We start from the raw sequence: 144,179 nt of genomic DNA on the forward strand, positions 1-144,179 counted from the left end.
AAAAAAATGCTATTTTTCTCCTTTGTGTTAACGCAGGGATGGCGGCCATTTTGAATTTCAGTTGTCGGTAATATTGAATAACTGTTTCTGTAGTACCAAATTGTGCATGGTGACGCCTAATTTTTATTCTTGATTTCGAAAGTTTCCCTATGAAGATTTTGTCAAAAAAGGTTTAAGTCTGTCGATTTCAAGGCGCGAACTACATTAACAAGAAACGGTATACACATATTGACTGACCGTGAGGGTAACAGCATACCTTTGTTGCCCGAGGGCCTGAGCGTCGCCCCAACACTCTGTCCGTTTCACGTGAGGCCAAGGCAACGGACCGATTTTGGGCGACTTTCAGTCCTGAGGGAAAACAAATATATGCTGATAACCGAATATGGCCAGTCAATGTGTGTTTGTAACACGCCTCATCCCAAAAATCGAGCAGTTCCCTGAGATCTTCAACATTCGTACAAATTTTACAGAATATAAACGAACACTTTTAACCCATTAAGCTTTCAATTGTAGTGTTAATTTAGCTTCGCTAAACTTCACAACACTTGTTCTCATTTGCATACAACTTTGCACCTCGGATCTATAGATGCAACATCCATCACTCATCACTGTCGCAGACGACACGGCCACTGTGAAAATATCTCTGAAATTGGCATTCGGCCAAATTAAATGTGTACCGATCCCTTGTAAGTAAAATATTTTGACCGTTAGAGTGTGGACATCAGTTGTCGGGAGAGGGCGATAATACTATCAGAAGTTGTTTGACATAAGACGAATATCATGATATTATACATTTAAAGCATTAAAGTTAATAACGTTAAAACGAGTCGGTGAATGGATAAACGCTTCGTTATCACAAATCTTCCAGTTCATTCGCTCTGAATTAGTTTTTAAGATATTACCATTCTGTCTGCTGACAGCTGTAATTTTTACGTATATTCCACATACATTTTCTGTTTATTAACTCGTAAATGCTCAGTGCAATTTTTTTACACAACCTGTATGTGTGAGGCCAGCTATTGTTGACAATCATGATTGTTGACAATCATGATTGTTGACAATCATGATTGTTGACAATCATGATTGTTGACAATCATCTGAATAATAGTCCTGATAAGATTTGATTTGAAAAACAATGCATGTCATGCACGATTGGTATTTGAACATACTTTAAGAGAAGAAGATGAAAATGTACTTTATTATAGAACGGAAGTAATGAAAATATTGAAACGTATCAAAAAAGTACAATTTTTTCCTCCTTTGGAATTTCTTATTAACTGCATGTATATGCAATGTATAGAGCGGAAGCGCTCGGCTCGTGATGTTCCTCTGCTTAAAGATAGAAGGAAAAATTTGCGTTTTTTGTTCTCGTTCAAAATTGTTTAACACCGGCTATACGTTATGACACATACTTATCTTGTTCCTGAAAGACCAAAGAGATCAATCAAACCAAAACAATTCAGGGAGTTTATTTGTCATAACATAGTTGAAAGATATGCGTCAATAAATGCTCGTTGTTTCAAGATACAAACATTGTAATACAGATACTTGAAAATACTCTATAACTATTGTTGATTGGAACAGTCTGGATGATGATAATGTAAATGCTTGTACGGTTGATGCCTTTAAGACAGTCCTCCAACGCTCTGGCTTACCTCCCAGCATCGTCTTTTCCCCGTTGATGATATACCAGCAATCTGGTCCTTCAACGTATTCTTTCAAATTCAGATTCAGAGACGCCCTCTGGGTTGTTAACATGTACGCAGAGCAACTTGCCTCGAACTCTATCCAACCTCTACATGGTGACCCGAGAGGCAGTAAATCAATAAATCAATATGCCAATTATCTGAATACCCAAGAAGTGCATTTGTTTGCCGGACTAATCGGATATTTACTCAAATCAAGTAATCGTAATATGTGCATAATGCGGCGTCTGGTATATTTTTCATTAATTCTGAGTCTGTCGAGCGTGGTAGCTTACTCCAGCACCTACACAAACTTTACCTACGTCATCACTGAAACGATTTACGGTGCTGTACGTGGCATGCGGGTTCTTCAAGACGATGGGAAGTATTTGGACGTCTTCGCCGGGATACCGTTTGCTTCACCGCCGATAGGCGATCTTCGCTTTGCCCACCCCCAGCCTCCGTTGCCATGGGTTGGCACAATCAAAGACACGTTCAGGTTCAAGGCGGCCTGCCCGCAGCAGGAATGGTTTCTTCGGAACAGTTTTGAAAGCTTTGACAATTATGACGAAGACTGTTTGTATCTGAACATCTACGCTCCCCACGTAAGTAGGACAAGTAAACATAATTCAGCTATAGGTTCTTACACGCGTGCGTTATTCTCGAACTTTAACACTTTAAGGTCACTTCATAACAGACAAAGTATTATAGTGTACACGACCTGCTCGGGTGTGTATCTTATGTCATACTCGCATAAAAGATACCCTAGGGGACTATAAATCAAGTGCCGATGATGAATAGACAAGTTAAATTATGTCAAAATCCGAAAATACATCCGGCATAAAATTCGTTTAAGGTGACCTGGGAATGTAACTAACATGCACGGTATTAATGTATAACCAGTCCAACTCCGCATTTATCAATTAGATCTCAAAATACTTGACAGGTCCCCTTAGAGCAAAACTCGTATCCCGTCATGCTTTGGATTTACGGTGGAGCTTACAGATTCGGCACAGCTGAACAGTATGACGGGAGTATACTGGCGCAGAAGAATGTGGTTGTCGTGACGATAAATTATCGAATTGGAGCGCTAGGTAAATATGAAGCTGGCATCGGGTTTTGCAAGGGGTTTAATATGACAGGCATTCAAACCTGTTGACGTGTGACTGCGAGGGCGCAATTCTATACGTCTTATTATAAAGACAGCAACTTTTGGTGATTTTTCCCAGTAATGTTGCTACAAGTCTATTGTATCTCGGTCTACTATCCGGGGCATTAAATCGCTGAAATTGAAAGACGATGTGTTGAAATACGTTCAAAGTCGTCAACTGTAACGTACTTAAATTTCCCTATCCCGGGATACGATTTGCAATCAATTTCCCCTATTGCCTCACACCCTTCTCCCAATGGAAAACATTGATAAGTGCATAACTTTACCTTGTATGTTACGAGACGTGAATTTATTCGAATAATTTGGTGTGTATATTATGTATGCTTTGTCTGGTACATGAAGCATGATACGATCTCAAATGTTCACGAGCTGGCTGTCACACTATATTTAACTGTCATTGACCAATAATTTTATCCTCCATGTCATCGAAAACGAAACGAACTTCTTAATAATTAGTAAAACATCGTCCTTGAATTATCGTTACAGTAAATGTTTTATTAAGGTGTCCAACTTTAAGAAATGTTTTGTCTTCGGTGTAATTTTATTTATGCTAAGGGTGGCTGAGCACCGACGATGACGTAGCCCCTGGGAATTATGGTCTGCTGGATCAAATCGAGGCTATGAAGTGGGTGCAGGACAACATCGCCAACTTCGGTGGAGACCCGAGCAGAGTCACCATATTTGGAGAGAGCGCTGGTGGCGGCAGTGTTGGACTTCATTTGTTTTCCGATGTATCCAGAGGTAATACAACAAAAATGTGCAATAAATTTGTGTCCATGTAAAGATAGCTTGTTCGAAAATCGATATTCTAAATTGAAAGTTTTAACAAATCGCGGCCGGAGCATCAGCAATACATTTAGCTTGAATCCTTTTGTCTTAATGGCACAAGTTCGAACAATTTAAGAAAGGTCCGAGATTTGCTCAAGGATATTAAAGATATGTCCTTGAAGCATTGATGTAATAAAGCCGAACAATATTCGGCCTCGATGAGCAATATTCGGCCTCGATGAGCTTTTCTGACAAAATTACCATGTTTCTATTAACATACCATAAGGAAATCATAGGGTAGGTCGGTCGCTCGATCAACTTTTTTCTAGTTTATTTTTATTTTCATTTGGGTGCGAGCCATCAAAATTTTGCAAAACCATGGTATGGGTGATTTTTGAAAATGTATTAAATCATTTTGATACGGAGGTTTTAAGTAGGGTAAGTCGGGTTACCGGAAATACACATATCAATAATATTTCAATTACAAATTGGTGTGAAGCGCTCCGGGGTTTACTGGAGGCAACCCTCCCTTGCCGTGATATCTAAGTTTTCAATTACTCTGAGACAAAAGAGAAAACATCAACAAATCCAATTTCAAGCACACGAGTTACTGAACAGATGCACGCCGCCTTGCCCTTTCATTGCAATCTGAAGCCAGGGGAACTCGCCGACTTTGTTTTGCAGTCGGTTATAACTGAAGAACCTCATTTGTCGACAGGCTTGTTTCACGCCGCAATACCACAGAGTGGCTGTGCTGCATCACCCTGGGCTATCTACAGACCTCCACATAACGCCTCTGACGTCACGAGGCAGTTGGCCGAACAACTGGACTGTCCTAGGGAGCCTTCTCAAGATTTGGTCAACTGTCTGAGGACAACACCTTGGGACGTTTTCCACGGCATAACCGTCAGAGTAGGTACTAGGTGACAATTAACATGCTCATCCCTAATGCTTTGTGAAAAGCTCCATAATCATTGTTGATACACAATGGACCTTTGTAAGACCATGGTGGCGGTGGAATAGTTAAACGTCAGGCTAAAATGGCGTGTTCAAGACGTGCCGAAGTTGATTTTATTTTGTAGCGTACATTAAACTTGGTATGGGTAAAATATTTAGATAAATAGATATTTTTGAGGAAAAGAAACTATCATGAACGTCATTAAAGAGTGATCTATATGAAGTAAAATTTATGAATAGGAATTGTTGAATAATTTTATTGGTATTAGAAATTCAACAGCTAATTCCATAGCAGAAACTTGGTTAGGAAATATCATGAAAATTCTTACGGTTGCGCAGAATACACGCTGAGGTAATTTCAAGATTTAAAATCAGCTCGTGACGTTTTATCTTCGTTGTAATGGATGGTAATGTGAAATATCATAGAACCACGGCAACTCTCTCCAAATTTCTCCAACTTCTCTTGCTATTTCTTCAATTAAGTTTAAAGTTTAAACAAAGTTACTGTATTCTGAATATTATTAATTCATCAGTGCAGACCCGATTGTGATATCGACCCCTCTCCTGGCTTTCCATTTATCTCCTTCCGTGTTCACATCTATTGTCCTCACATGTCCTCCTTCAATCTACATATATTGTACCTAGGGACCTGACATGATATCGCCGTGGGCGCCGCGAATAGATGGGTACTTCATCAAAGATACGCCCGAAAACTTGCTTAGGTCGGGAAGGTTTACTCCGGTGCCGATGCTGATAGGGACCGTCAAGGATGAAGAGGCTGCAGTTTACCGTACGTTTCAAAATGATCAAATCAGGGCGTTTTTCAAGTTACTTTTACTTATATATCAAGGTTTACTGAATGCATTCTACCTGAGAATCGACTCTGTAGAGACAAGGGTGTACATAATTTTTCTCGCACGGTCAGCAGTTATTAATCTGATTCCCTCAGCCTGTTATAAAGAAACAAAAACAGCCACAATATCAAGAGATTACGATTTTGCTCCTTTCTTATGGTCCTGCGAAGAGTTCAATGACATGCCGCCATCCTGCATCCTGTGAAATGACTCTGTGTCTGAATCTATATGTAAATGTTTTGCAGGGGATCAATTGATGACGAAAGAAAAGTTTGATGAAGAACTTCTAGGATGGGTGGCGCGATTCGACTACACTGGCAACTCGGACGCCATCTTTGATGCAGTGGAGTATGAATACACCGAACCAACAAACCCGAATGATCAAAGTATGATCAGGCATCAGTGGATTATGGTGAGAACATCACGACGGTCTGAAATAAAATACTTCAAATGACAAAATACGAAAAACAACCAAACAAGTTAATGATCTTTCTTCTAAATCACAATCAGAATATGTCTTCAAGTAACTGAATTCATGGGTGCCGGAAGTGTTCAAATCCGTTTAATAATTTCCTCTGGGCATTACAAAGAGTTTACACTCATCTCAACAAGTCGTGAAGTTGAAAGATATTGGCTGTTCCTCAAACTTCAAAAATTAGCTCTAAATGAATAGAAAACATCAGAAAAAATTTACCTGTCTACAAGAACAAATGAAATAAATTATCTAACGTTTCAGATAAAATCAGATTATGGTTACGTGGCACCATCTTACCGCCAAGCCAAGTATCATTCCGCACAGGAAAAGAACACCTACATGTACAGTTTCCAGTACAGGTCACGGCATAATCCATTGCCGGAATGGATGGGTAAGTATAATTTCCAGTAGTCTACACTACTCCCATCTCATACATAGATGCCCTTGAGCTGGTCCAAAGCAGCAGCACAGATCCACAATACTGTGTAGAAAGCTAGGCCTGCGGCGGAAGTGACGTTTGCACCATATCAGTCGCGCACTCGCAGAGCTATTCGTTGGGATCGCACGATAGCACCCGACATACCTCGCATATCATGAATGATGATGAATTTCACAGCATTGCCTCAATGGAAACACAATCCGGACTATTTAAGTTTTGTAATGGAAATCTTTTGCTATCAATCTGAACAAAGTCAAATTAACGTCCAATGTAATTCATGATGATACATTTGAAATAAAGTTCTTTAAAGTTCTGTATCATTTTATTTTCCCGGTCTTTAAAAAAGTGTTTATATGGAAAGTGTCCATTATTTACATTTTTCTTGAGCATTTGCTGGATGCTCGAGCTTATGACAGTCTTCTGTAAACTCTAAGAGAAATAGCAACGGAAGAGCAAACGTTTTCCAAAGAATCAGTCTTTTTAACTCTTGCGAGTGTAAAGTATTACAATATTAATTTTGAACAATCCACATAGGGGTTCCTCACGCCGACGAGTTGTTTTACGAATTCGGTTGTCCGTTCTGGGGAGCCAATAGGACGTGTCCCTGGGGCTGTCACAGCACTTGGTATTCATACAACGGTGATCAGAAAGAGTGGTCTGACGAGGATTTGGAAATGAGTGATTTCTTCATGACGTTGGTGGCGAACTTTGCCAAACACAGGTTAGTTTATTAGTAACATTCTCATTTTAATTTAAGAAAATCACACTCAGACTGGAAAAAATTTAATTCTACCGATACCAAACAGGAAAGAACATGAATATTGACGCCTTAAACGATATTCCCATGTGGCATTAGTGTTTAGGATTTGACGCTCTCACGGCCGTGAACCAGGTTTACTTCCAAGAGAGGGTAGATTCTGCTTTTACACAAATCACTGTCCCTCCACACACACAAATGGACGATTAGTGAGGCACTTAACCAGTAAGCTTTAGTTCATATGGAATACATCGTCATGTATAACGGAACAGGAACCGACATCCTTGATCAGTATGTCGATAGTTTGTCCTTGTAGGAAGAGCAATTTACATTCATTTTAGCATTAAAGAGTGCCACTACATTATTTGTGTATGAACCATCAACAGTTGTGTATGTTACATTATTTCACTATCGTTGTTATTGTTTGTGTATGGAAGAGTACAAATTTAATACGGCCCTTGCACTCATGGGCTTTTTAAAATTATGTTCCCCTCCGTGATATACAAATAGTTTACGATTTTGTCAGATTAGTCGCCTGGGGGCGCTCTTTCTATCACCAGAATAATTCAACGGTTTGCAGATCGAGGTTGAACGAGGCAGTGCAGACTCCAAGAATTATAATACAGACTTATTGAACAGTTGACGTTCGATAGTAATGTCGTTTTAGGACACACGATACCTTGAAAAAAATAAGTCCAACCATAAACAACGAGATTTAAGGGGGCAATACCAGGAACAAGGCGACTAATTATGATCTCTATTTTCGCTCAAACATGTTATGCAAAATCAAGGAAAAGGTAGACACGTAGATTTGTGTCACCTTTCATCTTTATGCAATTACTGTAACACACTTTGAATCAGCTGATTGCTTTTATAATTAGTGAGTTCTTTATTTAGCCGTAGACAGTAGAAGCAAGACTATTGTCTATTAAACAGCTAATATGACACTGTGACCATGTTTTATGTGTACGTTAGGAAGGATTAGAGGAGCTGCATCTCAAATTAGCGAACTCTTGACTAAAGCAGAATTAGCTGAAAGGTATGCAGGATAAAGGGAAATGCTTTACAGAACACAAACTTAGTTCAAATTATGCTACTTATTTTTATAAGACTACCAGAATGTCGCTCGTATGTCGTGAATATCGACGGCGTGCTGATCATACTATAACGAAAAAGACCATTCGTAATAGGGCGTGGTGTCTGTTTTGTTTTATCAACTTTCAGTGATCCTGCACACGAACCTGTTAATGGTATCGTCTGGAATGAATTCAACGCGACCGGCAACGCCTACCTGGAAATCAACAACCAATCAGAAGTGAGGTACCATTTCAGGTCACGTGAAATGCACTTTTGGGAGAACTACTTTGACAAAGTTGTGCTGCGAGAGCCAAAAGTCGTTGAAGAACCGTGTCCTGTGTCATCCTCGAAATTTATAAAACCGATGATGACACCAATGTTTCTAATTACCATTGTTTTATTGGTAATCTTGTCACCGACGATTCTATGAGAAATGCTATCAATTATAAATTCCTTATACGTTAGGGTGATTACGAAAATTTCAGATTTTTTAATGCATGAGACATTAAATCTTTAATAAATCTGATACACCTATTTGATACCAACTTTCAAGAAACCAAGATTCTTATGACTTCTGGTGCCTGTGTATTATCGATTTTAACAACAGTAGTGTAAAGGTTGCGCAGGGCAAAACCAAACCTGTTTTAGATTTGATCATTTCCTTTAACATACATGATTTACAAACACAAATCTGGAAAAAAAGCGGAATTTTCATATTGCTATCTTCTGTCGGGTTCTTCAGAAAAATATAACGTGAAAAGTTTGAAGTCAACTTAAGGTCAATGACATCGTAAAACAGTAAAAAGATCAAAATCAAACACCACATGTTCACGGGCGAAGTTGTAAAATTTCCTTATAACAAGGACTTACTTATTCAACTAATAAATAATCGAAAAAAGTTCCTTCAATACTGCAGGTCATGCGATACCATATCGCTAAACACTTTGGTTATCATGAGTAGTCTATGGCTAGTGGCTAGGATTCGGCGCTCTCACCGCCGCGGCCCGGGTTCGATTCCCGGAGTGGGAATCTATTCTTTTATTAAGATGTGAGAGTTGTCTGTTGTTAACTTTCATAATTAAAGTATTTCCATGATTTCTCTAAAAATATTTGTGTGTTCGCACTTTCGTGCTAAGGGGGGAGGGGGGGGGCAGAGGGAATAGTTATGATTTTAATCGTTGCGATGAGAATATAAATCACAATGATAAATTGACTTTATATTTTCTTCGATCCTACTATTTTGTTTATATTTCAAGGTCACCTCATTTCAAACAGTGAGGAAATTCCAGCACAGTTGCGAAAGTCAAAGTTTAAAAATATCCGACTGACCTTTTTGTTATATCATGGTGGCATAAGACATTGTATCGTGGTTATATTGCAATACAAAAGTACGTGGATATTTGTCATAGACAGACGTGCGAGTTTTTTTGTTTTGTTTTAGTAATTGAAAATGGAAAGGGCAGTCCATCAAATATTTCCTTCAAGGAGGGTTTCTCATAAATAACTTGTAAAACATTTTCATTTTTTCATAATTATAGTGCATCAACAGTTACAAAGTAAAACGTGACGATTTGAAAACCTCTCACTTGAAACGAAATATTACAACTTTTAGACATAATTACATCAGGGTTCTTAGATTATCTCCAGTTAGCTTTACTAAGTAGCCAGCCCCACCCTGCAAAACAACAAGTTTTGTCATATCAAACATTTTCTCGCGGATTTATTTCTTTTCATCTCCGCAAATGTACACCTGTAAGCAGCTTATAACAAGAAGAAATTAGAATCTTTGAAAATAAGTTATCTCCAAAACACTTGTTCTATATTGAACAAAAGAGTGAAAACAGGGTAAAAAGAAATATTCTATTTTCATAAGTGTTAAAAAACGTGAAACACTTAATAGCAAATCATTGTCAATGCATGTCAAGAAATGAGGAGATTTCAAAGGAATTTTAATTCCATAAAGGCGGTAAAGAAATTAGTTTATAGAACCACTCTTCTTTTATAGCTACTTATATAGTTTGTTATATAATGTTTTGAATTCGTGTACGGTGCCACTTCTTAGCAACCAAGGTTTTTATCAACCTTTCTGTATGCATCGATCATTAATTACAATTAAACCTTTTGACTGCAAGTAAAAGTATAAAAAATACCATTTGTCTTGTGGATGGGAGATAATTAGGTAGAATTTCCATTAACCTACACTAACAAAAGAAATATTTCACATGTAGAAACCATAGCTTTCTTATATGGTCTAGTGGTTAGGATTTGACGCTCTCACCGCCGTGTTCTTTCCGGTGTGGGAACATTTTCTTTTCCCTCACAAGTAATATCATTTATGTGTAAAATAATAATAGCACGTTTCTTGGCATATTAGTTAGAGTATGCATCATTGATATCTCCCTACCAAAAGAAATTTCCGTTATTGTGGCCCTGACTACGCTTGTATAATACAATATGTCTTTGTATATTTTGACTTTGGTTTTGAGGTCGGATTCAAAATTTCAGCTAAAAGGAAAATGACTTTATCACAGTAAAGCTGAAACATTGGCAGACAATTATTCTCATTCATGTGACGCAAAAAGCACCCTAATTTGAATTGGATATTCTTTCTCTGGAAAAGTGTCCCCTCTGCATTAATCGTGTTGTTTGACTATTATATATACAACTTACAGGAGTCCTGGGTACTGGAGATGCCAACAAACGTGATAGAAGGTGTTGTGGCGGTGTTAATTGAATTTTTGGAAAACTGAAAAACTGATGTCTGATTACGATGTAAACTGTGAGCTTACGAAAGCGAGGCTGTCGCTGAGTGGTCCATCTTTTAATAAGTCTGCGAAGAAGCTGTATTGAATCTCTGAGTAAAAAAATACATCATGAATGTGAATCTTTGGCAATTAATTATTTAATCAACCTATAGTAATTCGGGATGCAATCGACTCTGCAAAGCCTCGTGGTGGAATTTTATGCAATAATAATTTTGAGGAATTTGTCCTTGTCTTTTTACTTGGGTCTATTAAATTTAGCTGGAAGTGGGTCCAAGTTGAAAGTTAAAATGGTGCCACCTACGTCGAAATTTGGTTCGTTGCCTGCCAGTTATTACCATAGAGTCATAACTCGACACTGTGAACTCAAATGAACCCCTCATATTTTTTACCATATGACATAGTGAATGAAATAAGCAGTGTATTTATTTATATATTTATTTTATTTATTTAAATAAGTTAAACCAATGAAAATATACATCATACTAGAGAAGACTGAGTTGTTGTTTTTGGCAGACGACAATTTGTCCATCTCAGTTCTGTCGCCGTGGCCAACAAACCGGATTCAAAAAATAGACAGCATAGAAACATCAATGGTATACATGGTCATCCGCTGAGAATTAGCGTCTTTGCTCCTAAGCGTCGTCTTAAAGTTAAGCCAATGGTTGTTTAAAAAGATACATTTTTTACTTGCTTTCAGGTGGCAGGTGATATTATTTCATAAAATTCAGCAAATCAGATTACGCAAATTTTCACCTGCAACCGCACTCTGCGACCACCATACCTTCATATTTGTATTTATAAGTGACAACACCCTGTTCATCGTAGTACAAAATAGACACCGGGTCCAGTTTTGTCGGAACACAACAAGCGCGGGAAGACAGGCTCGGGTCGACAGAATGCATCAACGTTTGTACAATCGCATGTTTAGTCGGTGACCAATGGGCTGGCAATGGAAATGAGCATTTTCCAGCGCACTGAAAAGCTTCATAACTTTGTGGCGCGATAATCCAGTCGTCCCATTTTATGTCTTTGAAATTTACATGCAGCGGCCGCTTTCTGCATAAATTTTTCAGTGACGCTGCACGTCTCATTCTTTGCACAGGGTTCAACTTTTCTTTCTTTTTGCTGAAACCAATGTTGAACTCATGGTCAATAAGTTCCTGTCGCTCTTCTAGTCTTTCAATGCGCCTTCCAGGACTTCTATCATTGGAGAAGACCACAAGAATCGGCTCTCGTTTTTCAGCTTCATTCATATCTATCCAAATATCTCCAGCCGCGATTTCGGCGATGTTTTCCACGCGCAGCAGTAAATTGTGGACACTACTCTGATCCTTGGCCCAATTCCTTACGGTCTCAGATATATCCATGGTCTGCCACCCATCTTTGATTTCGTAAGAATACTTCGACGAAATTGAGACCACGTTCGAATCCTGGTACTCGAAAATCGTCATTCGGTAAAGGACACCAGCCTTAAAGTGGTTGCTAAGGCTGCGAACTCTGACATATATCCGGAGTTCCGCCATGTTTACCCATTCATGTCGTGGGACACTGACATTAAATATCAAGTTGTATTCCCTGTGAAGTTTGTTTTGCAACAGCTCTTCATCTGGCAAATTCATCGTTGAATCGTTCTCCAAATTACCATGAACATCTGTAAAAAAGAAATTTTCATTTTCAAAGTACAATAATCACAAAAGACAAATCTTAAGTTTAAATAGTTTTGCATGAACCTCCATGTTTTCAGTACTTATCAGAAATGGTATCGCTTCTCTGCTTAACTAAGACTTGAAATTTCTTCTGGCTAGTGTCAGATAAGACCTATTTAGGAAGTTGACTGGCATTTTGATCTTAATAGACACACATTTCACAATTCTTCGCGCACGGTCTTTTTAATGATTAAATGCGCGCAACTCGGGATGAAATATTCTGACTCTCACATTGCTACAATTCTTTTCTGGGGCTCTGCTTGTGAGGGTTCATTTTGAAGCTCTAGAAGTTAGTAAAATCCGCCTTAGATATGTAAAAATCGAAAACTTTGTATTTCCCCAGACAGTTAACACAAAGATGGTGGCCATTCTGAATCTAGAAATCGGTGAATTTGGGTAATCTGTTTCTTTCAAATCAAACTTTGTGACCCATATTGTTAGTCTTGATTTGATATGAGTATGGATGAAAGGTTTTTCACAAAAATTTTAAAGTTTTCAACTTCGACGCACATACTACCTTAAAGGTAATTTTGGACGGTCAAAAAGGCATTCACCTGCATGTTGAACTCTACGAAAATTGTCCAGATCCCTCTTTATTAGGACTGTGGAATTATAATTGAACCCGACGAGGGAATTCAGCAAAACCAATTGTGCGTTGTCTCACATACTGAGATCACCGTCCGAGTGATATAATGGCACATTAAAGGCGCAGACGACACTTTTTGCCAAACATCACAAACATTTACGTCTTTCAGATCTCGTTCTCGTTTTCTTACCATCAAACTTTTAGATATGGCACAAGGAACACTAACAATCGCGACTGTCAAAATAGCCTACATATGTTCTACGGCGTGATCACTTATCGTGCGTTTGAACACAATATGTCATGCCCACTGAGTTGTTGATGTTTGACCCTAATTGCAATCGAACAACTGAAAGCTAAGGGGAACACATTTTACAGAATGGCGGTAATGGCGGTAATTTAGTGATAATGCAGATCGGAGGCAAGCAATGAGTTTGAAAGACGTGTCACACAGACCAAGCGGTAATGTACAATGTCCTTGGGTACTCATCTCCTACAATGAATGTATCACATCGACATCGAATTCAGCGGCGACGACTGAGTGAGCTCTCCGTGAAATCGTGCGTCATGATGGTGAGACTTTGGTGAACTCTGCCTTGCTCCTTATACTTCTACGGCCATTATCGACGTAACAGGAAGGTTAAAAACTAAATTCTAGTCTAACTCCATTCTTGCATCAAGTTTGGATACCCCACAACAAGACACAAACGTTCAAAAGTTCAATATTTGTGTCAGGTATCGAAAATGATAAACTATAAACGCAGTTGTTTGAAAGCAACGCAGATATCGGCGACTCTAGCATGTAACGAGTTATGTAGTATAAAGTATCTTAAACAGTTATGTTTGGCAAATACTACGAACGTCAAAGTTCAAAATGAACACGTAATAAGACTATCTTCATTTGTACTGCCGATGTTGACATACAATTCTTTCGACGTTAAAGTAGTAATTCCCAAAAGTCGTTGCCCTTAAATGATAAACAAACAGACAGACATGCAAAATACCCGCCATGGTTTATGTACAATTCAACCTTTGTTATTTACAATGACTGGAGGCTGACCGTGCGACACGCAAATGCTGACTTAAGTCAGACAATTTTAGATAAAGAAAATGTACACATTTAAACAAATTGATATTTATCGTTCAGAGGGGGGAATCTCACTTTCATTCTCTGACGAAAAAATGAGCTTCAAAATTACCGACCGACTTTGTGGAATTTTCAACAAGACTGACTACATAAGTACGCCCTTGACGATACTTTTCGAGTTTTATTTTCTTGTGAAAACAACTAAATCATACTCAACACCTATTCGTGGTTGCATTAAATGCCCGCCTAAACAGTTATACATTGCCAATTTTAGAGTTCATATGAACATTGTGCACAACTGCATACTGCAGAGGTAGAAAGGTGTTTGCAGTGCGCAAATGTACTGCTACGGACAGATTTTTTTACGAAGTTCTAGACGAAGTAGGTATCGTGAAACAGAAAAAGGATATCGGCGTATTTTGGTCGGACTTCGATTTGCGTAGTCCTGTATCCTTTTTTCGTGTGTAAAGTCACAGTCCCTGGTTTAGGGGCTGCGATATAGTATTAAAACTCCTGATGCGAATGTGAAGAATGTTACGTACCTTCGTTGAGGAAACTTCTTATTATACTTGCGCTCGGATGGGCGTATTTGTCGTTTGCGAACTTGTCGTACAATTCTAGCATATACTGTGGCACTGCCTTAGAAGATACAGGGTCATCTCCACCTTCGTTGTTACTACTAGTAACGTCCTTTCTCACGTCTTTGGTTTGTCCAGCTATAAACTGATGAAAGTCGTAGACACCATTATCGTCGACATCGCTGTCTGCACCGTCGTCTTGATCTAGGAGATCCGGGAACTGAGACCGGCGCACTAGGTTTCGTTGGCGCGTTCCTGCGTCCCGGTCGCCGTAGCCCGCCTCCGTGTTTTCTTCAGAATCTGCAGTGATGGTTTTTTGGTCGTTACTCGCCGAGTGACTTGACGAGAAACGGCTACCGGCTGCTGGGTCTGTCCTGATACCCCTAGCGAAGAGAGTGCTTAATATCAACAAAATACACACACTCAATCTTCGACTCGAAAACAATTTAGCCACCATCCTTGTCAAAGCAGCCAAACGCTCAAAGACCAAAAGCTGTTACTTCAAGATAGGCGCTACCACTTAAGGTCTGATTCAGATGACTCCAGTTCACCTCAAGATATGAAACCTCCTTTGTCAGGTTTTTAAAGTTTGGCTCGGTAGCTTCGAAATATTTTTCTTGGGTTTATAGCAAACGTTGGACTTCCTAATTTAGTCAGCATAATGCTTCATAATTCCGCACTCGCTCTGAATTCCGATTTCGAAATGAAAAGTTGCGGTGGTCTTGACATCACTGCCCGGCGTTAAGTACATGTTTACATAGTTAACTGCAGCAACATGCGATTAAGGAGATTAGTCATCTAAACTGTCAGAAAGAGGCCGATAAGACACAGAATCAAACTCACACACCCTCAAAATGACGAAATGAATATTCTTTCAACGAGACCTTCTCACTGTACTGTAAAGGCGTTCAGAAAATGACAATTTCTGCGTGTATTTCTATTAAAGTGTTGCGAAAGTCCAAATTGCATGCAAAGCCACCGACGATAAAAGACGCAATTTTGGAGCCAGTGGCCTTTAAGGGGGTTCAGATGTTGCTAAATGGGCTTTTAACCGCTTTTTAAGATCACTGATTACACTAAAAGATGGTCCAGCCTCGCCTCGTTACTAGCTTTAGGACTCAAACAAAACAACGCATTCCTAAATTAAGAGCTCTGATAAGGCAGCGTTTCCAACTATTTTATCGTGCATCCTGGCGTGGAGAAGTCATCAGCTGCGTTCCGTACGTCATTCAACGTGAGAGTGAAATATTGACGCTGTCGTGCGGCACTAATTATGACCGATCACCGAAAATGTTGCTAATTTTGTCATACTATCGGAACTATTTCAGCGTCAGAGAGGCATCTGGGCTAAACATATGTCTAAGCAGAAAAATGCAGAGCAGAAATACTCTACTTATACGACTTTAAATGCTTAACCTCCTGGTAAATGTGGGTCAAAAATTCTAAGACTAACCTACAGATAGGTTGAAGTGGTGGCGCGCGATTTCTTCATTCGACTTGTGGACACTTTCCCGCCAAAACCGTCAATGAATCGGCACTCTTTCTATTTCTGTACATTCGTTGAGAGAAAGTGACATGCTGTCTTCAATGGGAAACTGCTTTCCTAACTTGAATGAACCACCCTTTTAAAGGATGGGGATTTAGCCGAGCGGTTTTAAGTGTGGTGTCTCGGCTCGGTGATTGGATTACAACGTTCGAATCTGCTCGAGAATTAACTGAATTGGAGCGGATCAAAGCAGATAGTCTGAAAAGTTGAACAAGACTTCGTTAATTCACATTGTGTTAGTTTTAAAACGTAGAATGATACATAAATAGTTTTCTGGAAAAAAATAGGCAGTTACGTTACGAAAATAGCGTTCTTCAATCTAAATATTTCTTACATGACCTGTAGAAAAAGTTTTCAAGTTCCAGTTCACGTAAAGTTCGTTTGAATTCACGTATTGCAGTAGATCAAGGAACAGGTCACAGGTGTGTTCTTTCAAAGACGTCATTTATGGCCAATATATAATGACCAAGGTGTAACAGATATCGGGCTATTCTTTGCGTTTTGACAGAGTCTGTGGAGATTTGTGTGTCGAATGGTTCGCATGGAGATATGTGCCCGAATTTTGAAAGGAATCTGGTGCCACTCTACAATCCCGATGAGATGGTCTGCAGTCCACTCTGACAAGAATTACCACGACAACCCATGATTCTCACATACACCGTGACAGCAGATCAGCTACCTGTTCTTTTTATCTATGATCGGTCATTTGTCTTTCCTGTTCGATTGTAAAGGTTTAACTTACTTAAAAGGAGACTAGATGTAACTTTTGATGTGTTCACCGATATTGATCTGTTTGTGAAAGACAATGGCTGCTCTCAAAACCGTGTCTAAATGCCTAGTCTTTTTCTTGTCAACACAGCCTGTATGTGTGTGATACAATATGTTATTTTCGACAACCTACCCTAAGTCAGAACCGGAATTAATGTATCAATAATAACATCGCTTATTTCACATTGCTATGTTTGCTTGGCTAACACTTTACGTTCAGCACCATACTTCAAAGAAAAGATGAAAAGTTATTGTATTGTTCCCTCAAAGTACATATGGCGAGCCCTTTAAATTTAGCAACTTCAACATGCAAATGTGGTGAGTATGAACCCGTTCCAACACTAACTCGAAAACACTGGCAAGTGCGTGGCCATATTGTGAGACGATACAGCGTTGTATGTTAAATTTTTCCCTCCATCCGGGTACTTCGTTAGATTAATGTGTTACAATCCATCAACCTCTCGCCTAACTGTTAGCCATGTTTCGATTTGGATTGATCAGTGTTGTGAATAAATAGTTCGAACAGATAAAAAGGCCTCGCACGTGATCATGATTCACATCGGAGCAGAATTTATTGGTAATCAATTTCTCCCAAAATGACGTCTAGCTATCAAAGAATTAAGGAGTTGTCAGGTATTTTACGTGAAATATGCTACTTGACATACCAGCAATGCTGTGCGAACCGCAATTAGCACTTAGATGAAATTTGAGATGGGTTATTTGGGCGGATGTAAAATATATCAATCCACATGCGAAACGTCGCAACTCAGATTTCCCCCGCAGGGTATGTCACACTCACCTCTGAGAGAGAGAGAGAGAGAGAGAGAGGAGAGAGAGAGAGAGAGAGAGAGAGAGAGAGAGAGAGAGAGAGAGAGAGAGAGTGTCCAGGAGGATTTATGTAAAACATGCTATCGGAACAGACTCACAGATAAATAAGGGACTGGTCACAAATTACAGAGGGGTGGGCCGGTGTTTTTTGGGGGTGGGTCGCCATTTTTCGCGCAAGCATTTTTGAAGGGTCATAAAATTTTGTGCAAGCCTATGGGGGAGGGTCACCTTTTTCATGCATCAAAGCTGAAATTGCATGTGCACGTTATGGAATACTGAAAAAAGAAAAAAATACCTCCTGGCACTTTCATTTTCTGCCATTACCATTTTCGGCGCGCCCTTCGGGCGCAAATTTCAGGTATAATAAACAATGTATTGATGATCCAAGCAGCCACATTGATTTATGTTGTCATGATTTCTACTTATTCAACACTATTGTGCATAACTGTCCCCTAAAATGACTCTTTCAATAACAATTTGGGAGATTACTTATTTGACATCATTCTCCCATTGACAATACAGGTTGGGTCGGTGTCAAACGTTCATGTCGCTGTATGTACATTTTTTAATTTTTTGAGGACATTGACAGAATACAAACTGTTCAGAATAGTGCATAGTGTCATCAATAACAACTGGAAGCTTCAGGTCGAACAACTTTTGAATAACAATTTAGGATCAGATAACCTATGAGTTATTTGTAGTTTCCTCATAGCCTACAATGTATAGTGAATCAACATTTTGGTGAAATTCCAAAATCAAATTTCTTGCACAACCATGAACTTGAAACCACTCTAGTCTAATCATGAATATTAATACTAATAATTAGGTGTACATAAATGCACAGGTTTACCAAGTTTTGTATTGGAAAAAAATTATTCATAGTTTCATCATAGACTGCCATGTATAGTGAATGGACATTTCAGTGAAATTCCAAAATCAAATTTCTTGCACACCCATTGACTTGAAACTACTCTAGTCTAATCATGAACATTAATACCAATAATCAAGTGTACATAAATGCACAGATTTTCCTATTTTTGTATTGGAAAAAAATTATTCATAGTTTCATCATAGACTGCCATGTATAGTAATCGACATTTAAGTGATATGCCAAAATCAAATTTCTTGCACAACCATTGACTTGAAACCACTCTAGTCTAATCATGAACATTAGTACCAATAATTGAGTGTACATAAATGCACAGATTTACCTATTTTTGTATTGGAAAAAAATTATTCATAGGGTTCACCATAGACTGCCATGTATAGTGAATCAACATTTCGGTGAAATTCCAAAATCAAATTTCTTGCACACACATGGACTTGTAACCACTCTAGTCTAATCAAGAACATAAATATCAATAATCAAGCATACATAAATACACAGATTTGCCAAGTTTTGTATTTAAAAAAAATTATTCATAGTTTCTTCATAGACTACAATGTATAATGGATCCACATTTCATGCGAAATTCCAAAAACAAAGTTATTGTACACAGATGCACGTGTTACCACCCTCTTCTAATCAAGCACAATTATGTCAATTATTCAGGGTCATATATACACAAATAGTGCATATTTTTAATTCTGAAATTTTTTTTTACAGTTTTGTCATAGACTCCCATGTATAGTGGATCAACATTTTATGCGAAATTCCAAAAACAAAGTTATTGTACACAGATGCACATTTTACCACCCTCTTCTAATCAAGCACAATTATGTCAATTATTCAGGGTCCATATATGCACAAATAGTGCAAATTTTTATTCTGAAAATTTTTTGACAGTGTTGTCATAGACTCCCATGTATAGTTTTGTCATAGACTCCCATGTATAGTGGATCAACATTTTGAGAGAAATTCCAAAATCAAATATCTTGTTCACATGTGCACTTGTAAACAACCCATGCTAATCAAGTATATCTATATCAGTTATTAAACATCTGTATATGAACAGATATAGCTAGTTTTTATACTGGAAAATACACGTTCGTAGTTTTCTTATAGTCGACTACATGTATAGTGAATCAACATTATCGATAAAATCTAAAAATTACATTTTTTGTACAGGCATGCACTTTTTACCTGCCACTTCAAGCAAAGTACATTTACATGAATAACACACATATGATTTGATATTTTTTGAACAACGCGTTATATCGGCCACATTTTGCCTTCCTTTCGGGAGGGCGACTTAAAAAGTATAGCAAGTCAGAAGGGGGTCTTTAACACATTGCGGTTTTTTTGGGGGGTATTGAGTAACAGGGGAGGGTCACTTATTTTCATGCATGGATAAGGGGGAGGGTCACTAATTTTTGTGCATGAACTTTTGAAGGGTCACTATTTTTTACGAAGCGGTTTTTCGAAAAACACCGCCCCCCCTGTAATTTATGTCCAGTCCCTAAGCAGAGACACAGTCCATCTATCTGAAACAGACGTGGAAAGAGCCATGGTAAAACAGACAAACACGTTAACATAGGGACACCAGAACAAAAGCAGTTAGTTAGTCCAATGTCACAAGGAAGTACGTTCACCTTGTACACCTCGAAATGGAATCTCGAGTTACTGTTTTCTCTGGCATTAGCTCCGGTTGGATGAAAAGGAACTCATAGTTCTTTTGGTAGGAAACGGTTGAATCTATGAATCATTCTGAAGTAGTGATTGACAGAGTAGTGCCCTGTAGATATAAAAGGCGACCAAACTTGAGAAGTAATCAAAAGCTGCATGAATTTCTCTTTCATACAAGAAATCTGTTCGACGCTCACCTGAGAGCCCACTCAGAGGACAATTTCAGTGTACCTGTCAGTGTCCATCACTGAGCCGAATGACATTTCTGACATTTTCTATCAAACAGAATAAAACAGCAAAATAACGATAGAAGAAGGCGTGTTTGTCCCTTTCAATTGTATCCAATTATATTACCAAGCCCTGTCTGTCGCAATTTATTTGGTCGAGCTGAACCACATGACTGACCACAAACATACAGAATGGTTTGTTTACATGCTCAGGAACATGAATAACATCGTAAACATCGCAAAACATAAATTGTGATTTGTACAAAGATCATTGTCAATCATAAAATAAAATGGAACACTTGTGGGTCAAATTTAGACACTTTTTCAAAACAATCTCCGGATTTGCAAAATTTGTACATCGCGCCCACTATACTCACTATCAAGTTCAGTCTGGTGCCCCGTTGTCTCTCGCGTTGGAAATTTTCGTGAATTTTGACGGTTTCTTGGGTTCGTTGATAATATAATGGAAATAACAGACTCCGTGCTGACCATTAACATTGTATGGGCGCGGCCGAGAGGAAAGCCAAAATTAACGGGCTCGGAAAGCCTCGCCCGTTCATTTTTGACTTTCTCTCGCCCTTGCCTATAAATAAACGTTAATGGTCAGCGCTTCGTCCTTATTTCTATAACAATACGCTACATAAAGTTGAACTATGTTTCCGTATACATATTGAGTCTGATGCAACTATAGGCACGCCGCAACCTCCCTTGATTCCAAGATAAATGTTTTCTAAACTCATTATTGCTCAGTACAATACACGATGTGAAAACTTATCATTTCTGTCGAAGTGACTTAGTTGACCTTTGTATTTTACCATAATCCTACCTAATATGTTTCATACCTGTCTTTTTCATTATATGCTTGGTTTACTTGCAACTCAAAGAAACGCCTAAAATTGAAATGACCAGCAGCTGTAACTTTTGATGATATTTTTCCACGATTTTTGTTTTTTAAAGTCATCTACAGATTCTTGTCAATCTATTCCCCAGTGCATGTTCAAACACGTATAGCCTTTCAACAGCCGTAATAACTTGATAATGCACTGTTATTGTTTACATTTGTATTCTAGTCTTCACATGCTCAGGCTTTAGTTGACAAGCTGACTACTGTGAATCTCAATATGCTTTAGGGAATAGAACGATAAACTGTTATGGACATTAAAAACAAAATTAGTGACAAAAATTAATAAAAAGTTACAGCGCCTGGCCATTTGAATGAAGGAACCTGATATATCTCTGCTCGTTAGTTAAAATGAGCCTCGTGGAAAGTTTTTCGGACACTCAATATTTTACAATACTTGTCTGGTCTGCTGGACTCATCTCGCAGTCCTATTTTGTGAAACCAAAACTTCATTTTTCCCAAGGCACATCGGCCATTTTCAGTTTGAAATACTAGTATTGGTAATTTAAACCAATCTGTATTTTCAACTTTCTAAATATCATGGTTCTGGATCTACCACAAGGCTTTCACGGAATACGTGAAATGTGAAGCTGTCGAGAATTCAAATCTGGAATCGTGTCAGCGCCACGGTTCCAAATGAAGACATCCGTACAAATCTTTCGTTTTTCCTCTAGCTGCACGAAATGAAAGTCAAGAACGTGAGTATTGTTACATGGGATACCAGGATAAGACTGAAGAATTCTTGACCAAAGACAAGCTGCAGTAAAATTAAACATCGTTCTAGGGGTACTATTGTGTACATGTGCCATTAAACGTTAAAGGCAACTTCCAAGACAAGCATAGATTCTGGGTATGTATGTGTATATGTATGTATGTATATGTGGAGGCATGGCCATGGGTGTACGGACGTCGCTGATTACAGGAAAATGATGTCTGCTGCCCTCTATCGGTAAGAGCGTAGTTCGTGATTCACTTACGATAAGTTCTTTCTCCTACGGTAGCCCGCCTCTCTGCTGTTTATATCGTTTTCTTTGTTTTCCTGTAGGAATAATGATCAACAAAATGAAAATAGTGCCTATATATGCAGCCGTTGGGTCGTCTCTGCAACTTTCGTTTCTAAATTCCTCTCCAGCAATAAGGGTTTCGTCATCATACATTATTTTTATTCTATTGCTGTCTTAATATCTCAGACAACCTCGGGGCATGTATTCTGTTAGTTTCTGTACTATTGATACGAAATCTGTCTGACGTTTGACCATTTTAAGCGTGAGTGACCCCACCCCCTTTGAAATTCAGTTCGCTGTGTTAACGTTCTGTTCCGGTCGTTTATTGCTTTTCGTCTTTCCGTCGTCTTGGCATACTCTCTCAGTAGAAACCTTTCTGACTCACGATTTAAGTTGCAGATGATCGATCGCTTTCTCCTTGAAAAAATTCTCGTCTGATTTTGAGTTCATCGATGATTTAGGATTTCAATTTGAGCTTCGAACCAGAGCGAAACGAACCCAGCACTTGTTATTGTAACCTTCTCACATCATTACAAAGTGTGAATATTACGCTGATGCTTAATTCACTATTCTGCAGCACCTTTTCATTTTTCATATTATTATTATTAGACTTAATTTAAAGAGGGTAATCTGAATTACAAATCAAATTAATTTACATCAGAGCCCTCTGAGATCGAGCTCAGAAAAGTACACGCGTATAAATATCAAATACATGTACATACAGCAAGTGTACAAATAAGGATCAGTAACATCTTCATTATATCACAAAAGAAAATAAACTAATCTAAATTTGAACCCTCATTCTTAAACTTCCTCATAAGATAATCTCGCAACTTTACTTTAAAAGATGGCAAAGTTGAGCTGTTTCTAATCGAAGGCAGAATTGTATTCCAAGTACTCGCAGCACGGAAAGAGAAAGACTTTTGACCTGTGGCAGTCTTGATTTTTAGAAGATGCAAATTTCTATGACTGGCACAACGGGTGTTCGATGAAATTCGGTGAAAAACGTCAGTCAAGGGGTGCGAGATTCGATGATTTGAATGATTTTCATATCAAACATTAACATTTATAAAATAGAGTAGCTGCTTAAAACACAACATTGAAATTTGAGGGCAAAACACCTGGCAAACAGTACATATATGACTATTTCGAAAAACTGTGTCGTTTTGATTCGTTTCGGGAACAAACAAAAAGATGCATGTTTATGATGACCTTACTTGACCGATCACGCCCAGCCTTAATTGACTTTTTGTACATAGTGAAAGTCACAGCGCCCCCTTACGCCAGGCTGCTCAGTATATACATCAAAATTCTACAAATAATGCTCATTAATGACTGCCCTGATTTTGCTTGCACTAGAGTACATAACATTCCACTCCAGACAGAGATATTATCATTTAGGTATTAGCGGCAAAAATGCCATTTCAGTACCTGGCGGACCTAAATTGATATTTGATTTACATCTTCCATTGCCGGGAAGGTCGAAGGTTGCAGGTCACTTCAGGTCAACGCCTCTGCCAGTTAGATTAAAGAATGAGATATTAGAAATAAATAGCAAAGAAGCATTAACCGGTCGATGCAGACATTTTAAATACGAACAAGGTGTGTCACACATGTCCCAAGGCAATGTTTTAGAAGCTCTAAAATCATCACAAATTGAAAGAAAGTGCAATTTGCTCCTAAGGAGAACTAGTGTGGCGCCTAGGGAATTGCCGCGAGCTTAATCAGCTACTCAGAAATGTCGATTTTTTCTGGGAGTCTCGGGAATTATATAGTGCCCGCGAGTGCCAATGTTTGTATACTTGATTATGTCGGCAACAAGACAGGTCCAGTTTGTTGTTACATGTTCCCTGTAATTGAAGGTATACACTGAAATTAATTATGATGTAATGTCGGGAAAATGAAAAAAGTACGTGAACCGTTTACAAATTATCTAATTTCCATTAATGTATGTGAGTCATTTAAAATTTGCGTGTAAAACTGTTTATTACAATATCGATGTGTTCAGACGTATACCGAGTTTAAATTGACGCGAAGTGCTTTTAGTCTTCGGTACTATATCTCTGAAGATATTAAATACCTTCTTTGTAAGGATTTTACTAAACATCTTCAGAGGAAATTAAACGACGATGGACGTTTGTCGAAGCCATACAAGCCTCTGCGATCACATCGTGACTGCGGGTAACGATCGCTGCGAGAGGAAAGGGGATAGTGGCTGCACTGATTGCGAAACCGAGCAAACATCGAAACTCAGCAGCGCTAGCAGAAAAGTCCATTGTTATTTATTCCTCACGACGGCGAAACGTGAAACTAGATAATCTTAAATAAAAAATGAGATCAGTTGCGGGTACTTTTATCCTCTGTTCATAAATCATCGCCAGCGGCCTGTAAAACAGTATAAAACAATAACGCGACCTTCATTTAATTTTAAAGTGTAATTAGCAGGTCATAACATTCCGAATTTACCTGATGGAAAAATGCGCTTGCAAAAACGCCGGTGCAGACTCACTGTTTGCTTTCGAGCAATGTATTGCTATAAGTTTCCAGCCGACCTCAATTTATTAGTCAACTACTAGGTTTGCACGAATTAGCGAACATTATAAGGACCAATTTTCCAATATAAGGTTTGGCAATGTACAAAACAGTCACTATAGCAGCTAAAAAGAATTAAAACCAGAAAATTGTATTCTGATATGACTGCAGGATACATTTACTTATGAGTGGTAACACCATTAGAGACGTTTTCAATTTTTTATATTGTATAGGCGGGGCTTCTTAACACTTTCAGCCATTTGTTGGATGAGACAGTCGGTAAACAACCGAATATTACCGGCTGCAAATTCTCGCCAGTGAGACCCGTTTACCTTGCGGAGGCAGTGACATGATGGACTTTAATATGAATTTAATACGAGTGGAAATACATGGCTCACAAATTATATGTTCCATTCTCTTCGAAATTTTTTTTTTGAATGGGAGACAGAAATTGACAATATACATGTCTGCCAACCCGTGACCTCCACTTTGTTAGGTGAAGTGAAATCACAAAGATGCTTGCTCCATTTCATTCCGCCTGACACCAATTACAGTTCTTGAGTTACGAAACACAAAAGACACTGAAAGGAAATCGCCCGGGGGACGCTAGATTTCTCTAAATTCAATATGAAAACCTTAATCTAATTTTCGCCGATTATTGCTTAAATGACAGAAAAATTGAGGGGAATTTTCATCCCAAGTTGGGCACGACCGAGAAAACTGTAATTTTATTTTCGAGGTTGCCATGACGACGTCTGTCGGTGGGTCAAAGTGATTTCCGCTGCTACCCACCTTGTCACATTGCAGCAGAATCGATTATTACTAACTAATGTATTTTGCGGTTCATATTCGTGGCCACATTCCATAGAGAGAGAACCGTTAATTGGGTATGAGGGACGCCGGTCAGAATTCCGACGCGTATAACTCACCTCATGAATATTAAAGAGACGTATCCTAGCAACATGGCTACGCATCAATTGAAACATAATGCCACTTTAAACTAATTCTTATTACTGAATCACTTTTCATTCTGTTTTAAAGGTACGCCGCTACCTTTATTCCTGTCGCTCAACTGCACACTTATATATAATGTCTATACATTTATCCGACAATATACATTTTATTTCGCGAACTTAGCCGCTCCAAAATCGACACTCCTTCATATAACTTGTTATAAATTTTAAATTGCGCCGAACAAACATCGTGCACAAAGAAACGTAATAGGTAAATGTGCATGGGAAGAAATTGATTATGAAACAGAAAGTAAGCGTGAAGGGGTGAATTTCCATTTTGTCGGATAAAAAAGGTTGTGTATTCCACCAGAAAGTTGACTGTATTTTTTATTAGCAAAGGCTGCATTGACAAGTCTAAAATCGTGATGTCTTTGGAACAGTACGTACATACAGACAATATGTGAAATAGTGGGAAAAGCTCGTGCTCAACAACACCCACCGATACAGAAGACAAAACATTTTCAAAGACAATTATTCAACCTAATATCGATAACCGGGTGTAGGATAGGTATACAGGACTGCATGGTATACTGTTAGGCTCAGCTTTGAAAATATATTGGTTGATGTACTTCCAGCATTGACGTATCTCCGTCTCTCTCTCTCTCTCTCTCTCTCTTCTCTCTCTCTCTCTCTCTCTCTCTCTCTCTCTCTCTCTCCGTAAAATTACTTCAAGCCTTCAAAACAAAGAAATAATATCTACAAGTTTATGCATTTCTTTAATCTTTAGACACTCAACTGTGCCAGTATTTTCTAATTCGAATGGCTAGACCGTAGAAGAAGAAAAACTCTTTTGGAGAGAAGACCGCTGTTTTTAGAACACAAAGAAGTTTTGAGATTCAGAGGTTCAAGAGAGGTTGATAGAAAAGCACAACATTTCACGATTTTTCCCTTACATTTGAAGATTCGACTTTGTTCGTTAGAAGGGACGACTAGCCGCTATACAATCTTTGTAAACCTAGCATAAGAAGAGTCATAGTAAGGCAAATTTAGATTTGCAAATAGTCAACGGAACATCGATGAGACTCCCTTGGTCGGCTTTTTATCAATGATGTTTATTTGACGTACACTTTCATTCGTTTTATGGTAAAAGGATGAGTTCATGTCACATACAATATAGCGCTCCTCGGTTCCAAAAATCGTCTACTTTCAACATGAAATCTCTCACTCGAGTCAACCATCGACAGAATTTACCAAAGCTGATGACGACACTTCTTATTTCTCACCTAACGCCCTAAAGGACAAGGCGTTCACACATGAAAGGAACACCTATAATTATTCGCGTTGGTAATATCCCAACTCATGATCGAGAATGAACTCTGTGACCTTAGGGATGACCTGCGTGACCTTGGCATCCACCGTTTGACGACAACTATTACGACTTTCACATCGATTGTGTCGAGGTGAAATTGATCATGAAGTCCCCCGTCTCGTAAGCCAGCACGTCTTTGATCAGAAAATCGCGTAGATGAACTCCAATCACACACACCTCGGCACTGAAATAAATTTACAGATTGCAAACGAGTACATTATTAACGTTGACAATGATGGGATGAAATGAAACCGTATATTTCACCCCTCACACTAAAATGAAATCTCCTGGCAATTATGGTAAGATTAAACGTTTTCAGTGGAATTTGCTTTGGCTTACATCTTAAATGATCGCGGTCACACCTTTCAATGATTTATTGCCGATTACAGATGACCTTTACAAAACCGCTTTCCTTCTTTGAAAGAGTCTTCCGAACGGGATTCCTTCAGGCGCATAAAACATGTTACCTTGGTAAATATCTTTTGCTAATGGAGTGTACGCCCTGGAGAGACGGTTTTTGAATAATGGAAAGAAAAGTCGGGAGGTCAGACAACTCATCACTTGTAAAAATGCAGAAAAGAATGAATACCTAATTAATTTATTCATATACCTCATATTATATTTCCTTTCGTTTATATTTCAATAATATTCCCTGCGAGACTTTAACAACATTAAATGCACGAATTCGTAAAGTATAAGCTCATCTCCTGTGTAATGTATAATTTAATAGGAAATGCGCCTAGCAATTATAATATTTGTCCTTTCACTGTTACGGAAGTGATAAGAAGATCCCAGAAGGCCATAGGTTTTAAACTAAACCTTTTGTATGTTGTTATAGTCATTCTTTACGGATGGAAGGAATTCACTCTCTCTCTCTCTCTCTCTCTCTCTCTCTCTCTCTCTCTCTCTCTCTCTCTCTCTCTCTCTCTCTCTCTCTCTCTCTCTCTCCCCCACACAAGCGTTGGTGGTGAGACAGCTTCCCTGATAGTATCTCGCACCATTTTGAAATAAGTTTCTCTGAATAATACCATCACATATGCCGTGCCTTCATGACGGATCTTTTTTTTCCTCCGAACGTTTCTAACAGCTTCCCCTCTCAGCCATCCCGTGATTTAGGACGTTCCCGACTTCCGTATTAGGAAAGACATCGATTTAATTTTATGGAGCCGAAGATATTGTGACCAAGGGAGCAGTCTTACTGAAAGCGGTTACATTTTCGATTTCCCTTTCAAGTGCTCTACAAAGCAGCAGCGACCCAGCCTTCAAGTGTTCGTCCCATGGTGACACCAATATATCATTGTTCATAAAGCTTAACCGTCTTACTGATTTCTAAAATGTAATACAGAAAGATCAACCAACAGGTATTGTTATGAGGTATATTTTCGTAACTGTTCAGAATAGATAACTGTTTATATATAGCAAATCACTGTACAAGCTTTTCGATAATCCACACATTGTTAGGAATTGAAGACCACCGGTACTTGCCTGCAAAGAAACACAATTCTCTCGCATCTCTTTTACCTGGAGTGACATGCAGCTGATAATCACTCCCGGTAGAAAACTAACTTCAGCATTACAAATCTCCAACGGGCATGCCTCTAAGCCCATGAAATAAAATGGTTTTCGCGAAGCATCAACACAAGAAACCCTTGAAATTCCTCTGTCAATGTATAGGTTTCCCTATAGCCTGACAAAACACGGTATTAAAGAAAATACCTCAGTGCGTCTATTTTGTGTGTCTATCATGTTGAAAGAATATCAAATGAGCAATGACTGCCATAGTTGATGAATGATCATGTAGTTTGCAATATTTTACTAACCCACCTATACATTGACGATAAGGGAGAGCACACTTAAAATCTCTCAATTCTTGAAACCTATGTTATCTGTGTCTTCTCTTGTCCGAAGCACAAGGTTGATTTAGTCACATACAGCTCCAATCGACTGGAGATTACTTACAGGAACTAGATCTCGTTTACTTTACTCGGTGTAAGTTCCATGTACGTTTCAATACTTATGCAAATATCTCACATTAGATACGAAGCGAAATAAAAACAAGATATCTTTTGTTTGTTTGCCAAAGTGAGTGCGTGGAGAATAACGTGAACTGTAGGTTACAAGTAAAAGGGTCGGATTTGAACATTTCCCCGACTTACCGAATGAGACAGTCTCAATGCAAAAACTGTTTGAAGCGCATGTCTTCGGCAGACCGTGTCATAATGACACAAACGCAAATGAAAACTGAATATGATTTCTGAATATGTGGCAATTTTTCCACAGCCGAGTTATGTCTCAAAAAGTGGACAAATTCTACAATACCATGGCAACTCGTAACGTGCATTAACGGATTTTCGCCTTATATTCTGCTGTCTACAATGGACATGCCAAAGAGTGATCTACCGTTCAGGAATTTAATTTGTCCAGCATTGCAGAAAATAGATTACTAAACTGAAAATTGTAGAATTTGTGCTGCCACGTAATCATTGGAACTGTATATTTTGCAAAAAATTATATCGACTGCGCCAAAACAGTAATAGGTTTACTATAAATGGCCAGAAAAGTACCATGGGCACATCGATCTTCACTGTATTCTTGAAATTCAATAATTCGAGGAACATCTAGAGTAGTCAGTTTGTTCAAACACAATTCTTCGTGATAATTTTATGATATGTTTTGGTCAGCATAGTGTGAAGTAATCATTTATAAGATACAAATAGTTACCAAGGGTTGAAAGATTCGAGTAATTTGGAAAAAAGTTAATTTTCTTATGTACATTTTCGGTCAGACGATCTATGATATGCTGCATTTTCATCAACCTTCCGTTCGTATCATTCTTCTAGCTATGAACCCATGCCACGGACGGTGTCAACTTGTTCAAGAGAATTAGAAGAGTGACTCGGCAAAAGTCAGAACTAGAAACTTGGCATCGATGTTTGGGTACTGTACAATTAAATTGTACGACAGGCCTTCATGTCAAAACATGGCGAGCAGTTTTTAGTAATTTAAATTTATCGTCTCGTCTCTTACATTTACGTGCCTGGAAAGTAATTCACATCACACTAGTTATAGAAAATTGACTATCGGGATGTTATTGGGGCTGGATTTAGTAAAGGAAGAAACCTTTTTGTAAACTAAAGCAATGGCATGCAATAGAAATAATCACAAAACATTTAGCGCTTCTCAACCCATATGACCCTCATTTACTATGTCAACAGACAGTATCCCCTCTCTGCATTCTAGAAAAATGGTTGGTATCAACTTGAAAATTTGATGATGAATGGCATAACCCAGTTTCATCGCTTCGCCCCTGGCTCCTAATAGAGCCCTAGAAACGTGATCACCTGAGCACCTACATGTAAACGAGGCGTCTTGACAACGACTATCCAATCAAAAAGTTATGTCTCCTCGGGCTATGCGCGATTACGCGGAAAAATGAAAAAAAAATGACGTGCATTATATGCATTAAGGCGCTTCTAATCTTATTTTGATGGATCTATGGTGGTTGCTTGGCAACTTCACTCGTTAGCCGTCAAAATCTGTTGTAAACGTGTGATAATGTGAGTTTCATTCCTTTAATCACCGAGTTAGTTTGCATTTCTGAACACGATATGATATTTTCACTGCGTTTTATATGCTGTGTTTTAAACAGTTCAAGCAATCACACTTAGACGGAAACATACTTCTAGAAAGCTTTCTTTTGAACTTGGGTTAGAAGCTTAAAAGGACAAAGTTTTGGCAAATATTTTAGTAAATATCTTTATAATGCTTGTTCAAGAACACAGGTGCATTTTCTTCTCGGTGAAATAAAAAATAGTTGCCATGCCAGCACAATTCCTAAAGTACAATATGGAATGATGTTGCTGACAAATGAATTCTCACAGTCCGAATTTAAATTCAAGAATCAGCTGTGTAATTAATACTGATTCAGGTTGTTTTGAAAGATTAAGCACCGGTCAATCTGACACAACGCCGAACAAGAAACTATATCGCAAACTTGAAAAAAAATACTGGAAAATACATCAAAGTTACAGCTTCAACTGGAGCTTTGACTTGGCGGTTTGCATTAGACGTGGATATTTGAGAACACCGTTTCGCCGGACTGATGCAATGTCTTAGAGCTGTGTTAGGAAGACATGCATAACAAGTTTGACGAAAGACTTTGACCAAAGATGATCGTATTCAAGTTACAATATTCGATCTAAATTAATCATGATCGGAATATATTTCCTAATTAGCCCTGCTGTTTCCGTCACATCGGCAGACGCTGCGACTTTTTAATCCTCATGCAGAGCTTTCTATAGCGCCAGATACTTACATGTATCTCTCACTCAGATTTCTGTCGACTCTGAGTCCTTGAAGTATCGGCGACTGGGTAAGCGAACAATGAGATAAACTTAATCTCTTCTCAAATGGCAAAGATGTTGGTGAATCTCCCGACTTGGTTTCAGTTCGCTAAATATAGATTATTTTTAATTCTGCCTATGTGTATTGTTCATAATCCATATGTGGCATGTACGCAGGGCTAGGTTTTCAACGGATCAAAAAATCCTAATCCAAAATGGCGCGCAGTGATCATCGCTAGTCGGTCTTCAATACCTTGCTCTGGCGTCGATCTCGCCGGTGTTTCCCTGGAGACGTCTCACGTGCGCGCCCTAGTATCGTACTTTTTCTGATCCGAGAAACAGCGGCTCTCTTTGCTGTTCGTAAACGTATCAGCCTGATAACGCAACCCTGTGAATTTGCCAACATCGCGCCGACGGGTTCGGAAAGCGTAATGAGCGAATTGGCGCGCTCTGTGTTTTTGAAATCTATATGGAATTAAATCCTCCGGAAGAAAAAAGAAACTACCGGCGGAGAAATAAAAGCAAATTACTAACTCTGCGGAAAAGGTCGACCTTCTGACTGCATCCGCGCCAGAATGACGTAATCAAATCACGGACATAAAGTCGCTGGATTAGAAATCTGTGCCCTGATAATTTCAGATCCGCTATCAATATGCTGTCAGTGAAAACACGGCGAGAGGGAAAGCCGAGCAACGTTAAGAATAATCCCTGTCTATATCTGAAGTCTACATTATTCACTCGGGGACTAAGATAAGAATCCATACAATGGATAGAGGGGGATTCTTACGATTATCAGATCGCGCGTGAGTTTCCCGGGCATTTAATGTAATGAGAGAAGATATCGAAGGATTTTTGTCTCCACTTCCAGCTAGAATACCTTGCAAGGATACATGCAGCCGGTGTGATGAGTTTTCGCCAGAAGCGAGCTATTATGACAGAGTTCGTAATAAGTCTATAGCATGATGCATTTCTCTTGTCTGGGTGAGTTCGCGCTTGCGTAGTCCATCATTCACGCGTAATTTGCAGAACAGTATCTCGCCGTCGATTTTGTTGGCTACGCTTCCCGTGGACTGATTTTAATGATAGGAAGGAAACACAATTATCAAATGTGTATTTAAGACTGATCGTCTCAGTCGTAGAGAATGCCCGCATTATCTCTCCATTATCAATTATTATCTCACTCTTCATGTCGTCAATGAGTCAGCCAGGCGGACTTTGTAAGGGGATTCCAAAATAAAATGAGATTTATGCTTGGCATTCGCCGTTGTTCGAGAGCTCAGACAGACCATTTCTCTCGCGGAGACAAGAGGAAGCATGCGCAAAAGACGAAAAGGCACAGACAGTCGTTATGTGAAAGTGTTCTGTCAACAGACAGCATTTTAAGTGAAATACTGACGCAAAGACGTTTGACAATAAGCGGTCGAGAAAATGATGCACTAATTGAGTGTCTGACGAACAGGTGTACCGCCGAATCGTGCAGGCGTTGAGATACAAAAGCTATGACAGACTAAACACGATGAATATTTCTTCGCGGAAACTTGATCAGTAAAGAACGCTATCATTTACCAGATTCGATAATGTTCATTTAATAATATATATATTCCTGGTCCCCGTACTGAGAAATCAAAAATATACTGAGCGCGGTTTTTAAGGTGAATGTACCCAGGTATCTTTGGACGAATGTAGTGTGCATTTTTCAGCCAGGCAAACTAACACGCTTTCTTTTGAAAATGAACTGTTTCTATAGGTTGTGCGAGAATGGAATTCCCGATGCCAAAAACTTCACACATTTGGCAGTGCAACGAAACTTTTAGTTGAGATGATATCCCAACGGCGGGACGCTATAACCGCGCCTAATAAGAACTTAGACACGGTAAAAACGATAAGATATACAATTTTAAATGAGCTCTGGCAGTGTTTATTCTGGTGATCGTAAATCAGGGAGACACTTGCTAAGTACACCTCATGAAAAGACAGGGATATTAATCCCCTCATTGCATTAATAGCCATTGCTACATTTCTGCGTCCATATTCAAAAAGACGCCTGGAGTCGTCAGTTCATGCAGAGACGCTCTCTGGCGGTGATTTTCATACCGTCTACTCTTGCCACCAATTAGGTCTAAAAGGTTTTGGAATACAGTCGAAGCCACTTAGACGTCTGGCCGCGGTGACATTTATGAAAGTGTGCGCGCAGAATTCAGGTATTACCGCCGCAGTGGTTTTGCCATCAAAAGTGATTTGCGCACGTTTGTCATGGCCGACAAACTGAAAGAATTCGCCCCGGCGTTGCGCGGTATGAAACCTTTTTATCGATTCTGAAACATGACGGCGAATCGTGGGAGCTAGTTATATCATGACATGAGGGAGAAAAGCTTGTAAGCAAGGTAATACGATTATATACTACTTCTCATTGTGTTCAGACATTGCATATGAGCTGACAAAAGGCCACAAGTTGAAAAAGGGGCACGGGCTAATCCTTAGTATTCAAACAGGGAAAAACAAGTGTTCCAAAGAAACAGTTTTATTTCGCAAAAAATGCGAAATCTTCCATTTGAAGAAACAGTTGAATATTACAAGGTACCCAAAGACTTTCATCCAATTTCTGAAATGCATTTTCCAAACTTTACTCTTGAAAATTACATAATTGTGACCAAAAGTTTGGCATAGTCATCAGTGTAATCATTTCTGTATTATTCGTTGCACTAATAGCCTTGTTCACGGTTACAGGTTTGTTACTAAATATAGCTGTACGCGCGCGACATCGGACACGCAGCTTGAAATGCGGACAAATTTTATCAATGTTGCATGCGAGGCTGTTTTTGCAGCTTGTACTCTGAGTCGTGAATATGTTTTTTAGTATTCACTGTTACACTAGCAGTCGCCCACTGAGATGTATTTTCGTCGTTCTTGCATGCGTAATTTTCAAAAGCGTAATCTAAAAATGCGGACAAATATTATTTTTGCATATCAATGAGAGAACAGTGACGTAAACTGTGAACGGCCCTATTGAAGTAGCGAGTGGAGAACTGAGTCTAACAGTACACTCAGGAATTTTCAGAAGCGGGAGGGGGTGTGGGGGTGGAATGATGCGGGGGTCAACTTCAGTAACGTCTTCATCGAGCGTGTTTGTCCCTTCTACAAATGTCTTCGCCTCAGTGAAAGTAATTAACACATCAGAAACAAGAATTAAAACAAAAGAAAGTAATTTTTCCAGCAATAGCCACGTGTGTAAGTTTTATGAGCCCATCGTCGGAGTGATGAATCGTTCCTGTGTATCTCACCCTGGTGTTGAAACCAGTGGAATTAGGATGTACCAACTTAAGAAACAATGGCAACACTGAGATGACATCAAATAAATGGCACTTGTTTTTAAATTTTAAAAGCAGTTTTGATTTTCGAAAACGAAGGTCTTGGGCAAATCAGGCTTATCTTTTCAGTGTTTACTCGTAACATCAATGATGCATTCACCTGTACAAGGAATAATCTAATGAAATCAATAAATCACATCAATAACTTCACTACCCGCCACTCTGTCACCGGATGACCGGAACGACATTTTATAACATTAAAGAAACGCGTCAGAAATTCCCTGTATTTCATCATTTGGTAATCTTACGCGATCATTAATCATGATTTTGCAAAACATACACGTTATTTTTCAAAATCGACTGCCTGTATGGCTAGATTAACTTAAGGTGAAAGGCGCCTCGGGGACAGGTCTTCGGAATCTAATATTTTTACTATACGTTTTTGTTTTGTGGGACGGCTTATTTTGCACACCATGGAGTAAATACAGTTTTCACGTGCTAAGCCTTACATTGGTGAAAAATTGAAAATTTGACTTTTTCCCTTACAGTTATCTTAGGGATGGCGGCCATTTTGAATTTCAAAAGTTGGTAAATGTTTGGTAATTATTAAATTTCGCACTGTTACCCTTGATTTTTATCCTTCATTTTGAAGGAGAATGGCGGAAAGTTTGCTGACCAAAGTTTGAGCAAAAGTCTTTCATTTAAAGGCGCGAACCACCTTAATCTTGTAATTTTTAAGTTAATATTACGCATTTCTGTTCCTCAACTGCCTAATGCCTCTATTTCAACACTTGTTTTGTCTTTCGGAAATTCCTGTCATTGTACAAAAATTATCAGTTCCCCTTATTACTTCGACGGAAAATTTAAGTCAAATCAATTACAAGATTAACAAAACAACACAAACGCAAACAAAAAAATTACAAAAGTATAGAAGTGGCATGTACACGTAAACACGTCGCAGTTGCTATATTATGGGGCAGTGGTTGAACCAGTCAACATGGCGATACTCTTTCTGAGCGTCCAACGGATTCATCACGGCTGGCGATTGTAGTTTGGAAGCGTACTCAAGATACATTGAGAATTACTCTACGGATCATCATTATATGTCGGTGCTACTTTGATAAGCCAAACACAAAATGTCCAAGTGGAGGCGATAGAAGGTTTGCGGTCGTCCTTATTCTCCGTAATCGGCATAGAGACATTCTAGCACGGTTTCAAGGGCTCGCTAGGCCGCCAACCCTAGTGAATGCGGAGGATTTTTTAAAATATTTAAACCGCTGTGACTTTGCGAGGGGTCACAGTGTCAGTGAAGTAGGCAGCTCCAGGTCTCTGTATTCAGAATTTCTCACAGGCACATGCAGGGGTCATCAACATATTGGCAACAAAATGCTAGGATGATTAATCATGCCTGACTGTTCTTTTTAATTAATACAAGCAGGCAAATCGATATTGGAATGAGGCATAAAAAGTTCAGCTTAGCTCAGGGAATGATTGTGCCCCTAGAAAAGAGTCAAATTATCGTCTTATGTGTTCGAGTGAGGATTATACACATGACGGTAAACCATCCCCAGTAATCTTCGTCCCAAAATCATAAATCCCAAAATGATATCGGTTGAAATTCATTGCTCGATCATTAACCTTTGTCTGTTGTTTATATCAGCCATAATGTTATACATGCACTGGAACAACAATAACTGTCACTGTTGACATTATAATTATTTGTAAACAAGAAAACAACTACATTTTCTCATTCAATCTAAAGTGCGTTCAAAGTATTAACCTTGAACATGAAATGTTGTTATTGACAAATGTTGCAAAACAATACCAGTCTGTGTTGACAAGTTAGATACTTGGTATTCCGACACAATAGCGCTGATCGCAAATGACGTCACTGTTCTCTCTCATTAATATGCAAAAATAAACATTTGTCCGCATTTTCCGCATAAACGACGAAAATAAAAACCTGCGAGTGTTAGAAAGGCTATTTAGCGTCACACTTATTGTATGAATTGATGACTGAGACTACAAGCTGCAACAACAGCCGCGCATACAACGACAAAATTTGTCCGAATTTCAGCATATTTGTCCGAAAGTCGCGCGCGTGCAGCTATATTTAGTAACAAACCCGGAATCGCGATCAACACAATTTCTGGTATATCATCAACAGGGTCTCGATTGTGCTCGTTACATATTGTATTAAGGTTGTGATTTCGCGATTAATAAATGAAATTGCAAATGGCAATACGTTCGTTCGTGGACATATTGGCTAAGAAGTGTGAAACGCCTAGCCATTAGAGGAATATGAAATAATTTGTGTAAGTACGTCAGATATTTTGTAATTAAAGTTACAGTTTTATTTAAAAAAATAACAATTTTATGATAAAACAGGAACCCTAGCGCTTTGTGCAGGTGACACGGGTTTATAATGGTTCCGTATTTTACTCTCAGATCTTATTTTTTTGTTTTGGAATAAAAGCTAAAAATTCGATAAGTTCCACATGAGGCTGAATGACGAATTTAGTTTCTTTCGATTTGTGGAGGGAGCCATAGTGTAAGTTAATGTGCTGGTAGAAGTCAGAAAGTATTCAGAAATATCCCTATGTGACGACATTACAAAACTGAGACCAGTCACGTTTTCCACAACGCTGGCATGTGACGCTACACGTGGTTGGTGTGATGCAAAAATGGCATCCAACAATAAAGATTTGATTAGCACAGCGCGTGGTATGGCGACTTTTTTGTCCCCAATTGTGAGCAATAAAAGTACCCCTCCTGGTGAAGCAACATTTGCTGGTCCTATTACTGCCATTAAGAAGATTAATTGTAGCTTGTCTTGTTTATTCCATAGTAAAAAATAATGTGATCACAACAGATTTGATAAAAATAAACAATGGCAAATTATCCATGGCCATTAAATTTGTGATGGTACCTCATAGATTATAATGTTTTATCATTGAAATGACAATATAGGCCTTCATTGGCCTTCTCACCGTTGACACGGTTGTATAGTACATGTGGATAAAACAGGTAAAACCAGCATAAAACTCAGACACATGGCAATACACGCTACTGGAAGCCATTTTTGCAGAAAAGTTAATTAACGGGGAAATCTTACAAACGCAACACATCAAGAAAAATAGGGAATGAAAAATTTGACGCACACAGAGGTAATAAAAAGTACGCTGAGCTTACATCGTTGAAGACTATGAAGCGACTTTCAGAAAGGTGTGTGGAATCATGAAATATGTCTGTTTACTGCCATGCAATTTCAAAAAAACGGACATTTAAATGAATCCAATAAAATCCATCTTTGTAACTTCGACACGATTATGCAGTTGCAAATAAGCAAAAATGGGTTTCTGCTCTCCTCGACAGTAAACCAAATCAAACCAGATAAAACGTATACGAATCAGATATAGGGTATGCAGTTTGTGTAAGATTCTATTTCTACCAATTTCTGTTTTTATTTCTCAGCAGTATTCCTACATGTCTTCATCGTAGTGTCCATGGCACTTCATTTAGACAATCCAATAATGGTAAAATGCATGGCGTGGGTGGTTACGGACACTCAAACTTTACAATACTATTCTGGTATGCTGAGTGTGAGGAGTCATTTCAAAGCTTTTGGAGTAAAAATAGTTTCTACCATCTTGTTTTGTGAAAATCGAAAATTTGTTGTTCCCCACAGAGTTGAGGTAGGGTATCATAGAGTTATTTTAAATTCTAAATATCGGTAAATGCAAGCGATTTGTTTCTATAGTAACAAAATTTGCACGGTAGCCCCCTGATTTGTTTAAATTATTGGAACTATAATCGAATGGAATGCTTTTAAAGTTTCCTCCAGGTGAATTTGAGATAAAGTTTGAAACTTTCTGAACCGGAAGTTAAAGAGAAACGGTCGTGTCACAAGAGTTGCTTTTTCGGCAGCAGTGCACCAACTAATGTTTATAGAAAGACTTTTAATTTAGAATATTCGTAAATTTAAGGCACGCTTAACTAACCGATAACTAGCACGTGACTTGCGCCTAGCATATCTAGATCTGACACACACAGTTGATTACCCAGCATTCCACAGTCTAATATGGACTGGACCTTTTTCTCCCTTGGATATGGTTTTCTCGGAACGTAAATGTGTAATAGAAATCTAAATTTGGCCAGGTTTTGATATCTAATCGGTACTCAACCGTTATGATAGAAAATGACAGTGATTTCAGTAAGGGGCACCATATCTGTACGTAAAAAACCTTAGTCTAGTTTATACTATGTTAAGCTTTGAACTTTCGGCATACAGGAAATAAACCAACTTAAATATGTTCAGCAGTGTCATGTATATGTGTGAGGCGGATGTAAACAGGTAACAAAATATAGGGATGAAAAATATCAGTTCATTTTCTGATTCGATGGTGTCACGTTCCCTGTCATTAAACCGGCTTTAGAGCTCAAGAGCGGTAGAGTCAGTGCAATTATTAGATCCAAGGATGAAATAGTAATGGATTATCTGTTTTTAGATAAAAGAACTCGACTGCTAGGGAGAGTAATGATCCTTGAAAAAGTCCGTCTTGAAATCTTTCATCACCATGGATTAGCTTTGACACCGCAAGGCGGAGGATGTCAATCCGCGTGCGCAGAAATCAGACACAACGATCACCGAAATCGACATGTGTCCGTTTCAGCGTACATGTGGTGATAATTAAGAACTGAGATAGGCAATCCCCGAGGGTCCTTTAATTCTCTCGCAAAAGCCAATGCTAAGTCGATTCGACAATTTGCCATTTCGACCATTTTTTACTGATTCAGAAAGAGAGAAATCATAGCCACGTCTCACTTCTCTCGCATGAGTCACAGTGATTGACAGGTTACTATTGTGTTTTGCTTCAGTGGCTGGAGAAACTGACTGATGCTTGCCAGCTAATAACACGTAACCATGCCAACGACCAGCAACCACATCTTAAGTGTAGCACCTTCACGAGATCCCTTCCTTTGCCGGTTGCCATGGTTTCAAGGGACGGAAAAGTCCGCCAAGCTTTCAGCTTCGAAGTTCGAAGCCGGTTCACCGGCTTACACTGTAAACGTCCTTTCTCTGAAAGAGACGAGCAGCTGTAACTTTCGATGATTTTTCCACCATTTTTGTTTTTCTACTCCCAAATGTACGATGAAATGCACAGTGTTGAACTTGTACATCATGTACACGTATATACTGTATTGTTATTGTTGACAAGTAAAATCTGCTCAGGACTTGAATTCAAACGTAAACAACAACAGCGTATTTAACATCTATAGACGCTGTGTTGGTAAGCTAAATGGTCGGCAACATGCTTCGGTGAGCAGAGCAAGAACTTAAAACTGACATATACAGCATGCATACGTGGTGAAAAAAATCACCAAAAAATAAAAGCTACTGGCCCAAATCCATTGATAAAGGTTCGATTGTTGTCATGGCGGTGTGAAAACCACAGACCGTACACGTATTTCTGAGTTGCGTTGAGGAAACTAAGTCAAGGGGAACATGTTAACAGATGTTGTCGGTACAAAGGAAACGCACTTGACCTGAAAACATACACAATCACCAGAGTCCTTTCTCAAAAATTCGCGACAGCTTATAGGCTTTCAATCGTCTTCATATATTCAGGTTTCCTTTATTTCGTTTCATTTTTTTTTTTGGGGGGGGGGGAGGAGCAGTTTGTCGGCATTTATAAATTTCATCATCATTCTTTTCGTCCCTCATTATTTGTCAGTCTCGGGCAAACTATCTGTCCTGGAGGAAAACTATTTGTCTTTCACAAAAGTCGATCAAAGCCTCTCTTTTCCTCTCTTCCGTCCCTCCTCCCTCCTCCCCCTTTCAATCTGTCTCTGTCACTCGTACCCCTCTGTATTGTTCTCTCTCTCTCTCTCTCTCTCTCTCTCTCTCTCTCTCTCTCTCTCTCTCATACACACACACACACACCCCAGTAGTATCCTTTTCAACCTCATTTCATGTTCAGTCTTAATAATGTCGCCTAGTTGCTCTAGTTTCCCTTCAAGTATTTGTCTTTCATTTCCATACCTCTATATTTCTGTTTGCGTGTTAATCTAAACCCTATCCTATCTACACTATCATAATGGTCACACTTTTGCACGGTTTTGATTCCACCTGAATAATTTCCCGTTTTTTATGGTTTCCTGTCAACGGCCACCTTCCTTCCTCCTTCCCCATCAAAACAACTCCATCTATTCATTCTGGCTGGCTCGACCATTCCGCGAGACTCGAGAAGCACCCATCTGTAACCTTGACGCCCATTCCAGGCGTCCGCCATCGTGTCTCCTCTACCTGAAAAACACTTTAGGATCACTTTCCTTCGCATGTACTAGGAGCATTACGGCGGCGTGGCTTCAGGTCATAAATTCGATGACAATTTTGTGTTTCTTTCAGTTCGAAGATAGTTGCCCTCAGGCTAGTATGTATATTTAATGCTTTATTTTGAGTACTGTTCTGCAGTTAGTCTTTCATAATCTGAATCTCTCAACTGTTCTGCAGTTAGTCTTTCATAATCTGAATCTTTTAGTACTGTTCTGCAGTTAGTCTTTCATAATCTGAATCTCTCAACTTCAAAACGTAAGCAGCTCTTGTTTGATAGAAAGTTATGGAATCAGAATGACATTCGCTTCGAAAACCAATGCGATCACGTGACGTTAGATGCAAAGCACAATGGAGATGATCGTGGTGTGTTGTCGTAGAAATTTCACCTTTTACTTCCTCCAGTGCCTTAGCCATTACTGATGGTATAAGTCCTGTAAGGGATTAAACTAATGTTTATCAGAGGTAAAAAACTGCTTCGTGGAGAGTGATGCTGGAGTTACTATCTACTGCCTGGATATACGCTCAAACTGTTCAAATAGGTCAAAGGTCAAATAAATATTCCGAACCACTGTTTTACTCTCGGCCAATTATCTAGACTAATCGGTTGAAACAGTTCTCTTCAGTTTGCTAAAGCTAGGGCAGAAAAACTTCCGACCAAAGATGCCTTATCTAAGATAAACGTACAGGATTTACAGCAAAGTATTCTTTGAGCTGTATCCGAATACACCTTTGGCATTCCAAAATGCATTTTCCCTAAAACTCCAGAGAGAGGGGCAACAGCACATGAAGCATATGATGAAGACGTCTCTTCCTCACCTATTCTGTTATCTGGTTATAGACTGACTGTTCCGGTGTAACCCCAGCTCGTCTCCCGGGCAAACCTTTTTCAATGATATTGAGAAAAGTGACGAGAAGGTCATCTATTACACGAAGAATATATTTGCTCAGTAATACACTTATCAATCATGGCATTCAGTTCTGACCCACACATGTACATCATGAACAATGTTTATAATAAATGGAACGGTACATTTACTGGTGCAGTCAGTCTAAATGAAAGCCATTATATGAGAGTGTGACTGAATTCAGGAACAAAACACGTCTGGATCGTAATTTCCTTGAGAGAGTATATTAAGGTGGTGCGCGCCTCGAAAGTGAAAGACGTAAACTTTTGCTCAAACTCTCCTAACTGAAACTTTCAACCATTCTCTCACCAAATCAAGAATAAAATTTAGCGGTTACCAAGCAAAGTTTGGTACCAGAGAAACAAATTACGTCACATTTACTAATGCTAAAATAGCCGCCATCAATGTGTTAATTCAATAAAAAAATAAGATTTCGAATTTTCGAAAAAACTAAGATGGTGAAAAATTTCTCATCCAAACCCCTAAAATGGTAGATCAGAAAAGAATTGTAAAAATTCGAGAGTCCGAAGTGCATTCGACCTAAAGGAAAGTGAACTCAATTTGGTAAAGATGCTGCCATGATGGACAAAAAACTTCTATTTTCTTTGGTCTCCCAAAGGTTTGCATATGACTCATACACAAATTGACTGTATTATATACAACCTCAATAAGCTAGCCTGGTGAATTTGAATCGGGGCATTGAGGTTTCGGAAGAGACGATTGGAGTGACGGCCTTTGAAGTGACGGTTAACCTCCAAGAAGCCCCTACATTTCGATATTGTCTGTTTAGAAGAATAAGGAGCTGCAATTACTTGAGAAAATTGTGGTGTGCATTTGCTCCAAAGTAAGTTACCGTGATACATGAGCTCGTAGCGAACCTTCGTTCCCATGAAAACACCTCGCATCCCGAGATCCACGTGGGAATCCGCGGAGATATTGGAAGAAAATTGAGACATTAACTCTCGTAAATTGATTTCAACTCGGATAATCCGCAACCATGCTCGAGGTTAATAGAAACATCGATATCACGCTCCTTGGTGTCAACAAGAGTGACCCGGTTGAAACCTAGCACCCAAACTTCATGAAGTCGGCTCTTTTTAGTGTGAGCAGACTATTGTCTAGTTCATACACGAAGTGCACATATTGAAAATCGAAACCAGGCGACTCTTGCCGCGCGTATAGTATGTGTGCACGGTAATGCAAACCAAGGGTTGAAGCGTCGTTTTCCATGTAAATCACACCTATAGTCAATGTTTAACGTGCACTCGTCGTGTTTGTACAACTTCTCTATACTATTACAAATATCCTTGAGAACTCTCCTACACACTCACCATTTCAATAAGAAATCGTTTTATCAGCGTCTCGAATCGGGCTTCAACAATAAACTCACCTTTCCCTGCTGAAAGTAATATTCCGAATCAGAAAGGAATCTTTTTATCTACCCGCAAGGGCAAGTCAGACGTGAAAATTTGTATATTTCTACTTTCCGCAGCGTAATATTCTTCGAAGTAGAAGTCTTTTCTAGTGCCCTCACATCAACTGGTGATGTATTTTGACCATCACTATTGAGAAACTAAAATATCTGTCGTTAATCCTAATACAATGAGTTACTTTTTCTGGAACTCATGATATTGAAACATACCCCATTTGTTAACGACCGTGTAACAGTTCAGACAACTGTTACCTGTACATGTTTGGAAGCGAAATCGACGTATGCGCACATTCTCTAACCTTATAAAGGACATATTTCTCAAATGTTCATTGTGAAAAAAAGGAATTGTGTTGAAATACACATATCGACAAGCCAAATTCGGTAACAGCATACGGTTGGCTCTCTTGGGGACTGTTAGTTACCTTAGACAATCTGTTTCCCTCGACCTTGGAGAAACAACCGTGTGCTGGTATCCAAAATGTCCAGTCAATATGTGTTCACTGATATTACAATAACACTATACACGTCTCAAATGGAAGAACATAATGTATATTTTTGTTCTAAACACATTTGGTCGATATTTCCTAATAAGGATTGCCTAGTAACGATGGTAATGGTTTACTTGATTCGCGAGCAATGAGAGAGAGAGAGGAAGGGGAAGGAGAGACAGACAGACAGAGACAGATATATAGACAAACAGAGACATAGTGGTAAAGTTAGGACGAGACTGAGAGGAGGCTGAGCGAGAGAGAGATAAATTTTTGAACGAGTCGGCGAAATGAAACAAGCTGAACTCGCTTCCCTGACAACGTTGAAAATTACTTTTCAGGCAGAATATTACGTTTTAGGCGAAATACAAACATTGTATTAACCACGTTTCTTCAATTTGCAGTTTAAGTAAAATATGTGAAAACACTAAACACTTGGTTTAGCGGGACACGTTGCGGTACAATTGTCCGTGTTCCATCTGCTGAACGTCAGGTCTCATTCACTCGAAGCAATTCACCAAAAAGAACGCTGAATGCCTCCAGCCGTGACAATTCTTTTCCAATCTTCTCAAATGTACAACGCCACACGATAGCATTGATTTGATTGTAGGACCCGTTTTGCCGCCCACAGTTTCCTGAAAACCTGCCGTCATTTCCCATGAATAATGAGGATTTGCACCTTATTTTCTTACTTTGTTTGGGCGGAGTAGTTGCGTGTGAATCGAAGCCCAAACCTTCACTATTAAAACCATCAAACATACTTTGAAATTACTTTTGATGGATGGTTCTCAGTTGGAAATCGCGCGAGGTCTGTACCGAAGAATATTAAGTCATTTACTCTGCTATCTGACTTACTAGCTCCACGCGTCACTACAATATCTATCAGTCTGTCAACCCTCGGGGTACGCACTTATAAGACACCTCTTACGAGGTTTCTTCATTTCTGACACCTTGTCACGGCGCGTTTTCGTAGAACTGGCTCCCACGTTTGGGACTTCCTTTCTTAAATCTGCGATTTGATACGTCTTCCAGACGTCAGCTGAGGATGCACCTGACATAAAAAAGGTGGTAAATACGTATTGTGTCTACAAATTCCAAGAATTAGAGCTTTTCACCAAAGGGATAGGCTTCACAAATACTGTCATGTAGTCAAATCTTTCTGGAGGAGAGGGATGAATACTGCCCTAGATTTTACTGTCGTGCTTTGAACACGGCATCTGCTTTCCAGTGCATAATCTTCGTTGGTGATTTCCTATTTACAGGTAACTTTATTTATATGTTTGAATTCACGCAGTGTAAGGCTTCGCTTTTATTCGATCACCATCCGTTTTTCTATATACAGATTAAGTCCCATTAGGAGATATTACTTTTTGATGTGTTTTCCAGTATTTGATAACACTAGTTTCTCGCTCTGCTTCCAAATGTGTTGAAATGCATATTGTTCAACCAGTCAAACTAACGTGCGTTCGTGTAATGTCCCGGCCGACACTCCAAATATAGTCTGGACTAGAATTAATTTTAATGTGGTTGGCGCCTCGAAAGTGAAAGACTTAAACTTTGCTCAAACTTTCCCAAATGGAACTTTCAACCAATCAGTGATCACCGTTGGAAATAGAGTGACAAAATACCTAACATTCACCGACATTTGAAATTCAAAATGGCCGCCGCACCATCCCTGTGTTAGATCTGTGTTGAAAATAAAATTTATATTTTCGAGAATCTAAGACCATGAAAATTTTTCTCACTTCAAGAGCTTTAAAATGAACCCCCACAAGTGGTAGATCAGAAAAGAATTGTAAAAATTTGAGAGTCCGAATATCTGTCCCCGAGGCGCATTCTACCTTAAGCAGTCACTGTATTGTGTTCAAGTTCGTGAACAGAAATATACAAACATCATCAAAGTGCAGCTCTTGTTCCATTAGGCAACGGCATAAACGAAGATGTCGGCTGATCATATTGCGGCGTTACAGCCCAGGTATGTGACTCAGTCTCTCTCGAAGGAATCACTGATTATGCAAATTGTACAGAATAACAAAATAGCAGAGAAATTAGTATTGCATTCAACTCATGTACAGAAACGCAGTGGACCAAAACTGGTCTAAGGTGTGTGCATAATTAAGTACGGTGTAATACCAACTAATTTGTTGAAACATAATCGACTGCAAATAGCCTGGGGCATTTAACAAACTGTGCTGGCACAATTAGGGTACTCGTCGTGAATTATGATGCGATTAGCTGTATTAATGTACTGTATCGACATAATTCCATGGCAGGTGATAACTTACCTACATATATGTGAATTGTATTTTTGCAAGAGTATGTTTCTTGTACTTGGGGAGGAAGGGGCATTGCCTCTGAGGGCCATGATGGTGGCGTCATATCCGTACTTAGCTCTGGTAAGCACTGACTCTTTGCCAAAATCATTCTAGAGACTTGCAGTAAGACGAATGGGTGCACATAACGGCTACCGGGATATGATTTAGACGTACTTGTGATCAACAGAAAGAAAACCATTTTGCAAAATAAACCATGGCTCTAATAACCAACAACACCTTTCCCTTCTTTGGAAGAAACGACATGGCGCAAATATCAAAGCTTCCACTTCATCAGTACTTCGCCCACGGGATATTTGAAAACAACCTCGTCTTGTGTAAAAATTGTTTTGGATGAATTAAGCTTGGGCCGTTGAGCACGACATGCACAGACAATTAAGGAGATTACACAAGACGTCATCGTGTATGGCGCTGGAGACTTTTCTGACAATAAACGCGTCGTGAAAATTTACAGTAACCCGCAGTGTGATAATTATGTCTCTCCCGGTGAGTTGTAGTGTCATAACTTAAATATGTACGCTCAGTATTGAGCGAATCACCCAGGGACAGTAAGTCTTCAAAGGAAAAGCGATACGGAAAAAATGGTTTGGAGAGAGGCGGGTAGACTTGCTTAGCGACAGTTGGGATGTATGAGCGACCACGGACACAAATGTAAAGTCTAGATACAGACCTTTAAAATTGCAAAGAATACTACCAGAGGAGACGTAATGGTTTCAAAATATGATACAACTTAAACAGAAAGGGCCAAAATAATGAAAACGGGAAGTTATGTGGTTAACTTTTATTCTCTGATTATTTATTTATTGTTTGTTCATTCACTTCTACCGGAACAAAGCAATGACAGAATTGAGGGTTCGAAAGTATTATACTATAATATGAGTGTCCGTATGACGAGACAGATTTAATATACAACTATTATTCCCAGACTAGAGAGAGAGAGAGAGAGAGAGAGAGAGAGAGAGAGAGAGAGAGAGAGAGAGAGAGAGAGAGAGAGAGAGAGAGAGAGAGAGAGAGAGAGAGAGAGAATTTCAGTCATGATTAAGTAGGGTTTGTCAATATAATCGCATGGACATGACTATTGCAAAGAGTATGTAATTGGTTTGTAAAATTTTTCGAACTTAATTCCATTAAACTCTATTCAATTTGACTCAACCAGCAATTCAAGAATTTTATTCTATCGTATTAGAGCCTTATTGCAGGATTTAGTTTTTTCCACCCTCTTTTTTTCTGAATTAATTTGATCGCGAATGTTTTTAGCGAACGTTGGGTAATGAAATCGCCTTATCAGCAAATTGACTGGCAAATTAAATAAAGAAGTACGTGACATTTAAATGGAAAGGCGGAAAAAGGGCGATTTCCTGTTTCGTGGCATTGTCAAGGAAAACCTCAGTATGAGTGAAAATGAGGAAAGTCTTCAAATTAGTATTCAAAACTCATTATTAGGTTTTAATTGCCAGGGAGCTGTACCTTTGGGAATAAGAATTAATGAATATGCGGCCTTCTCAGATACGTGTTGTATTCTTTCAAATGTACATCAAATAATAAGTTTAATCGTGTTTTCCCCGCAGTCGCTGTCGAGTGACCTCGTCGTAAGGTCACTCGCGATTGCAGTTAACGTTTGATTGACAGCCGAGGCTCCGTAATATGAGAACCCTTATCTCGGCGGAAATCAACTTCCGCGGAGATTCTGGATGACGAAATGCGACCCTCTCGACAACAAAAGTACGAATTCGTATGATTCTGATGACTCTGGTAAAACAAGTGACAAGTTTCGATGGAATGAGATATGGCTCATTTCTAACAAAATACGATATGGTTAACCATTTTGGACCTTCTTCGCACGCGACGTAAAATTTTATATCAAACTGAATTGAAATAATTTGCTTTTGGATGACTTGTCCGAAACTCGTGGTTGATATTTGATTGGCTATGTTTATACTAATCGAAATGGCTTATATGACCCGGTTAGATTGCAATAATTTTACCGTGCTCAGCAATAAAACATAATTTATTTCTTAATATTCAGCGATAATGAACAGTATTCCATACTTTCTTATGAATAAAGAAACCAAGCTAAGAATTTTTCACTTGAAATCAGGGCTCTTAGACTTCTCTGTTGGTTTGTGCCATGCCTGTAACTGATCGTCTTTGTGATAAAAATCTCGACAAATTTCCTGTACATGAAGTTTCCATCAGACTGTACACGTCAACGATCGTTCCATGAATTGTACAATCACGCTGCCCCAGAAAATGTTGAGGCACACCGATCGGGGGAATCACGTCTCGCTCTGAACATCCTGAATGTCATTGAAACAAAATTAGCCGCACTGTAGCCTTATTACTACAAAGTATGGTTAAAACATTAACCTGAAAAGGGAATTTTAAAAATAAACCAGACGTGAACCGGCCCCGCTCCCGTGTTTTTGTAAACAGAGTATGTGTGGTCGTCTGTGCTTTGATTAGAAAACAGTCAATATATATATAAAATGTGTCGAATATTCGTTTGGATTCTATGACATGGTATTATATTCAAAGTCAGAGATTGAGTCATGAACACAGTTCGTTGAAGAAATACATGCCTTTAAATTGAAATACTTGAATTTTGCTCAAACTTTTTTCAAGGAAACGTGAAACCATTTCCTCTCAAAATCAAGAATAAACATCAAGGATCAAATTCAGTGCAGCCATTCCAGACATAACAGCAAAATGTCGAAAGGAAGTAAAATATGCAATGTACCAACACTCTTTGATGAAATTTCGACATGTCGTTCGGGTTGTGACATTGTAGCAATATCTATCAACGGTAGTCAATTTGGTGAGGCCAGAATTGATCGTTTCCATCAGAATATCGGCGCCGGCAAATATACGAATAGGCAATTAGCTGACATGAAACCGCTAAACGACTGTCACAGCTGTCATATCTCAGTCGGTTACTGTGACCACCTCTTTTTGGTTGGAAGCAGTGGCGACTGGTTTTGTGTGAGGCCTAGCAGCTAGGCGATGTTGCCGTGCGTGTGTGGGGGTTCGAATCCCGTTTGGGTTATAGTAAAATTTATATCTTTATATCATCAATCTACACAGCAAGTTTTATCAACTTTGGAAAAATCCTGTCAGATGTATGAACACCCTGTAAGTTAGCTAAATATGCATACTGGGCAGTGTCATTAACTTGGAACTGCTGTAAACCTTGAAAATTATCACATGTTTGTGTGATTAATATTTGTAACAAGAGTCATCCAATCAGATCCAGTCATTCTGAGGAAATCGGACGTCCGTCTACGTCTGAATAATTAATTATGCAAATAGCCATGCATTAATCGTGCAAGTCACGTCCAGCAAAAACCAGTAGATTCTGGCTATTCCGAAGCAGAATATGTATCGGATTTGGTTCAGATACGATCAGCCATTCATGAGATATCGGGCCAACAGACAGCCAGACAGGCTGACAAACAAACACAGATAGACACACATACACATATATACAAGCAGAGGGAAAGACTGACAGGCAGACAGATCGACATGAATATGACATTAGCGGCCATGTGGGAACACGGGAGCTGTAGACATCTCCACATCCATCCCAGTCTCTTATTCAGTTGCCTTAAAACGAAAATACGAACTCAGTGCTTTCCACTGCAAATTTTAATCCTGATGTGTTTGATTTCAGGGCCGACTAAATTAATCTCTGCCCTGCGGATTGTTAAATGTCGTTTGGCAAGCGCAGGTGTTAGACAAAAACTGCTTTGATGTAAAAAGCTCTTCTTTCAAGGCAACTTTCTGTTTTGTCATTGTCCTTCAATTTTGTCCTTAACGATTTGACAGCACTGAAAAACAATCAAGGAGATATTATTTTAGATGATTGCAAAGAGGTTATTGATTTCACCTCATATTTGTCATCATACTGGAGAGGCAAATGTTTACTTTAGCAGAAAAAAACCGTTTTTATCATTAATATCTAAAAACGTATACTTCTTTGATGTATTTTTTAATTACTGCAAAATTTTGTAATTACGTTACTTTCGTTTTAATAATGGAATGTTATCTTTCATTTTTGCACGGCTTCTTTCACACGTTTCTAATTCCAAAATCTCAAATTAAATTTTAATTAGTGTGAAGGCGAAGCTATCTGCACTTTTTCATGAAAGAGATGTTTTTCCTGGTCTTTTTTAAATAAATTAATAAAACATTGGATATTAGATTTTATTTTAATAAACATACTGTTGACACGTTGGATCGTTGACCCCGGTTATTAATGAATTTGACATTCAATGTGTTTTATGTTTTCATCGATACAACAATATATTCATAATTGTTATCGATGAAGGACACTTGTTAGTGCATGGAAGGTCATCGCAGGGTCAAGTTACACATCCGGTGGAAGTGCTAGTGTTAGAGATCGACAAATTTGGGGGATTAAGAAACAGACGGGACGACCGAACGATACAGACATACAGACATACAGAAGAAAGACAGACAGTAAGGCAAACGGGTAGAGAATGGTAGAAAGATAACCAGAGATTTGAATAAAAAATGGAGGCAAAAAGACATGTAAAGACCAAACTAGAGGGGATTTATTTTTAGCGTAGGGCAGATGGATAGGAAGACTGGTGTGCAGGCATACACACAGAGACTACGAGATTGGAATTTTACAGGAATATTAATTTTTATTAATTTAATTAATTATTTTATTATTTATTTTAATTAGTCGTATGTTCAGTGAATGCGCACTGACACATTACTGACAGAGTCAATGAATAGAAAAGTAGGGCGAATGGCAACTTTGGCACGGTGTGTTCAAAAAGTCACAAGGGTACATTGCCATAAGTTGCTTACTGAGAGAAAGAGACAAACGACCGAAAAGTGCACACGTTTAAAAGGTTGACAGTATTTCGAGAAGGGCGGGTTAGAACAGACTCAAATGTCAAATTTCCGCTGTTAGAAATTCCCTGGCATGAGAGACGGGATACGACCGGCGAATGTAGGTCAAAGTGTTCTTTGCTGGGGATGTCCATTTGGCTGTCTAAAGCTACATTATTCACTTCATTTTCACCTCAGAAAGGCATTTCCAAGTCTGCCTGACTGTTCAGCTGTCTGGCTGATTGCCCGGACACAAATTTTGCATTTCCTAGCCGTCTCGTCTTTCCGCTGGACAGGTCTAGGCTGACCATTTTCATCGCTGGCCACCTGATCTCTGATCAGAAAATGGCATTCGCAAGCCTCTTTATCCCGCCTAACGTTCACTTTTAAAAAGGCCATCGTTGATGAGCGACTCGATACAGAAAACATTGTACAAATGTCCTGGCTTTGTGATGACATCGATATATTTAGATTTACAAATGGAACGATTACAGTTAATTAGACACGTTTATCGATTACTTTGCAGAATTATTCATCTTCAACGGCTGAGTCGTTTACTCAGTACTGATTACATGCGACTGGTCCCCTGAAATATAGTCAGTGTAGTTTTGCATCACATTCAAGCTGGGGCAAAACAACACAACACAAAATCGCTCATTTCATCTCCTGTTATTTGAGTACCGTTGTGTTGAAAACCGTAGTCCGACGCAAAGGCAGCAATCAGTCTAACCGAGGAGGAGCATTAAAATGTTTGCTATTTGTGTTTTGGCTGGAAAACACAGCACTTTGAGATGTTAAAACGCATGAGCAAATTTTATGATTTCCCCAGAGATATGATGCATAAAGGCAAAAGAAAACCCGAGTATGTCATGGTGTTTTGGTGCCAACAAGAAATTTAGAACAGAAACTCTAATAACATATCCGTTCTTGGAATTCCTGTAAGGGATGAACCGTCGGTGACTTCATGCATTAAGCGTTGTAAGTACCCATGGGACTATATTATACAACTAGAGAGCGTCTGATTCTGCCTTAATTTCACTAGGGAGGAGTGCTCAGGCACCTGCTCCGTCTCCCTGCGAGTTGCGCATGTCTGTTTTATGTTTACTGATATTCTAGATCTTGGCATGTCATGACATCACTGCTTCTCCTCTGCTTCACACGTGTACTCGTCCCCTCCATATTTGGCAGTCCCTGAGGTTCGTTCCGATAGCTAGAGTCACACCTCTTAGAAGACAGACATCCTGTTATTTCACGTCATGAGACTGCATTACACGAAGTGTTCAAATACGCGCGTGCGACCGTTTTTCTTATCTTTGTCTTTGCAGGGACTAGTTTTTTATACTCAACGACCTTATCTTTTACACGTGAAGAATTTATTACAATGTTGCCCATTTTCGCATGGTAATTTAATATGTTTTTTTTAAAGCTACTGATATCTTACTGACGAGAATTAGGTTCGCTATTACCGTGCGGTTAATTATACCAATGTACATTATAGAGGCTGATATGGTGGTCTGGATAGACTGGGACATTCCAAAAATAATGTTGTAGAGGTGAAGAAAGCAAATATTGGGGAAAGTATACTTACGTATAAAAACTTACAAAAAAATGAGAAATGTTCATCATGTCCCTTTAATAAATAATAAATAATAAAATAACGACAACAAAACAACAACAACAATCATCATCATCATCATCATCATCATCATCGTCGTCGTCGTCGTCGCCGTCGTCGTCGCCGCCACCGCCGTCATCACCATCAACATTATAATCAGCAAACTTGTTAAACGATGCCTTGGTCTCTTTTTAACTTCCATTTTGAAATACTTTCACTCCCAATGTGGTGTATCAGCTTCAAGTCCCAACACACTGCCCTTCTTCTATGTCCACTTCTTTATTTGAACCGCTGAGATGCTCAAGCCGTTCAAATTTCCAAGTCGCTCGCCAAGAAATGGCCAGCTCGTCACTTTCTTTGCTCCCGTGAACCTCCTCAGCCCACTTCACCCCCTTTCTGGGCAAATAAATGGTTTCGACCGTTGCGCATCCGGCATACCTTTCACTTCTCCATAATGCAATTACCGCTATCCTATCCACTTAGAACCGATAAACCAGATTTGTGCGCGCACTCTGAGGTAATTGAATTTGGTGAAATTGACCTTCGCCGGACTGATATATGTTAAGTTCATTATAGGCCATCTAAATAAAAAGTATGTATAGATTGAAGGGAAATAAATACATTAGAAGTGACATGTCCATGGTGGAATCGACTCTATGATCGATTGTGTTTTCAGTCTTTTTCTTCCATATTGCACGTATGACCTCTGACCCTCAGGTAAATTATCATGAACACGTATGTATGGATGCACACATATATCTGTGTGTGTATGTATGTATATATATATATATATATATAATATATATATATATATATATATATATATATATAAACCTGCCTATTAGTCATAATGCAAATGATATATCATTTTTTGCCTTAAAAGTTTCAAATTATGGGTAGGATAGAATTTGCCTGGCGCATTCCGCCAAGTGTCGAATGCTCTAGAAGATTATCATAGGGCATCAAACGATGATTATTAAAATAAACAACTGTATGGCCAACTGATGATGTAAAGAAAAAGTGATCGCAGTCAGCGTGTGATATAAGATACTAATATGAAACAAATTTCATTAAGGTTATTTGTAGGTCAGAAATGAGTGGAGGACTGAGAGGAATGCTGAAAACAGTAGGGTATGTCCTTTTAAAGTAATGGCAACTTAGTCGACGGATCAAAATCGTTAATTGCTGTTCAGGGTGCAATTAAGTAGAGCTCATTTGTCGTGCGGCAAAGGTGAATACTCTCTACCTGTATATAGACGGTAATTCGTCTTGTGTTAGGACCATTGAGATAGTATTCAAATAGCTTTAAATTGAAACATTAAACGGAAGGAGCAACAAGCGGACAACTGCAGATGCCGCGAGCCACCTAAATAGGTCTATAGAAATGTTCAACAGTGGAAGGTTTGTGATCAAAAGTACCCGGATGAGATCAAAATAAACCCAGGAAACTTCAACTAGAAAAGATAAAGGTTTCAAAAAAATACGGTGTCCATCTTCACATCAGTCAATTCATCAATGCAGGAAGGAGATATGCACAGCGATTTCAATGTGCGCGTGTCAACATCACGCAATCGCAGTACCAGTGTTTTTGCAAGAACACGTAGATAGTCAAGGCTGACGGACTGAGGCGATATGGTTGCATGGATGACGGTGGATGGGCAAATTGTTAAAAAAATGGTGGCTAGTGAAATAAATTGATCTGTGATCTTGGATATATCTATGTATCATTTCTGCGTACGAAACGTGTGTTTATTTACTTAAACATGTGCACGTTACACAATAAACGCCTATATCCATATACATATTTGTGTTTATATATCGGCATACATGAACACAAAGACATACATACATACATACATACATACATACATACATACATACATACATACATACATACATACATACATACATACATACAGGTGACATAATTTTGCAGGCGGAAGATTTCTTTACACAACTTCATCATTGATACCGCTTTTCTGCTATCGTTTGTCCAGTGTATGATTAGAGGCAAGCTTTAAATTGTGTAGGCTTTTTTCTCGTGAAAGGAAAAGACAAATCTCGACAGGAAAATAAGTCTGGAGAGACGTTTTTTGTACTTGGTTGTGTTAGCATATAATCAATGTTAGGGAATTTAAATTTACGACATTGGAGATTGAAAGTAAGATATATTAAAATGGCTAATCCACCGGGCAAATGCAATGGTTGTTGATTCTGCATAAATTGAAAGACTTGAAAGTATTTAAAGCAAAATTTTCTGACAAGATCGGAGAGGGGGAAAACACGTTCAGATTTAGCAGTTCCCGTCATGCAGTGGGTGTATATGTTCGTCTGCCTGTCAGAACCCGGTAATGAAAGGTTTCACGCGAGCAAGTAGTCGCCAGAAACGCTAAGTCGTGTGTAGCATTAGGGAAAACGTGACCCGCATTTTACAGGCCACTGCGCGCCTCGGGTACACCTGATTCTGATATTTGTTTCGAGAAATCCGGGAGCGACTTACTGGCATTGTGGGAAACATGTCTTATTCATGTTTCCTTCCAATTCTGGGCCAATCAGAGTCGCTGTAGTCATGGAGACGCCCATGTAGAGCCTGCCCTCTCAGTACAGGCATACGTCATCATCCAATATTCATGTATTACGCTCAGAGTCGTGCTGATGTTATGCTGCATGCACTGTCGGAAATGGACTGATTTTGAAGAGATACACCGGGCAACTGGGAACCGTCGATTTTAAATGTTATTTCCAGCAAGCTATGTACTTGTGTTATAAATCGGCCAATTGGAGACGTTGACACTGCGCCAAGAGAAGTACAACATGGGCCAGCTTACCGCGGTTGGCGGAGGACTTCATATTATGTCGGCGAATACTCACACGTGAATTATGTTTTTATCTTTGTATATCTTATTGTGTTCTGCGTTTACAGTCAGTATAGAGTCAGACTAGCTACGAGAAAGGACCCTACGCCGGGATAATCCAGCGCTCAGCGGTAACAGTGAGTGTGATAACCGGCGTCCTGTCTGCCAGACCGTCTACAACGAACGCATCGTCGCAGACCACCGCTGACTTCTCTGTACGACACGGTTTATGCATCAAGGCGAACAGCAGCGAAGCTCTGTGCGAACGGTGTATCTACGTGCTCGCTGCCACTGTTTATCGTAAACACAGACTTCCTTCATTCATGCCGGCTTCACGTCACCGGCAGACCACAGAAAACCTACCAGCCGTGACAGACTTTGGCCACTTCGTCGCTCCCGGCACTCTGACCCAGAAAGACTTTCTATTTTGTCTCCATGTACGTGTATTTGCAATCACGATCCAGTCATTTTCTCGTCGGTTAACGTATCACACACGCCGCTGATTGACTTCCACGCCCCGGGCGTCCCAGCCAGTTTTCACAAAGCTGGTGGTTTACGCTGCCGTACAGGTACATTTTCCAACGCGTTAACTTTACTGAATACAGTACTATGTAGCTGGGTTTTAACAGAAACGATCTCTTGTGTTTGTGTCGCGGACCGTACAGCGGAAGACTTTTTTTTAAAGAAGAAATAAACGCTGCCACAACTTTGTACAGTGTGGGTTCCCTCTCTCCTGGTACTCTCGACAACAGTATGGTACAGATGTTCTTCTACGAGAACCGCGGAGGCTGTTGCCGAAAACTTATCACCAAGATCGGGTGCCCGACCAAGATATTGTTGTACCCTTACGAAGGGTGGGCCGCTTCGGCGATGCACGTGTACTGGACATTGAAGACGAAGTGGTGGAGCCGATCGCGGTGCAAAATCATCGAGGTCTGCGCCGGCAAGAAGCGGTCGACGAAGGCCAGAATTTACGACGATGGCAACGGACTGATGTTCATCACGGGGTACTTCAAGGAGAGCAAGATGCCAGATTTTGAGCTCGTTTTGACGTCCCACGTCACGAAACAAGACTTCCAGGCCGGCTATATTCTGACTGGCACCCTCGAGCGAGGAAACAAACAATTGAACGACATGCAATTGACGCATTTTGCGATGATCCAGCGAAAGTGATCATATCAAATATGAAAACTTAGCAAATTTAGGATGATGACAGCCAAGATAAAATAACACCAGTTTTAATCGAGCTAGTAAAGTCCATAATTGAAATCGGACAGTAGTTATGGTGCCCCAAAACGTGAGGCCCAGAAACATGAAACTCTTGAGCAAACGAGTACAAAACACCAATTAACAATATAATTGGATATACTTCTTTTGCATATCTGCTTCGCCAGTGTAATTGTACAGATTATGAATGTCCTATATAATTTTATTCTGAGGTTGGAGCAATTTGAAAGCTAACTGCTTTTTTGTACATATCTTTTTCCTATCGTAACATGTGAGGAGCATTCAGCTTATATGCGGATAACACATGTAATTGAATATGATGAATACAGCAATGAAGGAGCCGTGGGCACATTTGTAAGGGGACCTCAAGCTTCCGAGATCGACTCTTATTTTCATGTACATGTTCAGCCTGTACACAACATGGCTCACAGCGCTACCTGTATCCAAACATTCCGTTTATTCATTCTTAAATCAGACGAACCAATTCACACAGACCAGCTCATCTGTGTGAATACGTGTTTGCAAGCACTTCAAATACGTGCACATCCGTCAAAACGGAGCAAGGCTCCTCAGAAATGTCATGGAAACTATTTATAGAACATTACGTCATTCTGAATGATGTTAAGGCTGACTGGTGTCGCTTTCACTGTGCGGCACTGTGTATTCTTAGTACAGCACCTCTGTTCTGAGAAAAGCAACATTTAATTATGGGTGATAATCGCGACTTTAGAATTAATTGACATCAAGTGATAACAAATAACCGTAGAAATGTCAACAATTTGATACGAAATAGCATCGTAAAGGAGTCTATATAAGGACCTGAAAACGTGCCAAGGGCAGATTATTCGGTTTTCGTATTTTTACCTATTTATTACAAACGTTGAATCATGAATCATTGCATGAGAGACTTGGCTTTTTATGATCTACGTGCTCGGAATTTCACCGCAAAGCATCACTCCAGAGATTTGGTGATCGGTGCTCACCTTTATAATTTTTCCGCGGTTCACGCTGAGGCATCGGGGTTACGGCCAACCAGCTGTGACGAAAAGTATGTAATTTTTAGACCCTCTCATCCGACACGCTTTGTCAGTTACCGTTAATTTGTGCATTAAAAGGGGACGGCTTAGCCGTGCGTTGATGGTATGCATGGTAAATTTCGGCCAAATTTTATTTCGTGTTCCCATAAGAACGACCGGTGAAACAGTCATCATCGATTTCATGTACAAGTCGGTGAGGGAAGAAATATACAACGTGAAATGAACACATCTATCAAGCTACCGATCTCTGGTGTATTGAAATTCTAATTAATATTGTCAAGAGAATTTCAAGGCAAGGTCTGTAGGAATTTGACGTATGCCCAGCCCGATCGTTTATGTCTGATGATATACCGCCCTCTTCAACCTCAAGTTCACCGGGAAGAACGAGGGCATGTCCGTTTCGCACCGACGATTATGACAATCTGAAACCGACGTAATATAACCTCACACCGCCATCATCATCAATAAATTTTACTGTGGAAATTGAAATTTGTTGGAGCGCAATAGTCATGCGCGAAGAATGCTCGCAGCATTTCCATTACAAACAAAATGTAAGTAATATTCAATAATTATGTGCTGGATGCTTTAACGTGAAACATCGAGACGTAACACATGAAAAATTGTCATACTACGTATTACATTTTTACTGTGCATATGCAGGACTAGTTGGCTCAAGGCTGAAAAATATTTCAATGCCACTTAGGTAAAGTAGTGACTTATATTATGACGCCTCAGTATTATGGAAGCATGCAAAAATGTATTTGCAACACGCAGTATGTATCATAGTTCCGTGTCTGATATCGAGCGTTCCAATTCTTATTGTCCTGTACACACCAACGGCATCGTGCAATTGGAATAAAACGGGTTTAAATGATAAATGTAGAATGGCCATACAAATCAAAGGATATCTTTGGAGTTAAAAAAGGCTCGGTTCAGATATTTCCCTTTGGTGTGTTCTCTGTTTGCGATCTTAACGTCAAGACTTTTTGGCTCAATACAAAACCTTCTGGTATTAAGAAACGTAGAATGTTATTACAGTGCAGAAGAACCCGGTTACCTTGGCGACAGACGAACTTAACGCTCACATCTTGCCTGGGTATATATAATATATCAGCGTTGAGAAGATCGCTTCCGTCCCATCCATCGGAATGCCTCATGGAAATTGGATCCACTCAGCGACAATCGGTGTAGTCAATTTCACATGTCCGTTTCACAAGACCCGTTACTTTAGTTGAAGTGTTGTACTGCAGTTGCACAGGCATTTGCGCGCCTTCTGTCACGTGACATCGACTTGTTATTCAGCGTTTAAATGACAGACATTTAAGTTTACGATCGCATGAGTACTTGACAGTGCATCAATAATTCATTAACGCACTGGTCAGCGCTATCGAGGGTTATTTAATGAAAATGCATTGTACAAATTTGGATAAAAAACCAAAATAATCTGATAATATATATATATTTGATACCTTTATGCTTCGGTGCAAGTTTTAATTTAGATAATTATGCAGCCGACAGATCCTGTCCATTGCAGTCCTCTGTCTTCAGTGTTGTTATCAATTTACTTTGCAATAAAGTGGAAACTAATGGTGTAAATTTCAAGACTCTCTCGTATAGGTCTTTGTGTAATACAACTGATTTTTAAGCTAGGATAGATGTACGCGGTGGCAATCACTATATAATTTTGTGGAGTATATTTTTATGTGCAAAGGCACTCATAATTATCGTTTCCACCCAATTACTCGATAATTCTTGAAATAAATAAAACAAGTAAAGGTATGGATTTCCTAGCTTTGTATTAATGCTCAGTCATCCCTGTAAAGTTCTAGTGGTCTGTGATCAAAATTGTTCTGTATACTTTGAGGCATTGTGTACACATAGATATCTTTACACACATACTCCGACACTCACATAATCACATAATTAATATATATATATATATATATATATATATATATATATATATATATATATATATATATATATATATATATATCTATATATATATATATAATTTTCATGCATCTCGCAATCTTAAGAATATATATATATATATATATATATATATATATATATATATATATATATATATATATATATATATAATGTATACGTGTTTGATTATTTATGCTGTAAATAATTTGGATCAAACAACACCTCACACACGGTTTCGATCACAGTCAATCCACACTCTTACAGTATTTATGACCCAGACAAACAAGTTGATATAAGTGATTGTTAAGACGTTACGTCTTTTTCCCCGCGTCAGTGGACATGCATATTAGTGCGGACATGCATATTTTATTAAGAGAGGAATCTCTTCACTAAGTATTTTTCAATTACTCGTCAAATGCACGAACATCGATAGTACCGAGAAAGAGTCCATGATAATGAGGCGACGAGCCAGTATAACTTTCCCAGACGACTTTCATTCTGAAAAAAAACTTGCCTGCAACGAAAAACAAGACAGGCATTAAGCTCTATAGACATGTGCTTATGAAGGCAAATCAATTCAATTTGACGAAACACAAATTCAAGCGCAGACGACACCGGCGCGGCTACTATTCGACGATTGAAAAGCTAATAAAAAACGACAACATCGATCGGCGCTGACAATAGCGCAAACGAAGGCAGTAATCAAATAAGGGACAGTGCAGTACTTCAAAACGCACCGGGTCTAATTGTTCATTCGTGCCTATTATCTTTTTTTGAGCCAGCTTATATCAACTTTCAAAGGTTTTAACCCCAGGGTGAACGCCAATGCATGCAGCAAGGCAGCGTGCCTTCACGCAGAGCCTCGCCCTGAAAGCTTGTCAGAATTTGAGAGATTAATATTACGGTTCTCTGTACACACACACACACACACACACACACACACACACACATATATATATATATATATATATATATATATATATATATATATATATATATATATATATATATATATATATATATATATATATATCCACTACAATTTTTCACGGTAAATATTATAATCGTTTTTCATTTTGATATACTGCATCAACCGTTGAAGTTCAGAAATTTCGCCACATACATTTAATATTTAATGAGAAATGATATAAAGTTTAATTTTACGTGAAAACTCGACATACTGCTGTTCGACGAATGGGCAGCTGAAGTATAATAAAGTTGCACTTGCTAAGAGTAAAGTCGATGTTTCCGAGATAAAGCACAGTATGTATGTATGGGGGTTCGACGACTTTCACTTTTTTGCGCTTTGTCGCCCTTTGTGCGAAGTAATTTTTCACGCATTGGTACAAAATCAAGTAATTAATAACTTTAAACATATAATTGGAATCGTTTCCATGGCAACCGACGGCGCTTGTCTCTTTCAAGTATCCTATGACTGACTGTTGCTTGTGTTTAAAATAACAATTAGGGAGAGAAAAGAAATGTGCGTGAATGCGAGGATAGGTATTCGCACGGGAGGAGAATGATATGAACTCTACGTCGCGCACATGATAGGTCGACGGTAATTGTTGCCATGGCAACTTGGGGCCTCGCTGGGAGAGTCTGCATCTGTCTGTAGTGTTGGGAACATTTTATACCAACGACAGGGTCTCGCGTGAGTTCTGTCAATCAAGTACACGACACCTGGTGTTGTGAATGAAGTTTTATGTCACACTGCTCTAACCAGAGAGTCTCCATGTAAGAGATGCTAGGTGCCACTGCATCACGTTCAGATCTTCTGCGCAGATACCAGGATAGAGTAAGCGACACACCTATTTTCGTCTGAGTGCAGGCATGATCTTTGTTTGCTCGCAAAATTGACCAGAGAGACCATGTTGAGTGTTGCCCGTAGATCTTGTCCGATCTGATACAATATAAAAATGAAATGTTCAATAGTGTGCCACTATGAAAATATTTCAAATCTAATAACACCTTGATCAAGGTTTTCTCAAAACAGCTGTCTTACACACTGAAATAATCCCTACACAACAAACACCTGGCATTGTAGTGTTAATTGTTTTACCTCCGACATAGACCGGACACGATATACTGGCCGGGATGCCAGAATGTATATTCCATTTGTTCATTCATGTTCACAACTAGAGCATATATTCAGAGAAAGCACTCTGCAGTCTTTTGATACTCACATTTTTAGATAATAAAAACATTTTACGACAATCAGCTTCGAACAAAAAAAGCCACAGACACACCTGATCCGGACTCCCATAATTCCCTGTAAAATAAACTTCCTCGGTAAAGTTGCAGGGCTGGCGCTATATTATGATTAAAATTCAGCTGCACATTTGGTGGTCCAAGTACCTGGATATATTGGCATGGAAAATGTTTCTGTCTAGCATTTCAGAACGTACATCAATAAGATTTCAGTTCATCAGGGGTTTTTCAACTGCGACCATAATCTGAAGCGAAGCGGATACGCGGCAAGAAAATGACGCCTGCGTGGACATATTGCCAAATGCTGCAAGCTCCAAGCTATGATGATATGTTTTATCTACGCAAACAACGAGAGCATTTCCTGTCAAAAAATGTTATTGACCTCGTTGACAAAACTGCCGTAACCATTACATACGTTCATTTTCCCCGGTACACGAGTCCGATTAGAATTGAGAAAACGGATCAGAATTCGTTTTCACCTAGCATCCGTGAAGTAAGAGTTTTATTACGGTATGATGCACCCCAAGGACAAACATTCGATTCTCAAAGTTTTTTCAATACTTTTTTGGTCCACCACTTGTAGAAGCTCATTTCGAAGATCTTTGAATAAAAAAATCGCCAGGACGGTCTTAGTTTTCTGAAAATTGCCAATTCATACTTTTCCCATAGAGTTAGCACAGGAATGGCGGCCATGTGAATTTCAAATATCGGTAAATGTTAAGAAATTTGTTTCGCTGGTATTAAAGTTTGCACGCTGACCCCTGATTTTATTATTTATTTGGCAAGAGTATATGGTTGAAAGTTTCATTCAAGAAAGGTCAAAGCAAAGTTTTTCTTTCACTTTCACTTACCTCAATGTCTGATTTTACTTGTCAAAGCAATACGAAATGTAGCATTAGAATAAATTAAAGTTAATATGCTATAACCGTGTACGAGGCAAAGAGATTTGATACTTCGTTTGTGCGAGTGAGTCTGAACTCGTGGTGACCCTAGGTGACATTTTAGACACTGTTCATTTGCGTTCTACATTTTCTGTTATTATGCCCACTTTACACTGCAAGATACGTTGAATGTGCACCGACACTCCATCAACATCACAGGAAGGCACTAATTTGTCATCGTTGCGGAGATATTTACCGTATCATAACGCTAACTTGCACACTTATACAGCTGTGCTATTAATAGTCTATTGTTTGAATTTTCAAAAAGAGGCGGGAAAGGATATATCAATCAAATAAACCCCTCCCGTCAAACCCTGCCTGTACTATCATGTCAACTCATCGTTGATTGGACGTTCTGTAATAATGTCATTATGAATAATACATGTAGAAAAGCATGTCGTGCTGTTGTTGTACATTTACGACAGTCTGTCATGCAAGTCCCACGCACATGAATGACTCCAAAAGCCAGACAGCTATTTTCAAACATATGTCGGCATTTCCTTCAATCGCTTAACAGCGTTCATACTTCACAATAAAGCCAAAGAAAAGGCAGTTACTAGTACTTAACCGATTTTATCTCGGGGTCTACATCATGAAATTTACGCGCAGTCAACCGATATAAAACTTATGACGCACTCGTCAAGGAAACGGAAATGATATTTTAAACGATTACAAAAATCTTAGTTTTGAAAGTACAGTATTCTTGTCTCTGTCAACTAAGCCGCAGATGAATCGTGTCATAAGATTTTTTGTTTTGTTTGTTATATTGTTGTCAGTCGATTGACGTACATTTAAACGACAGTCAGTTTTAAGTGTTAGCGCATTTTACAATGGCAGTAGAATTCGTTCACTTTGATTTTCGGCGGTTGTGACAAATTGCAACATGCAAACACGGGAACACCTGTTGGAGTTGGTTATAATGTGCGATGTACAATATAGATAGAAACTGGTATTTAATCTGCCTTTGGTAATGTTTTGACCATTGATCAGTGTATGTAGTCAAAGATGAAAATGTCCTTTAGATATGGGTTACACAAACTGAGCAGACTATATGTAGGCGTGCAATCAACGAAGTTTAGATCACCCCTTTACATTGCTGTAACGTCGTCTGACCTCACAGATCGCAGTACCAGGCACAAACAAGTCAAGAAATCCCAGATTGCCTTGAGGGATTGCAGGTGCATTGGATATTTGAAGTTGTTCGTCGTGATCAGACTGATACAACGGGGAAAAAACTAGCTTATGTTCGCAGGTGTTGCGTCGGCCGAAGTAGGCTGAAGTACCACTCATGAAGGCAACAGTGCGTCGACTTGAGATTAATATGCCAATTTCCGCAGTTAAGCATATCGTATTTCATGTGAGCTCCCTTGAAAACAAGTCACGTGGACATGTCTAATCCAAGGAAGTTGTGTAAACGTATTGAGCAGAATCAGTCGCGCGAATGAAAAAGTTGATCGAACTTTGTGTGATTATCCGGGGCGATTAACTCGCTTCATTAAAGGCAGGAAGTCAGGGATTGCAACAACGCCGGAAAAAAGTCTTTATAGGTTGTAGGTATTTGTTTAAGCAATCCGGAACAATAGCGATCTTACAATAAAGAAAGAAACAGTATGACGGAAAACTATGGAACTTGTGTAAATTGCGTGAAAAATTGCTTAACTTGACACGATCATGTTGCAACATGGTTGTGCTCGTCCATCATGCGGAATGTGGAACGCGTACTGGTCAGTTTGGTAAGCAAGCAATAATTACCTAACTTGTTCACTCTATAGCAATCCAATTATTCATCTGTTCATTGATTAACTAACATGCTCTCAAAGCTGCAAATTGCTGTTACACCTGTTTCGATTTCTAAACTTCTTCAAATTTGTCCGTTTCTCCTATGTCAGTTCATTCTCATGATTAGTTGACAGTAGTCATCTTATTTTTTTTAACTTGTCCCTTGCCCAAGGCTCCTGACAACTTGATGAAGATGATCATATCGATTTATCTAGTCACTATTTCTTGTAACCAGATACCATTCCACAGACTGAGTATTGTCGTCTCCGATGTCTTTGTAAAAATGAACATCGCGAAGACTATTCGAAGCACTCTTCCCAAAACTATGTCTGGCTCGGTGAGAATCTAATGTTATATCGTTTTTAGTTGCAGTGACCTCGTGTCTTGACCCTTGTCTCTGCGACGAAAAAGGTCATGATACGACCAACAGCTCTCCGCTATACAGATGAACTGTCAATAATATTTGCTTTCCGTGACAAAGTGATTTTTCTTTGCATATGTGACTTGGCCGTGGCCATTATTAATTCAACATGCACACAGTTATTCGTCCCTGCATACGTACATGTATAAACGGCGTCAGAAATTATTTACCAATCATGTGTCATGTCCTCTCTGAATTAGCCTGATTAATAGCCGTTGGTGTCCTGTATATGTGTCTGTCTACATATCTCTGACTAAATACCATTTGAAACAACCGTAGTGCACGGCACGGTGGATTTAAAAACAAGAAAGACACTTGTTTCTATCCAGAATAAATATTTGATCTCCTACTTGCCGACATTCCCAACGCCCAAGAGCGATTAGTGCAGGATTGTTTCAAAGAAACTTGCTCTGTCCCTTAGCACTGTACACGAAGTACCGTTGAACTTAGATGCCCTATCTCTAATCAAAATCTTTCTTAATCTAAAATTAACAGTCAATAAACTTTACGTCTTTAACTTGATAAACTGCACTAAGATCATTTCGTAAGGCAAACGAATTGACAGTAGAGCCCGAGTTGGGGGTAACAGACAAGCAGGAGGTTTCAATCATTAGTATATAATTCACGCAATTCTTTTTCGCAGTCTGTTTTCAGCTCTTATCTCGCCCAAGTCGCGTACACGGTCGTCGTTTGCACGAACGGCTTCCTAATCCTGTCTATTAAAGGCGAGCCACTCTTTGTGTGCCGAGCTTTTGAGGCAGAGATCTGCATCAGAAGCGATATCCAACCTTACCCCATGAGTGACATTTGACGTCAGTCAATGCAACGCACATCGAAGTAATGACTTGGGGATTAAGTTTTCGCGCCGGATAGCGAGCAGAGCGTAAATGCCGATCGCTGAATAAGTCTAGCACGTCCAACGAAGCTTGAAACTTTAGAAAAAAAACCAAACTGATCTGCGTGTTCTTGCTACTCGGGGGAGCCAGAATTTAATCTTTCTACTTTTTGATGAAATATATTTTTGGCGGTTGAAAAATACATTTTCTGCAGTTTTAAAGATCAAAGTCACGGTAGCTGTATGTATTCTTCACAAATCTTTGGAAGGTTGTTGCATTAATAAGCTATGAGCATTTACTAAATATTTGTTACTTACAACATAAACCATAAGAAGTGTGTTGATTTTAGGAAGTGTGAGTTCCCCCCCCCCATTGTATGACGTCATCGTCATTTTGGCCGTTAACGTTGTGTCTTCAGAACAAATGTGGTACGAAAAAACTGATCCGTCAATATTGGACAATAAGTACTTTGGGAAACGTTAAACTCATTGCTGTTATATGTTCAAAAGTGTGGTTGTGGGTGGAAATTTTGACCTTCAAGAATATTGGTTAGACGAAGACGGAAGATGAATTAAAAAAGATGGATATATACAATCTTAATAATACCTCTGCATAACTATGGGGTGTATTATCAACATTTTCAGAGAGAGAGAGAGAGAGAGAGAGAGAGAGAGAGAGAGAGGGGTTGTGATGCATTATGGACATGTTTAGCTGCTACATTACTTTCGCAATTTTTAGTGAACAGAGTATGGTATCTGTTCGACTTGGTGTGCCCCCTTCACTCACGTAATCTCATGCAGTGGCAAATGTTGTGCATTTTGATTTCATTTGAAAATACTCATGAAAATTGTTTTACTACAAATCATCGGATAAAATTTATTGTTGCTTAACAATTGACGTCACCATGGTAACTATCAGTAAACCATCAATTAAAGTGTGCTCAATCTGAAGAAAAAGAGAATTTTTTATGGTTTACGAAGCTGACACCTTGCTTTATAGAAGCAATTTTTACAGAGAAGCAATATGATGAAATCTTCCACTAAGATAGTCTCAATATAGCGCTGATTGAAGCATTTAAATTTAAAACATTGGATTCGCCATCCAATTTGACCCGAGCTGATGGGAAACTCGCTGTTCTGAAATGAACCGAACGCAGTCATCTAGAAGTGTGTACTGGAAATGAGATTTTCATTGGGATATGTTTTTCCCTGGAGAAATGCCAGATTCCCTCAACATGGAATTAAATTAGTGTATGCATAACGTTAGAACGCCTTTTTTGCTGGAAATGGATTTAATGTCGACAGGCTAGGACTGAGCATTATATGAGTTGAAGGTATCGTCATTAAATTTATTTCGCTATTTACAACTTGGCGAGTTTCTTTTAATGCTTTCTGATGCGCGATGTTATCCACTATGACGGGAATATGAAGTAGATAAAATTTTCGCACAGAATATTATGCAGATCCGATAAAGTGCGAGTTTGTGATAGTGGTTTTGTCATAACTTCACGTTGTCGTTAGCTGATACTACAATTTTTGGTGTCTGCTATTTTTACATTGCTGCTGCTAATGGTTAAAGTCATACAGATGATGATGATGATGATGATGATGATGATGATGATGATGATGTATTTGATGATGATGATGATGATGATGATGATGATGATGATGATGATGATGATGATGATGATGGTGGTGGTGGTGGTTGTGGTGGTGGTGGTGATGGTGGTGGTGATCATGATCATGATGGTGATAACAATGAGGAAGGTGACAACGGCAAAGACAAAGTATTCCAACATAAAAAGTTTTAGCCTATACTCTATGTTATTCTGTTAAAATTTTTGCATGCAAGGGCCTAGGGTTTCTGTACATCAAGCGAAGGAGTAGGGCTGGCGATGCGATCTCATTTACCCTAAATGACTATCTTTTTTATCTTTTTCATTAAACCAAATGGAATCCATCTCGTTAAATGAAAATGAAATACATCGCGTTTAATGAATAATAGTTCTCTTTATATCAAAAGAAAACGGTTTTATCTCTTAGGCAGCAAAGAGCCGGATTCAAAATATACACTAGTCTTTTATTTAAATTATCATTAACAATGTTTTGTACCATCATTAGATCATATTTTGATATTTTGGTCATTACATGTATTTAAGCGTTTTTGCAAATTTGACAGACATTCAATCGCACTATTGTTGGATATATAAATATGTTATAGATATGTTTAGGTTGTGTCTTATTCGCAACGCATACATATTTTATGTAGATGAATTAGTCTGACCTTTGTGTGCATTCAATCGGGCATCATCTAATGTCAATATGACATGCAGAAATGTAGCCGAGTTCTTAATATGAATTCCATTTCTCTCCGATTCGCCAGGGGTGAAATGTGCCACTATGCAGATCCACTGCATAGCTGATGGAGACTGATGGGTATCAAATATTTATAAGATGCGTGTCTCGTGTTCCACTATTGCACGGTGAATACCCTGTGAACTCGATCAAAGATCGCTCTGTATAACCGAGAATAAATGCCTCATCAACGATAACATTTATTATCATTACCGAAAAATGAAGTCGATCATAAAGCGATGGAAATCGGCAACACAGAATAAAAGGCGGTGACAGTGGCTTGGAGCAGAATTGAAGACGGAGAGAAACACGTCAATGAGAACATACATACATACATACATACATACATACATACATACATACATACATACATACATACATACATACATACATACATACATACATACATACATACATACATACATACCAACCAACCCATTATATATCAACACACACACACACACACTCACACATATATATATGTTTATATTTATATATATATCACATATAAAAATGTATATGTTTGTACAAAGAGATAAACAGGCAACGATAGAACGAGAGAGAGAGAGAGAGAGAGAGAGAGAGAGAGAGAGAGAGAGAGAGAGAGAGAGAGAGAGAGAGAGAGAGAGAGAGAGAGATATAGAGGGAGAGAGTAAGAGAGTAAGAGAGAGAGAGAGAGTAAGAGATAGCGTGAGAATAAAGACAGAATTAGAGAAAGAAAGAAGATAGAGATAGACTAAGTTAAAGTAATAGAGTTATACGTTTCATTAATCAATCAATGTTTGTATAAACGCCGAGTAAGTTGCACTATATTATGGGATGCTTCGAAACATTTTCCATTTTATTGACACATAATAATATACTTTGATGATGAGGTTGTAAACAAGAATTTTCTTCTCTGGACTCTAAGCAGCTTAGCTATTATTACCCATTATGTTATCAGTACTTCAGATGCTGGTATTTGCGTGGTCATTGCTGTAAAATTTAGAAGAGATGGAAAATGTGACAACGAACAGACAAATTAACCTTGGTGCTCTGGTGTCACATCATTTCTCGATCACAAGTGGTCATTTCTGAAGCGTCGTGCGTCGACACGGTTGAGGTAATCCCTTTTCAGAATGCGAATCGGAGAAAAAGACAGTCGTCCTCTGTTTACGAGCAGTTGACATTATCTACCACGTGACTTCATCTCCCGTTTAAGACATTGATATGCTGCAAACATAGAAGCTTTCTCACCGTGACAGCATTGCATCGTGTTCTTCCCCCGGGGCCTGACAGGTGTCAGAACTAGTTCCCCCGTGAAAAGCTTATGACTGACGTTAGAAAACTTAGAGCACAGCAGAGACTATCTGCAGGGATCATGCAAGTATTGCATATCAGGTTTTTTCCACCGAGCAAGCTGAGTTCACATGCAATATTGGATTTCAGAGAATGTCAAGGATCCTTCTGGAATTTCAACATTCGAAATTGAAACGTTTCTCCCATTGACGACTGTAAACATATGCAGTGCGATGTTTATCACTTAGATTATCAATAGTTGTATGATGTCTGGCTATTTGCAAACAATGTACCAACACACCCACAACTCAATCAACCGCCATCCTAGAGCGCAAAAAGCTTCCCGTATTTTTTTTTTGAAAAATTTCAAATAACTCCAAAATGGTCTGTACTGCTTCCTTTCAGGGAAGATCCCAAGGGTTTCATAAATATAAATCATGAAAGAAAGGCCCAGTCTCATCAAAAACCTGTCATAAATATTACAAATTAAGCGACAACAACAGGCTATTACCAATCTAATCTTCCGTTCCAATAATGAGTCTTCATTTCTCACAGCTGACAAGACAAATGAAACAAAATAAACAAAAGTCTTTAATTTTATGCTGACTACGCTGACCGTAATCGACAATTTGTAACATTGTCTTTTCATATTTGCTTCCTCAAAATTCTCAAATAGTCATTATTTGAAAAAAAGAAGGAATTGCAGTTGGAAAGAGCTTAATATCTTATAAATGGAGATGAGATTCAGAGTCACGCTCGGATGCGTATTCCATATACGCAAAAATAGTGTTGTTGATGTTAGTTAAATCTCAAGTGAGCAATCAATGGGAGCGTTTTGTAGAGTTTCTCTTTAATCGTCCGCATCAATGGCATTTTTATTTTCAATCACAATGTCAAACGGATATTAGCTTTTAACGTCGACAATATTTTCATTATTTGTGTCCCATAAAACAATACATTTTACAATACCTTTTTGGTCTACCACTTGTGGGGTCTCATTTTGATGCTCAGGGAGCGAATACAATTTTCAACGGCTTATTTTTGTGAAAACCGAAAATTTAATTTCCCCATACTAGTAGAGGTAAAACAGGGATGGCTGCCATTTTGAATTTCAAGTATCCTTTAATATTTTGTAATTATTTATTTCTCTGGTACCTAATTTTGCACGGTGACCCCCTGATTCATACTCTTGCTTTTTTTTTAAATTAGCAAGGTTTCTCTTCGGAACTTTTGAGACTGAAATACTTAAAGGTAGAACGCACCTCGGGGACAGATATTCGGACTCTCAGACTTTTACAATTGTTTCCTGATCTACCACATGTGGGGGTTCATTTTATAGCTCTTGGTATAAGAAAACTTTCCATCGGCTTAGATTTTCGAAATTCGAAAATTTAATTTTTCTCCATAGAGTTAACACAGGGATGGTGGCCATTTTGAATTTTAATTATTGGTTAATATTAGGTTATTTGTTTCTCTCGTACCAAAATTGGCACGATAAATCCCGATTTTTATTCTCGATTTTGGAAGAGAATGGTTGAAAGATTCCTGAAGGAAAAATTGAGCAAAAGTTTAGGTCTTTCACTTTTGAGGCGCATACTACCTTAAGACCATTAACTTCGAGGTACATACTAGCTTGAAGACATTTGAAGACCGCGTTAAAAAATTGAAGACTAGGCATTTCAACATGACTTTGGAAGTAGTACAATTATGGATATTTTTCACAAACAGGAAGAAAACACCGGAAAATACTATAAATGTTGTAACTTATAGAGAGATTGTTTTCTACATTCTATATTACTTGCACGCCATTTACACATCATACCTAATCCTGCATATTTGAAGACGATTAAAAAAAGTAAATGCAAGATAGCGAGTAAAATTCTATCCCAAAGCATTCGTGTCGAATATTATTGCGGCAAACAGACATAAACACCTGCTTGTCTCTTCAATAATATATCTTACAATAACAACCAGAAGAGAAACATTATAGAGTTGCTGTTCTCTGCAGAGGAAATGAAACTGACATTTTCAAATCAATGAGGTGAAAAAAACGGTCGCCTCAAGACCCTGTACATAAAAGTATAAACGTATGACGTCATTACATTAGTTCCTCTCTTGCGAGAGGACACGCCGACGGCGCCTCCGTACTGTACCGTGCTGGGTCTTCAATTTGTAGATTGACTGTTTCGATATGTAAATATATCGATTCTGAGATGGAATTCCGAACCTATTGCCAAGCGGTCTGAGACAAAGGATCTTTGAAGGTTGGGTATATACATACATAGATATAATACAGGTACAATAAATGGAAACGACCCCTTGGCGTGCCTATACTGATATAGGAAGTGTTGGGAAACCCTGGCGACATTTTACCACCGCCTTTGAAACGAGAAACCTTAAAGAGATATATAGAACTCCATCGTTGTTGATAAGTCGCCAAATCACGATATCTCTTAATAGAGTGATGGCGCCTTCCTTTTACATTTTTGCTATCGATTCTTGACATTTTCAATCGACCTTTCGCCTTTCCATAATTGTTTTATAAGATTCATCTTTTCCCATTATAGGAAATTCAGCTTCCGTACAAATGTTGGAGTAATAGACAACGATATGATGACATTCTCACAGAGGGCAAAATTCGTGGAATTTTCTGAGATGACTCGAGAGAAATTTGAATCATTTGTTTGCGCGCAACGCCGCTTTGTTTGGTGTTGGGTTGTTCGGAAAACAGAGCCGTCACGGTGAGCCCGCTCTGCGAAAACACCCGATCGGCGTCACGGAGCGTCGAACGTTGGATGAATTTAATAATTCAGAGGATTTGGAGATGAATGTTTCATCTTGTTTATGTTTTTGCTTCATGACACGTCGTAGATGGAATTAAATTTGAACGAACAATGAGGAAAGGAAACGGGATAGCCCACTGGGAATTTCTCTTCCGATTGCGTCAACAGCGAAATGACAATATTGCATTGCAAACGGGATAGTCATTGAAGTCAGTCGTGTTTCTTTGACTTAAGGCATGGTGTCTTTAATATCTCTAGACATTAGCAAAGCAGGCATCTATCATCAAACAGGATTTGCATACGTCATTCCTGCTAAGTGTAAACAGATAGGCTGAAGAAACGTGATAATCTTCTGAATATTAAAGCTGGCTTATGGACGCTCCCATCAGCACAAAAAAGAACGTTACATCGGACGGTAACCTTGATCAAGTACAATGTAAAGTTCAAAGAAGACGACTCAGCTAACATTTTGTTCTCAAATCTTTTCTAACCATTTCCCTTTCAAAAAAATGAATGGAATATTAATGATTTGTTGATCGATGAATTATCGAATGAGATTTGAAAGTCATTTTGTGCATGGTGGCCACTGGCCTTCACATCAAGTGTTTTAATTTCGATATCGAAAGCACGAAAATTACCTTATTACACAATTTAATTTGCAAATTTAAGAGATTTACCAAGTGTCGTAATCAGAGGAAAAACAAGTTGTTCTGAAAAATATTTTCATTAGTTTTCTGATAGCATTGGTTGTAATTGCTCTTCTAACACTTCGGTTGTGAAGATGTATCTATTACAACCATCCTAGATATGCAGTATTTTATTCATTTTTCTCTATTACTAGACACTATTGTCTGTTTTCGTCAACTTCGATTCCTTAGAGCATATTGAAAATACCCAGTATTTAGCTTGCAAACATCCTCCATACTTTGTTTCTTGACATCAGTGAAATATTGAGTACGGACTCACTCTTTGCAAGCAACTTTCACTAAAATACTTATTGAGCCATAGAATCCCATCTTTACATTGAAAAACTGCTTGATTATTTCATTCCATAGACAATCAATTGTCTTGAATCATTCCCAAGAGAATTTCATGAGTCTCTGAGATGGTCGCTCTCATTACATTTGAGAATATTGTTGCTGTGTCTTTGTTTAAAATCACCAGGAGTTCTGCTCTGATAATTCGGAGAATGCCGACTCATTTGTCGTCAGAATACCTCTCTCAATCCCTTTCGATGAGACAATTTCGAGTGTAAAATTGATGATGGATGAGAGACATATTTGTAAAATCTCATTTATAATTTCATATGCCACAATACACGACAGAGAATTTAATTTGTTTCAGAAAGTAAACACACAGAAAGTTTCAAGATGTCTACAATGGGTATTAAAATAGCATCTATTATGTTGTGGGAGATGGGAGTCAATAGTAATTATTTACAAGATCCACTGGAGAGGCCATGCATCCATTGCGGGATAATTATCCATTTGTTTAGGGTCTCTGATATCATCCCGATCGTCAGGTAGGCAAGGGCACACAATAGAAGTTCGTGTTTGAAGGTAATTCGCATCTCGAAAATGAAAGCCTTAAACTTTTGCTCAAACTCTCCTCAAACGTTTAAGCATTCTCTTTCAAAATCAAAAATTCGAAGATGGCCGTTTTCCCTGTTTTCTCTCTATAGAGAAAGTTAAATTTTCTATTTTCACAGAACTGAGCCGGTGATAACTTTGCTTATTTCATGAGCTTCCAATAAACCCCCACATATGGTAGGCTCAAAGAATATTGTATAAGTTTGAGAGTCCGAATATCTGTCCCTGAGGCGCATTTTACCTTAATCTGTTTTGTTTTTTTGAGTTCTGCTTACACTGGCAATTTGCCTTCTGCTTTGTGGGTAATATATCATCCACTCAGTAAGAGACGGACGTGATTTAAGGAGAATTATGGTAGTTAAGTTAAATGATAACATTTTGATGTTCTCCACAAGATGTACTTTTCTGTTATTTTGTTCCCTTTGCAAGCTACTACTTTCTTGTTCTACTCCTACTCCAAACATTATAACGAAATACCCAATGTCCAACTTGTCAAATCAGCCCACACATGTATGTTGCAGAAAACTGAATCTGAGCTAGTCCTGACGAGAATTCACTTTCCAACAGTAACATTGAAGACTTCATAGAATGCCTTGCGTGGGCACGGCTAATGCCTTGTGAGCGACAAGAAGAAGACGTACGCATTTTACAGAAAAGAAATAGAGAAAATATTCCCAACAGTTACAGCAAATCCCTTTAAAGAGTGCTTAGATGAAAAACTTCAATGTTTCTTCAATGTTTTTGTACTCGGGTGGTGTCACCACAGCCTCACGAATTTCCGCGGTGTGTGACGTCACCAGGAAATGTGTATAACATTGATTTACGTCACCTGAGTGGCCATAAAATAACTTGTCCGAGTCAGGATAAGTTCAGCGGAGGCTTCGACACCGTATTCTGGTGATGTTAACCTATGAGAAAGCAGGGTCAAAAACAGACCGATGTTTTAAACTACGAAGAAAGGGGAAAATAAAATATGCCCGCTTGGCCTGGCTTGTTAAAGACACTGAGGAATGAAGCAATCACTTGTTAGCGAGGGACTCACGATGACACCTGCCAGTGATCGATATTTCAACGAGGGAAACCCTTCACATGACGCAGAAGGCACTATCAACACGTCTTATTCACAGGCAGTCGGGAAGAGATTTATCATGGAAAAGCCGAGCTCGAAGCAGAGGCTTCAAGTTGGGAATAGACCCGCGTCAAATCGATATGATGCACTGAATTGAAGATTACTAAGTAAATAATGGCAACACTGGGTTTTATTCCGCTTTCCTGCGAGCTAGACTGTATATTGTCCTCAAAATTGCTGCCGGGTGAAACTCCGATTTACTCCGATATATACACTTTACTCTGGGATGCGCACAATGTCATGATCGCCTACTATACTGTTTGTTGAACGAGGGCAAGTGGTTTCTAGTTATCGATCAGCCGTTGCGAGTCCTTGCTGTTTTAGCACCTAGGGGCTCGTTTCCAATAGAGTGCATTTGTCCTCGCTGTACGTGAACTTTTTGAAATGCGAACTGCCGAGAGAGTTTTCTTTGGACAGATGCACTCAAAGGGACATTAGATATGCTTTGGAACACCTGATATATGTCAAGGAAAGCGTCGTCTGTGTTTTGCTCTTCTGAGTCTATTATTTTGCCCTCAACATACAGAAACAAGATAATAAGTAAATAAATAAATAAATAAATAAATAAACGAGTGAGTGAGCGGGTGAAGAGTACTTGAAAAGAAAGGTATTTCATACATTTTCCGTGTTTTCCGACGGAAAATTCTACCTGGCGATGAATTGCCGTCAGGTTTACTGGACGACTAAATTCAGAGGGCGAACACCAGTACCGAGTCTTTATGGTCAGTTAATACCGACCATGTACAGCAGCTCGCGACAGGAAACATTTAAGTCGATGAATTAGGCCTTGCTCATCAGCTTGTAATTTCAAATGAAGAGAAATTGATAGTGCCTCAGCGAGTAACAGCAACTTTTATAGTTGACGTGTGCAGTGACCGTGATGTAAACCGATTCCCGCCATAACGTCTCTATCCATAAGTCTCAATCATAGCGAGGTTTTAAACGGAAATATCAGATACTTTTGTTGCAAGCCAGTCATACTCATAACTTTAGAGCTGAAAAAACACTCAATCGGAAATTTTATCGGGGTTCATTGACTTTTTAGAAAAGGAATTAAATCACTTCATCCGTGGATTTTAAATTAAATAAGCACAGCGTTGACAAGTAAGTGGAATTGATCGAATTGTGTGTTCAGATGCCAAATAGATAACGTATCTTCTTGTTTAATTTTTTTTAATCAATGAGGGACATTGATCCGAAATCACAGCATATTCCTGTCCATTCTTCTCAGCTTGATGAGCAATTTGTCGATTCAGACTTACTGTCGCTCGGGATTGCTGGTTACAGACAAAAATCAAATGCAGCGGCTAAATGTGTGCGGTGCAAAAACCTTGAGCGTCAACGCTGTGTGTTTACGTTGCTGAATTTCATCCGTCGTATGCTGTTTACAGCGCGAGTGCAAATCGAAGCGACAATGTTCGTTGTGGATGGCTATATTATTCCGTAACTTCTCAAAACCTTTCAAACATAGCTACTGTCAAAAATACTTTGTTTTCCTGTTGGGGAGCACTTTTCTTAGTAATTTCCACATTGAATGTCAATGGTACAAGAATTATCGCTAGCCCATACACAAGCGTACAGTATCGCATATCAAAGTATCATACAATATCCAAATATCGTCTATAAGATTTAAAGGAGTTACATGTTTGTTTATCTATTCTTAACTTTGTAAATGATTTACGAATATGTTGTCAGGTCCAAACTTGTCCCGAACGTCTGCATTCATATTTAAGATATACCACGAGATTTCAAAAATGTCTTCATTCACAACAAGTTCTAAATTAATGGTATAAATCGGATGTTTTCCGAGGATTTTGACTTTGTGTTGCCTAGATTCACACCATGGTGTGCACGCTGCAAATCTGCTTCATGGGCTAAAGACAACGTTCTCGTGATGCAGCATCGACCAAACCGGGTAAATATTGGTGCGGACCTAAAATTTATATACATGATGGTGTATCATATTTCACAACGATGAAGTTCACTGTAAATGAGGCACTCACGTGCACACACCATGCTCGGGCGATTCTGATATGACTTAAACGCCGTTTGGAGAATTATGCACTGTACAATTCAATCTACATGACCGATTGGCGGAAATATCATGATTAGCTTGAGGGAGTGCTTCGTATCATGTCGTCTTCCGAGTTTCACTATTTCGTTGCGACGGACAGCAATCTATCACCATAGTTATGGTTACTAATTACCGTGTATACGTTCAACGACATCACTACATAGTGCATCAACACGCCCAGAAGTTCGTTCAGATCGTAATACCATTGCAAAAAGCGAGCATAGTAGCCGCAGGCAAAAGCCTCAGATTCTATAATCCGGCTTATGATATTTTTCGTCATTAAATGTCAGACAGCTCTAAGTTTCAACCCATCACGTCTTATCAATATACCAAGTAAAAATCTTTAAATATTTTTTGCGCTATAAATAACATGGCTACTGGACGAATAAAAATTTGTGCGTACGTAAAAATAAATATGACATTTGGCAGGGATTAATTTGCTGACGTTTGAGTAAAAAAAATCAAGAATTTTTCTTGCAATTTATAACTTAAAACCGAGACGGTTGTATGACGAGTCACACTTATATTCTATATTTAATCTATGCCCCCGAGTGCAAACATTTCGTAGCTGTATGGCAAAATACTTCTCGCAACAAAATCAATTAAGAAAAACTGTTTCAATTGATCTTCATCAGAAAAAGAATGCGATGGAGTATTCTGGACATTTCAAATGGAATTTAGCAGACGATGAGGCTATATCACATGACACAGTTTTCTGTATCTCCATTTCGCTACATTGAACTGCACAAGTGACGCTCCAGTGTTTGTTGACTTTGCACGATCCGGACATGACTTTGCGTTCGGAAATACTTGTATTAATTTTTACATATTTACTCAATCGTATGCAGTTGGCATCATAGGTAACCAAAGCGCAAGCAAACATTATCACATCAAGCATCTACACATCGTGAAAAACCTCACTCTAGGATGTATAGCGGAGCCAATATATTTTAATTTAAATTTAATTTATGTTCGTCTAGAAAAAATGACAGATTGAATCGACCGGTTATCAATGTCATGATCTAAATCTTTAACGAATTCATATTTTATGCCATGTCACTTTATCTATGGCTTTCCCAGGGGTTACCGGTAAATTGTATGACAGATATTAAATAACCGTGAATGCCATGGAATGCTGTAAAATATTACATTAATAATAAAGCGTTGATAATATAAATGATACTCGCGCGACACACAGACATAAACTGCGCTGTCGTCGCGACGGCAGTCTGGTTACTTTTGCGCTCGGATGAAACTGTAGCGACGGGAAAGCAAGTATGCTTGTTTGGGGACAGCAGAGCGGGTACTTGAGACAAAATCAAGTCACACGATTCGATTTTAAAGGACTGCCATCTCATTAATGTGAATAATATTTTAATCAGAGCAATGCTTGACGATACTACGCTAAATGTTCACTCTGACCTCCGGTGACCTTTGTAAGGGAGAAAGCGCCATGGTAAAAGAAGCCGAACGACTCTATCTTGCGCGGGAAGAACGTTTTACCGCCGACCGGTAAGTTTAGGTCATGCAACGTGATCGGTGCATTGGCGCCAGCACTAAATACGCCATCTCAGATACGAAGCCAAGATTAGTATGAATATATATGAAAACATCAATTTCGGAGTGACTCGCGAGTTTGCTTCCATATCAAATTGAAAATTAAAGCAGCTAACGAAAATCAGAAACTTATTTTTACATAAATAGTTAACTGTAAATATTTGCAGCAAAATTATCGGAGAACAACTGAAGTGGGTCCCTCAGACTTACGACAAGCAGGTTTTACGCAAAGGAAATTAGATCTTGCATCCAAGTTTCAGCTTCCATTACATCATGAATTGACTCGCTTCCATCTTGTCGTCAGTTTAATCCACCGATATTTAAAACCAACATAGCTAAATGTTGTTTTACGGTCTATCGGGCGATATAACAGAATTAAACATCTTTCAAAATTTGTATTTCAGACATTTTAGCCCTATTTGTTGTTTTGTTGAGTGATACTGTATACTGCCTTAGTTTTATACGCGAGTTTTTAAATTTTCATATTTTGTAATTGAAGTATACATGTATATGCTTGTCACTGCCGTAATGCTAATTGCCCAAATTGAGATAATGAAGATTGATTAGTTGGTTGATTGATTGATTGATAAATAATGAAGTGGTATTCCTAAGTTCTGGTGTATTGCCATATATTTGTAGCACTTTTCTAAACATTTTAGTCTCTGCTATTCATAGAGGGTATGAGTTAAGTCCGTGTTTAAATTTGTGGCAGGTGCATTGTTAAACGTTTTTATGTCGACAAGCAGTCTTATAATGATCAGGAGATGATCTTTAAATGCTCTGCGAGGATATTCCTGACTGCTGACAGCGATCACTCTACTTCATCGGATATTACCGTCGTAAGTCTGTCATGTCTATCTGTGTGCAATGTATTGTTTGTGTCAACGCCGTTACAATCGACCTTCTGTCACGTTTTAAACATAGAATCAGTTTTGCCCGGTGAGTGTACCTTCCCTATGACTTAAGGCACCCAGTGATTTAGGGAATGTACTACCAAAATTTCAAAAAAAATATCTAGGCAACAAACTTAGGAGATGCTCTCGATTTTTATCTAAAGTGTGTAAAGTAAAGCACAGGCATAAATTGCCAGATTTCGTAACGTTCCAGAGAGTCAATGGTCCCCATTGCTGTCCTGCAGCCATGGTTACAAGATAGAAAGTGTACTGTCAACACCATATGACTAGCGAAAGTATCGACCCGTTCGAGAAGGTAGAATTTGGTATCAGAGTAGATATCAGCTTTCCCGAGGGCGTGCTCTGCCAAATGTCTCCAAAGTCCATGTCCACCATATTCTGAAAACAGTTGCGGTTGAAGCCTACTAAAGTCTTCTCAGTCAAGTATATGAATTTATACCATGAAGATCTTTATGTAACTTATGGTTTGGGTGGCATCGTCATCCCACCACAGATGAGAAATTATATATATATATATATATATATATATATATATATATATATATATATATATATATATATATATATATATATATATATATATATATATCATCTGTCAGATGATTGCAGAATGCATGAAACTTAAGTAACAGATGTTATTACTTTGTACTTGAAGTAATTTGTATTATATATATATATATATATATATATATATATATATATATATATATATATATATAACAGACAGAAAAAGAAAGAGACAGACATAGAAAAAGAGAAAGAAAGATTGACAGAGAGCAATAGATAGATAGATAGATAGATAGATAGATAGATAGATAGATAGATAACTCGATGCTTTATCACAGTGGTATGTAAATAAGAATGAAACACATCAAGTACAAAGTATTGATGATGTGTGCAATACATACGTAAGTACATACATACATACATCGTGTGTTTGTGTATGCATTTTGTTATGAAGTTATCATATGTATGTGCGTAATTTGTGAATATATATACATACACCTATATTTGTTGGTGTCGTCGATAACTCTTTCACTTCAGTGCAGTCAATGTTGTGACAGCGAGTCATATAGTTACATTCATACATACACAGATCTATGTCAACATTTACAAATAATACAAACATTATTACGCACATTAGCTATCAATCCGTAACACTATTCATGTCATTGTCTTCTTCTAATTTTCCTTCTCAGACGGCGAAGTTAGCCAGAAATTATCGACCCTCGAAGTAAGGTGAAGCAGGTGTAGTTGCTTCTTACGAGATGTCTGAGCTTTTTCCATTAGCAGGCCGACACCAACAATTACAGCGAATTGTCTGCTACAAAGCTTTGATGGAACAGACCATTAGAGACAGAAACCAACTAGACAGGTATATTAGTCGTTATTTGAGAAGAAGGCTTCGGCAGGTAATAGCGTAATGGAACAGAGCGAGATGGATTATGTCAGAGGCTTCTCGTCACGATTTGTTCATCCAAACACGATCAAGAAGGTTTAGGTTATACGTCTGAAAGATCTCTGATTGATTGTCGACTGAATCGGGTAAACAAGGCCATTGAACGGTTGAACACACGACTAAACTGCGATATCCGAGGGTGAGTGCAGACCATGGCCGGCGAAGAGCCACAGGGAAGCGAAATGTCGTCTGCATTGGAGAGCGATAATGATGGAAAATATATAATCAATATATGACGGATGACGAGCGATTAAATGGGAAGGTTGACCCACATAATATGTCATCGGAGTTGTCGCTACTGCGTCTGGCAGCAAAAAACACTTACATAAATGTGCAAATACATGCATGCATGAATACATGCATGCATGCATGCGTGCGTGCGTGCGTACGTGCGTGCGTGCGTGCGTGCGTACATACATACATACATACATACATACATACATACATACATACATACATACATACATACATACATACATACATACATACATACATACATACATACATACATACATACATACATACACACATACGCACACACAGGACAGAGAGAGGTTTTCTCATGAAATTCAAGTGCTCAATACCAACTTAAAACCAAAAACTAACTGTTTGCAATTGAAAGTTTGATACTAAATTTACGGTGTTCATACGACAAAGTTTCACAATAGCCACTGATTATAATAGCGCAGCCTGAAGACAGCAGAAAGAAGTTTAAGATGATTGCGCAAGGCCGTTGCGCCATGTACACAGCGTAAATTCCCCGACTAGTTCAACAGCTAGATGCTTGACAACTGGGAATATGCTCGAATCAATAAATCAGAAAGACGAATTTTAAAGAGACTAGTATTATCCCAAGGGATTAATTTATTGAACCATTTAGTGACTTGTACGATCACGATTATCATGCAGGATTTTGCTTGGGCGATTTGACTGTAAACATGAGCGTTTAACGATTTGAAGTGTTATTTTACAGTTTTCGTAATTCAGGTCAGTTGGTTCTATTTGTTCATCTCTATCGACAAGATTTCATCTCATTAGTATTTCTGCTCAAATTAGAAAAACAAGCTCACTATGATAGGGAGTAGTGTTGGATTCCCATAGCCTGAGACGGTGGCAAGATTGTGGACTAAAACAGGATGCAGTGCTCAAATCACAGTGATAACTTCAGGTCTTTGGGCAATGGGTGGTACAGTGTACGCGAAGGCCGTGACGACAACAAGGCACGTGTGGGGAGAGAAAATGTCGATCAAAGAGGGTTTCGCTACTGTGATGTGACATCGTTCTCTTGCTATATTGTGGGGGGGTGCTGGGGGGCGGGGGGCATTCGAAGTGGTTTGAAGAAAACGTTAAGAACAGTTCATGAAAGTTAAGAACAGTTCATGATCTAACCGGTCCTCCTTTTGTTGATGCCAGTAGATGAGTATTTCAGTCAGAAAGTAATGATTTAAGTCAAAAGATCACGGGTGTTTTTCTGCACAAAAACAGTTGAAATGTGACTCTGTCGCTATACTTGAGCCAGCATATTAGGTCACTCTGTTGTCAGATTATTCCAGTCGTGTTTTCGTTAAAAATGATTTGTTCTTTTACTCCTTCGTCTTGTCTAAAATGATTCACAATGGGACTCTTTTAAGTTTAGAAATATGAAAATAGTTTGAGAAAATGTCAAGAATGTAAGCATCTTCATCTCTAACTTTCACAAGTAGATGTTGTTCAGAGGTCAAAGTACAATTGCCGTCGGGAACATGTTCATAAGCTTGTCATTTCAATCACATTTTATCGTCATTTTTGTCAAATTATTTCTCTGTCTGTGATATATGCTGACTCATTCAGCACTATGGGAGTGAAATAGACAAGCACGTACATCCATCATCATCGTAACTGTCATTAAATGGTAATTATTCCAAGGAGCGTAGAACCTAATGTGATTAAATTTTTCAACGATCTTGTCCGTGCAGACACTGTTTACTCATTCGCTTCTGAGAAAACATAGCAAAAAAATTGCAATTTCGCCAATCCACTTATACAGCCACGCACATATCACGATTAAATTCCACTTCAAAAGAGAATCGTGTTCGGCGATGACGTATATAGCCGACCTCTGCCGGGTCGATTTTTATTTTTGTTCCATCTTGATCTGGTCAATTTACATATATGATTAAAGCAAAGCTGTTAATACATCTGAATATTAAACATTACAGTTATCACGACAAAAAGATAAAAATGTCAAAACGGCATCTATTTAGTATCACATTTTTCTCCGTGACGTCATATAGTGAAACAAACAAGAAAAAGTAACCGACAAGGCTACGTTCTTTCTCATTCGACTTAAGTTACACATATATAGAAGACATAAATACATGTATAAGATTATACAATAAAAATTTCTTTTCATCTTTCAAGCTATAATTGAAACGTGACCTGAGAATAAATAGAAATTATTTCTTGTTATCGGAAAAAAGAGGAAATATAATTATAAAAAAAATCTTATTCTGTGGCTGTACGAATACTACATGTTTGAGACTAAAAGACGACGTATATTTGAGGCACAGATAGTGCTGAAGATAAATTTACAATACTGTATGACTTAGTCAATAGTTTAACAGTTTCACGAACCACTAAAGTGACAGCGCCCTCTGTGTCGCAACTTACTGAAAAATAGTACGAAACCACGATTAGCAACAGTAATTCATCGTTAATTTTCTATTGTGTTCTAGAATTAAGAGACGTGAAGCAATTACGTGAACGTTACCATAACAATAAACGCACATGGCAAATACTGCCATGGTCAGTCAAGGACAGTCAAGCGTGTGAAGGACGACGTGCTGTAGAAATTAATACCAATTCGTGTGTATTCAGTGATATCATAGTGAATATGTGGAAAACATGGGGTCGAATATGCCTTAAGAACTAGGGTTTGACGTCACTATCGGATGCTCACGCATCAAAATTCACTGGAAAGAGACCACATTTACTTTTTGAGATGATGATCGGTTAATATTTCAAACTGACTATCAAAGAATGACTACAACTATTAAACCAAGAGTATTCAAGATTATTGTCAGTCAAGTATTTTTATATCATCTGAGAAATAAAAAGATACAGTCCAAGTCCAAATATACGCCCTCTTCCGGCTAATTTCGAGAGTTGGAAATTTGAAAGTTTAAAGAGACAATAGCCGTTACTTTTGATCATAATATTTTATAATTTTGTTCCGATTCAATACGACAAATCTATTTTCTTATCGCTCTTAACTTCCTCCTGGTATGGTAAAATAAAATAAAGTATTTGTCTTGCAATAAAAATGCATTGTCCTTGTGCAAGTATGAAATGGTCCCGTTGGCAAATGAATTCTGAGGCGACCTACATGCAACAGTCAGTTTTCGACAATGACGTTGTACATTATACACATTGTGGCTGCGTTGATAAGTCGAACAATTTGCATTTGGACAAAACTTTGGAAGTTAATAAAGGACCTGTGTTTTACTGACGGGATAAGTTGAAAAATACAGGAAAGTACATTAAAAGTCACAGCTATTGGATCCTTAACGGACGAAACATGTAATGTGTAAGTCTGGTAACATTTAGTTTATAGAATCTTCTACTCAATATTTTCTTAAACGTCTAGAATACTGTGAATATAATATAATTTTTTGATTTACAACACAAACAGTTTTACACCATTCAACGTACAGCGTAGTTCAAAGGCTAAGGAGCACGGAATCAAGCGACGAAAAATATTGAACAATTGAAACTTGTGTTTTGAACGGCGAACATATTTGAAGAAGATTGACCTTGACACTGGTAAATCTTTTAAATCCGTAGTTCCGATGACCGAACTCCTATTATTTCCGAACCGTAAAGCGCCCTCCTTTACATAATGCAGCACGGTCTGTGTTCGTACTGATGACTTCAACAATGAGGGCGCACTGAGGGATTACGGCTTCACAAACCAAATAATTGTTGTTCATTTCTTCTTCTTTTATAGTAATCCTGCTTGCTTCATATTTTCTCATGGTTTTTATAAAGTAGAGCTAGGAGGGTAATCTCGCTCGTTAAAAGTTCACTCTGTAGTGGGCTTGGCCAAGGGGTCAGTTCGACATTGACAATCCTCATCTGCAATGTCACGGAACATGCCATCGGGTATTGAAAAGTTTTACTGAACGGGAAGTTTCTTGACCCGCAGATTCTGTCCCTCGTATTACCGCCCTCTGCCGTCAATGAGTGACAAACTTGTTTTTTGGTTCAGCTTCTTCCTCCCTTAATGACACGCGCAGGTATCAACAGACATGTTGGGATAAACTTTCAAGACCACGTTTCTGGTCGCATCAAAGTACAGAATACTGAGGGGGGACAGTTTATCTGGAACACAACACGGGGGCGGCACCCCCTTCACAGCCTCTAGCGCGTGCACTATACTTTGGACAGCTGCATGATTCGACGGGTTCAAATCCTGCAAAGACATGAGACGAGAAAGATGTTTAAAGTACTTCACGTACTATATTCTGCGCACGTTTCTGTCGGTACTCATTTTAATGCAGATAACTTTTAGTGATTTTTTTCCCTTATTCTTAATTTGCATGTCATTTGCAAGTTCTTGTTCTACCCCTTGAAAGCAGGCTGAAACATCCACCATTTAGCCTGTCAACATAGCTGCTACATGGTTGTGTAAAATGTGCTGTTATTGTTTATATTTGAATTCTGGACCGAACCAAAATTCACTCAATAACAATGGAGTCTGTACATGTACGGGCTGAGTTGACAAGCTGAATACTTTGTAGCTCAACATGCTTTGGGGAGTACAAAAAGATTATTGTTGACATGAAAATAAAGATAGTGAAAAATTCATCATAAGTTAGATTTCTGGCTCTTTAAGGATTGGCCTGATTGGAGTATGTGCCCGTAGGTAGGTGACCATTTGCCCGACGTAAGGAGGGCAAATGGTCTCCTGTCCCGAGGGCGCAAAGTCCCATGATTTCGCTGTTTTTATTACATGCCTCTCTATAAATTTTCTCTCCAAATTTTTTGGTTTACGTACAAATGACAATTATATGATTTGTTTCCATTTTAGACGAAAATCTGTAGTAAAATAGAACGATTTTCATCATCAAACGGCGCATTGATAAATTTAAATCACTGTTATTCGGTTGATCGATTTTCTTCGCATAATTTTGTAAAAAAAGTATTTCTTACGTAAAAGATGTAATTTCATCATTTTTTAATCCTGGAGTTGTCAAGTTGAAAATAGTTCCGGTTCACTTTCAGTCAAATGATGACTATGCGGCCCTTCGACGTCATCGACAAGTTACCTATGGAGCGCGCGACGTTCGATATACGAGGCATGTAATAATCAACATTGTTATTGAGTTGAATCTCTGTCTTGTATTTAGATTATTTCGAATTAAATTGACGGTTGTACATAACATGTGTACAACTCTAATACTGTGCAAACATTAGGGTAAGGAAAAGCAACTGTACTTCATTTCTAGAACATAAAATAATGAAAATTTTATCATAAGTTATAGCAATTGTCATTTCCAGAGGGATATAGAATTTTTAGGGGAAAATAAGGCGCATGTGCATCAGCATACAAACCTTCGTCATCGGAAATGGACAAGCTCCAGCACAATAGAATGCATCGAAGGACTTTGGCGAGATGACGTAATTACTCCATCCAATCATACCAAAGTCCACTTTCATGACCCTCCTGGAGCAGATGTTCCACTGACTTTGACCGTAATCGTCGACGCGGTCACCGTTTTTCTTTCGACCCTTCTTACGCTGTTTCTCCAAAAGAGTCTTGGTGTGCTTGCGTTTCGACTTGACCTTCCGCGCGCGTGCGCGTCTCTTGGACTTGCGCTTGCGGTTCCGCTCGGAGAACTTCGGAAAGGTCTCGTCTATTGGGAAGTACGTTTCTTCATCCACGACCTCCGGGTATTCGTTCGTTTGCAGTGGAACTTTGTGCACACTTCGCCTTTGCCTCTGACTGTAGGTTGCGTTTCCGAGGAAGTACACATCGTCCGGTTCGAGTCCGGAGCTGTCGGCTTCCCCTTCATTGACACCCATCGCAGAGTTTTCGAACTTATCTTCCTTGAGGGCAGCATCTCTGGTGAAGACCAGGACAAACGGATTTGCATGCCTGGCCATCTTCCCTTCGACATCGGACATAGCAGTCCCATCTGAGTATGCCGACGGCGGCGCTCTGTCGAGCCTGAAATGCAGAGCAAACTTGCTTCCTTTTGAAAGACGATTAGTCACGTTTATACCACTCGTTAAATCGGCGACTTGCCATCCGCGGCTCTCCCAAGGAACTCGAAAGGACCGTATCAGTTCACATTGGGGCGGATTCTCCATCTCAGGGTGGCGCACTTCCAAAATGTCAAGCTTGAGTTTTGTCGGTTCATTCTCGTCCATGTCCATCTTCAACTTGAAGAAGTGGAGCTGCAAGGCGACGACGCCCTCTTCCGGCGGAAGCGATGGCAGATCGAAACTAAACAAGTTGTCCATTTCACAGGTCGGACCTACAGCGAAGAAATGCAAACAGACACAATATCAATTTTCAGATGTGATAAAATCTCACAGAACTATTTCAAACAAGAAACTGACACGATGTACATCTTTCCGCACCGGGCAGAGATGGAGGGGACAATGTTTTTATTGATTGTTGTGAAGTAGCGTTCTGCAGTTTCGCAAGAAGTCAAACCTTAACTGAAAGTTCAGATTGATGGGTGAATGCCATGCCAAACATTGAACTGCATTTCATGGGTTGGTGTATTTTTTTCCTTCAGAACCAAAGACTCTTTGTATGTACCAAACCAAGCAGTTTGATGTACTAGTATTTGCCAGGATGATGCCATCAGGCAAGCCTTTGTATACGCACGCATTTATGTTTTTAAACGTTTCATGTCATTTACGTCAAGTTTAATCATGCTAGCAAAACAAGCACGATAATAAGTGACATAACATTGCGTGCGCGAGTGCACATACATATAAATCGATGTATTGACGGATAAGTAAAAGTGTTTAGATCGATAGATAGATAGATACATACATAGATAGATAGATGGATCGATAGATCGATGGATAGATAAACAGACAGGTATAGGCAGATATACATATTTACATAGCTTTTTGCATATCCATCCATCCATCCATCCATCCATCCATCCATCCGTACGTAGTACATACATACATACATACATACATACATACATACATACATACATACATACATACATACACACACACACACATACATACATACATACATACATACATACATACATACATACATACATACATACATACATACATACATACATACATACATACATACATACATACATACATACATACATACATACATACATACATACACACACACACATACATACATACATACATATATACATAAATACATACATACATACATACATACATACATACATACATACATACATACATACATACATACATACATACATACATACATACATACATACACATACATACATGCATGCATACGTAAGTGCATTCACAGAAACAAGTATGCAAACGCCGTGCTACGTTTCACAGTAAGTTTTTGTGTGTGTTCATTTATATTGAGTAAAAGGAAAGTACATTGAACGCTGTGAGGGTATATGGAACACGACATGACGCCTTGTCCATATAATTATCAGTCTAATTTTTTCATTAGATTACCACTTCCGACGCAGCATCCTTTTAATATTCTTCTTGATATCAGCTTCGTAAGGTTTTGCTACAGCGTATTTTCTTTTCAAAGAAACGTGACTATCACGGACGTGACTTGGGGGAAAGGGGCTAAGATGATGAGCCTGTTGGATTAAGTTGACAGTTCAAAGTTGTTTGGATGTTTGATACATTGCTTCCAATCTGGCAAACAGTTCTCTAGTGATTTATAACAAGTCTCCCGCAGTTTTGGAAGCACAACAGATTGGAGTCCATAAACATTTTTTTTTCACCGAGCAGTGACAAGTCCGATCGATCAGAGACATTTGCTTGTGCGCATGTGCGCGTGTACGCAGAGGACCACCACATATGCGAACATCAAAATTGCTAACTTGGTAACCATACGATAGCGTCACGCCTCTGACCAACGCGGTTCATATATCTCTTTGCCGCAACTATTATACTTACAACGAACAGATGCTGAGAGGGTTAAAGAGAAAGTGTCGTAGGAAAAGACCCTATTAACCCCAGTCCTTCATGTTCCGAATAGAAATGTAAACATTTGAGCGCCATCATGATTTTGTCGATATTTCTGCATGCATAAACTCAAAATCCGTTTACTTCTGGTAATGATACTTGGCCATATCTTTTTGATACTGTCTTTATCTTGTTCTTAAGACCAAGTTCGCTCATTAGAATTTCACTAAAGGGCATTGTATTGCGGCGCCATTAATCTTGTTCTTGATAATGAACACACCAGGTTCGTCTTTGCTACAGTGATGGTCCAGGCAGCGAAATTTATATCATATTATAGAGTTGGAATGAAGTTTGCTACCGAGAATCTTGTTGTTTTTCTCAGGGTCATAAAGCACAATTAGTCATGATCAAAACTTAATGTTTTTATGTTATTAACAAACTTATATATCAGATCTGAAAATTTCCGATAAATACATAACATTGCTGTCATCATATTATACTTACATAAAATACCGAACTGCTCTGGAATCATATATAATGTTCACAATCTATGCCGACATTTGGGCTCTTGTAATAAGCATGCAATGTGCGCGACAAACGCGCGTTATAGTCACTGTGTTGCTTTGGCCGTCTGAAAACAGTGTTAGTCACTTTGTACAGATATAGAAGACACCACTGTATGCACATTCCTGCGCACACTGTATGAAATATTACATCTGCGCGGATTTGGCACAAATTCTGAACATCATTGAGAATTCCAGTGCAGTTAGGTATTTATGGAAGTATTGATGACAGAAATACTACATTTGCTTTATCAACAATGTTCAATTTATAACATTATTTATATCATGAAGAATTTCAACTTCTGTTCTGACCAATAATGCCGTTTATCTTTTCGAGCTCAAAAGCAACAAGTTCATTGAATGCTGTAGCAGCGTTTGCCACCAATCCCGCCAAAACACACACAGCTGCGGGTAACGTGTATACCTCAATTACGTCAGCACAGGATGCGATAAATTCAGTATTGATTACCAGGCTTTGCGTGTTTGGAGAGTTCAGACTGATTAGCCAACGCCTGACGTAATACGTTAGCGGCTGTGGTTTCATGGTCTCAGGCCGTACGTGTACAGGCGTGTCCTGAGGCAAAGAAACGACGGAAACAGAAGATGTTATCTTGGTTGTCGTGTAACACTGGGTGTTTGGGTGGAAGAGAAACTTTTGTATTCTCTGAAATTGCCTGGGTGGTCCCAGACTCCCTAACGATTATTTTTCGTTTACTTTCATCACGTGGGCTAAGGAAGCGATTTGTGATAATGACGACGACGACGACAACGATGATGATGATGATGAGGATGAGGAGGAGGAGAAAGGAGAACGTTTAGTGGATGAATATATATATATATATATATATATATATATATATATATATATATATATATATATATATATATATATATATTTATATATATATATATGTGACGACGATTGATAAGAAAGCGAATACAATGATGATGATGATGATGATGATGGTGGTGGTGGTGGTGATGTGGTGACAATTGCCGTTGTCAAGGTTTTTGTTGTCTGAGTTCGTCCCTAGGGCAATTTTCAAAGAGTGACATCACCAACGCCACCATCGCGAAAACATATACAAACTTATTATCACTTTTGGCATCGCCGTCACGTTCATCATCAACATCATCATCATCATCATCATCATCATCATCATCATTATTATCATCATCATCATCATAGTCATCGTCGTCGTCGTCGTCGCCGCCGCCGCTTCCATCATCATTATAATCATTGTCGTGGTCCTTGTCATTATTACCAGCATTTTCGTTGTCGTCACGGGCCACGATTATCATATTTGCAAAGGTTGAAACCTGAGACTAATTCATCCCGTTTCCAAATAAACACCTTCCATCATAACATCATCACTGTTAATGTTACTCATGCTGTCCTCTATTGTCGTCACAGTCTACGTCATCATCAGTAAAAGCAGCATTACCACCACCATTATCATCATCATCATCATCATCATCATCAACAAGTCATCGTTGATGACACAGTCCCCACTTGTTAATGGGTACATTGATTACATGTCCTCAGAGAGGATAGAGTCCTCTTCATTAATTAGGTTTGTGATAAAAATACTTTGATAGAGATGGCGCTCAATGGCCAAGAATGAGTTCCATGGTGATGAAAACATAAAACCAATGTAGGCACCATCCTAAAGTTCATAAAATGAGTCAACTAGGAATTAATCAACAGGATGTTGCAAAACATTTTTGCATACAATCCTAACACTTAACAGATTATCACCGGTACCATATTTCATAAAGTTTGATGCAGTATTTACAAAACTATGAGATCAACATCTGTATCAAGTTTCATCAAATTTGACGTTGTATTAATTTGTGGCTATATCACTCTAATTAGGAAAGTCCATTACTTATGCAATTACAAATTAATTAAAATGACACTGATAAATGTCTTTTTCAATGTTAAAGCAATGTGAGCTTAACATCTGCACAAAGTTTCATGAATTTGATGTAGTATTTCTTGACATATTAGCCTACGTACGAAACTTCAATAATTGATATGTTACTGCTACATGACGTGAAACAAATTGACGAGCATATGTATGAAATAGGTCGATGTCCTTGTACCAACTTTGAATGATACTGGTGGAAATATGTCTGAGTTATGGCTCTGTACATTAGAAAACTGTAACAAAATCACCACCATGCAGCGATATTTGATCTTACTGTTTAAAAAATCAACAAGTATATGTATGACATAAGTCAATGTTCATGTACCAACTTTGGATAAGATCAGTTTAGACTTGCCAGAGTTATGGCTCTCGACATGAAACAACCATAACAAAATTGCTACCGTGTGGCCATATTGGACCATCTCGTGAAACCAATCCACATACATACATATAAATAAATCAATGTCCTTGTACCAACTTTGAATAAATTCACTTGATACATGTCTGAGTTATGGTTCCAGACATGAAAAAATCGGGAAAAAATGGCCACAAGGCGGCCATATTGGATTGTATCACAAAACAAATCAATGTGCATATACATGACATAAGTCAATGTCCTTGTACAAAGTTTGCATAAAATTGGTGAATAAAATCAGTTGAGACGTGCTCAAGTTTTGGCTAAGGACATGAAAAAATTGTAATGAAATGGCTGCCATGCAGCCATATTGGATCATATCATGAAACAAATTGACCTACATATGTATGACATAGGTTAATGTCCTTGTACCAACTTTGAATAAAATCGGTTGAGATATGCCTGAGTATTATGGTTCTGTACATGAAAAAATCGTAACAAAATGGCCGCACGGCAGCCATATTGGATCGTATCACATAACAAATTGACATGCATATGTATGACATTAGTCAATCTACTTGTACCAACTTTGAATAAATTAGCTTAATACATGTGTGAGTATTATGGCTCTGTACATGAAAGCATCGTAATAAAATGGCTGCCTAGCGGCCATATTGGATCGTATCACAAAACAAATCGACATACATATGTATGACATTGGTCAATGTCCTTGTACCAACTTTGAATAAAATCGGTTGAAACATGTCTGAGTTATGGCTCTGTACATGAAAAAATTGTAATAAAATGGCCGCCTGGCGGCCATATTGGATCGTATCACAAAACAAATCGACGTGCATATCTATGACATTGGTCAATGTCCTTGTACCAACTTTGAATAAAATTGGTTGAAACATGTCTGAGTTATGGCTCTGTACATGAAAAAATTGTAATAAAATGGCCGACTGGCGGCCATATTGGATCATATTACAAAACAAATCGACGTGCATACCTATGACATTGGTCAATGTCCTTGTACCAACTTTGAATAATATCAGTTGAAACATGTCTGAGTTATGGCTCTGTACATGAAAAAATCGTAATAAAATGGCCGCCTGGCGGCCATATTGGATTGCATCACAAAACAAATCGACGTGCATCTGTATGACATATGAAGTAATCCTTGTACCAAGTTTGAATGAAATCACTCCCTGCATCCCTGAGATATCTGCGTGAACGGACGGACGGACGCACGCACGGACGTACGCACGGACGCACGGACGCACGCACGGACATGACCAAACCTATAAGTCCCCCCGGACGGTGTCCGTGGGGACTAACAACAAAATCTACCTCAAACCAGTTCTACTAATATAGCCAGCGAGAATATCGACAATCATTGTGGTCCAAACCAACATCATGGCAGCCCTACGGGTGGCAAATGACTTTACGGAAATCGTTGTTTATAGGACTTCCCTGTCCTGTTTTTCTTTCAAATGGTTTGTTTGTTTGCACTGATGCAATTGAGTACACGGTGGATAAATCTCATCGTGCAACTTTTCGATCAAGGACAGTTACTGTAGCTTCAAACGATACTGTGCAAATTGGATCAATGTACAGGAATCATAATCATTATCAATATTATTACCATTGTTGTTGTTGATGTTGGTGTTTTTGTTTTTGTTGATAATGATGTTGTTCTTGTTCAATACGATATAGCATTTTCATCATCGGACGATACGGTATTCTTTAAGGACGGAATACTCGTGCGATGACACAGAATTAATGGCAACCGTAAGAAGGGGGCTGTTTAAAAAAAAAACCCATAGACCCTCGAGGGTCTATGTTTAAACCTCTTTCGGGAACATACAGTAGCACTTGCTGATTAATCAGTTCGTGTTCACTCTTAATTTAGAGATGTATTTTGGAGTATTGCGCATGCGCAGTTCCACATTTGCATAAGCGACCCGTTCAACACGAAATGGATTTTTCTCAGGGTACGCACACCGCACCGGGTACTTTCGGCTCTTGTGTAAAGGCGATGGAGAGACATATTCGGGTCAAGCTTGGAAGCAGAAACAGTTTGGACTTTCAGTTAACGTCATGGCTACCAGCGAGGGTGGAAAGTTAGGATTTCCGGTAGATTTTATGCAATACTTTCAGCGATCCTCTCAGGGTTTCCGCCATGTTGTTTCTGTCAGAATATCCATGATTTCATTCAGCTATATTCAAATCCATCGTACAGTGTCTTTTTCGGCCGATTTTTTCATCCCACGTGAACAACGCTGTCGATGAACAATTGGTGGACACAAAGGCCAGCATTTATGGCCGTTGCGCCTTGGGGGACATGGGGGACACTCGGCATTTCCTTACATGCATCGCGGCCTACTTCTATTTTTGGAAATTCCGACGTTTTAGCTTTGTATACGTGCCAAGAATATAACGATCTCATGCATGGCGACTTATAGAACAGCCCGCGAAGGAATTCTTTTAGTGAAAAAAATACAGCCTTCAATTGTCCATAGTTTCATCCAAGTGTTCAGCTGCGTCAAGTGGTAGCCCTGCGTACAATAGTGTGTGTTCCCGGCGCTATACGTCCTCCCATCCGTGTAACGCCAGGAACATACAGCGTTGTACGCAGGGCCGGCTACGTCTAGTGGCAGTATACGAATTGAATCAAGTCACTGGTACGTACCGCACTTTAGATGGGTTCAAACTTAAACTGAGTTCGATGTTAAGTGATAAGAGGGGAAATACACCATTATAAATATTTAGGATTTTGATCTCGTTTGAAAATAAATATTGCATGTATCAGATATTGTAGAGTACAATAACAAATTGTCTTCTGGAGAGTCAAAAATTTTGATGTTAGGGTTGCCAAGCAAAGTTTTTGTTTTTTAGATGATATATGTATGGGGTCACATGGATAAGTAACCTGGCCCTGTGATTAGTCAATTTGGTGATGCATCTTCAAGGTCTGCAGTTTGGGTATTTCTACAAGAGATACCTTGAACTTAGTCAGTATTGTTATTCCAGTAATTTTGTATTGCTTTCATGACTGAGGATCTGAAGTAAAAAAGACACTAAAAAGACACTACTAAATCATATTGCAGTATCTTTATTATATTTCACAACACCATGAACATGTATAACAATATAAGTATTATAATTTTCAAATAAATACTCTTGCAGTAAAAAAATGTTTCTCTGTCTTGTTTTTGTAGTACTTTATAGTGCTGCATGGACAGTCCTGTTGATTAACTAACTATGAGTGATATTCTGCTGACATGTGTCTTTTATATTAACCTAATAAGAACAAATGCTTTCATTGCACTGTGCAAAAAATATAATGACGATAAAAAAATAAGAACAAAACCGAAAGAAAACCCTCAAACTAGGTTTTTGGAGGAAATGGTTTCCTCCAAAAACAAGAGCAAAATCAAAACAACCTGAAAATCAGCCTATAAGCTTGACTAGACAAACGTTATAATGCACATGAAGCAAATTTTATTTAGGCAAATTTTATCATCCTGGTGTCGTACATCTGACTAAAATTCCCCTTCAATTGGTTTCCTTCCATTAGTCCAGATCCTCCCAACCGCTTCATGGCGAACTCCTTTGGCGTCGTTGGCGTGTAGCAAAAGACTGAGGGGAAGGGAAATTAAATACAGTTTTAGAAACCTATGTCAGTTATGGAAGCCTAGCCCCCGAGGGTCATTGCGGAAGCTTTAGGTTTTGACGATCACCTGAGACGTACCTCTGCAGACTAGAGTGCAGTCGTCCTCGGAGCATCAACGTACGTTCACCGTGGCGATGGCGGAAGAAGTTTCTACCTCCATGCAGCATCATATTTATTATAAGCCATACACAGCTCCATGGCAATATATTCGAAATGATCAACATTAACAGGCAGGGAGGGACAAACAGTCGACGGTACAATGGCGAAGTTTAACACCAAAAGAAATACAACTGCCGTGCATGCAAACATGAAATACAAGTCCGGGCAGCGGGCTCTGCGTCGCAGGGTACCGGCGTTTTGTGGCCCCAACGCCGGTAAAACACACAGCCCTGCCACGCAGGCCTTGCATCGTGCTCCCAGGAAAGTTAAAAATTAAGCGCTGGTTCCACAAATTTATCATGGGATCACTGTAAAGAGGTTTATTAACCGTTGATTCCTGATCAATTGTAACTGTGGACCTGATTCGGCAAGTTTACCGTATACAGCAGAAGCTTCCGAAGGAGTACACACGTGCACACGGTGTAGACAGTCAGGCAGAAAACTTAGCGCGATCCGCGCGATCGGAGCTAGCTCTGACCTCTGACATTTAGGTACGATCAACTTCCTGCTCTACGCACGCGCAACAAAGGGTCAACGGGTCAAAACGTTACTGCGAGTGCGCATAATACATCTCTAAATTAAGAGTGAACACGAACTGATTAATTGGAAGGGGAACCAGTCGATCACGTGACACCGACAAAGTTACTTGACCGCTACAAGAGTAGGTACGCCCAGAGCAAAAAGGCAACATGCTCCTATACGACGGCCGATTGGAACAACAAAAAGGCCGTTCCCGATCAAATAAAATGCGATTTACTTTTTACGAACGAACGAAAAACTTCGCTCTCTTTCTTCCAATCTTTCACGTGCAGCCTGCTTCACATCTTGTAGTTTATTTTTCCTACTATCACTGTCTGGCGCTCTTTATTTGAAGTAATCCCACGATTCGTATCTCATTGACAATTAAAATTTCATTCGAGGTTTGTTTGTTTTTTTTTGGGGGGGGGGGAGGGTCGAAAGATGATTAGGAGAAACATTTTTGTTTCAACTTCTTTGTAGGATCTATACATATTAAATTTCTCCTTTTTCACAAGTATACTTATGCACAAGATTTCCATTTTGTTTATAAAATATTTTTTGTCCTTCTCCTAAAATCAGACGGGATGTTAAATGATCAATTCACACATAGTCTGCATATGTGCAATGTCGAACCTTCACATTGAAAGTTGAATTTTACACCGGGCTAGAGTTTATTTGTCAACAATAACGTTACATAATTGTGCTTATGGCAACGCTAATATGTTTTATATCAAAATGCTCTAGGAAGAGATATAAGAAGAAAATATCCTCGTTCTAGTATATAAAATAATTAAATAATATGAAAAGCCACAGTTATCTGGGACCCCTTTGAAGTATGTCAATACGGTCAACTCGTCGGCTTGCACAAAGTTGAAGGTTCAATGACGGCCCATTGGGTGGAAGGATATTATAGTGGGCAACATTTCCCCCAAACACTTTTGAGTAATACACAGGGACCAACAAAATACAATGGCATAAAGAAAGAGCAACATGTTCATGCGACAACAAGCTATAGTAGATGGAAAATAGGAAAGACATCTAGATTTACATTCATATTCTCATCATTTCGTGCAGGGAAAGTGTATCTGGTTCAATGAAGGCATTTGCCTTAAACCGAGGGCTATGACACTTACCGCGACCTAAATGTCTAACCTTTTTTTGAACTCTGTGAGTGACATTTGGTGAGCTGGCATGGTTTAACTGTTCCACTGACAGTTGTCATTCGAACCCATTTTTTTCCTTCATCACTTGAGAGAAATGTCTATTACCGTCGCCCATAATTCACTTAGTCGCAAATCGGCGCAAAGGTCACGCTCCAAGAATCGCCGAAACCAGTCTAGCGTGTAGTTGGAGAGTCTTTGGTGCCCATTACAAACCAGGTGTAGAGTTGATTTTCGATACTTTTCAGCAGGCGAAGATGGCGAATAATGGACTCTTTACATAGTTCTTGCGAAAACTTTTCTCGAATTACAGGCCTGGCATGTTCTGGCTGTTGTTTTCATAGCCATGTTGCGCTATCACGCTCCTTCGCTTAGTGTAATTACCCCTCGCACAAACCAAAACATGTTACACGCTTGATCAAATGTTCATGAAGCAGACTTGGCTGGCTTCTGTACCTGCAGGCCCTTCTTTTCATGCTCGGCAGTACCGACTGTTGAGAGTGGAGTCGAGTTCACTTAAATTTAAACCATAGTTCTTTGAACTTGCGCATCATGAGAAGCAGACTACACTCCCCGAGGATAAGCGCGCCAATTTGCATTAAACACGCGACAGCTTGCATGCTCTGGCTATCGTTTTCACGCCAGCTACAGTCAAAACAACGTTTTCAACCTGAACAAAAGTCATTGCCTTTGGGAATTCGGCGTTATCCTTTTTATACTATTTCGTGACAGTTACACTGGTCAGAAGTTCACTTCATACACGCTAAAAGAGACACCGACATCAACACCTGCTTACAAATAGAAAAGGTTGACACAGTGTCTGGTATATACCAGGGATATATGCTGACACATTTAGGGATTATTTTTGAGTTCAGGATTGATTTGGAAAAGGTGTTTCGTTACACCGTGACGGAAAAGAAACATTCTACTGCCAGGTTTTTTACCCTTTAATATCCCCTACCGAGTTTTTCAAATTAACGAATACACGGGCGACATCGAGGCAACGTTCTTTTCGCTGCTTGAAAAAGACAACTGAGCCATACCAAAGATGCTTCTGCAAAGTGTTACGTAGTTGAACTGTAGGGGGTCGTATAGAGGACAGTCGTCTTCAGTACTCAACCCCCACCTAACCTTATCAAGTACGCATGCGTCAACGCAGAGGTGGAGCGGCGAGATTTTTATACTGTATGGCTAATGCAAGTTTTTTTCTCCGGAAATTTGTTGGCGTGACTAAATTCAGACAATATCACGCATACAAATGTACCGGGCAGTGTTAAAGTGAAAACGCATGCTCTTCCCAGGTAACATTTTTGAAAGTCAGTAGAACTGAATGATGTACGAACAAGCTGCAGTTTGATGAAGAATTCTTTCAGTTCCACTTTGGACAGAACAACGTTACAGTAATTGGTGTTTACCGAAAATGTACGTTTATGAGCTAATATGTGCACATCAAACCGAAAACCTTCATCCAGGCGAAATCATACATCTGCGCCGTGTATAAAAGGACTGGTAGCTGTAACGACTGAGGCTGCGCACAACATCACAACAAATGGTATCTTACAATAATTGGTAGATACCAATTATTGTGACGTCATTCTCTTTGCTGTGACTTTTTATGAGTTTTCACTGTGTCTGTCTTTACTATCAACTATAATTCCCTGTTCTACTCACCAAAGCATATTGAATGTAAAACGCGCCTCGGGGACAGATATTCGGACTCTCAAACTTTTCCAAATCTTTTCTGATCTACTAGTTGTGGGCATTCATTTTAAAGCTCTTAGTGTAAGAAATCTTTTCACCGTCTTAGTTTTTCGAAAATCGAAAATTTTTATTTTTCTTATGGAATTAACACAGGGATGGCGGCCATTATGAATTGCAAATATCGAGAAATCTCAGGTAATTTGTAACTCTGGTACCAAATTTTGCACCGCAGCCCCTTTTTTTATTTGGTAAGGAAAGGTTCATTGAGGAAAGTTTAAGCAAAAGTTTAAGTCTTTCACTTTCGGAGTGCATACTACCTTAAACACCGACTATTAGCTTGTTAACTCAGCGTATACTTGTTAAATGCCTTGTTATAGTATACGTTCGAATTCTAGTCCGGACCAGAATTCGCCTGTAAACAATAACGATGCAGCCTACACATGTACAGACTGAGTTGTTGAGCTGAATACTATGTACCTAATTATGCTTTAGGAGTAGAACGGGAAACTGTGGTTGAATTTAAAATAGAAAAGTTAAATCATCAAAAGATAGAGATGCTGGGCCTTTAAGGTGGAAGGCGCCCAAGGGACAGATATTTAGACTGCCAATTTTTTCAATACTTTTCTAATCTACCCCTTGTGGGGACTCATTTTAAAGCTCTTGGAGTCTGAATACTTTTCGCCGTCTTAGTTCTTCGAAAATCGAAAATTTCTCCCCTAGAGTTAATACAGAGATGGCGGCCATTTTGAATTTCAAATATTGGTTAGTGGTTGGCAATTTGTTTCTCCAGTACCAAACTTTGCGAGGTGAGCCATGATTTTTTATTCTTGATTTTGCGAAAGGATGGTTGAAAGTTTCATGAGAGAAAATTGGTTTAAATCTTTCACTATCGAAGCGCGTACTACCTTAAGCCCACTGTTGTTTTCAAGAAGGTATTTGTGATGAAAGTTCGCAAATAGCGACTTTTTCTCTTAACTATCTATAGAAGAAAGCGCAATTTTTGTCACGACGCAGTTTTCTTGTTTACTTTCAGAATTTTATTACGCAGTTTACGTGATCTCGAGTTGTTCCATGGTTCACAACTAAGAAAAGGGAATTTTTGAGCGAAGCAGACGGTCACATGCTATCAGTTTCAGGACTCGATCGCCATGCTATTTGACAGAAATTCAAAGTACAAAAGGTTTCAGAAGAGGCCTCTTTAAACACATTCCACCAAATGGTATATTGAGTTTTGAGAATTTCCAGAAAGCGATGGTAACTATGCTACTCCGGCCATTCCGATGTACTTCTTCGTTTGGCCTAATTGATCCTGTGATGAATGAGGAATTTTCTGCTGTGAAAACTGGCCTCATCGATGGATATGGAATAGTGTACACTCTGGATTTGAACAGAAACGCAGGTACCGCCATTCTGAGCGCGCTCAGTCAAAACGATGAACTGCATTTCCTACGAAAGGATGAGGTATTAGGCAAGGAGCGAAAAGTGAAGCACACTCAATATTGCGTGTCTTCGATTTGGTGAGCGAGTAATCACCAAAACGCAAAGTTTGCATTTCTTTGGTATCGCTTTCCATGGATACATGTGAGTCGCTGTTTGACGCGCCATCTTAGATGGCCTTTTCAAATTGCCGATAAATGGTTCTCACTTAGAAATGTTACAATGAAATGAACTGAACGGGGCTGACAGGAAGGAAGATGGAGCAGGTAAAAATGAGGGCATCACGAAAACGTGGTGCTCCATCGACTTTAGACTCTTGAAGCTCGCCATTCAGGCAGAATGCGCCTTGAAATTATATGACTTTTAATTTTTGCTCATAACTTTCCTCAAGAAAACTGTCGAGCATTCTCATTCCAAATCAGAAATAAAAAATCAGGAGTCACTGTGCAAATATAGTCACCAGAGACTGAAATAAATTACCCAACATTTTTCGTAAATTGGACTTCGAAATTGCCGCCATTCCCGTGTTAAAGTTAAATTTTTGATTTTCACAAAACTAAGAAGGTTAAACTTTGCTATCTCCAAAAGTTTCAAAATGCCCCTACCGGTATATCAGAAAAGTTTTGGAAAAAATTTAGAATCTGAATATCTGTCCCCAAGGTGCTGTCTACCTTGAGAGACAAACTTGCTCTTTTGTGGCTAGTCAAGAAAAATGAAGTATGGGCACATCTTCTCTGAAAACAGCCGGGATCTATAATAATATTGGAGCATAATACGACGACTGAGTGTCAAATATAGGCCAGATTTCCTTCAGACTGACGTTTACTGATCGATGTTAGAGCTGCTGTCGGCTTACGTGTATTAGCGTAATTTTTCGCAGGTCACCAGAAATTATGTCGCTGCTGTGTATGCCTCCTTAAATGAAGCGGGATTCAAAATATTTTATTTCAATCGCTGCTTAAGCATGTTTCAAGACACCGAATTATATGACCAACTTCTCAGTAACACACAATTTACAGAAATTATTTGAAGGAGAATGACTGTGTTCCTTTAGAGCTCAAATACACGAAACCTTTGATGTATTTTCCACAATTTTTGTTCCGTACGGTAAGTTTGTTGTACTGCCAAAATTACGTCGGTGCGACATGTGCTTAACTTGTCAACACAGTCTGTATATAACATGTGACCAATATTACTTCTTATAACTGAATTTTAGCTCAGAATAGAATTCATTTGTTAATTTAATTATATTGTACACGAAGCAGTGTTGGCGGGAATTATATTTTACATTTGAACAGACTGTAGGGTAAGAATTAAAATGTACGTGTTAAAACAAACAAAAACAATAAAAATGCTGTAAAAGTTACAGCTATCGTTCTCTTGAAAGCATCAAGAATGTAATTGTCTACGCCCAGACGACAACGACGACTGTAGTCTAGCATCTTGTCGGTGTTTTCATAGAGCCTGAAACCTTCGGCTAGATTCTACATGCAAACGGCTGCTGCACATTGCAAAGTATGACTGTCATTTACAAACAACCGGCATCAACTCCCGTGTAAGCTCGTGTAGGTTTACGTAAGCCGGTAGGATATCTCTAACATTTAGATAACTATATACATATGACATTATACTCTTAGAACAATACATATGTTCCATGCGATGTTCTCATCTTTGTGACGGCGAGAGAACGAGCGAGCCCGCCAAGTCGCTGAGATCTGAAACAAATCGGGTCCAAGCGAGAGACGACAACCTCTTGCTGTTTAGACGGCGTGGAATTTCAAGCAAAGTCGAATGGAAGACTGTATATTGTTTACAACAGTTCAGATCCATTCACAGTATTGAAAGAACACCCAACATGTCGCAGACTTCAGTCGCCGATAGATCAGTTGGCGTCTGCGGCGCGCGTTCGCGCTCTCTGGAAAAGTGAGTACATTTTGTCGTCTGCATCAGCACTCTTTCAAGGTCAAGCCGTCGATGGATCGCAGTGTACAAGAAAGCAAGCCTTTTACCCAAACTACTATATGAGCTCGTTAAACTAGGCGATGGCGCAGGAGTGTCTGCCTCGGACTAGATTTTAAAAGGCCGATACTGTCGAAGAGCCGGCACTTACGCTAATTAGGGGGCATTTTCGGATATCCATTTTGTCCTCCATGAATGCTGCGAAACTCAGGTGTCATCGCATCCAAGCATGACGAAATCACACTTAATGACAGACATGAGAGAACCTGAATCGGCTGTAATTACTACCCCCAAAGGCGTATACTTTCCCCCCGCTGTAATTTAGTTGAAAACACTGTTTCCGATAATTGCTTTTGATGCTGAGGGCTCTTCAAAGGAAGTGAGCACTACTTTACGCAAAGGGATGTGAGGGACTTAATCACACTGTTTGCTTAATGCCAACCATTCTTTTGTATTGTCGTTTTGTAAAAAGGTTGACCACAAAAGCACAATATGCGCCGCGTTTCAATTTGATGGGTTTAAACAAAGTAAAGGGAAAAAATCGGCTTTTACAAATTCGATAAATGAAATGAATGTCCCTTCGTCACAAGTTCCCGTCGCGTTGTTCCGCGTTTTTCTCGTATTTAGTGTGTGTATATTCTTGATCATGTTAATCACTTCAGATCCCTGGAGACGTCACCGGCTTAGCCTTGGAACGACAAAACTTTATGAACGGTACACATTTTTAATATCTTACTGGTTGACGTCAAATGGCCAAGATTTCTTTATCTCTTCTATTTAGTTCTCAAAAACTATTTTCGAAGAGCTTCACACTGCTGCTTATGGACCGCTGGACTTGCAAGTTGGCAAAAAATAATATCCTTGCACACTCCATGATTTTCTTTTACAAATAAATCATTTTTCTGACTGTCGTTTTGTAATTTCTATGCATTCATAAACTGATGAAAGCGCCTTATAGTGCGCGCAGGTGAAAACAGTGATGAGGGCCAAGAAGGGCGTCTGCTTCTAGTGCGCATGTATTTCAGCTTTGTTGGGTTCGTGCCTCCGACACGATAAATCCGGGTATGCATTCTTCGCACGATCCTCGTCGATGCTACCTCAGAGTTTTGCGCGTCCTTGAACATAATTAAACGATTAAATATTCATGCATGCTTAATTATTGGAGCTCAGGTATAATGGACACACCTGCTTCGAAAAATATCCTGCCTTCCTTAATTTGAAATTAAATTTTGTTTTTGTTATTGTTTATTTTAAAACGAATTCCGGATTTTAGCTGAAAGGTCTTCCTGTCGATTGCAGTAACTTCATTTTGATGACCTCATATATTGCTGCAACTTTTCGTTCGCATGATCGATGCCAGCTCTGTTATAGTATCCATGACCCGATACACGTTTCATTTCATATACACGCTTCATAGTAACAGAGGTTGAGCCCAAGGGGCAGAAATGTAATCCTATTCCTGATTGGCTAATTGATTGTCATTTTGATCGAGTGAGGGTTTGATTGACCAATCGACAACCATAGCACACGCAGCAAAGTTCCCTGATTGAGTGCAAGGCAGGTGTTATATCTATCAGAATTAAAACTGATAACACACACGCAGCTACTGCGTTGATAAGTGTTAAGGTGACCGACCACAACGATGAAAAATTTGGAACCATGCCAATAGCCATATGAATGGCATGTGTAGTTTTATATTATCAGACTACAAACATGTGTGGGGCGACATTTTCCCAACACTTGGTAGTTACTTTTAATCACATATCCGTTCATTTCATGTTTAAAACCTGGAAATGTAATGAAGGCCTACATTGGTTCGATATGCATGCAACATTTGAAAGCAGCCAATTTTTTCTTTCTACCATCCTTGCTGGCAGAGAAACTGCCCTCATTATCTTAAACTGTCACACATAGCAACTGGCGTCGGCTAGCACAGTAATAAAGTGTAGAGGAATAACAAAGTTGACGACAGAAATGTATGAAGAGTATCGTCGGCATATTGCCTGTGAAGAAAAGAACGTTTTCCATGCGAAAGAAATGAAATACAGACCCTCCGACTTGTGTGAGGCGACAAGATAGTTGAAATGAGAGCGTTACCTAGGTAATGCGCACATTACGATGACGCGCTGTTTACTCTTGAGCTCGATGACTGGAACATAGCGACAGAGACAAGATATGGGACTGTTAGCGACCAGGCTAGCGTTTCCGAGCTCGAGATGAATTTATGTGAGCAAGTCACTTTCAGGGTTGTTTTCAAAGAGCTTCGGGTAAATATTATAGACGTATTCCTTCGCCTGGCAGGCAGATGGGCACGTTATCTTCATAGATAGCCGGTACTGTTTATATCAAATTTGCCGGCATGCTATACTAGGGAGAAAGCGGATACATCATGGAGTTCTCTCGGTCGAAAAGAACGGTTTATCGGCCATCAAAATAAAAAAAACAGTGCAGCTTGTTCCCTTTTGACAAATTGCAACGATTATTACTGAAACTGTAGCCGAGAAGTGTTTCCCTGCAAGGTCACTCCGTGATAAGAAATCAAATAAATAACTGTTTCAGACGACAAAAACCAGCTCCCTGCATCGTGACGTACGTCGCAAGAGAAGCGTCAAGTGCGTCATTTTACCGTGCATGGTCATTTAAAGCCCCGTTAGCTGTGTGACTTTTGAGTATCTTCTAACCCGTTTGTTGCTATTATAGTTTCCTCGTGTTCAAACTGTCAAAGCAGCCTCTATGTGTGAGATGTCCATAGTTATTATTGACAATTTAATCCCAGTCCAGACTAGAATTCATTTGTCAACAATCCCGATGCACTTTGTAAACAATGCAATGCATTGACATGGCTATCTTCTTTACATTTTAATGTTAGTTCGGGAGAAGAACAAGAAAATACTTCTTTTATGAAATAAAAAATAATTAAAATATCAAAAACTGCATTTATTTTCTCTTTTTGATGTTTGTTCATGTATTATATCGAAATCATGATGTTTATTTAGGTGTTATATGTCAAAATCGTAATGATTATTTGTGTTTCATATCAAAGTCATATTGTTTATTGTGAGTTATACATCAATCTCACGCCATACATCTTCACACAAGTTCGCCCCCAAATTAAGTGATCGTAGAACTGTGACAAGACTCTCCTGCCACAGAGGATATTGGAAACAGAGAATGTTGGTCGTCTTTATAAACGACTAAAAAGGCTCGGTATTTCTCAAACTTAATTTACACGCCAGTTTCGATACCCTCTGAGAACAAAGGTTGTCACATTCGGTAACATTAAACTGACTCTGTCTGTTCGCTGTCGAGTTGGTGTTTAACAGTCTTCCATCAGTGGAAACTGCCACAACGAAAGAAGCCAGCTAATAGGCCGTTGTATTGGACAGGTTTGCAATCTGTAACTGTCCATTTACTTCTTCGCAAACATGGCTCAATCTACATTAATAATGTTATGACGTCACTGTGGCCAGTCGAAAAAAAGAAGAAAATGTATGTATGTATGTATGTATGTATGTATGTATGTATGTATGTATGTATGTATGTATGTATGTATGTATGTATGTATGTATGTATGTATGTATGTATGTATGTATGTATGTATGTATGTATGTATGTATGTATGTATGCATGCATGTATGGATGCATGCATGCATGCATCCATACATGCATGCATGCATGCATCCATGCATGCATGCATGCATGAATGTATGTATGTATGTGAGGGAGATGGAGCAGGAATAGGCATGGTTAGAGAGTTCAGTCCGAGTCATTGCCAAAGTCAAAATTTAGGAACGTATCAGCATCATTGCTGCACGTTCTGTGGTGAAGACCTATTGTACAGCGCCACAAGACTGAACTGTTTGTCGCGAAATTTGACTCCAGTCCACGAACACCAACAGCAAACAATCGGGGAAGCTTGTAGCCTCTTTGGTTCTCGTCACATATGACAAACTGGACACATGGGTTCGTAATAAGATACGAAGGTCATGTTTAAAGGCTAGAACAAGACACACAGAAATATGTCCCGCATTTTATAAGTTTTTCCGCTCTGCGTGCGTGTATCACGTCACTCCTGAAAAAAGAACTGTAAACAGGCAATATATTTGCAGTTGTTTCGTTTGAATGTGACAAGCTAACGATGTTTAAGTGTTTCTTTTGAAGATATCATATGGACGGTAATAGTTTGCTGTAGGATCACTATGCTTGCGAGGAAAAAACATAGTCGTAATCGTGTAGAACCACTACCGCAACTAGCTCACTCGAATGATGTGCCACAGAAAAGTGCGTGTCTTTACAGCGCTTTCGAAACGTACAACCATGCGAAATCCGTTTCGAACCGCATTCGTCACGGTCGGAGGCAGGACGAATCTGGGACAGCCATTCGTATCTCGCCCGAGACTAATGAAATTTACATTCACGCGCGCCTGATCTCTCTCAACACAAAAAGTGATCGTTGTAAAGTTGCTCGAGCGCTGACGTGACCATTTTACGCAAACCGCCGCTGTCTTGGGAGTTGGGTTACAATCTGTAACTCAACCCAGATAGAGTAATTACAATTTCAGGGTAGGAACTTAAAAGGATTGGAGGCGAAGAGATAAGAGAATGATAGTCACTCCGTACCATCATCATCATTCCGTGCGCTAAATCACAAACTGCGTTCGTTATTAATTCTCAACATTCTGCTAGAAAGTAACTTCTTCAAAGCAGGACCCTAAGCACAACACAGGAAGGTAGCTTCGTTATTTACAAGCGAATTCAACAAGCTATCCAAAATGCCAACCCTTAAGTTATGATCCACTTTTCCGTGATTCATTTCAGCTCAATGTTAATTGCAGTAAGGTCAAGCCATTGAAAAGTTTTTGTTGCACTTTCCCCGTGAAAAGAGACGCTCACTACTTAGAGAAGTCCCCCATAAGATACTTTTTGTAGAGGCGTTATGCGTAGTATTTTTTTATTATTTTTACCGCTACATTGCTACGACATTCTGGAGCTTTCCGCTGCAGGAGAAGTCTTAATTAAGTCCCTGTAAGCTATACATCCCGGTTAAAACGCATCAAACGTTAAAACCTAAAGACTTGTGTCTTTTATGAACTCTACCCGGCTTTACAGAGCCATTACCCTGTGGTCCGACAGCAGCTTTGCTTTGTCGATCTGGTGAGACCGTTAACCAAATATTGGCTTTTGTGGTAAAGATGTTAATATGTTTGCACAAAGGGAATTTGTCAAACGATGTTTGGATTGTATTCCATGCTCTAAACGTGTTTGTTCGGGCAGGTTTTCTTTTCTCCCTGTTTTCAATTCTTTGAGATAAATTACTGCATGTGCGTTTGTGATCTTTTGTTAGTTGTAGGTATTTGAGGGACCGTTGTGGATATAGGATGAATTGTAAACTATGTCAGTATATACCTAGCTGTGGTTGCAGGGTGCGGATGGTGTTCCAGGAATTCCACGTTCTCTCCTGGCGGTTCCATTCCCGGGCCTTGGACAAGTGCTCGAGTAGGTGTACCATGTGTCTCGGTGGTTCGACGTTATTCCCCGGCTGCGGTTCGAACTCCGGTAGTTTGAGTAACGTCTTCAGGGTCTGCTGGAGCGCCAGGACTTTCTCGCTCTCCGTGCGGGGGCTGGCGTCTCTCTGGCTGATCGTCAGTCGGAGCAAGAGAAAGCCCAGGAGAAGCGCTAGAAACGTCTCCATATTAACGTGTCAAAAAACTCAACACCGTCTTTATTGTTGTTGTTGTTGATGTTGCAAAAGTCGACGCTGGTCCCGGTGGTATCGCAAAAAAGTCGTTGACAAAATCACCTCTTCTACATTAGCATGCAATTACAGCGCAATCCCGCTTTGCAATTTCGACGCTTTTTTGTTGAACAATTGCCGGGTAATTTTCGCCAGTAATTACCCTTTTCTCCCAATCGGTGGTAATTCCAGCTCTCAGTCAGCACACAGTCCGAAGTCCTCGGCGAAAAGCTCCTTCAAAAGTTTGGCCACAAGTCAGAGTTGGGATCACTCCAGTTTTAAAAGTTTTCTTCAAGAGCAGTGGGACACATCTTGAAAGAGCTCCCTGACAGCCGAGGTGGTAATTCTGTATCCCGAGAAAAGAATAACAGCAAAACAGTTGACCAGATGTGACTCCGCCTAGAACACTTAAGATCCTGGGCACTTAGAGCAGGACAGAACCATTGCTGTGCAGGTGTGTCCGTAGTGTCAGAGGGACTCTGTGCGTGGATCGCGCGCAATCTTGGTCTCCGTTGCACAACAGGAGACCGTTAACGTACGTTTGTGAGGGGTGTGATTTTTTTATCCAATTTAGTAGACAGGTTTATCATATTAGTTCCCCGCTTCACAATGTGAGTTTGTCGTATTTACAGCACAATTCATTTTTGTATTGACATTTACATGCCAGGATCGTCACGATAAATTATGCTCAAACTTAATTGATAGTAATTGTACATTTTAGAGACGAAACGCTCACAGCATATTGCTCCGAATCTGAACACGATTTTCTTCCTTTATAAATTGTTTTTATAATAAATTAAGCCGTATTTATTTTCTGGGCAGGGCCCTTGAATTTGATATAAAGTTACGAACACTAAAACAACGGGAGAATAGCATTGTAACTCGGGTATTACCGATGCGGATTGACAGAAAACATCTTTCAGTAAAAATATGCCTGCCAGTAAAGTCTGCTCATGTTCAGGCATATAACTGTTGAATTTATAGTTTAACGCTTTCGTGCATCTACCAATCATCTGGATGGGTCCACTTTAATATCTCGTTAGAGCACAGCAGTTCGTGGTGATGGAGGCATCGTGGTCGTTGAAGCCTATAACCCGGGGACCTCATTGAAAGCCTCCGAGGATGCGGTGTCCCGGATTGCGCGGAGACCTACGTATGTCACCCAACGGTTGAGGCTATGCTACGGTGTAAACATGACCAGCTTTAATGTGTATAACTTCTGAACAGCTGTTCACACAGTTCGTATACACAAAGGCGCCCAGTCCGCGGTGATGAAGTTATGTGTGCTACATGATTGCCAGCAGTACTGATGATGCGACTGATTACGTAATAGAATAAATCTGGTCCCACTAAAGACAAGGGGATGATCATCTGTCTATTGGTACATTGGTAATAGATATTTTATCCTAATCCTGCAACCTTTGAAGTGTGTGCAAAAACATTTTCAATGAAATGGGGGGGGGGGGGGATGTTGTCGGCTTTTCATCCTAAATGGTCCTTCCCTGCTGGATGAGGGTCGCCCTGTTCCCTGCTTTATTCAAATCCAACAGTACAGTTTGTTTTGGTATTTACCCTCTCAAAAACCCCGCTTCGACACCTGAGATTTGTGTCGGCTTACACCGTCGACTTACTTTACAGCAAAAAATGCAACAGTAACACTGAAGAATTTTCTACTTGAGTGGGAAAAATGAACAGCGTTGTTGTTTCGGGTCAAATCTTCCATTCATGCTCAGTCGCCTCTCTCGTGAGAGCATGCGCGACCAAGTCTCGGGTTGTCCGGGCTGTTTCAACCATGCAGAGTTCTAAAATAGATGAAACCGTCATTCAGCACATATGGCAGTAAAACTTTATAAATGGCAGTTCGCCGTATTGAGTCTCTCCGGGCCCTTGTTACTATTCGACAGCAGTTTAAGATACAGCCGGCGTATTACTTCCCGAGTGAACCTAACGTATATCTTTTAAGAAATCATTCTGCAGATTGAATAATTCAAACATCTGAAACATTGACACGCCTTGAAGTTAAACAATACACGAGCTCTGAACGGAAAATGACACTACATGTAAATAACATTTTATTGGTTGGTGTGGTTTTTTTTTTTGGGGGGGGGGGGGATAACAAGCCGTAAACAATGCAAATCCAAAATCAGTATCACTCGTTTCGAAGGGAGTGTGTATATGTCCATCCTTCCATACCCATACATTTATCCATACATACGTACCCATCCACCCACCTACCTACCTACCTACCCACCTACCTACCCACCCATCCACCCACCCACCCACCCACCCACCCACCCATCCATTTATCCATACATACATACATACATACATACATACATACATACATACATACATACATACATACATACATACATACATACATACATACATACATACATACATACATACATACATACATACATACATACATACAAATATTCATAAGGTCTAGATAGTGCAAAATTTCAAATTAGACCGACTGTCTGTGAGTAACACCGAGAACATTAAAGGCAAAGTCTTAACGTATTTCAACTATTCCTCATGATTGTCCCATGAATGTTCTGTATGGAATTACCAAGTTTGCATTTCAGGGTGGTACTAAGCAATACATAGGTAGGTAGGCCTATTTTCTCCTCAAGGGCATTCTGGATAAAGAAACGGGATACGGCAACTTACTTCACAAAAAGCAATTTGAAGGTGGCGATTAAACCATAGACCCTAAGATGAGAGATTAAACATTTCTGTGTGTAAAACCATTACCAAGTTAGTACATTTGTGCAAACAATTGGTATTTCCATGGGTATGGATCCTTGGCCGGCGCTTTTATGCCAATCTGTACCCGTTCTACATTGTACGCATGTTAAATCTCATAAGACGGTAGAAGCGAGGTGGATATCTCTGGTCATGTACCGTCATATCTTCTCTGAAATAGTAGTCTCCACGGATTTATACGGAAAACTGGAGCTACTGTAAGCCCTTTCATAAATATTTGATCCCTAGGACTTTCACAATCGGATGTTTTTACTAGTTGGTGATAGAGAAGAGGGTTTACCGCAATTTCGGAAACCTTACACAATGCATCCTTTTCATAGAATAGTATCGTGTAAGCCTGGATTTTCGTCCGGACCAGAATTCATCTGTCAACAATATACATTGTAAAAAAGCCCCCAGTCTTTTCACGGCTGATTGTTGCATGTGAATATACTTTGAGGAGAAGAATAAAAGTCCAGCATTTTTGTTTTCGAGAGCAAAAGTAATGAAGAACATTATCTAAAGTTAAGCTAATGTCCCTTTAAAACTAAAAGAATTGCTCAGCTGAAAGAATGCCTGATGAAACAGAAGCTACTCTTTTGAAAGAGCACGTTGGAACTAATTCGGGAGAATATGAAATTGTAGTAATGTTGGTTTAATCATCAAATTTAAGCTCTTTTTTGCAATTCACTTGTTTTATGGGTAATTTATAACATTGCAACTTGCAGCTTAGGGCACTTCACACTTTTGATAAAACTGAACAACTTAAAGATCCTATTCTCCAAAATGAGTTCCAATCGTGTTCAAGTCGCAACAACAGCTTTATAGGTTTTATCCCATCGGTTTGGTCAAACTGCGGTTTACTATCTTACACTGAAGAAAACTTTTTTGTCCATTTCGCAAATATGTATAAAATCATTTGTCATCTACAGACAAAATAGAAATGGTCATCTTTCAGACAATAGCATAAAGCATGTCGTTATGATTAGAGCATCTTATGCTCAATTTCTTCAATAATTTTATTAAATTATGTAAAGGGTTATAAGGTAGAATACGCCCCGGGTGCAGATAGTCGGACTCTCAAACTTTTACAATTCTTTTCTGATACACCACTAGTAGGGGTTCTCTTTAAAGCTCTTGGTGTAAGAAAACTTTATACAGTCATTGTTTTTCGAAAATCGAAAATGTTAATTTTCTTAATAGTATAAACATGGGGATGGCGGCCATTTTGAATTTCAATTTACGGTAAATTTTGAGTTAATTTGTTTCTGTAATTCCAAAATATGACCCTCTATTTTTATTCTTCATTTTGAAAGAGAATGGTTGAAATATTCGTTGAGGAAGGTTTGAGCAAAAGTTTAAGTCTTTCACTTTCGAGGCACATACTACCTTAATGAATGTTGTTTCAGTATGCAAATCAACCGATAATGAGTCGTTATCGATGGTTCGCCTAGAATTATGCATTATGTGGATCAAGGGCCAGTAGCGGTAACTTTTGATGATTTTTTTTCACTATTTTTCATGTCAACAGTTTCTTGTTGTTCTCCCCAAAGCATGTTCAGATACACAGTATTCAGCTTGTCAACTCAGCCGGTACAAGTTTATCAAAACTGTATTGTTATTGTTGACAAGTCAATACTACTCCGGACAAGAAGATAAACCGTTGAATAACAGTGAATTTTACATCTAATGATGCTGCGTTTACAAGATTAGGCGTTTCAACATACTTTAGAGAGTCGAACAAGAACTTAGAATTGGACATACAAGACATAACTACTGAAAACATCATCAAAGTTACAGAGAACAAGGTGGACATTTGAAGTCAACTTATGACAGTAATAAATCGATTGAAGGTTGGCTAGTATGCATCAATAATGTGAACATAAAACACAGGTGTTAGACGCATTGCAAAGTTCACGATCTTAATGTAACGCTTTGAATATATTTCTACTCAATAATGGTCATCAAATGGAGATCATGAAGGTCGGATTACAATGTTAAATGAAGGATAGGAAGGAGAGGGTACACCCATGCGAGTATCCCTCTATACTGCAACTAGAGTGATTCTCGGTCGCTTGGATCATGCTCCGAGAGGACAATCATGAGTCGTATGGGTCGAACGCCATAGTGCACACAACGGTTAAATTGCCTCGATTCTGGTCTGGTCGCGATATTCGGGTTCTCTGGTGAAGCGCACAAAGAGCTAGTAAAACGAGTGGGGTCTCTACATTAACCGGTCATTGCGTATGGTTCGTCGCTTCTACACTTTTAATTGGTCAATGTTTGTTCTGTTTCCATAAAAAGACTCCCCAAACGCAACTTAATGGCGCCAAATGTTCTTTTTCAAAGACATGAATGATGCTTGCCGTGTCAACTTGACCGCAGGGAATTGGGTGGGTGTGCAATGGTCAAGGAACGGCAAAACGACCTCGAGTTTAGAAACGGTATTAAGTTGTCATCGTCGCACTTCATGTTTGTTCACTAAGGGTTTCAAAAATATAAACTGTTAGAAAATGCATCCAGGGGTCACGACCCTATATACTCAAAACATAATTCACTGCAAGTCGTTCTGATCCACACATGTCAGGTTAGCGGCAATTTACGCTGAGCCAGTTCTTAAAGGTCGTTAATATATTAGTGGACAAGTATGTTGGTACATAGCAACACTTTGACAAGATAGTCGGGTTAAGACTATTTGTCCCATTTGTGCGTGTGTAAGTATGTACGTATGAATAGATGGATGGAAGGAGGGAGGAAGGGAGGGAGGGAGGGAGGAATGGACGTATATGCCTATGCTTGCAGCTATGGACCGATGTTTATCTGTCTCCTTACCTCCAAATCAGTATGTCTGTCTGTTTGTTTGTCCATCTGTCTTTCTGTCTATCTATCTATCTATCTATCTATCCATCTATCTTTGCGTCTCAGACAACAATTTCAATTTGTGTGAGATCCGTTTGTGTGTTTGCTATATATTGAGTGTCAACTTCTGTCCGTCTTTTTATCTATCTTTTTTGGCTGCTCTCATAATGGCGAGCAGTTCTGTAATAGCGCCAGGCCAGCCATTCTCAGATTGAATGTGTTTTTTAGTGAGTGGCATACCGTGTGTAGACGGTTTCAAGAAAGTGTGTGGTTTGGTATGGACCGATGAGAAGTAGGGAGAAATGGTGAGTGACCGGACTATCCCTCATTGAGTAGTTGGAAGGAATCGATAACGGAGATCGTGCTAGCGACCTTGGGCTGAGCAAGCCGTGAGTAGCTTACTGTAAAAAAGTTCGGAGAGCAAATGTGAACGGCGTCTTTATTACTGTCATCTGTCCCTCATACGGATTAATTCAACCAATCAACCATACCATTCCAAATTGGTCCACAAGGCATTTGCTTCTTCTGCATGTAGATTTCATAGGAGTCCATTTCGCTGATTGCCAAGGAAATGATGGTTGGAAAACATCTTGTGTCCATTTAGTTAAGTGCTTCGGCCATTCTCAAGAAATCATGCAACATTAGAATGCCATCCAAAGTCAAGTTTAATGTAGATAGCATCTCCGATAGCAAGTCATCGGCTTAATTTGATGTAAAAAGATCAAGATGTTTATCGTATGGTTCACTCTGCGACCGAACAGCCGCGGTCGACGTCCCTTGGTAAACTGCTGTGTGAAGCTGGAATACATGATGCCGTACATTATATTTTGCAGCTGAACGTATCCCCATGTCCAAGAAATCCCTAAGTCAAAAAAAAGAAAAAAGAAAAATAAATAGGTAAATATAAAAAAAATTTTCCCCTCCTTTTACAGTCATCTGCTGTCAAGAATAAAGTTAATATTTCCTTTTGGGTGACATGCAAGTTGAGAGAGGGAGAGAGAGGGGGAGGGAGGGAGAAGAGACAGAGGGGAGAGACACACACAGGGAGAGACAGACAAACAGACAAATATAGATAGACACACAGAAACATGCAGAGCATAGAGCCGAATGAGTAAGTCAGGTTGAACTAGCACCGTAATGTCACCATTACATTTCTCAGCTACTCAGAATACGTTCGATTCTACAAGTGAATATCATGAAAATTTTCACCAAAACCTAAATTGTAACAATAAAACACCTTCCTGACAGGTGAAGAACAAATATTATTCGTTTACAGAAATGAAGTCGTTGTCCTTCGCTATTATAATGTAAATTTTGAACCATTCGAGAAGGTTTATGTATACAAGAGAAACAAAAAGTGATGATACAAGTTATGCTGCGATGCGTATAACCACTTAAACTATTATGGTCTGATGGCTTAAACAAACTGTAACTTCGTACTTTCATACATATTGTACAGCGAGGTTGCATTTGACATGAAGTGTATTCATCAGAGTTTATTGATTTCAAAGTTTATTTCATTTTTCTTCCCATTAAAAACTCCAGAAAAAGAGCGACTTAATGATACCATACAGGGTATAAACGTCAGAACAGTATGTCATCAATTGAGCATTTATATATTCACTAAAACATCCCCGCTCAATGTAGCTGGCGTGAGTGATGGGGGAATTTGAAGAGCAAGCTTGGTTGGTTCATCTATTAAAAAATTGAGCATGCCTCTTTGGGCAACATCATCTTGATAAAACATTGCGGTGAAGAGACCAGCTGAAGCCAGCGACGAGCAGGCGCCAGCGGGACTTTCGAACACGAAATGAATGTCGTATTTGTTTTTCCGCGTTGGGAATGAGTCATGGCTGGTTTTATTAGATTCTCGTTCCTTATCCTTTCTTGGCAGGATGCGAAGACAGCCACCACAGGGCGGCCGGCGGTAAGCCATGGGACTCGTAGGAAACGCAGATTATCAAACCAAGAAACAAGTTATTATATCAGATCAGATCGCAGATAAGAGGCCTCTGCGACGTTATCAAGTCCCAGGGCACAATACCATTACTCTATTGCGATTGATCCTCGGGATTAGCCGACGTGAACCGAATGCAGTAATTCATTTCGCGTGAGGGGCATTATCCCCAAATTTATCAATTCAATTTCCAGATCAACTTCTTGAGTTCAGAAAAAAAAACCCCCAGATATAGGAATGGTGTTCTGATGGAGGCAAAAGAAAAGGATATAGATTTCAAGTGTAGTCAGTAGTGATAGCGTGGACTATTGCCCTACTTTACCATGGGAAACTACAAGGTTGTGAAATTTTGTCATGTTTTACGTCAGATGTTGGTGATGGAGATTGGACCTGGCATGTTTTCGTATTTCGATGCAACCGGGACGGAGTCGCTTTTCAAATCAAGCGCAGACAAGTGCAACGCAGTGGCACAAATCCCCGTATCGAAACTTCTTGTTGTTTTTAAAGAATACATCCACCTTTATGTTTGTTGGCATGGAAATTATATGCTCGCCTTAAACCTTTCACATACCTCTGTCTCTGAAATGTGTTATATCTTTGGAAATAGACGGCAAATTATGCAAAAGTTGGTCGTATTGTGGTAACATTTTATTACGTCGAACTGTTCTTTTCAACCTCTTTCCAGGCGTTTATTTCAACCCCATTCGCCTTTTCCTCCGTCCCTCGCGGGGGCTAGTTAACTCTAACGGAGCCTTCTTTTTATGGAGGGGGCGGTGGAAAGGGGGGGGGGGTAAGTTTTACAAAACGGGTATAGAAGGGTCAAATTTAACAATAGGTTTGAGGGGTTTCTATTTTACAAAAGATTTGAATGGGACAATGAAGACTCGACTGCCTGACAGACTCACCCTATATGCTATAAGATAAACCCAGTATGACAGGTGACAAGCAGATTATACACAGTGTAATGCTCTTCTGTCTGTAACTAATATACCAACCTTTTCAGTATTGTTGTGTTTTATGTATCCTCAGTTTAGTGTTCAACTCCCAACAGCAGGATGAAATACCAAGTATTCACCTTCTGCCAAAAAGGCAATGTGTGTGCATTGTCGCAATGTTATCCAAAACGGCATCCAAGTCCGGACTTGATTTAATATGTTAAGAATAACAACGATCACGTGCCACATATGGAGGTTATGTTTACCATCAATGTACTGAATGTTTAAGGATTATGTGAGGAGTGGAACAAAATCCTGCAGGTATCTACACTGAGCAAAATTCTGAAAAATAGCCAAAGTTACCAATAGTGTCCATGTGGTCACGGAGGTGTTAAATCCCAGCTCTACATCTTGATGATACATCATGGTCACATTATGATGTTTTAATCAAATCAATAATTTTGACCCGGAGTCGTCACATTTTACAATTGCTGGATTCAAGGAGGGGTCGTATTTTAGAATCAAGACTTTGACAGATCATCTTTTACGTTTCTTCGCTTCTTAAATTCCACCTCCTCTCCCCGTAAATAATGAAAGCTCCCTTAAGTGTAATGATGTCGAAGTTACGCTGAACAGGCCCTTTCGTCGCTATGCGAACTATGCATGGGAACACACGAGACACAACTGACCTTGCCCGAATGTTCCAACAATTGAATATGACGTTGAAATTTATTCCCCCTAGGGGAGTGACGCTAACAGTCGATGAAATAAGATAAAGTGTGTTTTTACAGACACTACTTAGATGTCATTTGATCATTTACCTATTTGTTATTTTGAACGGAGTTAATTTAATCCATTTATTTATTATTACATGGGAGAAAACAAGTCGAAAGGGAGCGAAAAGGCGACATATATTTCAAAGTGAGGGATTGCCGAGAGATTTTGTGATGCGTCCTTGAGCTGCAAAGGGACAGAAGGCGAGAGAGAGAGAGAGAGAGAGAGAGAGAGAGAGAGAGAGAGAGAGAGAGAGAGAGAGAGAGAGAGAGAGAGAGAGAGAGAGAGAGAGAGGAAACATACTGTAAGATATATGCATAATTCTCCTGAATTTCTGAGGAACCGCACCGTCTGTAAGTCATTTTTGATATGCAACGTGTAGATCGTTCTCTCCATCGGTGAATATTGGACCTAACAAGGCTATTCGCTTTCACCCTTCTCTTTCTGTCAAGATATATCACAACACCTTTAACATGATCACTTATCCGAATCCCCCATATTCAAGGCACGTCCCCGATCACATACAGCCCACGGCTTGGGCACCATGTCATCATAATGTGATTCTGAGATGAGAGTTATGTTGGCGGTGCTACCACAGTTGAGGCACCAATAAATTTTTCATACAACTTTTAAACTTTTATCGGGGACAAAAGTGTCTTTATCAAAAAGTCACCCACTCTTGAACTCTCTCAAACTCGTTAAAATTAAACTCTGTACAATGATATTTTATTACTATCTCCCGTGACGGTATCGTCTTGAAACGTTGGGTTAAATATAAATGTTCGAATCTGTATGCAGGCTTATTTGCATTTTTTCGATGTGCTCTATCTTTGAAACATCCCTGTCAGCATTTTCAGGTTATTTTTGGAAAAAATGCTAGTTACCGCCATCGTCGACGTAAACAAATTGATGTTTTCTTCACGAAATGGTGTGTGAAAGTTCCACTCGATGTACTGTGACCTCCATGGGCCATGTACCTGCCAAACGACAAGGACACACCCGTGTGATGAGTTGTGAGTGCAATTTCGCGCCCAAATTACAAGCACTTTTCGCGTTTACAATCTAACCTGCGCGCCCCTTTGATAAAATAACAATATGTTTACCAGTCCTGCGATGCACTCTAAACAACCACGCGCTGACTTCATTTTCTAGCGATCGTTACAGTCTGAGCGGCATCTGCTACCGTTAAACTCTTGACAAAAGATGTTCGTTATTTTCTGCTAAGTTTTTATTCAAAATTTTCCGTTGCCAACAGAAAATTACAATGTATTTCGCAATGTCGTTTTGTTTCATTATGGAGTTTGATGTATGGGAGACTAGAGATAAGTGGACAAATGAAATGTTTTGTATCTCTGAAAAGTGACCGGAAAGTGACTAATACTGCACACAAAAAATGTTTTGTATGTTTGCCAGGCGGTGGCCAGTAACGTTGGCGAGGCAGCGGAAAGTTGTCAAGAGTCTCATTGAGTGAAAATATGTGTAGGGTGCAGGCAAACATGGGGATGGCAACCGTTACCCATGCGAAACTCGTCTCCTAACAAGTGGCACTCAGGGAAAAACTATTAACACATGTGGCTTTTGCATTGACCCGAGCCAGCGGTTTACATTTGCACTTAGAGTGGGGACCACACGGCTCTTGTATTTATAGTTGGAATAGCCTACATAATCGTTTCATGTGCTGGTTCGTGGTTGTAACTTTTCAAAGCCGAAGGGCCCGGAGACGTCATTCACATAGGACGTAAAATTTGTGATGTTCCCATGACATAAAAGCCGCCCCTGGTGTACGTTCGCTAGCCTGTACCACATGCGCTCTGTTTTCGGGGTCTTTTTGCGTGTTTTAAATGACAGTATTGAAACTTGTTGCGTTTTCTGTCGTGTATTTCATGTGTGACCTTGGCACTATTTTTCATCAATGTTAGGTTTTCGCACTTCGCCTTGCCATGAAGTTCAAAGTAACGGGGTTGCCTCTCACGCTGTCGTTTGCAAGATCGGTTCGCATTGGAGTTGTTTAGTTGCTTTGCTATTAGTCGTTTTTAAGCTGTTTTCATGTGGCGCACGTCTGTTTCTGTAGCCTCCTGAAGAGATTGACTTTAAAGACCTTAAAAGGCCATTTTTTCTCGCTCCTGTTAAGCTATATCCGAAAATGTCACTATTTTCACATTTTCGGTTTCTCCGGCGTGATTTCACGCAGCCTATCTTCACAGAACTTTAAACTATCGATGTGGAAGAAAGAGCGGCATTTCAGGACATTACATCCTAGCTCCATCAGTGAGCGTTCGGTTATTATGGCTATGGTCTGGGTGGACAGGCAGTCTTCTAGCGCCTTCTTCCACAGCACTATAATATCACCTGCTACCACAATATATTTATGTATACACTTAATATTCATTCAAGGACAGTTACAATACCTAGACATATACTTTATACACATCCTATTCATTGCATTCCAATATCAATAGTAACTGACAATGAAAACACAAAGTTAAAGATACCTTTCATTTCATATTGCCCTGTTTTATTTCCCAAGTTTTTGCATCTGTTTCTTGAATAACAGCCAGACATCAATAGTAGAGATTTCCAACAGCTGAAATTGAAATTTAAAACGAACTCCTGGTCCTGATTTAACATTCAGCTTGTACCTGTGGTTTACCTAACTTCAACCAAAGGTGGGATGAACCTGTCATTTCTGCTCTGCTTGCAAAGGATATGGTAAAACAGGCATTTATAGACTTGCTAACTTACTGATAAGATTCTAAATAGGAAGACGATACTTATCCTTGTGTACTGACTTCAGAATTAAAGGAAAATGAAAACATGTGGGATAATCACTCTTGTTTCCTGGAACATTTCTTTGAAAATCAAATGAACCCGTCTGTGTTGTGTGAAAAAGGCATGCACCTTTCCCTCTGCAATTTTCCAATCTCAGATGATTCCTTGGCTTTTGCCGTCACACCCACGCTTTAATACCCGAACATCCCTCAAGTTTAGCGGGAAAGACCCGGGCTCCTGTACAATACAAGATGGCTTGGTAGCGAGATCACGACAGAGGAGAGACCACATCAAAAGTCGCACCGCATTTGCAGAAGAAGGCACGCTGAGCGACTCGATCGGTCGCTCCCAGCGCCAGTAGGCCGGATAGTCTGTTCAATGTGTGGGCAAGTGCTCGGCCTGAGCAATAATTTTGCGAATGTAACTGTTTCACTGATTTTTGGAGACGTGAATTTATACTGCACAGATGTGATATCCATTGTATACGGTATAATGGATTGGTGTCCTTGTCGTCCAACTTCGATATTTTACGTTTGTCGTTGAGGGCGTGGTATAGGTCAACTGTATGCCAATAAATATCACAAGGTACTTTTGAGAAAATATATTGGCTATAAAATGCAGAGAGACAAAAGAGAAATTATCACCATAATCATGAAAAGAAGTTCACATAGAATAAGTATACAATGTTTTCAGAATTCTCTCTTATTCTTGTTTGTTGAACTGTAACAGTCAGTAGCGCGTAACTTTTGATAATATTTTCATTACGCTTCAAAACAAGAATGTTTTTTTACTCCCTAAAGTATGTTGAGATGCAAATTCCTTGTTTACAAATTAACCCCATTCCGGAATAGAATTCAGTTGTCAAAAATAACATGCCAACTGACATTGATAAAGCGACCACCAGGTATTCGGTATTCCCAGTACCACAGACTAGGAGAATGATTTTTCTCCCTGTCTGTGGCAGTACATAGTTTATGGAGTGGAACAAGGACCTGTATTTGACAAATGGAATGAAACACAATGAAAAATACGTTGAAAGTTACAGGTTTGATTGTTTTTTCTGACTCACTTTTGCTTTGGCTTTTTTCCCAAGCCACCACGTAGACGTATTGTAGTTGACAAGGTGAAAATGTCGGTGACGTAACAAAAGACTCCAAGAAACCTGAAAAAGCTTTCTCTTGTAAAATATTAGCCGCACCTGGATAAAGTGGAGCCAGTCGTCCGTGTTCTGCACATCTATATACTTTTCATCATTAATCAGTAGGGACCATACCCCGTTTAATAATATTGAATTTCAGCATGCCGTGTGAACCCAGTATCTTGCTTCATGTTTGGAAAACCCCACTCCCTACGGCATCACAATTTGTCTTTCTTCATTAACGCTTGGGTCTTTACATACGATCATAGGGTTGACAGATCAGTGCTGGCTGATTCACAATCTTAGTGACTCATCCGAATTAAAATCATCTTCTCATTTCGGTGTTTCTAGATCTGCAAGGGTAATAACATTTGCACCTGGTCACAAGAACGTGTCAATCCTGGGGTTATTACATGAAGCAGATACAGGCCGCAAACAATCAAATCTGTCAATTTCTCAGAAACACAAAGCGTTTAACATCGCCCGGCAAAACAAAACAGGAAAAAACCACTTGTATAAAACTAGGAAACCAAGACTCTTCAGTTTTTGATCTTTTTCCCGACAGATCAATGCAGTCACTTCGCAGATGGTAGCTGGACATTGAGTGAAACATTGTTTTTGTTCTCATGTTCCAGGAAAAAGAGAAATACTATGTACTTAAAACTGTAGATGCTGGTGGGAGTCTGTTGTATATTTCAAAAAGTTTGTAACGGTCAAAAACTTGTAACGCTAATTCATTATTGCTTACTTGTCAATCATCAATGACGTTGTCATGATGATGATGATGTTGATGATGATGATGATGATTATCATCATCATCATCATCATCATCATTATCATCATCATCAACAACAACAACAACAACAACAACAACAACAACAACAACAGTATCATCATCATTATTATCTCTTACAATGATCATTAGGCCAAATAATAACTCTTGCCCAAAAAGTGACAATTACCCGACTGCATCGAGTTTTGCATTATCAAAGTGTTTGAAATAGCTGTTCAAAATATATGAACCGTGGTAAATTTCTCCAGGCTACCTTCAGAGACCAAGACAACAAGACGATGTGTTGCGTTCTCTGGTTGGGTGGTTTCCAGCGATGTCCAGTGCACTATGTGAGATTTAATTGTTTAATGTGTACAAACCGACACATCCTTTTCCGCTTATCACCCTCTTATCTCTCATGATACATACTGTGAACTCTTTAATTGCAGATATATTTTCATTATACGTGTGCCCCGAGCAGAATTTATGGAATTCCGTGCCAGCTGTGTGGTGGAGGGGGCATAATGAAAAATTTCCGGTGGCAGCGTGGAGAAGTTGCGCAGTAAACGACTATATTGCCGCCAAAAGTAAAATTCCCGCGAAACAGACTGAAGATAGATCAGCGTTCGATTTCTTTGTTGATTTGAATCTTTCAAAAAAACATGCACTTTGCAGGACTGCCGGAAAAATAAAAAAGTGTATTACTTCGCGGCAACAGTTTTTTGGCGCCAATATCGTACGGCGAGAGAGTGAACTGTCGGGGAGCCTTACTTGTATGAATGACAATTCCTTACCACAACGATTACAAACACACGAGAAACAATTTTTCGAGTAACATTTTAAAAAACCCATAAATCTTGTAGAATGTTTGTTCTTTAAGAGAACGAAAATACACGTCCTTTCTGACTACTAAGTGCTCCATCAAACACATGGTTGTGACATATGTTATTTCATGGCCTTATTTACGATATCCTAGAAATGCAAAATAAGCGGTTTAACATGTGGCTGCCGGTCCATCGCACAGACTTTTAATTATCGCGATTGGTATATGCATTTCTCCCTTGCTTTTGGAATTTTTTATCTCAATTGCAGGCATCTCTGCGATTTAACTCTCACTTAAACTCGTCGATTTATCAAGGGAAAGCCGTCGTACATGTCATTCGCACTGCAGTCCCACTGAATCGTGGAAGAAATTTTGCGTTGATCACTCACGTTTTGTGTGTTGAGCTACATTTGGTGAGTCTATCCATGGTTACTGTGATCAGTGTGTTGGTGTTATGCCTCTGGCATGACCTCGTTTCGACCAAAAAGTTCACACGCATTCTCAGCGACGTACTGAGTCTTCAGCTGAAAATTAATGTCACTAGTGATCAGTAAAGGTTCACTGTCGTCCAAACGTTTATAAATTACAACGTTTGTTTGTAAACATGCGAGAGAGAGAGAGAGAGAGAGAGAGAGAGAGAGAGAGAGAGAGAGAGAGAGAGAGAGAGAGAGAGAGAGAGAGAGACAGACAGACAGACAGACAGACAGACAGACAGACAGAGACAGACAGACAGACAGACAAACAAACAAACAGACAGACAGACAGAGAGAAAGAGACAGACAGACAGACAGACAGACAGACAGACAGACGGACATACAGAATGAGACTGATAGAGAGAGGGAAAGAGAGACAGAGACACAAAATGAGAGACAGGGTGACAATGACAGAGATGTAGAGAGCGGGAGGAAAAGAAGAGGACAAAGAGGCAGAGAGGCAGAGGCAGAGACAGACTAACAGACAGATACAAGTACACAGAAAGTATGGTCTGTCTGACATATTCCTTCGGAATAACGATTATAATTGTGGAGACGAAATACCTTTCAGGCAAGTACGGTGAAAATAATGGAAGTTGTAAACTTCGCTATAAATATTCCTATTTACTGAATTGAAGACTACTAGTATCTGTCATAATCTGAAGAAAAGCAGATGATGTAAATTAAACTCGGCAAGGTCATATTAGAAAAAACAACAACAACACAGATTTGAGGTTGCAGAAGTGGAATTAGAATGGTTTAGCTTTGAGGACATAGCCTTCTAAAGTCTACGCTGAAATACAGAAAGAGTTCACATGACGAATTGTGTGTTCCAACGCGAGTCACAACAAGCTCTATCGTCGCGGGAGCTCGAGCCGTGGAAATTTACGATCATGCGTCGGCACTTCTCGAAAGAAAATGGGTGACAGACGAGATTATTGTCTACTTCAATTTTCCCGGCGTTCATCGTAAAGAACGAGACTTCGCCATCTTAAGGGCCGAACTGCCGCAGAAAAGAGGTTAATCAAATGAAAGCTTAAAATAAATTAAGCGTTGTGCGTAGTCTACGCTGCGTATTTTACAAACAGATATACAAATCACTGGACGCATAAAATTCGGTGAGAATGAACAAAACGTGGTTTATTTGATTTGGTATCATCATGGATTTGATACCTAAAACAATTGTATGAATTGTGTGAATGAGTGGCAAACTCGAACTTTGTCTTTCCTAAGCGGACGGAGCAGCTGACAGGATTCGACCTATGGCCCAGTAGCGAGTTTACAAGGCATGTCAACCCTCCCTTGAAGGACCAGAAGTTCTTTTCGCCCTATTGTTGGCCAGCGCGTTCTTGGACCCATGCGTTGTGACTTGGGTGGGGATTAGGTTGAAGCTGACGCGCGCCTCGAAGCACATGTGGGGCAATGAATGATGTTTGAATTCTAAAAAGGCCCCTATTCTTTTTTTAAACTCTACAGGGAAACAAGATTTTATATTTGAACAAAAGTAAGATGTCCAAAAATTCCCTTGCTCCAAAGTCTTCAGAAAGAATACGCACAAGCAGCTTATCTGAAAAAGTATTGAATTATTTGAATGTCCCAAAAACTGTCCACAAGGAGCATTCTACAATGACCGTCGTATCTCCACCGGCTACTACCGTAGGCTAACTAACCATTTCGATAATTGCAAGTCAAGTCTAGACGTACACACATGTCACAAACATGATTTTGCATTATTTCCCATTCACGGTAAATGGATTCGGGGTCGTTTTTGCGTAAGATTCGTCATGAAGAATGACGTAAGTCTCGTAAAAGATCAGTAAATAGAGCAGTTGCATGTCAACGTCGTTCCTGCGGACATTCGCAGTGCTACCTCTGTGATACGACTCAAAGGTGAAGGACTTAATCCCTTGCTAAACTTTTCTAAAACTAACTTTCAACTATTCTCTTGTCAAGTCAAGAATAAAATCCGGGATACAAAATGGCCTACATCCTGTGCTAACTCTATATTTGGGGGAGATAAAATTTTCGACTTTCGAAAAAATTAAGTAGGCGAATTTCTCTTATTCCAAGAGCTTTACAATGAACCTCAACAAACTGTAGACCAGCAAAGTACTGATAAAACTTTGCTCATTGCGAATAACTGTCTCCGAGGCGCATTCTACCTTAGTTGTTCCAGAGATGCAGTATAATTTATTTTGATAAGGGTAATGCTGTGTATAAGGCACGGAAAAGACAGGACGAGCTCAAAATGGCACCTCGACAAAATATACATTCTACCACAGAGTAAGATAGACAGAGTGGTAACGCCTGCATGCCTTTTGTTCCATGGTCGTCTCGGTAGACTATTGGCTTTTCATATTAAAATGAGCTTCAAAGGTGTTAAACTTTTTGAAGGCTTTGTTTGTGGTTGATAATTACACGAGATTATGCGAAATATACGACGAGATGGCATCGTACTGCCAGTCGCGTAGCAACCATAGTTACTTTGTGAGCTCTCAGGCCAGAAACACTGCTTCACGCCAATCAAAACATAACACGCCAGCAGTTTCATAAACATGTCCTTCCTTGACGCACGTGTCAAAGACGGTATGACTGACCGTAAACCATTGAGTAAAACCAGACAGTATCGATAAAAGACTTTCAAATTTGGTTCAAACACACCCATTATATATTCATAAAAATATGAGAGGAATTTTTAAAACGGTAAAACTCACTTTCCTGAAGCCTCAAAACACTCCCGTTTTCGCCAGCACGTCAATTCTGCTCAGCACCACACGAAAACAACAACACAAACATTGCCGAACATACTTTCGCTTAACAATTGGCGAAAATCCGAAAATTACCGAAGGATTCATGGTCGGCACTCTTCGGAAAAGAGAGGCGAGAGCAACCTGAGGCGAGGCGAACATGGATGGGTTACGTAACCGCTTCACGCCTTAAACAATACCCGTTGCGACTCTATCTATCTTTCTCTATGATTCTACCAACGACGAAGTGAAATATTTTATATTTACCGAGTTACAAGTTCCCGCCACATTCCTTCGTGGCCGTTCATGACTGTACGGGATGAGTTAAAAGACGCCAAAGTGGGAATTGTTAATGTAGCAAGCTAATTTAATAGTCGCGCCAGCGGCTTACTGACTACGCATGCGCTTATTCATAATATACTATGCGAGTAACCGGAAGTGTACCCTTCTTTCATGGGCGCCGCCATGTTTTGTTTTTTTTGAGTACTCGTAAATAAACAAATGCGAAACAAATTACCATGATATAACATGCCTTTTATAAAATATACCTCTTTTATTAGCCAGTAAATGTTATTATACACCTTGTCGCTGATACAAAGTATCGTTGATATAGATAAACGGAGAAAACTGTCGTGCATATGAACGGGGGCATACGCAAAGAATGCTGGGATTGAATTATAGAAGAGCGCCCCCTGTGTCAATAATTAGATTCAAAAATTGCAAGTTTTTAGACGGAACGCTATAGTTTTCAGCTTGCAAGTGGAAGGTGGGCAGTGCGGTTACCATTGCAATGATAATTATTGCATAATACGTCCCTTGTTTAGCGCAATAGGCTGTTATCATTGTAAAAATTGCCAATTTTTGTCCAAACTTTTTACACGCTACAGAAAATCTATACCTGCCCTGCTGCAGGGTTTGACGTCGTGTAAGTACGTGAACTGCTTTCATCAGAGGGAAACTGGGCATAGTTGTCATATAAACGTTTATAAAGTAACAATTACAGTTTATCATGAATCAATACAAATAACATTGCCAATCTTAACCCCTGGCGCGACACCAAGGGCTGAGCCCTATATAATATTACCATATTATGTTGTACTTCCGTTCCAACATATCTCAGATGAATTGTGCCAGTGGGAACACACTTCGCAGCTTATCAGCAAGCCAATTGCCAGCTCTAAGGTGAACTTGACATCGCCCTCGCATGACCTCACAAATTTCTAACCTTACAGCTGTCGATGAATGCTTGCGCATCATTGTCTTCTGCTAATGGAATGTTTGATAAATCAAATAATTAGAACCTGTTTTTATGTAGACGTTTATAACACTATGCCTAAAAACGATGATCGAGAACTGATTGCTGATTTGATCATGATCAGTGCTTTCCCGTCAAAATGTCATTACTGCGGCACATTACACATTACGATTGGAATTACATCAACGGATGTCTTTGAAAATATCGGTAAATTTGCTTTTTGCAAGGTGATGCCTGTTTTTTTATACATGATATAGTAAGAGTGTGGTCGAAAGTTTCATTTGGGAAAGTTTAAGCATAAAATTTAGTCTTTCACTTCCGAAGCGTGTACTTTTATTCTGTGACCAACCTATAACACGATTGGAACTAATTTGGGATAGTTGGATGTTCATATTTTTCAAATTTCTCAAAGGTGTGTAACTTAAAAAGAAAAGCAGATGAGCTTACATTTGCAAGTGAAAACGACCTTACTTCACTATCCAATTATTCCAAATTAGTTCCAATCGTGTTCTATGTAAGCTTAAAGGCCTTCGATTTGTATTGTAAGAATTTTGAAGAAGTTTTGCCTTGATTTCAATTGCTAAGTCTTGGATGAGGAAAATATTCATACATATTTTTCGGGGAGTTGCGGCTAATATGAAGGTTAGTACGGCAGGTGGATTGAACTTATTCGGTAACGGTATAAATGAAATTATATGAGGTTATTACGAAAATACCGCAAAGGATGCACTCGGACATTGGCGCCGCGCATCGCCCTCCGCTTCGCGTCTGGCGATACGCTGCGCCAATGTCCTCGTGCATCCTTTGCGGTATTTTCGTAATAACCTCATTATTTAAGCAATAACCCCCGCCGCAGGAGGGGATACACGAGATTTTGGTACAGTGCGCGACATTATAGCACGAGCCGATAGGCGAGTGCTATATGGAGCGAATTGTACCAAAATCGAGTGTATACCCGACTGCGAAGGGGGTTATTGCTATTATATTATATCAACTTGTGTGTCTTTGTCGTCTTGGTCCGGCATTTTCGTCAGTTTCAGTCCAAAATGCAGAAAACTGACGTCTGAGAGATCGAACGTCGGAAAATCATCGCCCGAGACCGAGCATTTTTATAAGTTTGGATTACGTTGACAACACACGAACACAATATCCTACGATAACATACGCATTATGTTCATCAAAATTTGCAACACGAACTGCTTCAGACACAGAAATGGGTCAAGAGTTCAAAGCAAACGAAAAAGTAACAATTTTTTTCGTAAATTTACATAAAAACAATAGCGCTGGCTTTTTTTTTGCGTAGTACACTAAAAATAGATTTGTCTCATTCACTGTCAGTCCGGTGTGCGCCAACCGTCGTAACATTCAGACAGAGGAGGTGGTGCAGTGGGGTTACAGGTTCTATTTTTGATGGATATTTTGGATGGATAATTTGTGCCAGAAAACGTGCAGTTTTGAAATAATCCAGACATGGATTACGGCGACTGTATGAACAGTTGTAATATGCGAGCAGAGTGTGTTGCCCGATTCAGCGAGAGCTGGACGCTGACACAGCGATTTTCGTCGCAGTCGCCAGGAATGATCGCATTGTTATTTTGAACTTCTTCAAGTTCTTGGGCTACATCGTTAGAACACCCTGGTCTGTTACAGCCCAAACTCTAGGAAGGAATATCTGACGTACCGTTACAGTGAGGAAGTTTCAATTTACATGTATTTGTGTATGAACGAATACTAGTAGTAGCTTCGTTTTAAAGAGCGGTATCTCGCCTCTCGACTCCTGCTGAATCGATCAAGCAAACTACACAGTGCGCTGTTACTCTATACAATTTTGTACATCATCATACCAAAATAAATGTGTTGCTTCGGAGATTTCTTTCATCATAGACCGCTTATTTTCACCAAGAGGTGAGTTACAGAACCATACTTTATCTCTGTATCGAAATTCGAACTCGGTCTTTGAAACAAAGCGGACTGTTTCGGATTAAGTTCAGAGCCACGATTCGTTCAAATGCACCGACCGGGCAATTTTCAAAAATGCTTGTTTAGGGGCCCGTTTTACCACCGCTATCAGTGCTAAAACAATATTTTAGCATCGCTCTCGTCCAATCAGAATGGCGCATGGTAGCATGATATAATATAATATACATTTTATATTCTATTCTTGACTTGGGCATCAACTTGTCAGAGTAATGACCGTTTTCGTGCAATGTCAACAATTTTTCTTCCGATTTATAGCGCAAGTGTACAACACTATCTCAGACGCGCTTTTGCAAGTTCTGGATTGTGTGTGTGCACTGCACACGTACATACAGGGCGCGCGCGAGACATGTTCTGGCACTCGTCCAATGAGTCCCTTGAAACCGTTCAACAGTGAACGCGCAGATATAGCCGCCGGGGATGGGGCGCCTTGAAACCGTACGTGTTACGGAACGGACGTTCCGTACGGCTTTTTTGGCGCACGCAAAATTCTATTGTCGATGTATAATAATCAACATTATCATCGATAATCGTCAATGAAACGTTTATATACTGGAGAAATGCTTCCCCTGAAGAAAGTTTCGAAGATAAACTGTCATCAATGACAGCTAGCATTCTGTACACATGACGATGTGCTGGCAAAGCTTGAATTTATGATAATAAAAATAATATTAATAGGGCTCAGCCCTCTGTGTCGCGCCAGGGGTTTTAAGGTTAGAAATTTTGTTTCCGTCTGAAAATGCACAGTCGCCGCTTACATGGTCAATAATGACTAATTATATCGACGAAATCGCGAAACGGTGGAATGTCGAAATAGCGAAATAAGGGACTGGACAGAAATCACTGGGAGAGGGGTTGGTGGTATTCAAAATGATCCCGCGCGTAAAACAGTGACCCTTAAAAACGTGTTTGCTAGAAAAAAAGTGACTCTCCCTAATTTCTGTGTGGAACAATTTATGTCATAGTCAACATCAATAATATTTTATTTGACATAAAATTAATGAGGTTCAAGATGTGACGTCTTAGGTGCCTCATCCCACCAAATATGAAGGCTGTAGCTCTTGAAGTTACTGATTTCTAGGCATATTTAAGAAATCTAGGTCAAAGGCCATCCCAGTCACGTGACATTTTGGAAGAAAACTTTGCTCATCTAATCATTTTGTCTTCCAAAATTATGTGTATAATTAAGGTACGGGATGATATGCGGGTTACAGGTCACCATCAACCCCAACATTTAGTTGTGCATTTTGGTTGTGCCATTGTTCAATAGATACTAGCCCTCTCGGACTGTATATAAGAAAAGATAGCTTTGCTGCAGAGGTATATGGCATGTCAAAGGTCATAGAAAATTCTGAAAAATAATACTTTAAAATCTCTTCTCTCAAAATTGACTTGGTTACTGCTTAAGACTATGGAACGCCGTTGCTGCCTTCTGAGGTTTATTTGCTGTATTTGATAAAATGACATCAATATATGATTTAGTAATGCCTTTATATGATTAGGTCGTGTCAATATATGATTAGGTGACGCCTTAATATTATAAGGTGGTATCAATATATCATAAGGTGCTGTTATTATATAATTAGGTGACATCAATGTATGATTTAGTAATGCCTTTATATGATTAGGTCATGTCAATATATGATTATGTGACGCCTTTGTATTATAAGGTGGTATCAATATATCATAAGGTGTTGTTATTATATAATTAGGTGACATCAATATATGATTTAATAATGCCTTTATATGATAAAGTCGTGTCAATATATGATTAGGTGACACCTTTATATTATAAGGTGGTATTAATATATCATAAGGTGCTGTTATTATATAATTAGGTGACATCAATATATGATTGAGTAATGCCTTTATATGATTAGGTCGTGTCAATATATGATTAGGTGACGCCTTAATATTATAAGGTGGTATCAATATATCATAAGGTGCTGTTATTATATAATTAGGTGACATCAATGTATGATTTAGTAATGCCTTTATATGATAAGGTCATGTCAATATATGATTATGTGACGCCTTTGTATTATAAGGTGGTATCAATATATCATAAGGTGTTGTTATTATACAATTAGGTGACATCAATATATGATTTAATAATGCCTTTATATGATAAAGTCGTGTCAATATATGATTAGGTGACGCCTTTATATTATAAGGTGGTATCAATATATCATAAGGTGTTGTTATTATATAATTAGGTGACATCAATATATGATTTAATAATGCCTTTATATGATAAAGTCGTGTCAATATATGATTAGGTGACGCCTTTATATTATAAGGTGGTATCAATATATCATAAGGTGTTGTTATTATATAATTAGGTGACATCAATATATGATTTAGTAATGCCTTTATATGATAAGGTCATGTCAATATATGATTAGGTGACGCCTTTATATTATAAGGTGGTATTATTATATCATAAGGTGCTGTTATTATATAATTAGGTGACATCAATATATGATTGAGTAATGCCTTTATATGATTAGGTCGTGTCAATATATGATTAGGTGACGCCTTTATATTATAAGGTGGTATCAATACATCATAAGTTCCGTAAATAGATAATTAGGTGACATCTACATGTGAATAGGCAATGCCGTTATATTTCGAGTCAATAACAGTACATGATTAAGTAGTGCTTATTGTTAGATCACAGCATAATATGAAATGAAAAGGCCATTATATTATAAGGTAATGTCAATATATTATTTAGTAGCGTCAATATATTGTGTGCGCACGCCATTATTATTATGTGTAACATCTTTATTATGATGTTTAAAGTCATTATATGATTATATAGAGGGCGCACGCCTTCGGAATCTTTCTTTGAGCGTGCAAACTTTCATGCGCTTTGCCCGACGCATAAGTTCTTGCTGGGTACATCGCTCAAATCTCAATGGATGGAACGGATTTTATGGGAGTTGAGACTTGGAAATCTCTTGCAGAAATTCATAGACGAATGAGTCGATCGTAAAGTAGTGATCTCATTATCAGATGGACAGTTAGAGCGTCTTTGCGTGAGTACGATTGTGATCGTTCAAGACACCAGGGTAAGGGCGAGAGTAGCTCTGCATGGCAGGGCTTAGCTGCAGTATAGTAGCTCGAGGTTTTGCCTGGGTATTTGGGTTGGACGGCAAAACTCTGGTTTTGCCGTCCAACCCAAATACCCAGGCAAAACCTCGAGCTACTGTACTGCAGCTAGGCAGGGCTGTGTGTTACCGGCGTTATACGGCCTCCCACGGGGCCGTATAACGCCGGTATGTAACACACAGCCCTGCCATGCAGAGCAAGGGCGAGAGCACTGTTGCACCAGACGAAAGTGCGGCGCAAGTGTAAGCACAGGGAACTTAGTAATCTTCTTGTTGTTGTTGTTGTTGTTGTTGTTATTGTTGTTGTTGTTGTTGTTGATGGTGGTGATGATGATGATGATGATGACGATAATAAAAAATATTAAAAAACAATGTCTCATTCCTTGCTGTTGTTTGTCGATGTTGTAGATAATTGTAAAAGAAAACTGTAATCGTGATCAAAAAACGACGTAGGTCGCCCAACGTCACTCCCGTCCTATTATACAACCATAGGACGGGAGTGACGTTGGGCGACAGCAAGGAATGAGACATTGTTTTTTAATATTTTTTATTATCGTCATCATCATCATCACCACCATCAACAACAACAACAATAACAACAATAACAACAACAACAACAACAAGAAGAAGATTACTAAGTTCCCTGTGGTGTAAGTGATGCAATCGCTGTTAGCAGTGCGAACCCACGGTCAAATTTGCGACGAGATATATCGCGCTAAAGCCTACTTTTCACTCCAAGTCGTATTTCCGCAGTAAACAATGTCAGACGAGGGCGGACACGGCGGGAGAGACGTCAAACATAAAGTTCGATCGTGGATTATAACATTCTTGTGTTTAGCTGTTGCATTCCACGATGTAGCTCTGGAAACGCAGCTATCTGTTGGCGGGGTGGCGGTGTTGACCTTTTGATGACCCGCATAGCGACGCACGCTACAACGCCAACAGATAGCTGCGTTTCAACTGTATGCACGATCGAACTTTATGTTTGACGTCTCTCCGTGTCCACCCTCGTCCGACATTGTTTACTGCGGAAATACGACATATCGACAAATATCTCGTCGCAAATTTGACCGTAGACCTGCACTGCTAGCAGTGATGGGATCACTTACACTTGCGCCGTAGTCTCGTCGGGTGCAACTGTGCTCTCGCACTTACTCAGGACAGGAGTATTGAACGATCACCAATCGTACTCACGCAAAGACGCTCCAACTGTCCATCTGATAATGAGATCACTACTTTAGGATCGACTCATTCGTCTATGAATTTCTGCAAGAGATTTCCAAGTTCCAACTCCCATAAAATCCGTTCCCTCCATTGTGGGATGTACGGCCCCACAAGAACTTATTCGTCGGGCAAAGCGAATGAAAGTTTGCACGCTCAAAGAAAGAGTCCGAAGGCGTGCGCCCTCTATATAATCATATAATGACTTTAAACATCATAATAAAGACGTTACACATAATAATAATGGCGTGCGCGCACAATATATTGACGCTACTAAATAATATATTGACATTACCTTATTATATAATGACCTTTTCAATTCATATAATGCTGTGATCTAACAATATATAAGCACTACTTAATCATATACTGTTATTGACTCGAAACATAAAGGCATTGCCTATTCACATATGGATGTCACCTAATTATATATTTACGGAACCTTATGATATATTGACACAAACTCGTAATATAAGGGCGTCACCTAATCATATATTGACACGATCTAATCATAAATTGATGTCACCTAATTATATAATAACAGCACCTTATGATATATTGACACCACCTTATAATATAAAGGCGTCACCTAATCATATATTGACACTACCTAATCATATAAAGGCATTACTAAATCATATATTGATGTCATCTAATTACATAATAACAACACCTAATGATATATTTACACCACCTTATAATATAAAGGCGTCACCTAATCATATATTGATACGACCTAATCATATAAAGGCATTACTAAATCATATATTGATGTCACCTAATTATATAATAACAACACCTTATGATATATTGATACCACCTTATAATATAAAGGCGTCACCTAATCATATATTGACACGACCTAATCATATAAAGGCATTACTAAATCATATATTGATGTCACCTAATTATATAATAACAACACCTTATGATATATTGATACCACCTTATAATATAAAGGCGTCACCTAATCATATATTGACACGACCTAATCATATAAAGGCATTACTAAATCATATATTGATGTCACCTAATTATATAATAACAACACCTTATGATATATTGATACCACCTTATAATATAAAGGCGTCACCTAATCATATATTGACACGACCTAATCATATAAAGGCATTACTAAATCATATATTGATGTCAACTTATTATATAATAACAGCACCTTATGATATATTGATACCACCTTATAATATAAAGGCGTCACCTAATCATATATTGACACGACCTAATCATATAAAGGCATTACTAAATCATATATTGATGTCACCTAATTATATAATAACAACACCTTATGATATATTGATACCACCTTATAATATAAAGGCGTCACCTAATTATATATTGACACGACCTAATCATATAAAGGCATTATTAAATCAGATATTGATGTCAACTTATTATATAATAACAGCACCTTATGATATATTGATACCACCTTATAATATAAAGGCGTCACCTAATCATATATTGACACGACCTAATCATATAAAGGCATTACTAAATCATATATTGATGTCATTTCATCAAATACAGCAAATAAACCTCAGAAGGCAGCAACGGCGTTCCATATAAGACCTTGATATGTACAATGTTGCAACCTGACAAGATGGTCTACCAAGTTGATATACAGAATTTCGATTGATCATTTTTTATACAAATTAGGTCGCATTTAATTAGGATAGAATCCAAGATGGCCACAAGAGAAAGTGTCTAAATATTATTAATGTGGACTGTGATATGTAGGGGAGGTTCACTGTTTGTTGCGCATGAAAATAGGGGAGGTCACTTTGTTCTTACAACACTTTTGAAGGGTCACTATTTTACGTACAGCGTCATTTTGAAAAAATGCCGGCCCTCCTTCCCTTTAATTTCTCCCCTTCCCTTACTCACATACGGGCGTTGTAATAACAGGACGACGGGGAGCAAGTGACGCGAGTAATACATCGAATCGACCGTTTGTGTTGCTGCTTGTCGGATTTATTTCATTCTGTATATTTCATTTTCTTTATTCTTTATTAATGTATGAATTTATTTTTCAGTTTCTTTATTTCTTCATTACGCTATTTTGCCATTTCGCTGTTTCGCGATTTCTTCGATTATAATTAGCCTCAATAATACTATTGATTCATGATTAGTATAAGAAAGAATAAAATAGAATTAATTGTTACTTGCTTTATACATTCGTAAGACCATCATACATTGTGTAACACCAAATTTTCTTGGTCACTCACTGACGTGGGCAGGTGATGTGCACAGTTCGCTTTGTCAGACCAGGGCAGGTACAGATTTTCAGTTTAATTTTTCAAAAGTTAGACATAAATTACAATTTTTGTACAAAAAATTTTTGCATTTATCATGATAACAATCCATTATGTTCAACAAGGGACTAACTATGCCGTCATTATGTTTGCCATAGCAGCTGTACGGCCCAACGTCCAGTTTTGCAAGCTTAAACTGGTTCCACAGAACAGACAGAATGAAAGTAGGATCAGATTTACAGCGATTGTCCCTTCTGACACTTTGCTGGAAAGAGATTTTACCTTGTTCACTTACAATTCTCATCATTCGGAATAATTCTTCTTCTCCAGCTGGTCATTGTTGTCACCTATATTGATGCGTAATTTGGAACAAAATGGGCGTAATTTGACACAAGTTGATATTCTGTGATATCACTGGATTAAAAAGTCAGCGACTTGTTTGTTTAAAACCAGCAAAACCTCCCGTGAGTTACATTGTTACTATAAAATGACTTTGAATCTAAATTGTACAAACTGACCGCAATAATAGATGCATATCATTTAGGGACGGACCATTAGATCTTGGGAGGGGGTGGTCAAAAACAGAAAAAAAAAATTTCAGAGCAGAAAGTTAGGAAAAAAAATCGTCAAACTAGTTTGCAAAATAAAAAAAAAATAAATCAGAAGACAAAGGCGTAAAAAAAATTCTGCAAAAGTCTTTAAAATTTTGAATTTTTTTTAGATTTTACCGACAGAAAGCAACTTTCTGTATTTTTTAGTACATCCTCCAGGCACATTTTTAATTTTAATTTATACATTTAGAGTGACTGTATCCCTTATACTGGAAGTTGTGATTATCTTATCTTTTCAGGACTTTTGTATTCTGATCACTTGAAAATTATGAAATTATAGAGCCTGTTTTCTACTTGTTTCCTGCGTACAAACCAAGCAGGTACACTAGGTAAAACATTGAAACTATGGTATGGTTGTCAAGACAGAAAGTTGTATTTGCCTTTTAAGATCAAGGTAAACAGATGCAGGCCACATCAGTTTCATTTTTTTCACAGCATTTATTGCAATGATGAATGCAAGAATGGGTGAACAAGTAGAAACACGTCAATAATGATAAAACAACATCAAGTCATTATGTATTATTTTGCTTTTAAAAAGGCATTTTCTCAAAAAACAGCCTCAAAAAACAACAGCAACACATTCAACAATACACTACGTAGAATGCCATCTATCCAACAAATCCCAACACAAAAACACACAAAAGGGTTGAACTTTGAAAGTTTCTCGATAGCTAATACTGAATAAATCTGCATGAATAATCGTTTTTGTGTAGCAAATTTCAAAGAAATTGGACAAACCCTTTCAGAGAATACAGATTTTTTGACCATGAATGGCATAAATTGCCCTAAAAAGACAAATGTTGAAATTTCAACACATCTATACACATCCAATCAATTTGGACATGCTGCTACAGAGAAATATATGTTTTGATCAAAAAAGGGCAACAATTGCTCTAAAAACACAAATATGCAAATTTAACTATATTATTTAGCTTATTTTAGCTTCTCAGCTTGTCAAAATCAATTGTAAATCATGAGATATGCATGATGTTTGGTGGGGTGAATGTAGGCATTTCACCACGCAGTAGAAAGGGAAGCCAGGAAACCAAAATAGTCAATTTTCAAAACTATAGGAAGCTACTGAGGAGCAAGAAGACCATGTTTCAGAGGAAGATGTGTAATCCGAAAAAAATGCTCCCAAAGTGCCACCAAATAACACCATTTTTATCTCTATTTTTCAAAAGCTCCAACAGCAGGAGGGGGACACCCCCCTCCTGACCTCCCCCCGCAAAAATACTCCCCAAGTGCCACCAAATAACACCATTTTAATCTCTATTTTTCAAAAGCTCCAACAGCAGCAGGGGGACACCCCTCTCCTGACCTCCCCCCCCCCCCCCGTGACCGCTTGCATGGCCGCTTGTGGTGCTTGGCACCACATCTTTGCCCTCTTTATCTTCAGACAGCGACGAACTAAAAAAATTATAAATCTGAAAATTTACTCTGAAAAAAAAAGTTTGCATAGCTAATCTCAATTGGAAAAAAAAAATTTCAGAAATTTACAATAGTAAAAAAAAAATTTTCACAATTTCATTGTGACCACCCCCCTCCCAAGGTCTAATGGTCCATCCCTTACAGGCAGTGTTGACAGGACAAATTCTGAACATTTTAACATGCTCCCAGAAGGAAACAAAAAATCTTTAAAACAATAATAAAATATACAGTAGCACGACTAAGGCAATGTCAAATGATCTTTGCGTAAAACCAATTGTACAAGACACTCGCTGTAACTTTTGAAAATACTTCCGCCGTGTTCTGAAAGACAAGCAAATCTCCTGCTTTTCCTAATGGAATACAAAGCATTGGCCAAGTGACGCGATACATTACATACGAATTGCAAAATATCTGTCGACAAATTAGTAATCTTTTTCAAGACTAAAGTTTTAGTTGTCTACAATAACATTGGGACAGTACACTATAGAGACTATAGAGACTTTCTTAATCTATAGATGTAAATATGGTTTCGGGGGAATAGAACAAAAAAAGCTTAATACGCAGGAAGAACAAAACAAGGCTAAAAGCTACAGACAACGGAATACCAGCATTGTTAAAGACAATGTAAAGATCATTTTAACAAAATAGGCGGTCTCGGTCAATTTGTGGTCTTGAGATAGCGAGTTTTTAATGTAGGGCACTATCAATCGTTCCAAGTTTCCGAAACGTTTTTCTCGAATTCATTTGATTTTACTGGGTTGAACAAAAACGATTCCAACACAGGAGCGTGTTTATTATTATCACTGTGAAATCACAAACTCTTCCAATCGGGAATAATTGTAATAAGCCAGTGGTGGCATGTCTCATCTCTGATAAATCCTTTACAATAAGTTTTTTGTCTTTGCATAACTCATGTAAATTAAATAGAAAACACGACTGGAACTAATTTGGGATAATTGGATGGTGAAATAAATGAAATCTCATCTGCTTTTCTTTTTACTTGTTTTTTATGAGTAATATGTATTATTCTAAGATTGAACTATCTTGCACCAAACACTTTTGAGAAATTTCAAAAATATATAAATCCAATTATCCCAAATTAGTTCCAATCGTGTTAGAAGATACCTTCCTAAAAACTAACATGCTGAAATTAAGGTAATCCCAGTTCATGGCTGCCATCCCAGTGTTAACTCCATTGAGAGAAATGAAGTTTTCGATTTTCACAAAATAAGCCGTTGAAAAGTTTATGCACTTCATACGTTTCGCTGTAAAAGTTCCAACATTTGTCTCAAAGGCACATACCACCTTCAATTGCATCTCTTATCGGCAAGAAGTTAAGACACAGTCTCTCCTTTCGTGGCGGGACTGTGGTTGAGACTGTAACTAAGAGGTCGTCTGTCCGATGACTCTCGTGACGTCCATAACATAGGAGGTCTCGCAATCGATTGGGGGCGCTTTCAATATTTTCGCAGACACAAAGACGACCAAAAGGTTACGATAACTGTGCCGATATCCAAAAGTACGGAATAGTTCTTTTACCAGTCCATGATGCAGTGCGCGCCAGGGTATACAAAAGGTTACTCAGAACTTCTATGGCCGTGGGGTAGAACACTATTGCAGGTTATGCCCTAACCTATATTTTCATCTTCGATGAAGACAAAATACACGAGACATTTTCTAGCTTTGCAAATTGTGTTTCTCCACAGTCTATGATTTTTGTCGCTTTTAGTGTGTACGGTGTTTGACACAACCATAGCTATGCATCGTGGGTTAACTGGGAAAAGGTCTACAAACTTAATGTTAAAGATAGTTTATCGCTTGCTATATACATAATGAATTGTCAAAATATCATGGAACTTTGAAGTTAAATTTTCTTACGAGAAGCCGTTTCTGTGGGATTTGTCGTAGAAATATTCATATATAAGAAATATGTGTGCCGTTTGTTTTCCGTTCGTTTGTTTGGACTTACAGGGACAGAAATACGAGCACACTGTATAGGTACTAACAATTGTCATTTTTACAGGGTCACCATTGTTCGGATTGTATACCGTGTCAATTGTGAACAGTTTTCAGGAATACTGTTAATACAGGCTGTGTTCACCAACATGGCTAAACTGTAGGCACTACTGTACTATTTCTACCTCTGAGATTAAAGCAGATTGCTTGCTATGATTCCTTTATGCTGACAGAATATTCAAATTGACGAATGGTCAAAAATATCAACCTCCGTTGACCTCAGACCAATTTATCACTTACTTAGGAGACCGAGGTTTTAAACGTGCTGACCTTTGACCCATCTATCACATACTTGGGAAACTCAAATCACCCCTGCGACCGGACAATTGCGATCAGAGGGCAACTGGTAACTGTGAAGAATTATGGCTGCATCTTTTGAAGAAAAATTTGCAACTGTCGTCATATTTTGGACGATTTTCACCCCATTCATTGGAGGGCAAACGATCAGAAATGGTGTTTGTCATATTGACATCGAAACAAGATCAAATAGAAAAGACTGCTCCGACGACCGGCCAGTATTCACCAGAACAGATTGCGGAAACGTCGAGGGACGGTTGAAGGGTGGTGTGTACACTTTTAAAGGAATCCCCTATGCAAAACCACCAGTACAAGAACTACGGTGGAAACCACCTGTTGATTTGAAGAAGAGCGACAGTTGCTGGTCCGGCACACTTCAGGCTCTCGAGTTTGGACCATTTTGTGTTCAGGATCATCTCTATTTAGGCATTATCGGCAATGAAGATTGTCTGCATTTAAACGTCTTCACACCGACCTTAGACCCTTCAGCCAACCTGCCTGTGATGGTTTGGATCCACGGAGGGTATCTCATGTTTTCTGGCTCGTCCGAGTTCGGCTACCATCCCAACGAAACAACCGTCATCGACACAGGCATGGTGTATGTATCGTTCAACTACAGACTTAATGCGTTTGGTTTTCTAGCTCTAGATATTTTATCAGAACAGTCAGAGACCCGTACGTCGGGGAATTATGGATTTATGGATCAAATACTGGTACTAGAATGGGTAAGGGACAACATCAAAAACTTCGGTGGAAATCCCGATCTAGTTACTGTATTTGGACATAGCTCAGGAGGCACTTCGCTGATCGCTCTTTCCGTATCACCACTCGCAAAAGGACTTTTCCATCGAGGTTGGATTGGAAGTGCTTCGCCTCTCTTTGAAATAACACTGGAAGAGGCTGCAAAGGCCAATTTGGTTTTCCTGGAGAGATCCAACTGCACTGATCTCGAATGCATTTATTCCTTGACCCCGGATCAAATCATTAAAGCCAACCCGACCGATGTCTACCCATTCTGGGGCTCGCCAAACTCATTAGGGCTACCAAAAAAGGGCATGAGGGATGGTGCATTGTGTGTGGTGGACGGGGTCGTCATTCCGTTTGACCCTCTGACTGCCTGGCAAAAAGGAATTGCGTACGACGTACCTCTGGTGGTTGGTGAGTGAGTATATATTCATTTACATGTGGGGTATCCGGGTGGTTTTCATTTTGAATACGTTCCAATTCACAAGTCGATTTTGCTTCTAGAGGCAACCATATATCACTGCACGAGTCGTTTAAGTTTGTTTTATCTGTGACAACCTTGATATATGACGCAATCGCATGATACGTGTCTTGACTTTAAAAACTTTGTTAAGGGGTTGGGCAATTTGCTTTAGGGGTCATACTTTTTCATGCAAGCATTTGCAAATGAGTTTTACTGCAAAAGAGGTGACCATGGGTGAATGGGATGTATGGGTCACCTCTTTTGCAGTGAGACTCATTTGCATAGAGACGGACTAAAGTGAGGATTACTGCTCTAATGAACTGGGAATGGGGAATATCACTGTTTTTCTTGCAAAAATTGATCATAATCCTTCACGCATCTTCGTTTTGAAAGCAGCTACTCCCCGTGATTTCTGTCATGCCCCTTACTTGCGATAATAACGCTGTGTGAATGTCATAGGAAATAGTGTCGATAACATCGGCTGGCCACACAATGGCATTTTAAAGTTAGTGATAACCTTGTGTGAACTGTATTGCCTATGTACATAACCTTTTGGAAATTTATTTGTCGGGACTGTCGGACATTTGTCAAGGTCAGTGTAATTTCGTGATAGTTGAGCGTGTAGTATGTAGTATCGGGTATTATGAAACAGACATATTGAGCCTGTTAAGGTGTATTTAAATTTAGACTAAGCGAATTTCATTCTCATAAATTTTCATAAAGACACCAGCCTACTTTTTTGAACTTTAATATAATCAATGCTTTTCCGCTCTATCTTACCGATTGTGCATCATCAGAACAAACAACGCTAAAAAACAGTATACATGCAATATTCTACCTTGTTTTCATTATTTTATTCTACGAAACAAAATGTCTTTTACTATTTTTCCCAAACATTCGTTAATTTGCATTATTTTAGTCTGGCGAAATCAACATATGGCGTACACTAAGCAAAAATACAACAGATTTCAACCAAATAGCGCGCAAACACTTATCAGAACAGCAATGGAATGGAATGGAGTTTAGAAAACATTTTGGCTACACTGTATCACAAACGTCGGCATTTGGTTAAACATTGTATAATCTGAAAAGGATAGAGATGCACGATATATATTTGTGAATTTATGCATTGTGCAAAGCAAGTATTACTATAAGTGTAAATACATGACGACGTATATAACACCCTACTTAAGAAACGTTACTTTAGAACTGATTGCTGATTGGATTGCTTTCGCTTCATTTGGATGAAAGAGTTGTATTGTTGACAAAATGATATACCAAAATTCCATTGTGAACAATAGCATTTGACACTACAATTTTCACTGCAACATATTACACACATTAGGTTTGATATTACATATATACGTATAGAAAGTTTTTACAAATAGGACAGCTAATGGAGCGTTAAGGCAGCACTCGCCTCGAAATTAAAAGCCTAAAACTATTGCCAAAACTTTCCTCAAGGAAATTAATATTTTCAACCACTCTCTTCGAAAGTCAATGATAAAAATCGGGGTCCACCGTGAAAAGTTTAATACTACCGAAATTACCTTACATTTACATATATTTCGATTTCAAAATGACCGCCATCGCTGTGTAAACTCTTTAATACAAAATTTTCGATTTTAAAAAAGACCGGTGAATAACGGTAGTTGCTACGTGAGTTTCAAAATTATAGCTAAGTAGGTAAACAACGTATACTTAAATTTCTGAGTCCGAATATCTGTCCCTAGACATGTTCTACCTTAATAAGCTGTGCAACGTGTCAATGATGCCGTAGGTGTAACGGAATGTTTAACGTTTGCTTCCGAACGAACGAGCATTAAAATT

The 144,179-nt window shown here is 39.0% G+C and overlaps 5 protein-coding genes and 1 long non-coding RNA gene across 6 annotated transcripts in view; 4 read left to right on the forward strand and 2 right to left on the reverse strand.

The window, feature by feature from the left end:
- The first annotated feature begins 1,872 nt into the window (after positions 1 to 1,872).
- LOC139122566 (fatty acyl-CoA hydrolase precursor, medium chain-like) lies at positions 1,873 to 9,091 on the forward strand. The gene is made up of 9 exons (XM_070688107.1): positions 1,873 to 2,290; positions 2,632 to 2,779; positions 3,412 to 3,597; positions 4,343 to 4,536; positions 5,227 to 5,371; positions 5,681 to 5,847; positions 6,172 to 6,301; positions 6,884 to 7,070; positions 8,331 to 9,091. Exons 1-9 carry the CDS (start codon positions 1,916 to 1,918, stop codon positions 8,611 to 8,613), a joined length of 1,815 nt encoding a protein of 604 aa, XP_070544208.1. The 5' UTR covers positions 1,873 to 1,915; the 3' UTR covers positions 8,614 to 9,091.
- A 2,365-nt stretch (positions 9,092 to 11,456) lies between these two features.
- LOC139123411 (bone morphogenetic protein 10-like) lies at positions 11,457 to 15,678 on the reverse strand. The gene is made up of 2 exons (XM_070689553.1): positions 14,867 to 15,678; positions 11,457 to 12,599 (listed from the first exon to the last, which is right to left on the reverse strand). Exons 1-2 carry the CDS (start codon positions 15,357 to 15,359, stop codon positions 11,698 to 11,700), a joined length of 1,395 nt encoding a protein of 464 aa, XP_070545654.1. The 5' UTR covers positions 15,360 to 15,678; the 3' UTR covers positions 11,457 to 11,697.
- Positions 15,679 to 55,821: 40,143 nt separating this feature from the next.
- LOC139122567 (uncharacterized) lies at positions 55,822 to 59,935 on the forward strand. Its single transcript, XM_070688108.1, has one exon. The coding sequence runs from the start codon at positions 56,823 to 56,825 to the stop codon at positions 57,240 to 57,242; it is 420 nt and encodes a 139-aa protein (XP_070544209.1). The 5' UTR covers positions 55,822 to 56,822; the 3' UTR covers positions 57,243 to 59,935.
- A 5,109-nt stretch (positions 59,936 to 65,044) lies between these two features.
- On the forward strand, positions 65,045 to 82,073 carry LOC139122569 (uncharacterized). The gene is made up of 2 exons (XR_011549496.1): positions 65,045 to 65,153; positions 81,334 to 82,073. It is a non-coding gene; the product is annotated as an uncharacterized lncRNA (long non-coding RNA).
- A 1,599-nt stretch (positions 82,074 to 83,672) lies between these two features.
- Positions 83,673 to 109,380, reverse strand: LOC139122568 (bone morphogenetic protein 3-like). The gene is made up of 3 exons (XM_070688110.1): positions 108,623 to 109,380; positions 87,186 to 88,111; positions 83,673 to 86,043 (listed from the first exon to the last, which is right to left on the reverse strand). The coding sequence occupies exons 1-3, from the start codon at positions 108,906 to 108,908 to the stop codon at positions 85,852 to 85,854; spliced, it is 1,404 nt and encodes a 467-aa protein (XP_070544211.1). The 5' UTR covers positions 108,909 to 109,380; the 3' UTR covers positions 83,673 to 85,851.
- A 31,771-nt stretch (positions 109,381 to 141,151) lies between these two features.
- Positions 141,152 to 144,179, forward strand: part of LOC139122570 (para-nitrobenzyl esterase-like) — a 6,102-nt gene continuing 3,074 nt past the window's right edge. Inside the window, exon 1 of the mRNA XM_070688111.1 lies at positions 141,152 to 142,300. Within this exon, the coding sequence (XP_070544212.1) occupies positions 141,208 to 142,300 (1,093 nt within the window). The 5' untranslated portion in view covers positions 141,152 to 141,207. The remainder of the gene's footprint in view (positions 142,301 to 144,179) is intronic.

This window comes from Ptychodera flava, chromosome 22 (assembly GCF_041260155.1).
Source record: "Ptychodera flava strain L36383 chromosome 22, AS_Pfla_20210202, whole genome shotgun sequence".
NCBI classification, from domain to species: Eukaryota; Metazoa; Hemichordata; class Enteropneusta; family Ptychoderidae; genus Ptychodera; species Ptychodera flava.

Excerpts from the sequence above, each read along its gene's own strand:
- LOC139122568 (XM_070688110.1), bottom strand. The coding sequence starts at position 108,908 with ATGGAGACGTTTCTAGCGCTTCTCCTGGGCTTTCTCTTGCTCCGACTG. Across the intron at positions 88,112-108,622 it reads CACCCTGCAACCACAGCTAG|GTCCGACCTGTGAAATGGAC; the intron begins GTATATACTGAC and ends TCTTCGCTGTAG. Across the intron at positions 86,044-87,185 it reads GTCCATTTCCGATGACGAAG|GATTTGAACCCGTCGAATCA; the intron begins GTTTGTATGCTG and ends ATGTCTTTGCAG.
- LOC139123411 (XM_070689553.1), bottom strand. The coding sequence starts at position 15,359 with ATGGTGGCTAAATTGTTTTCGAGTCGAAGATTGAGTGTGTGTATTTTG. Across the intron at positions 12,600-14,866 it reads AAGAAGTTTCCTCAACGAAG|ATGTTCATGGTAATTTGGAG; the intron begins GTACGTAACATT and ends TCTTTTTTACAG.
- LOC139122567 (XM_070688108.1), top strand. The coding sequence starts at position 56,823 with ATGGTACAGATGTTCTTCTACGAGAACCGCGGAGGCTGTTGCCGAAAA.
- LOC139122566 (XM_070688107.1), top strand. The coding sequence starts at position 1,916 with ATGTGCATAATGCGGCGTCTGGTATATTTTTCATTAATTCTGAGTCTG. Across the intron at positions 2,780-3,411 it reads TTATCGAATTGGAGCGCTAG|GGTGGCTGAGCACCGACGAT; the intron begins GTAAATATGAAG and ends ATTTATGCTAAG. Across the intron at positions 5,372-5,680 it reads TGAAGAGGCTGCAGTTTACC|GGGATCAATTGATGACGAAA; the intron begins GTACGTTTCAAA and ends AATGTTTTGCAG.